General features: G+C 48.8%; 1 protein-coding gene across 1 annotated transcript; it reads left to right on the top strand.

The window, feature by feature from the left end:
- Positions 1–45972: 45972 nt before the first annotated feature.
- On the top strand, positions 45973–105597 carry MUC4 (mucin 4, cell surface associated). The gene is made up of 23 exons (XM_078059010.1): positions 45973–46054; positions 84557–84690; positions 85582–85746; positions 85981–86136; positions 87105–87235; positions 88842–88930; positions 90668–90847; positions 91033–91158; positions 91622–91741; positions 92058–92266; positions 92726–92816; positions 93253–93420; positions 93981–94082; positions 94464–94694; positions 95739–95876; positions 97353–97534; positions 99278–99437; positions 100346–100525; positions 100961–101034; positions 102185–102249; positions 102334–102572; positions 104373–104535; positions 105402–105597. The coding sequence occupies exons 1-23, from the start codon at positions 45973–45975 to the stop codon at positions 105595–105597; spliced, it is 3381 nt and encodes a 1126-aa protein (XP_077915136.1).
- The last annotated feature ends 661 nt before the right edge of the window (positions 105598–106258 follow it).

Below are 106258 nucleotides of genomic sequence, written 5' to 3'. Positions count from 1 at the left end.
TAATTTCATTTTATTTTTTAAATAGCGTGTTCTTTGGGGCGCCGGAGTGGCTCAGTTGTTGGGTGTCTCCCTTTGGCTCAGGTCATGATCCCAGGGTCCTGGGATCGAGCCCCGCATCGGGCTCCCTGTTCAGCGGGAAACCTGCTTCTCCCTCTCCCTCTCCCCCTGCTTATGTTCCTTCTCTCGCTGTGTCTCTGTCAAATAAATAAAATCTTTAAAAAAAAATAGCTTGTTCTTTGGCTACAGACTCATTCCTTTTTAGAGATCATGGACACTTTTTTTTAAAGATTTTTAAAAAAATTTTTATTTATTTGACAGAGAGAGACACAGCCAGAGAGAGAACACAAGCAGGGGGAGTGGGAGAGGGAGAAGCAGGCCCCCCGCAGAGCAGGGAGCCCGATGCGGGGCTCGATCCCAGGACCCTGGGATCATGACCTGAGCCGAAGGCAGATGCTTAACGACTGAGCCACCCAGGTGCCCCGATCATGGACATTTTCAACTCCATTTCTTAAAATGCTGTTTCTTGGTAAGCAACGGCAGAGGTAGTACATTTCAGGAAGACACTTCACAAGGGTGACGCCAGAGGATTGGGGGCTCCTCAGAGTATCAGGAAACGCAATGTACTTTTGCCAGATCCCCAGTTCCCTAAGTCACAGGGATTCCTGCTGTTTTTCTCACTCCAACCAGCCTGCCAGCTTTAGCCAGCATCTCCTGGGTTTATTGAAAAGATCTTAAGGGAGGCTTTTGAAAAAGCTGACCAGGCTTGTTTGCCAACAAGGAGAATCAATGAATCAGCAAGGATTCGCTGTGTACCTTACTGAGTCAAGTCCTGAAGAGGGAACACAAGCTGAACAGACAGTCTGCCCAGAGGACGGTGGCATTATAACCGGGTGATAAGGACTCTAAGATCATTATGTGCCAGGTGCCTTGGGAGCAGAGGAGGTGGCTTCCTGGAGTAGGTGACATTGTGATGACTTGTTGGGGAAGAATAGGCATGTGTCAGGAAAGTGAGGGGCATGCCAACATTGCAGCTGGAGGGAATAGACCGGGTTCAAGTGCTGAAGTTCGGTAAGCCTGGAGGCCATCCTTTTGTTGTGTTCCTGGGATGAGTTGGAGGTAGCCTTTATGCGATCCTGATCCTGGTGAGTGAGGCAGGCCTGGATCATGAAGCTGCTGGTGTGATATCTTGAGTCCTTTTGACTGTAGGCAAAGGGAGAGAGCAGAGGAGAATAAGCAGAGGAATGATGTAGTCAACCTGTGTTTTTTGTTTTTGTTTTTAAAGATTTTATTTGTCAGAGAGAGAGAGAGCACAAGCAGGGGGAGCTGCAGGCAGAGGGAGAAGCAGACTCCCCGCTGAGCAGGGAGCCCGATGTGGGGCTGGATCCCAGGACTCTGGGATCATGACCTGAGCTGAAGGCAGACACTTAACTGGCTGAGCCACCCAGGCGCCCCCAACCTGTGTTTTTTAAGAGAGATAGCTCTGCTTAAAAGTGGCTCACTGCTACACTTTAACCATGAGTGGAGGAAAGATCTAGTAGATGTGTCTCACTGCACACTGGGAACACAAAGGTATTCTTAATTTGAAGCAAATTAATTTTTATGGAAATTTGACCTTGGGGAATGGAAGGACCTCCCTGGAATCCTTGGCTAGAGGGTTCCGAAAGGCCAGGTCAGCGCCAGTGCTGGTCTAGGGTTGTCCTGGTCTAGGGTCAAGTTTTCATCGGTCTGAGTTGAAATGATAAGAATAAGAAACATACAACGTAGTTTTTCTTAAAGTAAAATGTGTTCAAGTTCAGCAAGTGCTTTTATTCTGAGATTTCTGTCTTCTTACATTTACGCTGAAATGGCTATTCCTGTGTGATGATGGTAGTGACAGTGGCAGGTGGTAAGTTTGTCTGCATGCCCTTATGTAGCTATGCTATGTCAGCACGCTCTCTCCAGCAATTATTGTAAGGATCCCTGAAATCCGTCTTCAGAACCGCGGGGCACTAGTGCTTTTGGGTTACGCAGCACCACCTATTGGCCAAATGAGACATTGCAGTCAGGCTAAATTTCAGATCGTGGAGAGATAAGATTGTGTAAAGTCATTGCCCAATAAATCCATTAAATCCAAAAGCTGCTGGCCCAGACCCGTGGGTGCTTAAGGGGACTCATCCCAGGGAATCTGGGAGGGGAGGGAACGGGTTTGCCCACCATCTGGAGCCAGATGGGGGCCAGCTAGGATCTAATGCCAGGGAAAAGGGAGTGGGTAGGGGCTCTGAAGACCACCCTTAAATCTAGGAAAGAAACCAGGGGCTGCCTGGGAGGATGCTGCGGGCGAAGGGAGGACATGCAATCACTCACCAGTGACAAGTCCTAGGATGACACCAGCGCCCTTTGGGAAGCCCCAGGCACCACTGATTCTTTTGTTAATGTTTTTACGATTGCCATACATTCTCATTGTTCATCGAACATTCAGAAAAGCACAATGAGAAAATTAAAATTACCCAGAAAGCCTCTTGGAACTTTGATATATTTTCTTCCAATTTCCTTCCTGTGCACATACATGTTGTGTGTATTATAGTGTTATGAAATTAAGGTCATCCTGCTTCTACTGTTTTATGACCTTTTTTTACTTAATATTTCATACCACAGGCAGTTTTTTATATCTTGAATTCATTTTCTCAAATGTTATTAAATGTCAAATTTTAAAACACTGCATGGTTTTCATTCTGTTGAAATGAAATGCAGAAATTTTGTTATTTAATACGTTGTTTTGTTAACATTTTTATTTTGTAACAAATGATTTTTTAAAAGATTTATTTACTTATTTGAAAGAGAGAGAGTGCACGCATGCTTGGGAGAGCTGGGAGAGGGGAAGAAGGAGAGAATCTCAAGCAGACTCCCCACTGAGCGGGGATCCTGATGTGGGGCTGGATCCCATGACTCTGAGATCACAACCTGAGCTGAAATCAAGAGTCAATCACTCAACCGACTGAGCCACCCAGGCGCCCCTATTTTGTGACAAATTATTTTGCCAAATACTGCTAAATGGCTTTCCAGAAAGCTTTCTCTTTTTTATTAAAACAAACATAGAGGCGCCTGGGTGGCTCAGACGGTTAAGCATCTGCCTTCGGCTCAGGTCATGATCCCAGGGTCCTGGGATCGAGCCCAGCATTGGGCTCCTGGCTCAGCTGGGAGCCTGCTTCTCCCTCTCCCTCTGCATCTACCCCTGCTCATGCTCTCTCTCTCTCTCTCTGTCTCTGTGTCTCAAATGAATAAATAAAAATCTTAAAAAAAAACCAACAAAGCATATACGTTAGTAAAGAGAGGACTCATATTCTGGAGATATGTTTTAAAATATTTTCGAATGAAGTGATCTGTTGAGAATAGTCTGGATGGTTGGAGGAAATGAGCCATGAGTTGATAATTGTTGAAGGTGATGACGGGGTATGAGGGGTTATTGTACTCAAGATGGTGGATGTTCCTTTCCACAAGAAAAAGTGAAGCAAAAATGCATGCGTTCTCCAGCTGGGGACATTCCCACTGGGCCCTCTGTCTTCTCTGACGTTGCCCTTGCAGGTTTCTCTGTTCCTGCTGACACCACCAGGATGGCCCCCAGGATGCATGACTTCCGCCCTTGCGGCTCTGGCACTGAGTGTTCAGAATCCCCTTCTCTTGCGGGCCTCTGTGAGGTAGAGTCAGGGTGGAGTTTTACAAACCACAGAACCAAATCCTGAGGGAAACCTCTCCAGTCCTGTCACCAGCCTTGTCATGGGCCCCATCCCATGTTCACCCTTTATCCTGAGGCCTTGCTACTGAAAGGGTAGCCTGAGGTCCAGCCATATCAGCATCACCTGGAAACCTGCTAGACATGCAGAACCCGAGTCCCATCCCAGACCTACTGAACCAGAATCTTCGTTCTACCAAGATTCCCAGGTTGGGGCGTGGAAATGATCAAGTGTGTAAAGCCTTGAACTAAAGGCAGCTCTGCTCTAATCCCAAAGAGCTGGTGGGCCTTGGGTAGCCCTGCTTGGCTGCCAGGAGCCCCTGGTCTCTTAGGCCAGGGCTGTGCTCCCAGCCTTGTCCCACCCACCCACCCCCATGACCCATCACCCATCCTAACTGCCCTTTTTTGAATAAATAATTCACTTAAAAATATATGCAAGGAATTTAATTGCCATGTTTATAATAGTAAACAATTGGAAACCATCAAAATGTACCATAATAAGGGATTGGTTAAATAATAACTATTTCATCTACAGAATGGGAATCAACACAGCAAATCAAAGAATCCTTAAAAGAGTATTTGACTAATATTCAATTAACATTAAAATTGATTATTTCTGAGATATGAGATTGTGGTTTTTTTTAACTTCTGTATCCTGTTCTACTATAAAATGGCTTCCTGTTACAGTTTTTTTCTCCAAATTTTTTATAGTGGTAAAAATACACATACCATAAAACTTATGCTTTTTTTTTTTTTTAATAGCAGCCATCCTAATGAGCGTGAGGTGGTATCTTGTGGTTTTGATTTGCATTTCCCTATGATTAGTGATGTGGAACATCTTTCATGTCCTTGGGGTCACTTGTCTGTCTTCCATTTCTTAATTGGGTTGTTTGGGTTTTGTTGTCCTAATTGCCCTTCTGCCAGATACCATGACCTGGGCCTCATCTCTCACCATCTGGTTTCACTGGCCCTGGGAATACTGCTTTCGGCCTTTCTCCTCTCTCCAAGCACGGGATGCGGGCTTGGCTCTTCCTCCACACACGCTAGTGCCTTCTGTCGCGGCTGTTTCTTGTTTGAGGGAATTATCAGCCTGTTCTTGGAGGAGCAGAACCGTGCACGTGTCTCTTGGCATCCCCAACTAGCCCGACTCTACACCTGTCCAGGGACTGCTTGCAGTCCTGCTGCTGGTCTCCCAGCCCCTCCGAGCCAGGCAGCCTCCGGCGCATGCGTGCACGGCCCGCGGCCCGTGCTTGTCCCCCAGCGGTCCCCTGTAGCCTCGAGCCGCCCTCTGGCGCAGTGACGAGGCTCTCTGGGCTCTCGGTGATGAGAGGAAGGGCAGCTTAGCAGGAGCAAAGATCTGAAATCACAGAAGCACTTGAGTGGTAGGAAATGGTGGCTGGACCAGGGTGCCCGGAAGCAGGGGAGAGCCCAGAAAAAAAGTTGGAAAGGTGGCCTCGGGGGATGGTTTTGTCTCTATGATTAGGTTTTAAGTTCTAGAGAGCTGACTTGTATCTTATTCCTCTTCATGTGCTCCAGGAAAGTGTGTCAATTACTTGCTTTTGTTGTTTTCCAGGTTAGCATTTTGATTTCATTTCCCTTTCTCCCTCCTTTCCCTCCAACCCCCTCTCCTTCTTCCCTTCCCTTCTTCCCTCCCAGCCCTTCCTCCCTTCCTTTCCTCCCCTCTCCCTCCTTCTCCTCGCCCTTCCCTCTCTCCTCCCTTCCCTCCCTCCTTTCTTCCCCCCCTTCCCCCCTTCCTCCCTGTTGGAACTGAGTGAGTGGCTACTGTCGGGTACTTAGAATGCATTAATTGTATTAATGTAAGACATCCCGTCTATCATGGGAAATCACTGGCTCCCCAGTCCCTTCCTCCCCTGCCAGCAACCGGGAGGCCCCTGGGCACAGTGAGCCCCCCGTGTCAGGGGCAGACCTCCAGAAGGACTCAGCCTCGGGGGAAGCCCCCCACCCTCTCTGTTCTTGGCCTGTCAGCTGCCCACCTTTCTCACTTACCTGCTTCCCCTCAGAACCTCAGGAAGGTTCTGGCCGTGGAGGTAAGGGAGAGCTGGTCAGAGAGGGATGGCAGAGCTGCACAAAATCCATGTCTGGCCTGTATTTTGGAGAAGTGGTTTGGCTGCCCAAAGCCCTGGGGTTATGAGTGCTGTGTCTTGTCTGATGCTTACGCTCTGTTTCCCTAGGGTGAGGAGGCTAACGGCTTCCTCTCATGTGCATTTATTTTTCTTTGTCTCAGTTACATAGTTCCCATTTGGAATAATTCTTATTTTCAACTCCTTTATGTCTCTACTAGGTATTTTAAAAAGTCAAGTATCAAATATTTCCAAATATGTCATCTATCCATTTATTCAGCCAACAGCGCATTCCTACTATAGACCTAATACTGATCTAGGTACAGGCAGGAGAAAACGGGGAATGCGCTACCAGGCATGACATTTGCTTAACGTCAGACAGACCATTGTTCCAGCTATGCCCCCTACCAAAAGGAAAAAAGTGGTCTTTTTGTTGTTCCCCCAAAAAACATTTCCTTCTTTGCCAAAAGAACACTCTCATTTTAGAATTTCTGGAACATAAGAAAATAAAGTCTTTTTAGCTCGGATGTAGTCTGACACTTGAATCAACAACCACTATTTAACATCCCATTTTTCTTCTATTTAATCAACTTCTCTCAGTGTTTACCATTTAATCTGGTGTATTTCTTTTCTTTTCTTTTTTTTTTTTTAAGGTTTTATTTATTTATTAGAGAGAGAGAGAGCACAAGCAGGGGGAGCTGCAGAGGGAGAGGCAGAAGCAGGCTCCCCGCTGAGCAGGGAGCCCTATGTGGGACTCCATCCCAGGATCCTGGGATCACGACCTGAGCTGAAGGCAGACGCTTAACTGACTGAGCCACCCAGGCGCCCCTCGTTGGCCCTTTTTGTTTCCCATGACCCCCCTTTCTGATTCTGTGGCGTGACAGCCAGGACTTGAGTTTGTCTGCTCTATCATCACTTCCCATGACTGCACCTGCCTGGGACCAAGCAAAGAGGGAATGGAGAGGGGGCAAAGCAATGAGGTTTCCCCCGTCCTTCTGGGACCACAGGCTATCCGGTCAGGGACCAGAGTTCTCTCGCTTGGATCTGTGGTTGTCTCTCTGGCCGCTGCCGTCCCTGCTGGTGTGGGTTTGCCGGGCAGCGGGGACAGAGCGACAACGAGTGTAGATTTCCTCCCCTCACTCAGACCCATGAGTCCTTCTTCTATTCCTTGGACCAGAAGTAGAGAGCTTCTTTGGAACTCCTTCTGTCTTCCCCCATACCACAATTCCAGTTTGCAGCTGTCTTTGAGTCCAAGCTAGGAGATGCCAGAGGGAGAAAAAAAAGTAAGCGTCGCTGCTGGTTCGCTGTTACTTTGGGGTCTGGGTTCCTTCCCTGATCCACCTGCCATCTTTTACCTTTCAGGGTCTCAAATAGCAGGCCTCAGGCTGGAACAGGGGATCTGCCTCTCAGATTCGCACTCCTGAGGGTGTACAAATAGGAGAAAGCCATGGGCCAATCAAGAATTTATCCCCATCTAGAAAACTTGCATTGGCCCTGTTACTTAATTAGCATCACCCCGAGGACCCCAGCCCTACCACCCACAAACTCCATCTCAGAGGCCAGCACTACCTTTATGGAGAATTTACTAAGCAGTAGGCCCTTCACAGACCATATTTCATCTCATACAATAACCCCACAAATTAGATGTTATTGGTCCCATTTTACAGACAAGGAAACTGAGACTCAGAAGGGTTAGGTGATTTTCTTTTTTTTTTTTTCAAAATCACAGATAGAGATGGTACTAGAATCCAAATTCAGATCTGGGTTACTCTAGCACCCACCTAGCTGCCTCCCAGTACAGACCATGGCTTATAATAGAGTTCCCTTTCCAATGGGGGATGCTTAGCCATGCCTCTGGCCATATGCCTAGCCTTATTCTCAGGACAGAACAGTCACTAGCCCCTCCAATTAAACCTCCACATGGACCAGAAGATGTTTCCTGAATCTTCCCTCAGCCTCTTCTTCTCCGGCCCGGGCAATCCCCAGAGGGCTTTCAGCAGGCTGCATGCTACCGTGGAAAGGGCATGAGCTTTGGAACCCACAGACCTGGGCTCTCCACTTGCCACCTCTGGCAGACTCTTTAATTTCTTTGAGTCTTAGTGTCTTCATCCATAAAATGGGCATAATAAAACATATTTTCAGGTGGTTGTAGGGATTCGATGAAATAAGAATGTAAAGCACTTGGCACAAACTGCAGGTTAGAGCAGCTGAAGAATAGGGATGCAGAAGATGGTCCTGCAAGGGGGCTCACTGCTGCAGTGGGGCCCTGATTATTGAACAGTGTTGTTGCTTAAACACATATTCCCTGAACAAATGCTAAGGTCTTAATAAGAATGCAGCTGTGGTTATAAAAGCTACCCATAGCAGTTCTACTGTAACCTCAGAGAAAGAACCTAGTGGGTTATTCATCCTGAGTTAGTGGTGCCTGAATGTGGGTGGTGAAATTGTGGCGATCTTTAGTTCTTCTTTATATATATATACACATACATATATATATATATATACACACATATATATTTTTTAGTTTCTCAAATTTCTAAATCATGTATGTGTGCATGCGTGCATGTATGTGTATAATTTTGTACTCAAAGGAAATCAAACATTATAGAGATAGACCCATTGTAATAACTGTGCTTATTAGTGAGTTAGAAAATTATCTGAGGTTGATGGTTCCTGATTCCCCAGAGGGTCGATGGAGGAGCCCAGCTGGAAACCCAAGCTCCTAGACTCTCAGAAAAATGCAGAAAAGCATGTACATGTTCATTTGCAAAGATAAGTGTTCTGTCCCCCATCTTGGGCCCTTACCTGGCTGTCCTTGGGGCCCTGGGATGGAGACTGAGCCTTGAGGACCCAGACTCAGGGCAGAAACTGGGATTGCCCCCACGGAGGGGCCAGTGGTGCCAAGGGTTGCCGTGGAAGGGCCTCCTCCTCGAGACCCTCTCTTTAGCTCCTTGACTGGGCTCCAGTCTGGGCACGTCTCTTCCAGAAATGAGTCAGTAAGGGCCTGGGTGCAGGATGACCTAGTGGAGGGAGAGCTGCAGAGGGCAAGAGGCCCAGAATGGGCTTTGAGACCCCCCAGAAGGTGGCCTCTGGCTCACCCAGCAATGGGTACCTCAGTTTCATCAAAGGGATGTGTCCCCTATCCTCCCAAACTCATTGGCATGACAGTCACCCTGTTCCACAGTCGTGCCCCATCTCCTGAGCATGTGACTCCCCACTAGCACTTGGCCCGCCGCTCTGAGGGTCTGAGCACCTCCCTTTCCTGGCCCAGGCCCTCGGCATTTCAGCAAACATGGGGCTCAGACTGCCACGTGAATCCATCCGGACCTGTGTGTAGGCTTTGCCGAAACCGTAAGAGGTGTCCCTCAAATGGTCCCAGAGTGCTGGTGACAGCTATATAATCTGACTGTGGGGATACTGGCAGGAGTGGAGGAGATTTAGGGGAATTCAATGGTCTTTATCTTATTACTATTGTTCTCTTGGCAAATTGTTTGCGTTGACTCAACAAGCACCCCTCCCCCCACCCCCCCAGCTGTGAGTAGGGCCACTCTCTTGGAGCTGTTTACTTCTTGCCCAGCCGGCTAGGACATGGGGGCAGGGACTGAATTAGTCATCTTTGTTTTTCAGCACCTTTGGGTTCAGGGACTTAGTAAGAATTGAATGAATAAATGAATGAGTGAATGGAATGTTGGGCAAGAAATCATCAGAACCGTCCAGCGTCAGAGCAGAGCCCTGGAAGAGGTTTTCCACTGATGCTGAGGCTGAGCTACTCCTGAGCCACCCCCCCTTCACATCACCAAAACGTTTATTTTCTGTCCTTCATTCTGGACCCCAGATTCATTGTGGAGGGGGGCGGAAACCAGCACAAAGGTAGTAATCCTGGAGCTTTTTGCCTCAAAAGGCATACACTTCACTTCCACTCCAATGACGGAAAAGCAAGTCACAGGGCCAAGTTTGGCAACACGGGGCTCCACGTAAGGAGGGTGCCGGAGGGAGGGGCAGAGAAGACTTGGCCAATAATAAAATCTATCACAGTCTACCACCTCGATCCTCCCCTCCCTCAAGGAAACAACCTACGCATTCTGACCAGTCCTGCCCCAGGGCCACGGTCCTGGCTCTCTGGAGACTCTCCTCAGCCGGGTTAGATGTGATTTCTCTTCTAGAGACCTTTGAGCCCTTTAAAACTTGGGCAGATCTATTATTCCACTTTTGTTTCCTTTACTAGCTGCTTTTAGTTATGCATTTTTGCATAATCATTTTAGTGTATATTTATTCTTTCTAATGATCTCATTTCCTTCCTGCAGGTCTGTGCTTCCATCTGCAGCCATTTTCCTTTAGTATGAGAACTTCATTTAATATTTCTAGCGGTGCAAACCGGTGGGTGACAAGTATTTTCAACTGTTGAAAAGGCCCTTCTCACCCAGTTTTTCCCCATTTCCCTCACCATGGTAATCATAGCTGTCCTCAAGTCCTTGAATAATGCCATCAATATCGCCATCATCTGTGGGGCTATTCTATTGTCTACTTTCCCACCATGTCAGTCACTTTGGGGGGGCTCTTTCTGTGCCTGAGGATTATTATCTGCTGAACAGTGTGTAGAGAGGACCGAAGAGGCTTCAGATGACATCCTTCTTGAAGAAACATTCCTACTTTCCTTTGTTGGGTATTTAGGGTGCGATCAATCAGGGGGTAGGTTAGCACTGTCGCGCATTACGAGTGGCCCTCTGGCTCTCCTAGAGGATCTGTGAGCTACTCAGTATCCTGTGACACATTCCTTTTCTGTTTAAAGTAGCCAGAAGTGGTTTCTATGGCTAGTAATGAGAATGTGACTGAGGTGAGCGACGAAGCCAAAAGGAATCTGTTACACGCAGACAGCCTGGATGGAGCAGGAAGAGAGGAGAGGCTTTCACTGTGAACGAGGTGCCCACTGACTGGCATGGGTTTCGGGATGGGTGGCCGACCACCTGGAGGGTGGATGCAGTTCTAAAACCGAAAACTGGGATCACAGTCTGTAACCCTTTGGCACTTGCTAGAATGTAACCTCCACAGGGGCAGGGGGACCTTGTTGCTTTGTTCACTGATGATCTTCAAGTGCTTAAAACCAGTCCTGGCGCGTAGTAAGCACCCAATAAATGTCAAGTTTGGTGAACTATTATTTTTATTAATAGACACGTACACCAATTACTATGTTCAAAGGTTCTAAATTAAACCCAGAGCTCCCTTTCTGTAACAAATATTTTGAAACATCCTCTTTACTATTGTAAAATAAAATTTCAGAGATAATATCATCTATTCACATATGCTATTTAAAAACTCTGAATACCGCTCACACAGGATGCCAGGTGTCCTGCCCGGATCCCTCATCCAGGAGAGGCCCTGCCCCTCCCCCAGCGGCAGGAGTGTTGGCTGTGGGCGGCTCACAGCTGAGGCCTCCCTAGGACTTGCCACACAAGAGAGCCAAGGTAATGCCCGATCACTTCCAGTGACTGCCTGATGTGGGATAAGAGCCGGCCCCTCCGGCTTCGGTGTGAGACATCGCTGAAGGGCCAACCGCAGGTCCTGAGCTCGGCAGGGATCAGCGGAGTCCTCTCCTGTGACCGCATCATGGTGCAACTTCTCCCTCTGCCCGATCCTGCATTTCCCACCCCTCACGGGGGTTCCGAGAACATACCCCAGGCACACACAAATGTCTCTTAGAGTCTGTTTCCTGGGGCACTCACGGGAATATGGTGCCATGCCATACAAAGGAAGAATAAGAGAGGAGTAATCTACAATAAAACACGTTCTGTCTGGGATGCTCGGTGCGGCGGCGCTAGGACCCCGCAACAGCGGCCCCTCCTGGGGGCTTGGGAGCCGTGCAGACCTCAGCCCGGTTCCCAGCAGGTGCGTGGCCGCAGCAGGGTATGCAAAGTGCACTTTATGGCCACTCAAATACCACAAGTGGCAATACTGTCCGTGGTAAGATTCTCCAAATCAGTGAACAACTCTTGGTAAAATGACAAACGAAACACATTATGAAATTCCCTCAATTTACCCAGTAGTTGCTTTCCTGGAAAATTCAGTGTGTCTTAAAATTATGCCAAAACCTACTTTGCCATGTAGAATAGAGGACATTTCCTCGTTGAGCTTTACTGCTCAGTGTACTGGGGGCCTTTTACACCAGTGGCCTGAGGCATGCTGACAAGGGAAACCACCCCCGGCACTTCCCAAACTTTCCTCCAGGGGTCATCACTGTCCTCATTTCGAACCATCTGGCTCCTGGAGAAAACCCGGTGCTTGGAACTTTACATGTTATTCATCTAATCCTCCCAATAAGCTTAGGGGGTAAGTGTTGCTATTACCTCTCTTTAGCTAAGAAAATCAAGTTCAGAAAAGTTAAGGAACTTGTCCAAGTTCACACAGCTAGTAAGTGGGAAACAAGCAAGATTTGAACCCAAGGCTGCCGGTTTCCCCGTATAGGTCAATTTGTGGGTGTTTGTCGTTTATCAAGTTGCATGGCCACTACGCTGTGGCCAGGTTTGTTTATCACAGAAAAGCATAAACCTTATATAGGGCCCCCCTCCACGTGGACACAGGGCAATGCCAAGAACTCGAGGCTGAGTGCAACCGGGCCTCCCCGAACTGTGCTGTGCCCTCAGAGCCTGGGCAGGCAGATGGAACCACAGCCCAAGGCCTCCTTCCTCAGGCAGCACCCCAAGTGGCTTCCCACCGCCCAGCCCCCCCCCCCCCAACTACCACAGACAGACCCTCAGACAGACCTGGCAGGCCCAGACCAGGGAGGAGCCAGTGAGAGCAGCTCTGCAGGTCCTCCCCGCCCCTCCACACCTGGGCCCTAGAGGGAGCCGAGAGTGCTCCAGTATCCAGCTCTGATGCCCTCCAGCGTCCTCTTGAATTGACTTGACCTTGAGGGAGGCTCTGAAGGACAGCTAAGTTTGGCAGGTGTAAGAGGAGGCTGACAAAGGCATGGAGGTTGTGGTGGAGATGGGAGAACAAAGGAGCACATTCTCCCCAGTGGACTCTTCCCTGACTGGGCCTGGTGGAGGAGGGCAGAGGGGTGCTCTCTCTGTGTGCTGCGCCCCCTGCTGGTAGAATCGGTGGATTGGGTTTGACTGAGGCTGAGGGTGTGGGGGGGGCCGTGGGGGGAGACATGCACAGTCCAATTGTGTTAGTCCAGATCCTCCACAAAACACTCACCAAGGGTTGGGATTAAATGCCCAGGGGTTTTATTTGGGGGAGTGACTGTGAGAGGAGCTAAGGAGGGAGGGAGCTGGAGACGCAGGGAGAGCTTCAGGCCGCTGTGCAGACCTGAACCCCAGGGAGGGAGAGAGAAAGGACAGATTGCGTGGAATGTCGTAGACCTCCAGGACTCTCCGGAAGGTTTGACAAAGTTGTCAGGGAGTCCTGGAGCCTGTGTCTCTCAGGAATGGGTTTCTATCCCTGCCACAGTCAGTCGCGGACTGGGAGCTGGGGACACGGGATTTTCTGCTCTGACCCCAACAACCCCTCTCCACACACACACACACACACACACCCATCAACCTCCCATCAGCCCAGGGCTGTGACTCTGTCCGAGTTTCCTCTTCGTGGAGCTGGCAAGGAGACTTCAGAAGCTGGGTAGGAGGAGGAGAGGATAAAGGAAAATGGCACTCCATGTCCAGCCTCAGAAAGGCCCATCCACAAAACCAGCATGCCTTTCTCTTGCCAACATGGACAACTCACAACCGTGGTACACTATTATGCTGAGAGCGTCTCTATTTTTCTCCCTCTGTTTCCCTAAAGAACCCTCCCAGGCAGAGTTTGGGGTGGGCTGAACGTGGTGGTCTGTCCCATTGTTCATGGGTTAGCCGGAGAAACGGCTGGGGCAGGGATGGGTGCATTAACCGCCGAGGCCCGGGCAAGGGACCGAGCAGGGTTGTTCAGCAGGAGTGACAAGGGAGCAAGGTTGCACCAAGGTGAATGGGCGGTTGGTGCAGGATGAACCGGACTGGGGAGTCCGGGAGGGTGATGAGGGCGGTGGCCTGCAGGGAGCAGGTCTGAGGGCCTGAAGCTCGCTGCCGAGCGGGAAGTCTGTTGGTTTGTTAGACCTGCAGGAGGAGAGTCCGTGCAGGACCAGACACCCCAGGGGAGCCAGTTCCCCTCTCCTCCGGTGTGCGGGCAGATCAGGCAAGTTATGCGGGAGCCCCACACCCAGCCCCAGCGTCAACTAGACCCACCTCCGTCTGTGCTTTCCTTTCTCTCCAAGGCGAGCTTGGCCTTGGTCATTCCAGAGCAGCCCAGAGGCTCTGAGGCCCCGAGCCAAGTCCTTGCTCTGCAGGCCAGAATTCCTCCCCCTCCTCCTAGTGACCCCATCATCTCTGCCATCCCATGCTCCCTGAGCAGAGTGACTAATACACAGAAACCTCCCCAGGAAGAGCAGAGACCAGCCTGAACCCTGAAATGGAAACTGAGCCCAAAAAGGGTGTGGTCGGCCCCTGGGGGAGCCGCCTGTCACTGCCCATGGGTGCCAGGACGAGATCTGAGGCCCTCAGAGAGGCACGAAGGGGATCAAGGGTCAGAAGAGGGGCAGGCAGAGGGAGCGGGTGAGGGGGGCTGGGGAGAGATTTCCCACAAGACTAGGAGCTCCAGGGGGGCGGGAAGGAGGTGTCTCATGCCCCCAGGGCCTGGCAAGCAATTAGCACAAAGTAAGCCCACAGGGACTGTTTGTTGTTGGACTGATGGATGGGCTGATTGATTGATTTTGACCAATTTCACCTAGAGGATGATGAAAATGGGGTTGGGATGAGAGGAGTTAGTTTGCTTCCTAGGGGAGACAGCGTCTGGGCACAAATGGGAGGAGTCTTTATGTGCCCCTGAACGGCAGGCCTTTGGAGGCGTCCAAGCAGGGCCATGGGAGGGAGCTGGAGCGTACATTTAAGGGGGCCTCCAACTGCTCCCATGCCCGTGGTCAGTCACCAGTGTCCCATAAAGCATTTAAGTGGGAAAGATGACTGGGGACATGGAGGCCGAGGAGCTGTTCCCTGCTGTGGGCTCACGGTGCACGGAGTCGGCCGCAGCCCGTATGGCGGTCGCTGGCGCGGACGGCTGAGGAGCACCTGGCACAGGGCGAGCCCGAAGTGAGATGTAGTTAGTATAAAGTACGCCTCGAGGGCGCCTGGGTGGCTCAGTCGTTAAGCGTCTGCCTTCGGCTCAGGTCATGATCCCAGGGTCCTGGGATCGAGTCCCACATTGGGCTCCCTCCTCGAGGGGAAGCCTGCTTCTCCCTCTCCCACTCCCGCTGCTTGTGTTCCTGCTCTCGCTGTCTCTGTCTCTGTCAAATAAATAAAATAAAATCTTAAAAAAAAAATGCAAATAAAGTACGCCTCGAAGACTTAGGATTTCAAAGATTTCATATGAGAAAAAAGTGAAATATCTCATTAATAATTTTTCATATTGATATGTTGAAATGCTACTATTCTGGATATGCCGGGTTAAATGAACTGTATTGTTAAAATTAATTTCATCTGTTTCTTTTTACTTTTAATGTGGCTGTGAGAGAATTAAAATTACATGTGTGGCTTACATTATATTTTTGCTGGGCAGCACCACTCTGCACCGTATCTCTCTTTCTTCTTTTTTTCTTTTTCTTTTTATTTAAATTCAATTAATTAACATAGAGTGCATTATTAGTTTCAGAGGCAGAGTTCAGTGATTCATCAGTTGCATATAACACCCAGTGCTCATCACATCACGTGCCCTCCTCAATGTCCATCACCCAGTTACCCCATCCCTCCACCCACCTCCCCTCCAGCAACCCTCGGTTTGTTTCCTATGGTTAAGAGTCTCTTACGGTTTGTTTCCCTTTCTGAGATTATGTCTTGTTTGTTTGTTTTTTTAAAGATTATTTATTTATTTATTTGACAGAGAGAGACACAGCGAGAGAGGGAACACAAGCAGGGGGAATGGGAGAGGGAGAAGCAGGCTTCCCGCCGAGCAGGGAGCCCGATGCGGGGCTCGATCCCAGGACCCCGGGATCATGACCTGAGCTGAAGGCAGATGCTTAACGACTGAGCCACCCAGGCACCCCTGATTATGTCTCGTTTTATTTTTCTCTCCCTTCCTTTATGCTCTTCTGTTTTTTTCTTAAATTCTACCCCTCAGTCAGATCATATGATAATTGTCTTTTCTTGGGTTGACTTATCTCACTTAGCATAATACTCTCTAGTTCCATCCACATCATTGTAAATGGCAAGATTTCATTTTTTTTTTTTGTTTTTGGTGGCTGAGTAATATTCCATTGTATATATATACCACATCTTCTTTATCCATTCATCTGTCGATGGACATCTGGGCTCTTTTCATAGTTTGGCTATTGTGGACATTGCTGCTATAAACATAGGGGTCTGCACATTATTCTACATCTTGTTTTTTTCCACATATATTGTGGAAATTGTTCCAGTCATATATATGGAGCTGTCTCATTCTTTTCAATGGCCACAGGGTGTATACAATTGCATAAAAATGCTATAATGAGGTTTCAACATTTGTAGTCATTACAAACCTAGTTTGTAATCACCTTGTTAGTTGCTAGGAGCCATTGGTCTTTCATCACACGGTTTAAAGGCACATAGGAAATTCCAGTGGGACCTTGCAGGTTGCAGGTAGTGGGAGAATGAACGGGTGAGCCGTCCACACAGAGGGACCCTGATGCTATTGTGAAGATGCACGTTACCCTCTAACGGAGAGAACGAAGACCCAGGTGTTGAGGAAAGCCCACAGTTGGGGTGGGGGGGGAGGAAAAGGACGAGGAAACAGAAAGTAAGTAGACAAAGGACCAGTCAGAGTGAGAGAAAAACCAGGTGGCCCCGGGGCTGGGGTAGAAAGTCTCCTAAAGGAGGAGGAAGTCAGGGCTGGGTAGGTGCAACAGTGAGATGGGGGCCTTCCACTTCTGCAAAGGTCTTCAGAGTTGTGACTTTAAAAACAGTCGTTCTGTGACAGATGGTAACTAAACTTGTTGTGGCGATCCTTTTGTAGTGTATACAAAGATCAAATTCTGGGGTATACCTGAAACTAATATAATGTTCTATACCATTTTTACCTCAATTAAAAAATCATTATGTGATTTTTAACAAATAGAATCTATTTTCACATTAAATGTATATTAGTCATTTACTTTTTTAAAGATTTTATTTATTTATTTATCAGAGAGAGAGAGCACAAGCAGGGGGAGCAGCAGAGGGAGAGGGAGAAGCAGGCTTCCCGCTGAGCAGGGAGCTCGATGCAGGACTCAATCCCAGGACTCTGGGATCATGACCTGAGCTGAAGGCAGACGCTTAACCAACTGAGCCACCCAGGCGTCCCCACAGATTAGTCATTTAATATATGATTATTGAGTCCCTTCTGTGTGCCAGGCTGTGTTCCAAGATAAATAAGAAACACAAGATTCTTGCTCTCAAAGCACTTAACATTTTAGTGTGGGGAAATCCATAACAAAGAAGCAAACAAATTAATAAGGTTTCAGGTAGTCATAAGTGCTAAAAGTGGAATGGCGTGACCAGGGTGGATGGTGGCATGGCATTGTCAAGGAAGGCCTGTCTGTGGAGGTGACACAGTGACATCTGAGCAGAGATGTGAACAAGGGGTCCAACTGCCGTGGGGAGGCTTGTGTGGGGTCTAGCCCGATCAGGAGCGTGGACAAGAGATGAAGAGCGTCAGACAGAAAGTGGCCACCGAGGTAAGTCTTGATCAACAAGCTGCTATTCGTCAGGGGAACAGCCCGGCTGGCTCAGGACAGGGCGTTCAGTGGGCTGGAGCGTGGGATGCAAGACAAGCCTGAGAGCCAGGCAGGGCACATGGCCAGCAGGGATTTGTAAGCCTTGCTGAGAAACTTGGACTTTATCCCAAGGACAGTGGGCAGGCACTGAAGGATTTTAAGCAAGGTGCAGACATGGTCAGCTCTGAAAATAAGGAAGATCACGCCCACCATGACATAGAGGGTGGATGGAAGGGACAGGGCTGGAGGCAGGGTGATGGCCTGGGGGCATGGGGCAGTCATCTGGGTGAGAGAGGAAGGTGTCCTGCACTGGGGTAGGGTCCCTGACGATGGATGGCGGGGGGAGATAGAGAGAGGGATAGAATTAACAAGACTTTTATACTTCTGTCTTATCTCAATGGGTTATGAGGGTGAACGAGAGGAAAAGATAAAAAAAGGAACCCCGATTTTTGGTTTGGAACCTGAAGGAAGGGTGGGGCCACTCAGGAGATACAGAAGGCAGGTGCAAGAACAGGTTTGGGATAAACAAACCTGTAGTACGTCGGTACAATGGAATATTATTCGGCCCTAAAAAGGAATGAAGTAGTGACATGTGCCACCACACGGATGAACCTTGAGAATGTATGCTGAGAGAAGTCAGACATGAAAGAAGGCATGTTGTATGGTCCCATTCACACGAAGGGTTCAGAACAGGCAAATCCATAGGGACAGAAAGTAGCTTAGTGGTTGTCAGGGGTTCGGGGGAGAGAGGAATGGGGGTGACTGCTTATTGAGTGCAGGGCTGTTTTGGGGGTGATAAAAATATTCTGGAATTAGTGATGAAGGTCATACCACACTGTAAAATACTAGAAACCACTGAATTGTACACTCACATGGGTTAAATGATGAATTCTATGTTATGCAAATTTTATATCAATAAAAACTTCAGTTAAAAAAAAGAGCAGGGGGACGCCTGGGTGGCTCAGTTGGTCGAGCGTCTGCCTTCGGCTCAGGTCATGATCCCAGGGTCCTGGGAGCGAGTCCCGCATCGGGCTCCTTGCTCAGAGGGGAGCCTGCTTCTCCCTCTGCCTGCCTCTCTCTCTCTCTCTCTTTCCCTCTCTCTGACAAATAAATAAAAATATTTATAAAAAAAAAAAGAGCAGGCTCAGGATACAATGAGTTTGTTTGGGAGATGTGAATTTGGAGTGTGTGAAAGGCTTCCAGTGGAATTGGCCAGTAGGTAGTTGTGGTATTTGGCTCAGGAAAGAGGCCAGTTATCAACACATAGAACCACAGAGACCCCTCGGCTGCATTAGGTCTGTGCCCACAGAGACAAAGGTCAAGTCACCCTTCATGTTAATCATTCACCCTTTTTGCAGTGCACAATTTTGCATTTTCAGGAGGAGCGAGGTCGGCTTCATATCCATACAGTATTATGGAAAGAACTACCAAGCTTTTTGCTATGGAGCACTACCTCAGAGTCAACTCTATGGGACCACAGAATCTGGCTTTTCCCAGTGTCAGTGCTTGGAGTTACTCACTGGTTGGTTTCTCTGGGGTCAAATTAAACCCAAAGTCTACCTGAAAGTCTTCCACCTTCATCGTAATCACCAAGACTGACTTCTTTGGTACCTCTGCCCTGAGCTTCTTTCCCACATTTTACATCTCCATTTAGAATTCTCGCCCCTCACCACATGGAGCCAAAGGTTTTCACAGTTGTTCAATTATTTGCCTCGTATCTGAAAGCATAATAAACACAAATACCTGATCTTCTCACGGGACTCTTCCTTTGTTGTTGGTTGAGTGGGTAAAAATCCTACCACTCACTTCTTTTCCTGAGTCTCACATTTTTATGTTTTTGAAAGAACCATTTCATGTTTTCTTCTTATAATGTAGGTATCAGATTGTATATGTATTGATAAATATTCTGCTAGGCTGGGAACTTCTTGAGGGACAATATGCCTTACGTCCTGTATCCCAGCCACCCAGTAAGGGCCTGGCATTAGATAGGCTCTCCATGTGGGGCTATGGGATCCCCCAAACACAGTGGGTTTCCCCAATGCCCAGGGCCGTAGACATAGTTTTCTTCCTCCTTCTTCCTCCAACTTCCTGAGTCCACATAAAGTCTTTTAATAACCGAGGCTTGCCTACATTTGTTTTCCTCCATAATCTTGTCCAACTGGCTCCTAAATTGTTTCAGAGTAGCCATTCAGGGTGAGGGGTCCCCTCTTAGTGCTTGAATGGGGGAAGAAACAACGGACAGATTTGGGAACCAGCTCAGGACTCGGAACGAGACAGATGTGGCTTCACATTCTCACTCAGCCCTGTGGCAGCAGAGTGACCATGACCAAGTTCTTTAGACCACTGCTTCTTTTTTTTTTTAATAGTTTATTCTTTTTTTTAAAGATCTTATTTATTTATTTGAGAGAGAGAGAGAGCACGAGTGGGGTGAGGGGCAGCGGGAGAAGCAGACTCGCTGCTGAGCAGAAAGCCTGATGTGGGACTTGATCCCAGGACCCTGGGATCATGACCTGAGCCGAAGGCAGACGCTTAACGACTGAGCCACCCAGAGAGAGAGAGAGAGAGAGCACGAGTGGGGTGAGGGGCAGTGGGAGAAGCAGACTCGCTGCTGAGCAGAAAGCCTGATGTGGGACTTGATCCCAGGACCCTGGGATCATGACTTGAGCCAAAGGCAGACGCTTAACTGGCTGAGCCACCCAGGTGCCCCTAGACCACTGATTCTTAAACTATCTGTGGTGAAGAATCAGGTTTAAAACATTAAAAAAAATTCATTATAGATCAATATTTTTACACAATACAATACTTTCTGCAAAAGGCAAAATTATAGCAAGGGTAAAAAGATCACTGGTTGCTAAGGGGAAGGGGGAGAGGGGGAGCTGAGTAGAATTGAGAAGGTGAGGCACATGGGTTTTTTGAGGGCAGTGAAACTATTCTGTATGATTCTGTAGAGGTGCATACATGTATGCACATGTCAAAACCCATAGAATTTGATGGCACATAAAGTGAACCTTCATGCACGCAAATGAAACAAAGATCATTTAGGAGGTCAGGAATCCCAGGATGGAATGCAGAATGCAACAAAATAATCTAACTGTACTGCAAATGTACAAAACAGTTCTTACTAAAAGTAGTGGGATAGATGGTGCCGATATAAGTAACTTTGCAAACGAGTGACGTATATAAGACTAAAGGCAAAAGAAACTGCATGAGTTCCTCCTCGTGGAGGTGCAGGCTAAGAATCTTGACAACACTCTACACACTGGAACTGAGCAATTGAGTGAATGGTGCTGGGCAGCCAGGTGCCTCTCCCTTGGGAGTAGGAGGTTACAGGTAAGTAAGAGGAGGAGGCTAGAATTATCTGTGTGGAAATGGGTTGGAGTTGGAGACATCAGTATGAATTCATGTTGAGCTTACTATTGATACAGAAGGCTATATAAAGAACATTTATAAATATGTATATGTATGTGGGTTAGTATATGGATTAGTCACCCGAGAAACACTGAAGCAGTGGGGGGTACACCTAGGGTCAAGATCTTGGTTTCTCATTCCATTCTCCCATAAAAAGGAATCTGGGTTCCTTGGAGAAATGACTAATTTTAAGACCGAGGCAAGAAATATACAAGATGAACTGCAGCAGCTGGTAGAAGTGAAGAAAGTAAGGAAGTGCTTATAAAAATCGAACACAATGATGAGGTATGTCAAAGGGACACAAGAGCTAATTGAAAAAGTTCCCAATGGCCAGAGCTGGAACGATTTGAGCAAGAAAATAAATAAAATAGTACTGGATTATTATTTTTTTAAAGATTTTATTTATTCATTTGACAGAGAGAGCACAAGCAGGAGGAGCAGAAGGCAGGGGGAGAGGGAGAAGCAGGCTCCCCTCTGAGCAGGGAGCCTGATGCGGGGCTCGATCCCAGGACCCCGGGATCATGACCTGAGCTGAAAGCAGATGCTTAACTGACTGAGCCACCCAGCACCCCAGTAGTACTGGATTATAATCTGAAGTGTAAAATAAATATTCAGGGATCCATACTGATGTAAAAAAATGATTGAACACATAAGTAAATGGGGAAGAAAAGACAAATCTCCTATGCAGAAGAATTCCAAATACTTGATGTGATACCACCCACTCAAGGAGATGCTGTGACATAATTCCCGACACTAAAGGGTGGGTTACACGTAGTGACTTCTTTCTAAAGAGTGCAGTATGTAAAGGGGGCAAGAAGAGTAGAGAAAGCTGACAAACTCTGCCTCAGCCAGGTTATCAAGGTCAACACCAGAAATGACAGGTCATGTCGAGAGCGTGTACCCGTGCTAAGATGTGATGACAATGGCACTTTATACTTCTGTGATGTTCCTCTCCAAAACTCCTCACCTCAATCTAATCATGCGAAAAACATCAGACAAATTCCTATCGAGGGACCTAACACAAAGTTCCTGACTGGTACTTCTCAAAACTGTCAAGATCATTAAAAACAAACCTGAGAAACTGTCGCAGCCAAAAGGAGCCTAAGGAGATGTGATGACTAAATGTAATGCAGTTTCCTGGACAGGATCCTGGAACAGAAAAAGGACCTTAGGTAAAGAAATCTGAGTAAGTATGGATAAATAAGTAAAATTGTAACTTTAGTTAATACTGTATCCATATTGACTCATTCATTGTGACAAATGTATTTACTAACATAAGATATCAATAAAGGGAAAACAGGTGCGGAGTACATGGGTGTTGGTACCACCCTTGCAATTTCTCTGTCAATCTAAAATTATTCTTTTAAAAATATTATTAAAAATGAATTACTAGGGGCGCCTATATGGCTCAGTCGGTTAAGCGTCTGCCTTCGGCTCAGGTCATGGTCCCGGGGTCCTGGGATCGAGCCCCGCATCGGGCTCCCTGCTCAGCCGGAAGTCTGCTTCTCCCTCTCCCGCTTCCCCTGCTTGTGCGCTCTCTCCCCTCTCTCTTGCTCTCTCAGATAAATAAATAAAATCTTTTAAAAAATGAACTACTAGAAAAAAATGAAATTTACAAAAATCCAATTCCAAAATTTTATTTTAGCTTTTATTTTTCAAGTTATAGGGTGGGTTTACAACTCTTTTGTGATTATAAATGCACGATGCTTACCTGGGGTATTTCTTCTTCTTCTTCTTCTTTTTTTTTTTTAAGATTTTATTTATTTATCTGACAGAGAGAGACACAGCAAGAGAGAGAACACAAGCAGGGAGTGGGAGAGGGAGAAGCCTTCACGTAGGCTTCCCGCCAAGAGGGAGCCAGACGTGGGGCTCGATTCCAGGACCCTGGGATCATGACTTCAGCTGAAGGCAGATGCATAACAACTGAGCCACCCCAGCACCCCCGGGGTATTTCTTCTGATAACAAATAAATGATGGAATAATTTAGATATCCTTCATTGCACTTTTAATTTATTCTAGTTCAGTCATACAGAGCAGAACTTGGCGAACTTTTTCTGCAAAGGGCCGTGCGGTCTCTCTCACAACTACTCAACTTGCCACTCTTGCATGAAAGCAGACGTAGACAGTTTGAAAATGAAGGGGCCTGCGGTGCTCCCTTAAATCTTTAATTACAAAAACAAGCAGCAGCTGAATTGGAGCTATGGGCCATAGTTTGCCATCCCTTCACATTTTGGCCAAACATTTGTGAGATTTATCAATTTCCCCAAGAGTATCTTAGTTTTCAACTCACTACCTTGTGAAGCAACGTACTCATAATTTTTTTCCTTGTAGAATTAAAACAATTATTTTTTGTTGCCAGTGAATATTTATTGATGGGCCCCACAAATAAGAAGTGTTTCCAACTACCCTAAGTGAAATAAACATCCCTAGAGACATGTCCATTAAATATATATATATTATTTCTTAGGATTCCACTTAGTACCAAGGTTTCAACATTGTCAAAATCTTCATTTAATTTCCATGTGTTTTTTTCTAAATACAATTCCCTTGCCTTGATGTATTTACCAGTTCTTGGGTTGAGACTATACTTGAAATTTCAAATTCCAAAAAAATTTTGGCATTTTAATTCTAACTGCAGAGATTAATATAGAGAGAATTAACGTCTTTACACTATTAAAGATTTTCACCTAGGAACATGACATGTCTTCCCCTATTTATTCAAGACTTTATAAAAATCCTCATTAACAAAAAATAAATAAATAAATAAATAAATAAAAATCCTCATTAACAGTTTAAAATTTTTCATCATATGACTTTTTCACAGTTCTTTTAAACTTTATTCCTAGCTGTTGTATGCCAGTTGTTTATTATTAGATACAAGAAACATACAACTTCTCTGTCAAAGTGCTGTAGAAATTTCCAGATACCTTTTCTCAACTCCTGTCCTTACCTCCCTGTGACCAGCATGGGTCTGTAGACTACATTTTGGGAAGCACTGATTTAGACTTCTCTGAGACTCAGTTTCCTTTTGAGCCAGTAAGGATAGTAACCACCTTCCAGAGGATAGTTAGGAGGTGGGGTTGAATGGTGTTCCAGGGAGGGCACTGAGCACAGTGTTGGGTACAGGGCAGGCTCCAAACAGAGGCTTTCACGTGGGTTCCTCAGGGCCCGTCAGGAGGCATCCATGCTCTGCCTGCCATCCTCCATGCTCACCGTGCCTCCTTTCCCCCCTTCCATCCCCCCTTCCCAATACCAGCCTGACTCTATTTCAGGTTGAAGCCCTCAACCTTCCTTTGATGGAGGTGGCCCCTCCCCTTTTCAAACAGCTCTGCCTTGCATGGAGCCCTCCCTCTTGCCACCAGCCTTTCACCGGGGGCCATGGGCCGAAGGGTGTTGAAAGCCCACCTACTGGCAGTTGGTATTTTCCTTTTTCCTCTTGTCGCAGCAGTGCAGAAGAATGCAGTGATGCCACCCGTCCAAGTCTGGACTTCTGCTGACCCACATCCATGCACAGGTCCGTGCTCAGAGTTGGATATGACGTGACACCAAGGTAGGAGAACGTGGGCACAGAGGCTCCTGGACACCATTTCTAATACCTAACCAAATCCTTCTCTTGTCCAGTGTCTCCATCTGTGTCTTCTCTCCCCCATTCACCCCCTCTGCTTCTGCCTCATGATGCAGGCTCTGCTATCTCCACGGCCTCTTCTTCTGGTAGTCTTCCCGAGCCATCTCCCCCTCCCTTCCTCCCTCTAAATCTCAAGCCTCCTTAACTCTTGGCTCTCATCTGGGCACTCAGGAAGAGTCAACACAATTTTCCCTACACATACCTCCCCCCCATGTTTGGTCCCTCCAGTGAGAGAGACTGTTGGTCAAAAATTATCCTGGATGTTTCTATGAGAGTGTTTTTAGATGAGATTTACATTTAAATTGCTGGCTTTTAGGGGCATCTGGGTGGCTCAGTCTGTTAAGCATCTGCCTTTGGCTCAGGTCATGATCCCAGGGTCCTGGGATCAAGCCCATGTCAGACTCCCTTCTGGGGGAGCCTGCTTCTCCCTCTCCCTCTGCTCCTCCCCCTTGCTCATGCTCTCTCTCTCTCACTCACTTGCTCTCTCCCAAATACATAAATAAAATCTTAAAAAAAAAATTGGTGGATTTCGAGTAAAGCAGATTGCTCTCCGTAATGTGGTGGGCCTTGTCCAATCATTTGAAGGCCTGAATAGAACAAAATACTGACCATCTTGAGGAAGAGGGAATTCTCCAGCAGACCGCTTTTGGACTTGAACTGCAACTCTTCCTGAGTCTCCAACCAGCCAGCCTCCTCCATCAGATTTTGGAGTCACCAAGGCTCCACAATTGTGTGAGCCAATTCCTTAAAATAAATGGCTTATATATATGTGTATATATGTGAAGAGATATATATTATTATTAGATACAAGAAATATACAACTACCTTAAGTGAAATAAACCTGGGGTGGCTCAGTGCTTCCCAAAATGTAGTCTACAGACCCATGCTGGTCACAGGGAGGTAAGGACAGGAGTTGAGAAAAGGTATCTGGAAATTTCACATATATATATATGCCATATATATATATAAAAGCCATATATATATATACATATATATAAGCCATTATATATATAATACATATATATATGTATCAGTGCCATATAAATATATGAGAGCGCTCTTTCTCTAGAGAAAGAGAACCCTTCTCCTGGGACTAATACAGGCACTCTCGTATATTGCTAACTGCAAAATTTTTGAAAAGTAATTTGGTATTATGTATTAAGAACCAATAAAAGATCTATAAGCTTTGACTCATTAATATCACCTCCGGGAATCTATCTTAAGGAAATGATGAATAGAAGGAGAAGCTATTGGCTTATTTACCATAGCACTATTTAGATAATTTGTTTATTGGTAGAACTATTGATTTAATAACTAAACAAGCAAACCAACCAATAGACAAATTATTTAAGTGTTCAATAATAAAGGAATAGTTAATTAAATTACAGTAGAACCACTTGATGAAACACAATAAAATTACGAAGACATGTGATATTGAAGATGCTTAATTAAACAACTGAGTATAAAATTATATCTAGTGTTACTCCAGCCATGTTAAAATATATGTGTGGATGAGAAGATGGGGAGCAAAAATAATTATTAGGGTTATTTATTTATATTTATATAGATATAAATCTATATATAAAATTATATAGATTTTCCCCTCTCTAACACCAGGTTTTCTATAACATTTGTATATTGAATTTATTTTTTTTAAAAGAATAAAAGAAAGAAGGCCGAGAGGGAGGAGGAGAGGGGTGGGGGCATTGAGAGGACAGCAGGTGTCTTGGACACTGTTTTGGTGGTGAGCACAAGTGTGCCTCCTCCCTTCCTACCCCCGCTCTGCCCCAGTCCTGCAGCCCTGCTCAGTGCATTATCTCTGCATACCAGCACCTCCAGGGAGGTGAGCAGGCAGCAGCTCCTAGAAGGGAGGGAAGAGTTGCGGTCTGGCCCTCCCTGTACCAGTCAGTCCCCTTTGTTTCCACCACCAGTTTCCTCCTCCACCTAATCCAGTCCTACTCTTCTTCAATATCGGCTCACATCTGAGGACTGACTGATTAGCTAGGGTCTGTCTCCCTATTCTTCTCTTAATGGGAACCCAACAAGGCAGGGGGCCAGGGGTAGGCCCAGAAACTTGCCTAGAACTTTAGCCGACTGACTAACTGCTGGGGATTAATTCACCCATTGCTGGCCCAGGGCCACCTGGAGCCCCAGATCTCTCCCACTCTAGGGTGGGGAGAAAGGAGACTTCGGGATGTTTGCATACGCTTCTCCTTCTGCTGGAGAGCACTTTCTTCTCTTTGCCTGGTTAATTTCTACAGCTGAGAGACTCAGCTAAGGCCTTACCTCCTGCAGGAAGCCCTCTTGGATAGGAGTTTCCCTGGCAGGCTGGCTCAGGTTGGCCTGTGTCTCCTCAGGCCTAGGCAGAGCTGAAACGTAGAAAATATTTGTGACTGAAAAGAAAATCACTTGCTTGGGACTGACTTGGCCCTTGGCATCGCAGCTCCCTGGGGCCACAGTCCCCTCTACCATACATACTATCTTTTGAAGAACAGCCTCTTTGATGAAATATATGTGTCAGAGGGAGGGAGGAAATACTTCGGTGTTGTGACAGCCCTGCACGTGCACTGCTCAGATGTCCTGCTGCAGGGAGCATAATTGACGGACACCCCAGTGCTGCCCCCTGCATCCTCCACCACCTTTACCCAAAGGACATGCTTCCCCCGTGTTGCTGCTCTCGGCCAGGGCCCGAGTGCAGTGAGGGTATACTCCATGCACCTTCCAGCAAAACACGGGACTTCCCCTATGGGTGATACTCGCATAAGGACATCTTAAGTGCCTGATGGAAACCTTCTTAGATGAGACTCTCGTCTAGGACTCTTCCTACTCAGCCATCCTTCCTTCCCTCTTCCTCTCACAGGGGTCAGACCTGCATCATGATCTGAAGGTTCTTCTCACCTTTGCTGGTGCCCTCCCTGTGGTGGCCAGTCTCCAAGATGGCTCCCGCCTCGTGGTATTCCTGCCCTTATACAATCCCTCTCACATTGTACCAGGGGGACTGTGTGACCAGCAGCACACGGTGCAAGTGATAGTATGTCAGTCCTGAGGTAAAGTTATAAAAGATACTGCAGCTTCTGTCCTGGTTGCCTCCTCTCTCTCTCTCTCTCTCCCTCTCTGTCTCAGAAGCCAGCTGCCCCATTGTTGAGCAGCTCCAGGCTACAAGGTGAGGAGCTGAAGCCCCCAGCCAACGGCCGCATGAGTGAGCTGGGAAACCTGGAGCTGACTGTCGCCCCCACTCGCTGAGCCAGACCCACCTCGCTAGGTCTCTCCAGATTCCTGACCCTCAGAAACTGTGGGAAATAATAAATGTTTGAAGCCACTAAGTTATGGAGTACTTTGTGCAGCAACAGCTAACTCCCCTTTTCCTGTCAGAAGTATTTCTTCCAATAAAGCTTTTGTGTGTCTAATCCTGTCATGGCAACCGATTTTCAGAGGACTGAAACAACACGGGTGTAGACAGATGACAAGAAAGGCCATTCAACCCTCACTGAGCATGTGGCAGAGGTAGACACACCTCTAATCACAGGTCACTTTAGTTAATCCTCACGACGATCCTATGACACGACCCTGTCGGCATTTTATAGATGAGGAAACAGAGGCACAGAGTTTTCTCTTGTGAATGTGGAGAGAGAGCCTAGAATAACAAAAAGAGCTCTAGCATGTGCACGGGTCCTAGCTCTGGCTCAGCTGTGTGACCTTGGACACGCCGTTTCACACCCCTGGGCCTTGGCTTTTCATGTCTGCCATGGGGCCCTGACGTAACTGGTCTCTGAGGCCCCTTCTAAGGATAACAATAAGGTATCCCCTGGGTTCTGAGAGTTGGAATAGTAAAGCTAACCTGTAATAGAGAAGATCAGACACACAGACACATACACATGTGGACAGATATAAATACATGTGACCCGAAGGTCAACCAAAGTCATCCTGTCCTTGGAGTCTAGAGATAAAGTTGGATCAAGGCCCATCCCACCCCCCTCGTCAAGTCCAGTGCTGCCCCCCAGGCACTGAGAGCCCTTTGGTGGTGGGGCGGACGTGACGCTCTTGTCCCCACGCACACCCACCCTGCCCCACCCCCACCTCACCACGAACCTCCCCCCACCCCACTCCAGTTTCTTGCCTCATGGCTTCTTGGGCTCCAGCCTACACAAAGCAGTTGTGCTTTTCTCTCCTCTCCATCAACCCACATGTGAGACAAGGCCTTTCTCTCCTTGATCCCCAGGCCCGGTCCCCCACCCCCATGAGGCGCCCACCTGCAGCAGAACCCTGACTGTGGTCTCCCGCTCATTGGCCACACTGCATAGATAGCTGCTTGTCCCTGAATTTGAATTCCATATAAACAACAAATAATCTAGTATAAGTATGGCCCAAATATTGCATGAAATATACTAAAAAGTTATTCGTTGCTTATGTGAAATTCAAATTTCACTGGACAGTCTGTGTTTTCATTTGTTCAATCTGGCTTCCTCTCCTTTTCCAAGGCTTCCCCTCCCCCTCCCTGTGAGATCTCCTCTGGTTCTCCAGGTTCTGCTCACTGTGTAGTTCAGAGCAATCTTGGTCTCCCCAGACCTCTTCCCCAAATGCAGCCCTGGACTACGTCTGCATTTCTAAATCCCTCAAGAACATCTACTCCTGTATTAGTTCAGTGCACCCGCAGTTTATGGTTTTGTCTTGAATTCCTTTAGCTAGTTCTACTAAATAGCACTTTCTTCCTCTGTTGCACGAATAGAAGTCATCTTAAACACAGAACAGCTTCCCACGCTGACAGTAGGATTTAGAAGGCCTGTTAGTGCCAAACAATGCAAATAACACAGATCAAGAAAGAATTTGCCCTCAGAGGCTGGTCAACAAGGAGAACAAGAAAGGGGGCCCAGGAGGCTGAAGTGGGCAGGGCAGCCTGTTGGGAGGGGAGAGGCTGGGGTGCGGGAGCTCAGCTTTCCACTTCCCAGAAGCTGCTGTGGCCACAGCCCAGTGTCAGCCAGGGGTTAGTATTGGGAGGTATGGGGGAGAACAGCTTTGCAGTCAAATAAATTTGGAAAATTTCTTGTAAAATGATGTTCATTTCAGAGCCTTGATTAGGCCAACACACGTACCAAATTTCCAGGTGGGGGTGGGGAAGGGGGAAGGAAGCAGCCTTCTCCAAACCTGATTGTCTTGAAGACTATGAAGAGTCCTTGTTTTGGAAAAGGACTCAGCTCATTGGACAGTGTTCTGCTTTGGGGGAATGCAGCCTTTCCCTCCCCTCTCCCCTAATTCTGGTTCCAGACTACACAGCCTAGCTAGTTTGAGTCTTCACACACCTAGAAGTTGTGAACAACGGGTCCGACACCGTCATCAGACACAAGTGATCTAATCCTTGCAAAGGGACAGCCCCCACTGGAGATTAGTCAACTGGAACAGGGGAGAAGAAATCAATAGGCATCATGCACTCAGCTAGTCAGGGAGTTCTAGCTTATGTTTTCAGTTACTAAACGGACATTCTGGTTTATAGATCAGCTGTCCTCCGTGGGTTTGGTTAGCAAGAATCATTTCCCCAGGGGCCAGGCACTCACTCCCGGTACTGGGCCAAGAAGTTAGACCAGGGGGCTCCATGCTACCTCCCACCGAGCACCTTCCAACTCTAGGAGACGTGGATCTTTCATAAATGTTAAACTTGCTGAGGGCCAAAGGGGTCATCATCAGCCAGTGTTCTTAGCAATGGGCATATAAGGCCAGTGGGTGCCCAGAGGTGCATGGGGAAGGTAGTGAGAAAAGGGGAAGAATGACAAGGGAGAGGAGAGATGAGTCAGGGAGGTGTGAGATCAGGTGCCGACAGGGGATTTGGTAGATGCCCAATACTGGGGGGCAGTGGAGGGAGGAGAGGTCGGGCAAACGGGAGGTCAGAGCACCCAGGCTCCTGCAAACAGGGTTTCACAGTGGTTTCAGGCTGCAGCCAGGAGACCCAGCCAGGAGGAGATGCATGCTCCAGCCTGGGAGGCCGAGAGATGGCCCAGGGTCTGCAGGGCCATGGGGGGAGTTCTGCAAGGGTGGACAGAGCATGGAGGCCATCCCTGCAGAGGCATCTGCTCCGAGCGCTCACATCTGGGGAGAAGGGGCCAGCAGAAGGTGAGGGCCTGGCTGGGGTTCTGGGTGGTGGCAAGAACTGAGACTCAAAACCTCCCATGTCCCCTCTTCCCGTGGGATGTCCCTTTCCTCAGCCACCGCCCTGGCCCATCCTGTCATTAGAAGAGAGGTAGGCCTGTGGAGACTGGACAGACTCCTGCTCTAGGGGATCCCTCTACCCACTTGGGCAAGGATACCATGGCAGCCAATTCTATTTCCTCCCCCTGGCCCAGGGGCCTGAACTCACAGCCACCTCCTCGCTCCCTGGGGACAGGAGCTAGGGCAATCCGTCACTTCCCCCTGCAGTTCCCATGGCAGCCCAAATTGAAATTGAATTTGAAACATTCCCTTACTTCCTTGTTCCTCCTGGCACCTAGGTCGCCGTCGTCCTGGCCCACAACGTCCGTTGGGCCAGCACCCTCTGGAATCAGGGACCCACCCAGGCAGACTCAGAGTCTGACAGCGGAGAGCTGGAAGGGACCTTAGTGGCTGACTCGTTCAACCTCATTTCACACACGAGGAAACCAAGGCGCAGAGTGGGGAGTAGCTGCCCAAGGTCACACAGCGGTGACACTGTCCAGGTTTTGGAAACTTTGTGACCTTCCTGAACCAAAAAAACACCCACGCGGAGAGCCCCTGTGATCAAAATCCAGAGGTCATTTTGTCCAGCCTCCTGACTCCAAGGGGTTGATGACAACAGGGGTCACTGCAACCCTATGACCTCTGGTGTGTGCAAGGACCACCCGGGCCGCCTGTGGACAAATCCAGCCGGGCGCCCTCCCCGGCCCCCAGGGCCACGGTTCTACTCACTGACTTACCAGAGGCCATCATGTGGCTTCACCTAGCTGAGCCTCAGTGTATTCCCCAGGGCAAGGGGGAGAACGATCCCAATAGATTCTTCTTCACACTGGTCTTGTGAAGCCAAAATAGGATTCAGATGCACAAGCACTTGGGGCAGGACTGGGTGAGGCCCCTGTAAGGTGATGGGGAAATGAGCCCCGTGCTACTCTCTGCTTCCAGCCCCCTTCCTGCCACAGATATGCACTCGATAAATATTTGTACAAAAACCTAACCTCCGTGTTAAATGTTCTCATCTGTAAAAAAGGATGATAACACCCATTTCAAAAAGGTCCAATAAAGGGTGGCTGGGTGGCTCAGTCAGTTAGGCATCTGCCTTCGGCTCAGGTCATGATCCCAGGGTCCTGGGATCGAGCCCCGCATCGGGCTCCCTGCTCAGCGGGAAGCCTGCTTCTCCCTCTCCCACTCCCCCTGCTTGTGCTCTCTCTCTCTTTGACAAATAAATAAATAAAATATTTTTTTTTAAAGTCCAATGATTAAGGATAATATATCAAAATGCCAAACACAGTAGGCACTCAATAAATGGTAGCTTAGAAAAATGACAAGACAAATGAGACAAGCAGCACGAAAGAGCAAGCACAGAGCTTTTGGGTGAGCAGCAGGTACACTTACTCTCAGGGGGAACGTTCTCTTTTATTCTCCCACCTGTGCACGAGGTGGCACAGGTCACCCGTCCTCAGGAGCCTTTGGCTGCCTCTGGGTGGGAGAGGGGGAGGGGAGAGGTTTGTGTGGCCTGGGGCTGCCTGCTGGAGAGACCTGCCCCACGGGAGCTGGCCGAGGCCCAGAGGAGCCAGAGGGCAGGGGGCAGGTGACAGGCCATGCCTGCACAGTGCACAGAGGCTGGCTTCCCTCTGCTCAAGCAGAATGGATGCTGCAGGCTGAGGCCTTCGGTGAATGTGAGTCCAGCTGGCCCTCAGCCCGCCCTGGTGGGCATTACAGCTTAATCGCGGCTCCTCTCACCCCACCAGGCCAGGGTCTCCCTATGGCGGCAGCTGGGGCTTATCCTCTGGGTGTCTCTCCGGCACCCAGCACAGAGCCCAGCACACAGTGGTGCTCACTCAATGACCACTGAATGAATTCATGGATTAATTAATGAGCAAGGTGGCCCAGCATGGTGGCCTCCGTCCCGGGAGAGGGTGTGTGTGTCACACTTTCATAAACCAGGGGGCTGGAGAGAGGATGACTTCAGAAGAGCCAGTGGAAAGTGAGGGCCTCAAAACCTGGAAGTAGAGTGTGGCTAAGGAGTTGAGGAGGGGGCGGCCGCCTGGACTCAGGCATGATGTGGAGCTGCCCTCAAACATCTGAAGTGCTGCCCGGGAAGGAGGGGGTCAGGGGTGACTGGGCATGATGAGAAGCCAGAGCTTGTTAAATATAAGGAAATCTGTCTAACAGTTTGTATTGCCAGGAACCAGCAGCAAGGTAGTGAGCTCCCCGTCACCAGGCTCAGTTAGGGCTGGGCAGCCCTTGGTGGTGTTACTATAGAGTACTATGTCTCAAAAAACTTTTTTTTTTTTTTTTTTGAGAGAGAGAGTGAGCGGGGGGCGGGGGGGAGGAGGGGCAGAGGGAGAGAATCTCAAGCAGGTTCCATGCCCAGCTCAGAGCCCGATGCGGGGCTTGATCTCACGACCCTGAGATCATGACCTGAGCAGATAACAAGAGTCGGATGCTTAACTGACTGAGCCACCCACATGCCCCTCAAATTTTTTTTTCGAACTACAACCTATATAAAAATGCAGTTCACATTGCAGTCCTCTCTACACAGGCACACACACAATTTTTTTAAGTGCTGGTGCTGACCCAGTCCACTGGCATGAGACCCCGCTGTCCCACGCTCAGCCTCAGCCTGGGGACAGCACTGTGCTAGCTGGCCTGCTGGTCCCATCAGGCCTGGGATCCTGTGGCTGTCTGCTCAAGGAATTCAGACTCCTGTCAGCACTCGCCTGACAATAGCTCATGGAGGAAGACAAATCTTCATTTAAGAAATGCACAAAACGTTATTATAAATGATACTTGTTGAAAATACCAACCAATGAGAAAATAAAAGGCACCCACCGCTCAGAGCATGCCAGTGTTATTACCATTTGCCCGTATTTCGTTCCAGGCTCTTCTTCTTCTTCTTCTTTTTTTTTTTATTTGGCTCTTTTAAAAACTTTTGGGACATAGAAACTATTATAAACATATAAACCATTCTATAAACATTTTACTTCACAATGTTTTATTGACTTTTCCCTGATTGCTATATATTTTTCCACATGATCATTTTTAATGAGTGCATTATATTCCATTGTACTAACGCATCATAAGACCTTAAGCAAATTCCAGTACTCACCCATTAGGCAGTCCCCAGTTTTTGCTACGTACATACATCTGTGTAGACTTGGCCTGTGATTTCCTTTGGATGAATTCCTAGAAGTCATTTTTTTTTTAAGAGAAGCTGTTTTGTTTTGTTTTTTAAAACATTTTATTTATTTGTTTTAGATGGGGGAGGGGGAGTCACGTCAGTTCCGGTTACAGTGGAATTGACCACACCAGCACGAAGCAAATACTCAACATATGTTAGTTGTCATTACTTATGTGGTTTTAAAAAAATGTTTTAGCCATTTTCAGGCTATAAAGCAGAAATTCTATAAAGACTCATTTATTCATCCATCCATTTGACAAACACTTATTGAGAAACTACTGGGGTCTGGGCACTGTGCTGGGCACAGAGACCTGGGGGAGGGGAGTATATGGTGCTAAATGAGTCACCCCAGCGAACCTAAGGCAGCGGAAAGAGCCAGCAACACATGCCAGTGGCCCTGGGTCTCCCCAGGTCTTGGATGTTGGGAGACAATTCTCCATCAGTCTCTCGCGTTTTTTGTAAGTCTTGGGAGCAGAAATACAGACGGCCTTTTGTTCCAGACTATCTTTTCAAGGGTGTTTATACGGTGAACAGCTTCGAGAGACAGAGATAGCGTGTCCCTCTGGAAGAGAAGCAGATATGGTTGCTATCCAATATAATAAAGATAATGTTTACCTCTGGGGAAAGGGTGGGTAGGTTTGTTGGCAGCCTCTTAAAAAGATTGGAGTTTCCTAAGATCAGGGTTTCTCAGCTGGGACACAAGCCCACTGTCACAGAACCCATCTGGGCTGCCTTTGTGTTGCCCCTCTGGGACTTAGGGGGCAAGGGAAGCCAGTGTGAGCATGAAGTTCATGCTATCTACTGTGTCTGGAGTAGTAAAGTCCTTTGTCTTTGACCCCGGAGTCTCATGTCTTCTGCCCGCATCCATGATACTGTGGCAGGCCCTTCACAGTTCTTGACATCAGGTAGGTATGTCTTTTAAGCTCAGTAAATGGATTGTGGAGCGATGGTGTTCAGGAGAGTCCAGGGGGGAGCAAGAGGAAAGACAAAGCTGGGACTCTAGGCACCTGGGGGGCCTCAGGCAGTAGCTGAGCGGGAGGGCAGGTAAGGAAGCTAAGGTTTGCCTGGGGGATAGAAAAAGCTTCAGCCTGATGAATAAGCTTCAGCCAAAACTGAGGCACTGTAAGGACCAGCCAGGGAGAGTGGGAGACCGAAGAGCTGACTGCAGGGAGAAGCAAGCAGGGGCAAGAATCCCTGGGACGACATGAGGGCTGGCCTCCTCCCAGCAAGCAGGTGTTAGGCTTTCTGGGGGCCTCGTCAGAGCTTTCTGAGGTGGGTGGGAGGTGGGCACAAAGCCAGAAAGGAAGGGCCTGAAAGTTTGAAGCATCTTTGGGTACCAGAGAGAAGCCGGAAGTCTCTGGCCAAAGCTATTCCTGCAGAAAATCCCTTCCCAAACTGAGGACTCTATATTTTGGTTTCCACCCATCTTCTCTCTCTCACTCCCCTCCATGAACTCAGAGTCCTCCATCCCGGGTAGAAAAGAGAGACACCCACCCCTATAAAACCCCTAAACATAAGCGCTCTCTGCACAAAGCACCCCCCACTCACCTCCCAGCACAGCAAGATGGATGCTGTTGCTTCTTACAAAGCAGACCCCCCTGGTATGCTCCGTTGGCCCCTCGGGCTCTTCTGGCAATTTCCTCCTTTCTGGGGCTCCTCCACCCCAGGCAGGTATTCTGGATTCCAACCAGGTACCTAATAGATTTTACTCAACTTTGAAGGAATCTGGGTGAGTCAGCCCCCGCTGCTCTTCTCCCGTTGCTCAGGGAGCCACGCAGGTTGGCAGCATTAAGCTACTAATGCGCTGATGAAGAGGCTCTGGTTCCCCACCTCATTTATTCTTAACACCCCCTCCACCCGCACACCAGGTTTGCATCCCCAGGGGCTGGACTCCCTATCTGCCTCAATCAGAATGCCCGTCCTCCTGTGTCCAGAGACCCTGCCCACAGCAGCCCTTTCCTGGCCTTGACCGGATGCCTGAATGGAAGCTGTAAGTTTGCTCAGCGTGCCCCTCCTGGTCCTCCCATTTTCTTCTTGCCTTCCTCACCCCCTGTATTCATCTGATGAAAGGCCATACGTTAGACCCTGAGAAGGGTACAAGAAGTCATTTTGTGTTTTTTGCTTTCTTTTTTCAATGCATTGGTCATTTATACAGAAACACAGACTCACAGATATGCATAAAATCAGCGAATTTTAAGCTTGCCTCTTTCTCCTACACGGGGCTGGTGGGAAGGAAGAAGAAGCTTGAACCAAACAACAGGGCTGGGTTCATGTTCTTAATACTTTGAGCAAACTGCAGTGATCTTTACTCTGATGGCATGGGGTTGGGGGGGTGGTTAGTCTTTTCCACAGCAGGGTGCTCAGAAAGCCAGGTCCTTGCAGCGGGTGCCTACCTCTTGGCACAAACTAAACAAGAGACAAATTAAACAAGGGCAGGACCGATTGTCTCAGAGTGACCAGGGGCTTGGGGTTTGGCTGCTCAGGCGCGCTAAAGGGAATCATATATTCAGGGGCTCTCCGGGCAATAACAGCCAGGAAAACTTTTAAAGCATTTTTAAAAAACCAATCTCACATTTAACTTAGGCTAATGTAATAATTCTATACAATATATACTATTAAACCACGTATCGCAATATTTATTTATTTATTTGTTTATTTTTAAGATTTTATTTATTTATTTGACAGAGAGACACACAGCGAGAGAGGGAACACAAGCAGGGGGAGTGGGAGAGAGAGAAGCAGGCTTCCCGCGGAGCAGGGAGCCCGATGTGGGGCTCGATCCCAGAACCCTGAGATCATGACCTGAGCCGAAGGCAGACGCTTAACAACTGAGCCACCCAGGCGCCCCCGCAATATTTATTATACTACATATTCATTATTATAAGATACTGGAGCCTACATTTGAACTCCCAACAGAGGTTGCATCTAGGGCCAGCAGGCTTTCTATGAGATAGTCTAGTATCAGAATTAAAAAAAAAAACAAACGTTTAAATCAAAATTATCCTTCCAGGACGCACCTCTTCCTTGCCTTTGCATATTATGCTTTTTAGTAGATGGATTCAATACCACTGGTTGTGATTCTCCAAACCTCATTCTTTCAAGCAGGCTTCTCTCCCCCAGCTTCTAAACCATAGTTCTTGACGAACTTACCAGCTTGCATGATCATTACATAAAATAAGCTGATCTGCATAGGATTAACACCAACTCACCCGATCTAGCCAAGCTGACCCCCTCCCAGTTTACCAGGAGCCTGGTGAAGACAGTAGCCTCCTGAGCCCTATAGCCAGGCCTCCCCAACCTGTTTCCCTTCCTAAGCTAGCCACTCAGCATGAATTATACTGTAACCCCCTCAAAGAGCTAACCCTGCCACCCAGAACGACCCCAGGCTCTTGCTCCAAAGAGCTCTTTGGGTCTTTTTCTGTGTCCACCTTCCCTAGGAGGTAGGGGGTGGGGGAGGGAACATTGACACTTGTCGAGAATCTTCTATGTGTTAAGCTAGTAGAAATTATTACCATTCCCATTGTGCAGATGGGGAAACTGAGGTTCAGCTGGGAAGCAGCTTGGCCATGGTGACTCCAAAGCCCCTGTTCTTTCCCCTGGAGCACTCCCTCAGTCTTCTGGGGCTTGACCACAGCCCCTCTCACCATCCCCCCCCTTCCTCGGAAGGAGAACCAGCTGCTGACCCCTCCCGCAGGCTCCCCCCTGGGACCTGGGACCTCACCCGCTAATGCAGTCTCTAGACCCCAGAACTTCATGCTCATCTCAGTGCAAACCTCATCTTGCAGTATTGCACCCCTATATGGGACATGGGACACAGCCTTAGTGATCACAATCCTCCTGCTTCCTCCTCCCTCCTGAGCCCCACATCTCCAGGGCTCCAGGAAGTGTGGGTGGCAACCGAGGGCTAGGGGGAGACAACATTCCAGGCGCACCTGAAGAAGTAATTTCAAAGGAGCAGAGCAAAGTGAGAAGTCACTTTTTCCCATAAAGAGAGAGTCTGGGATTGTGTGAGCAAAGGGGAAAATGTTTAGGTTCTTCCCCACCCTTGGAGAGCAGTGAGCAGTCCGGTATGGGAGGTGGGGAGTTGGCTGCCAAACCCGGCTGTGGAATTACCCCGGGGAACAGGGAAGGGTTCGTTTATGTTTTTACTGTCCTGTCTCTCTCCCCTTGCCTACCCTTATTCTCTTCTCCTGGTTCAGAGGGAAACCACGAAGTATGAGGCCTTCACTCAGCTATACTGAGTCCACCTTTGAAAGAGTGGGTTGAACATCGGGCTCCCTGCTCGGCAGGGAGTCTGCTTCTCCCTCTGACCCTCCCCCCTCTCATGTGTTCTCTCTCATTCTCTCTCTCTCAAATAAATAAATAAAATCTAAAAAAAAAAAAAAAAAGAAAGAGTGGGTTGAAATCACGGGTCAAGAGCAGGTGTGGTCAGCTCCAGCTGGGCCCTGCCCTCCTGTCTCCACCACTTCTCTCCAGCCCTCCTGGGCAGTGAGGGGTGGTCTCAGCATGGACATGAGGAGGCAGGGTTGGGAGCTCCTGGGTTGGCTGCCTGCCCAGCCTCCTACCCCTGGGAAGTTTGATCAAGGGGTCAAGTATGGACATTGCCTTTGGTCACCCAGACTGGCTTGGTAGCTCAGCGGTGACTGAGGCAGGTGTTTGGGACTTCCAGGGCCAGCCCAGGGTGATGAGGCTCACTGGCTAGGCTTCCCTGTAGAGGTCATCTATTGTAATGACTCTTACATTTACCCTTCCCAAACTTTCTTCAGAGGTTATGCTGGGTTGGATTAGTGTCCCTGCAAAATTCATGTCACCAAGAATCTCATTGTGACCTTATCTGGCGATAGACTCTTTTTTTTTTTTTTTAAGATTTTATTTATTTTTGAGAGAGAGAGAGAGAGTGCACGATCATGGGGAGGGGCTGAGGAAGAAGCAGTCTCCCCGCTGAGCTCAATCCCAGGACCCCAGGATCACAACCTGAGCCAAAGGCAGACGCTCAACTGAATGAGCCACCCAGGCGCCCCTGGGGATAGAGTCTTTGCAGATATAATCAGTTACGTTAGACAGAGGTCATACTGGCTTAGCGTGGGCACTACTCCAATGACTCGTGTCCTTATAAGAAGAGCGAACAGACAGACACATGGGGGAGAAGAGGACACGTGAGGAGGGAACTGCAAGCTGCGGAACACCAGAGCTTCCAGCAACCAGCAGTTAGAAGAGGCAAGGAAGGTTCTCGCCTAGCGCCCTTGCAGGGAGCATGTTCCAATTAGCGCCTTGATTTAGGACTTCTGGCTTCCAGAACTGTGAGAGAATACATTTCTGTTGCTTTCAGCCACCCGGTTTGCAGTGCTTTGTTACAGCAGCCCTAGGAAACTAATACTGAGATCCTCTTGGATTGCCGTCCGTGAGCTTCCTCCATTGCCCAACATACCCCCGAGCTCAGGGCCACAGACCCAGAGGGCCTGTCACTAAATGGCCCTTCACCCACGTCTAGATCCCTCTAGACTGTGACCCTGTGAGGGCAGGGGCTGTGGCTTGCTCATCTCAGCATCCCCTGTGCCAGGCACAGTGCCTGGCCCACAGGCTCACAGATTAACTCGGCTGTTGGAGTGCCAGGCTAACGCTCCATCCAAGTTCTGTTGCCTCCATTGTACACTGGGGAGTGGGGCTTGCTGGGGCTCCCTGGCTCTGCTCCCCCTCGCTCCCCTTGGTCTTCTCTGCCAGCTGGTTCCTTTCTCCAGGGGAGCACCGGCCTCATTCAGCTAGATTTTGTTTCAGGACCATTTCCATCTTCTGCTCTAACCCCTTGGCTAAGTACCACTCCCCCCCCCCCCCCCACACACATTTCTCTTTCCAATTCCTTCTGAATCACTTTCTCTAGAATATTCTCCTGGGCTATGTATCAAGTCTCAGGTATTCAAATGAGAAGCCTGGCAGTTGGTCATGGATCATGGCAGGGAACCCACCCAGGAAGGCATCCTTAAATGACTCTACCTGTTTCTCAACCCATCTGCTGTCCTTAATCCATCTGTCATTTTTAGCTCAACTGAGTAATTGTCGCATTCTTTTGGTTTCACCTCTACCATTAGATTGTTAGCATTAGAGACTTCATGGACCCCAAGTGTCCAAGGATACACCCCACATCCTGTAGACATAGCTAATTCACGTTCATTGACTTCCTGCTCTAGAAGGAAGGTCAGAGCAGTCTACAAAAACACACAAGGCCTGATTCTAGCCTAAGGAAATGAGCCTAAATATGCAAGGAGCTTTAGGCGCAAGACTCTCAACTCTTCATTACTTGTAATAGGACAACTGTAAATAACCCGTGTCCAACATAATTAAATAAGATATAGTAGCAGTCCACTCAATGAAATTTTATGAAAAATACATGAATGAAGGGTTCACAGTGACAGGAAGAAATGCTTGGGTTTAAAGTTACATTGTAAAAAGGGATCCGAATTTTATCTACGATAAGATAGATTAAGACTATGTATATGAACTATTCATGGGGAAGAGGCTAGGAAACTATCAGTGTACTAGGAGAGGTTTTTCTTGGTGGTGGATCATTGGGGATGGGTTTTTTCTCTCTACTTTTAAATATTTTCCATATTTGCTATAATGGGCATGCATTACTTTTATAATGGGAAAAAACCCAACTACTAAGCTTTATTTTAAAAGACTATTTTCGGGGCGCCTGGGTGGTTCAGTCGTTGAGCGTCTGCCTTCAGCTCGGGTCATGATCCCAGGGTCCTGGGATCGAGCCCCGCATCGGGCTCCCCGCTCAGCGGAAAGCCTGCTTCTCCCTCTCCCACTCCCCCTGCCTGTGTTCCCTCTTTCGCTGTGTCTCTCTCTGTCAAATAAATAAATAAATAAAATCTTTAAAAAAAAAAAAATAAAATAAAATAAAAGACTATTTTCGGCCTGGCCTGGACTCTGTCAGCACACGGAGTTGGAGATGTCTGTTTGTTGGCTGTCCGGGCTGAGAGGACAGTCTGCCATTATTCAGTCCCCATAATGACAACATGTACCAAGTGTTGCCTGTGAACACGGGTTTACACTAGGGGCAGGGATTCTGGTTGGGGGGCCAGGAATGTTCGAGAACAACCGGATAAACGTGGGAGGCAGGGCAGCAAAGCAGAATGAGCCCTGGAGCCATGGGGCCAAGGCCCATATCTGCCACTCACCAACTCCGTGAACTCGGACACTCCCTTCTCTCTGGGCCTGCACCTCTTCCCTGGTGGAACGGGGAGTGTGACTGCACCATCACCAAGGTCTCTTCCACTTCCAAAGTTAGGTTGAGTTCTCTTTCTCTTTCAGAATTTAGAAAGGGAAACCTAACTGTAGGACACAGAGAGCAAATCTGGGCCCCTGGGGGCTGGACTTTCGACAGCCCTGTGGCTAACTGCCTGGCCTTCTTTTCTTCTCTTTAAATTTGAGTGAATGGCTAAATATAGATTTCCGGGCCTCAAGTCAGGGTACTTCCCATCTGCCTCTGCCTGCACACTCAGGATGGGGCTTGCTGGGGCTCCATCCTTCCTCCTTCACAGGGACTCCAGGCAGGAAGGTGCTGCTTGGGTAAGCATTTCGCCCCCCTCTGCCTCAGAAGTAAAATGAGAAGGGAAATGAGCTAATAGGAGTGAAAATGCTCGTCACTTCTAAAGATATGGGCTGAGACATCCAATCTGGGGAGAATGATGGGGGCCTTTATGGGGCCCAAACGCCAGGGCCCCCGCTTTCACGGGGGTCTGGGAGCCAAGGCCTGGGGAGCAGAGCTTCCCGTCTTCACTTCGGTGACCTCCTCGGCAGTGACCTGACACCTGTTAGAGGAGTCCCGCAGGCGGGGTGGAAATAACCAGGACCTGGCACCACTGCGTTGCTCACAAGAGCATGAGGTTGGCTTGAAAGCTCAGGTGCACCAGGAAGGAGCTAGCTGCTGGAGCCTGTCAACTCACCTCGCCCCGTGCAGCTGGTACAGCTGTCCTTCCTGAAAGGCACGTTTCCATGTCTACCTGGGGGACTTAACAAACCGTTCGGCATAGAGTAAGCACTGAGCACGTGTTTGATCCCTTCGTTTGCTCTGGAGGCAGGCCGACCTAGGCTGGAGCTACAGCTTTGTGACTTACTGTGTGCTCTGGCCCGGGTGAGATCAGGGGAGCTATAGAATTCTCCAGTTTCGCCTGATCACCCAACCTGGACCATGACTCAGTGATGACGGGAGGATGTGTTCCTCTTCCTGAACCAGGGTTCTCTCCCATGTGAGACAGGGGTGATATGCATCTCACAGGGTTATGGGGTCATACACAGGGCCTGGCACTCTAGTTACAAGTCTTTTTGTTCAGGACTTCATAGATCAGATTTAATAAACATCTGACTTCTTACCCCATCTCAATCTAGGTGTGGTAAGTCTGATCAGAAGGAACTTTATTAGCAGCATGAGGGTCTATCAGGGCATATATTATAAGGATGTAAGCAATTTTAGCATTCCCCCCCCAAAAAAACCTAGGACTTCCCACTCTGATTAGCTTAGAAGAGAAATCTCCCTTTAGGATCTTGACTTTGCTGTCTAGAATCCAGGCTGAGTCTGTTCAAGCCAAGTCTGTATCTTTCTTCCATGTGAAAAGGTCATAATCTTATCCTTGCTCCAATTTACTTATACCTCAAGTCCAGACTGAGCTCTCTAGGTGCCCACACAAAATATCAGCTTAAAGTTAGTTTCAGTGGGGTACCTGGGTGGCTCAGTCGGTTAAGTGTCTTCCTTCGGCTCAGTCATTATCCCAGGGTCTTGGGATTGAGCCCCACATCGGGCTCCCTGATCAGTGGGGAGTCTGCTTCTCCCTCTGCCTCTCCCCCTGGCTTGTGCTCTCGCTCACTCTCTCTCAAATAAATAAATAAAATCTTTAAAAATAAATAAATAAAGTTAGTTTCAGGTTCCTGCCAGTGGTCTGCAGCCTAGGAGGTCTCCACCAGACAGGACAGAGAGAATCCACTCATTGCCTCCCCTCCTACTCACCCCTCTGTGTCCCCATCAGATGCCTTGGGAGGGGAGAAGGAAAGACAAAGAGAGGGGCATTTGTTGCAGAGACAGAAGAATCCCAGCTCTGGAAAAGGAGCAAGTTGAGAAGGAGCCAGGCAGAAAGGGAAACCGGGAGGGGAACTGGAGGTAGCCGGGGAAAAGATGAATGAGATGTGTACACACCCGTGTCTAAAACCCGACGGGGACACAGCAAAGACCCTGGATGCAGATAGGCCTGGAAATTCTTTTCCAAACTTCTCCTTGTCCCCCAGCTACACTCATTTGTCTCTACCTTTAGGGATGATGTTAGGAAGGAAAGAAGAGCCAAGTGCCTTTTCCAGGTGTCTTAATGTTTCTAAAACACTTTAACGTGTATGAGCTCACCTTTGAGGTGCGTGTTACTTGACAAAGATTCTTGTCTTGATTAGATCTTAAGCTCCTGAACCTCCTAGGCCCATCTATGCACTTCCTTGTAAAATCCAGTTTTAGCAAGAACCCTGCTGATTCAGTTCACCAAGAGTGCGCCATCCTCAATATTCGATCACCTCAATGTCTGATCTGGTTCCTCACCCCCCATCACCCCCCAGGTGATGTCTGGTCACCCAGCCTGTCTTCAGCAAGAGCCCAGTTAGGTTGGTTTCTCCAGAATCCCACTTACCCCTGATGCTTTCTCTTCATAATTTTCCATCCACTGACCCCCTTCTGCGCTCCACTCCTTGGCTGTAAGTTTCCACTTGTCCATGCTGTATTCGGAGTTGAGCCTGGTTCTATCCTGAAGTCCTTTCCCCTGCTGCAAGAGTCCTGAATAAAATCTGCTTTTATCGCTTTCACTACTGTCCAGCTCTGGTTTTTCTTTGACATATTATCCCTGTTTCATAGATGAGGAAACCAAGGTTCAAGAGGCTGTGACTTACCTTGGGCGGCAGAGCTGGTCTTTAAACCCAAGGCGTCCTAATGCCCAGTGGAATCTTGGCTACCACAGTGGCCTCTGAAGAACACTCTGTGCCTCTGGTCTTCCTTGCATTGGAAAGTGGGAGGTTATCTGTGAGATCAGGTCAACGGTATGTCCAACTCTTACTTTGGTCTAACCTGTAATGCTTTTTTCTACTCTGTAGATGGACAATGTAGTCCAGAGTGTCACCAAACAAAACACACAGCAAGTTAATGGGAAAACTCGTGAGCAAGACCTGACACAGAAAAATGATTAAGAAGGCCAAGCTGGGCCTTGATGTCTATGTAAATTCTCTTCAGTGATCTCCTCCTCCTATTCTGTCTAGGTACTCTATGCCTGAAATCCCCCTTTACCTTTATGAGTTTCCTGCTCCCAGGAGAGAATGGGATTAACTCATCCATACAGAGGTAGAAGGACTGATGGGGACACCATGCTACTTTTCTGCAGTATCTGTATTCTAACTGGAAGGTCTGGCCTTTGTGCTTTGGCTGCAACTGGACTTTTAGCTTCAGCAAGCAAGAAGCCATCAGGGTGGCCCTCTGAGAGGGCATCACGGTGTCAGCCATTTACTCCTCTTTGGATATGGCTTGCTCTACCTGGGAATGTGGAAATGCTAACTCCTCTTCCTGGGTTGTGTGGTGTCTGAGAGCCTGAGTTCCCTGCTTTGGGACCAATCACTCCACAGATCCCCATACTCAGGGAACCAAGTCTTGAGGAACCAGAAGCCCAGGTTCATGCTGTGGCAAGGGGTGGGGGAAGAGCTACCCCAACTATCTTCCCTTTAGAACTGGGATCGGCACACCCTGTCTGGGGTTCCTCCCCCTTCTTGGTTGTGGGCAGGTCCCAATAAGTAAAAATGGGGTGACCTGAGCCCTAAGATCTCCAGGAGAATCCCACAGTTTCTTGTGGGGTCACTATAACTTCTCCCCAGGTTCTACCCTCAATCCCACTATCCATCCCAGATCCCTGAAGCCACTTTCCCAGGTTGCCTTGGGCTCTCTGGACCCTGGCTCTGTGCTCCCTCCTCTGGAAAGAAGAAACCCACCATTTTGTGAGAGTCTACTGTGTGCCTGGTGCGGAGCAGATATTCTGAGCCCAACACCCCTTTCCAAAAGTTGCATACAGGGTCTTTCTTTTTTTCTTTCTTCTTTCTTTCTTTCTTTCCTTTCTTTCTCTTTCTTTTTCTTTCTTTCTTTCTTCTTTCTTCTTTCTTTCTTTCTTTTTTAAGATTTTATACATATATATTTGAGAGAGAGCGAGAGCGCATGTATTGGGGAGCAAAGGGGGAGGGAGAGAGAGAGAGAGAGGGAAAGAATCTCAAGCAGACTCTGTGCTGAGCACAGGGCTCAAAGTGGGGCTTGATGTGGGGCTCGATCTCACCACACTGAGATCATGACCCTGAAATCATGACCTGAGCTGAAACCAAGAGTTGGAGGCTTAACGACTGAGCCTCCCAGGACCGCTACATACAGGGTATTTCTGATTCCTACCTCTCACCCCATTGTTCCCCCCACTCTCTGTGTTTCTTAGGGTCTTCTCAAATCTCACTCTTCTCCAATTCATACAGCCCCAAACTCACTCCCTCTTGGGCCCTTTGTTTTCCATTCTCCCCTCCTCTTTCTCCTGAAACCACCCAGCTGCCTCCCGCTGTAGCAGTCCAAAGCTCTGGCAGGACAGGGCAGCCCTGGGGGGAGGGAGGAGAGGGCCCAGGATTCCAGGCAGAAGGGTGGCCCACTCATTCCCAGTGTGCCCTGGTTTCTATCCCCCCACGCCCCCCTTCCATCCTTCCCCCTAACTGGCTCAGGCTGACCAGGGCAGAGCAATAGGTGTATCAGTGTTTTCTTTTTTTTTCCTGGTGGGAGAAAGAGGTGGAGATTGAAGAAAGAAAAGACATGGCAAGGATGATTGGCATGGGGCCCCACCTTCTTTTGTCCTACTCCTTCCGTACTCTGGCCCCTCAGGGAAATACACCTGTTTCAGGCCAGCAGCCGGTTGGGACAAGTTCACCTCTATTCCTCACACTGCTGCTTCTGTCCTGAGGAGCTTCCCTGGGGGAGCCTGAGGGACTCTTTCTGGAGCCATGAGGGGGGCCCAGTGGAAAAGGGTCCCCTGGGTGTTCCTGAGCTGCTTATGTTCCTGCCTCCTTTGGCCGATGGTCCTGGGTAAGTGATGCAGCATTCTGGGGCAGGGAAAAGCTGACTTCAGGGAGCTGGGGCTGTCATGGAGAGAGGGAGGGAGAGAATGAAGAGGAGAATGAGAGAGGGAGAGGGAGGGAGGGAAGGAGGGAGAGGGAAGAGAGAGAAGTGATGGGACAAGATGGGAGAGAGGTGGGAGAACAAAAGAGAGAAAAGAGGAGATAGAGACAGTGCGAAGCAGAGAGGTGCTTAGGGGGCATGAGTGGCCTGGTTTGGGGAAACCCATGGGGGGGAAAACAGGGCTTTATTTTGTGGGGAGAAAGAGACAGATAGGTGGAACTGTAGAAAGAGGGAAAGAGAGTTGAGGAGAGAGGCTGATGAAGAAAACAGAAAAGCTGGGTGACAGGACCTGAAGGAGAACTGACATAAAGATGCAGAGTCAGAAGAAAAGACAGGTGAGAAACAGATGAATCAAAGTGAGCATGCGCGAGAGAGAACGAGAAAGAGAGAGAGAGAGAAAGAATGGGGGAAAGGGGAAAAGCGGAGGAGACACGCAGACCTGAAAGAAAGGGACCCAGGAAGAGGAGAACGCAGACTGGCTTAGAAACAGGTGGGGACCAGAGGGTAGCTGAGGTGTCTAGCTGTTGGCTTCTTGCCTCTGACCTGGGATTGAAAAGCCTCCTCTTGGGCTAATGCCCTCAGGGCAGGGCTCATAGACCTGGTGTTGGCCTTGGCCTCCTCCACACACCCCCACTTCCCTTCTATGAATGGAGCTGGTGTGGGGATGGAAGCAAGGCCTGTTGGAGAAGTCTGCCCTGCATCCTGCAGTCCTCTACCTTCCAAGCTGCCCCTCTCTGGCTCTAGGATGGGGTTTCATTCTGTATTTCTGGGTGTCTGTGTCTTCTGAGAGGCTCTGGGGGCCAGGAGAGGATGAGGGGTCCGAAGCCCAAACCAAAGACATAATCACATCTCTTTCCCCTCCTCGACAGGCCTAGGGAAGCTTTCAGCCAAGGGATCACTTCTTGGGAGTGGGTCAGAAGGAATATACTCTCTTAAAGATAGTAAGAGACCCAGTACTGGTGAAGTGGAATGTTCTGCCTTCCTTGAAATGTGTAAGGGCTTGGCTAAGAGCAAATGAAACAACTATCTCCCCAAATCTCCAGCCCCCCAGCCCCCCACCCCCACCCAACCTACTCATCACATAGTAGGGAAATGGAGGCCAGAAGGAGCATCTAGAGCCTGCAGTGGCCAGCCACTTAGGAGTAAAAGAGAGGGATGCAGAAGGAGTGTCCATGGGAGTCATGACCATAGGCAATGGGGACAAGGTGGCTTGGATTTAGGGGCCCTGGGGCCCAGACTTGGCTTTAGCACTAACTGATCTGGTCACCATGTCCAGGTCCTCTTGTCCTTTCTCTCTCCACACCACGGTTCCCCTATATAAAAAGTGGGGTGGTGAATGGATTCCCAAGTTCTTAAGTTTTGATATTCTGTTGTATAAAGTCGACAGAAAAAGTGTTCAGTACTAACTCTGCACTTAGCCCTGTCTTAGGGTCCTCTTGCTTGGGAGGAGCCAGAGAGTTTGTGGAGAAGAGCCTAGAGGGCAAGAACTTGGGTGGGGGTGGGCAGGAAAAGCCATGGGGAGCCACAGGGTATGAGCAAGAGAAGGAGGAAAGGACCATGAAAGTGAGGGCCTGGAAGAAGTACAGAGCTGTCCTGGAGTGCTGGGGCCCGTGCATTGTTGAGGGGACAAGATGGAGCTGGCTTGGAAAGGAGGTGGGTGTGGGGTGGGAAGTGGTGCCCCAAGCATCAGACTGAGCATTCAGAGGACATGGCGGGAAAGACAGTCTCCACAGGACAGGTATTTAGCCCCCCACATGTGCCCCAGGGAGCTTCTGGGCAAGCAGAAACTGGTCAGTCCCATTCCCTTGGATTGCTGAGGGTGACTGATGGGTGACCTGCCCGACAGAAGCTAGAGCCCATTTCCACACTTGCTGCCAGCATCCTCACCCAGGCGGAGCCCCTGCGCCCGGCTGGAGGGACAGCCCTGGGGTTTCCATGAAGATGTTGCAGTGGTAAGGACTTCCTTAAGGAAAAGCCCTGGCTGTCAAAAGTCAAAGGGCAAAAGGAAGGTGGGCAGAGGTGGGCTGGACAGGGAGCCAATGGAGTCAGAGGTGACTAGGGGTTCCCGGTGAGAATGACTCAGAAAGAAGCCTGGCACCCCTGATTCCATGCCCCACGGCAAGGAAACTGGATCAAAATCAAACCCAGTCTCCAATCCTATGTGTCCCAGTAATTAAGGGGCCGCCGCCCTGCCAGGGGCCACCACTGGGAGGTTACAGGCTGCTGCCAGTGCAGGCCAGAGGGGGCCACATCACAGAGGACCCCTCTCAGAGAACCTCCAGTCTGTCTGGGAAAGGCCTACCCAACTCACCCCCAAGGCCACAGGCCATCAGCCCCCACCCCCACACCCCACCCCAGGAAACTCTCGCTGTGCTTGGGGACACCCAAAAGGAGAGAATCCCTGAACAAGAGGTCCTAATAAGAAAATAGATCAAATTTAGGCCGGTGGCTCAGCAAAATGTACAGCAAAGAGCAGGAACTTCAAGTCAGAAAACCTTGAGTGAATGTTGCCTCTTAGCTAGCCCAGGGGACAGGAGAAGAGCCTCTTTAGCTTGGTGGCTTTATTGGCAGAATGAGTTACATGCGAAGGGACTAGTTCATAGGGTTGTGGTGAGGATAAAATGAGGTCGTCTCTGATATAAAGTAGAAGAGCCATAAAATCTCATTTGAGAGAAGGGACTGCTCCCTTTTAGAGCTGGGGAGATTGGGGGCAAAGAGGGTGAAGCTGGGAATAGAATGGCCATCTCTGTCGGCACAGGCATTTTCATTCATCTAGGCATTCTCGAGCCTCGGCAAGGCCACCCCTGTCCTTCCTGTAGGTTTGCAAGGGCTGGCTTGGCTCATTTAGAATGTGGCTTATGGCGTGAGCTGCCCCTGAAGGCCAGTTCTGCCATTGGGCAGAGCCCCCGCTAGAGCTGAGCCCACGGCTTCTTGAGGCCTTGCCCAGCGATCTCCTTCCCACCCTTGATTTCTGGGGCTCGGCTCCGGAGGCTGAGGCTGTCCTGGCCGTGACTGACAGGCGAGTGATTTATGCCTTCATGACCAGGAGAGGCCAGGAAGCAGTTGGCTTTCTATTTGCTCCAGCAAGTGGTTTTGCTGTCTATCCCCTGGTTTCGTGGCACCCCTAAATGCTTCAGATAGGCCCTTACTGTGGCTCTTGGGGCCACTTCTTCGAAGGCCAAAACTGAAGACTTTATAGACATCTCTCCTCCTACTTCCAAACGTTCTCCTAGAATGTTTGTCTTTCCTTCTACTGCGCTGAATTCATGGCAAGCAGACGCTTAGTCATCATTGTATGCCTATGGCCCCAGCACAGCACTGAGGAGTGGAGTTGAAATGAACTCAACTTATTGGCACTTTGTACAGGTCCAAATACTCAGCATCTTCCTTGAGACCCTGAAGAGGCCCCAGGAACTGGGTGTCTGTGCTTGCACACGAGACCTCTAGAGTCATGGCCCTGCTCAAACAGAGGGCACTGGCTTACGCTGCAGGCAGCTCGGTGAGCGTTTTTAAGGTTGCATAGAAATCTACTCTCCCAGCTAAAATAGAAACTTGAATCCCAAAAGGCCTGTTGCCGATGGGCTTTGGGGACTTCAGGGTAGGAAAGAGCTTGGAGTTATTCATTCACTTGTTGAACTTCTACTCATTCCAAGTACTCTAGACACAAAGATGAATAAGTCATGCATGGTTCCTGCCTCCAAAACTTTTTAAATGTCACACAGCCACTAAGTAGGGCAGCTGGGACTAGAATCCAAATTTCCTGACTCCTCATTTACTGGGTTTGCACTGCATAACAAAACCTTTTACAAATGAATCTCCAAACCAGCCAAGCCCATCAATGAGGATGGACTGAAGCACACACAACCCCTGTTGAGATATTCATTCATTTGTTCGTTCATTTGTTCATTCATTCATCTGTTCATACATGTGTTAATTAAACAACTATTTAAGGAGTGCCCGACATTGTTCTAGGGCAGAACTGTGTGTACACAGTGAGAGATGGAACAGACAGGGCCCAGCCTCCTGGAGCGAAGATCTAGTATGCAGAAAGAAAGAAAATAATTACAGAAAAATTCCCAACTACAAATGTGGTTCTATGTTAAACAAGTATTCTGATGAGAGCAAAAGAGGGAGACTTCATTTAGATTAGTAAGTCCAGGAAGGCCTCTCTGACCAAGTGCTGCGCTCTGAGCTGAGACAAGAAGGAGGAGTAGTGAGCCAGGTGGAGGCAGGGGAGAGAAGGAGCACCAGCCAGGCGGGGGAAGACATGCAGAGGCAGGAGAGAGCTTGACCGGGAAGGACTTGAAAGAGGTAGGCCTGGTCTAGATCACGCAGGGCCTTATAAACCGTGGAAGGGATTATGGGTTTTAAGGAACTAGAACGGGCAGACAGTGAGGAGTTTCAGGTAGAGGAATGACATAGTCAGATTTGAAATTTGGCATGATTACTCTGGATACAGTAGAGGAAAATGGATTGGAAGTAGACAAGGGTGAAATGGGAGACCGGTTAGTTGTTGGCAGCAGGAGTCCAGGCAGAAGGTCCTATGGCTTGCCCAATGGTGGCCGTGGAGATCTGGGAAGGGAACGGACAAGTGAAAACAGCAGCCGGTCACAAGGACTGCTGCCTTCACCAGGATCTCAGACCTTTGTAATGGCCAAGATAACAGGCAGCACAAAGTGCCATTTATTGAGCTTAGGTACTGAGCTAAGCATTTCGCACGCAGCACACACATTGTTATTACTGTTATCTACCATCATCCCACTTTTACAGATAAGGACCTCAAGCCTCAGAGAGGTCAAGTAACTTGTCCAAGTCACACAGTGAATGTTGGTCAGTTTGACTCTAGAACCCACACTTTTAGCCACTCCATGGCCTTGTCAGATTCTGCTGTTCATTGTCCATGTCGGACTCAGAAAGGACCTAGTTAGGGGGGTCAGAAACACTGTGTCTGTGAGGAATCACGGCTAAAACAACCAAGCAACCACTAAATCACAGTAGTTACTACAATCTTGCTTTCTTGCTTCAGTTCCTTCTTCCCTGAGTCAAAGACTGGCCAGCCTGTGTTTTGAGGGAACTGAGGTATCGAAAAAGCCACTGGCATCATTAAAGCTTCTTCAAGTATCTCCTTCCTTTTCCTCATTAGTAAATGGAGCCACCTCCTTTGAGCTGATCACAAACATTTAGGTCAATCACACTGTGGAAAAAAAATTAAGAATCTGCCCTTCACAGTTGGCTCCTAGGCAAGAACTTTATCTTTCCTTTCCAACTATACCCACTGAAGTCACGCCACAAACAACACCTATCAACTAGGCATTCTTCACCTTGGATACCATCACAGGTCACTTGACTGAACTTCTGCCGGCGTCTATGTAGCAGCACCAAGGTTACCCTGGTGAAAACCCCAGGAGCTCCAGAACCTAGCCAAGAAGTGTCAAGATCCAGCTTCCACCAGATGCTCACAAGCACAGCTCCAACTTTCTTTTCCCCACCCCTCCTCTCCTCAGAAGTTCGATCTCCAGCCTCCGCCATTTGGTTTTGGAGCTCATCTCTCCCTGGCTCCCATCTGAGGCAGACACACCCTCCTAGCCTAGGGTTGCCCTCAGGAGTTTGACTACCTTCTGCTGCGGTGGTGGTCATACCTCCCAGGCTGTAGCCGTTGTGTTGGCCTCCTCCTGGCCCTGGGACCACTGTGACAGTGACAGGAGAAACAGGTGCAACCTCACACTCTCTCCAAACCTCAGCTGAAGGAACCAAAGACCAGGGGATGGGGACACATGAATTTATTTATTCAACAGATATCTATGAAGTGATCCCTGTATGCCAGCCACCATTCTAGGTGCTGAAAATATCACAAGATCATTAATCCTAAGGACATTCTGAGTTTGTGACTTTCCTCATCTTGAATTCTAGGAACAATGGAGGAAAAATACCCAACAGACACAATACTGGTCACAGTTCTTGTTTCCTCTAAGATGAAAGTAGAAACACAAACCATAGCTACCACCTCCATTGTTACCTGTCATAGTCCCTACAGCCATAGCTCCAACAGCCATTGTATTTATCATCTCGCACCAACATGAGGTCCCTAAGGGGCAGCTCTGGGAACTTGCCAGCTCCCAAACCCTGACCACAGAGGGGCAGAAGCCTGAAATCACCCACAGCCCAGGAACTGCTCAGAAATCTCATTCTTTGGTCACCAAGAATTTCTGAGGGAATGGCAGTCTTCAGTCCTGAGAAACACAGACCCAGCTGTGTGTGAACAACAGTTTCCATGACCTAGTTCTTCTTCTGTGAGTGGGGCTGAGGCAGCACCCAAAACCTAGTTACTACCATGAGGATGAGAGCTGTGCCAATTCTGAGGCTGACACACACCCAGATGGCCCTTGGGGCTCCCAAATAGGGAGGCAAGACAGGTAGTCCTGCCTCCCTCTGCCAAACTCTTTATACCTTTCAGGGCACCTGCTGCCCATCAATGAGTCCATTTCCTCACAGTTGGGTGCTTCCTTAGCTCTCTACTGCCCCAGGCACAGCCTGGCAAAGGGCCCCACCAATCAGGAAACAGCAGCAGAAAAGTGAAACTTGGTGGATGATATGGCTCATGGCTTCCTCACCTCCAATTCCAGGAATAACTCAAGACAAACAGACCAGGCACTAAGAATAAACCTCTGTCTACAATGCACACACGTAAGACATAGGCTCTGCTTCTCTTCAAGGAGTAATTCACCACGCTGTGGGAATGTTATCTCCCACCAGCATCAACACTGCGGCCACCACTCCTTCACCCGAGTCAACAACACACCCATCACCTCCTCATACCTGTGGAGTCACCAGAGGGCCACAAAAGAGAAACGATGCCTATCAACACCATCAACCTCTGCCATCCCTGTAGCCCCCAGAGAACTCAGACTAGTGTTAGATACTTCCTACCAGATCCAGCTTAATAACTGCCTTGCTGAGAGCTCTCTCACTGCAGGGGTAGCCAAGAAACCCATGGAAGGTTCCAGGTCTCTGAAGGCAGAATGCCCTTGGTGCCCTCACTGGCCCTTGATGTAGCCTCCTCCCCGAGAGAACTTCTTTTAAACTATCCGTTTTAGACAATATCATACTTGTGTCTTTGGACAGTCTTGCCACCCCAAGGGGCCAACAACCATTGTAACTCACTGACATCATCACAGAAAAGGAGACACCAGGAAAATTGGCAGAAATAGCCTGGTGTCACATCATTTGCCCCTGAAAATGTGCTGAACTGCCCCCAGGGCTCAGAACACTCAGCTTGTGGCAGACTGAGAACTCAGGGAAAGTCAATCACCTTTTCTCCATCCCTTACTTCAGCTCTCCAGACGAAGGGTTAGAAGAGCCCAAACTGTGGAGAGGCTGTGCCCTCAGTGACAGTCCCAGAGCTGAACAACACTCACAATTTCCAAGCCTTGACTCTTACCTGTGAGCCCCCCACCTTGTCACTTACAAGGCACGCCGTGTTGGGCAAGTCACTCAGCCTCTCCAAATCTCAGTTTCCTCATCTGTGAAATGCAGGTACTATTAACTAAAAGAAGCTATAAAGCCCTATACAAATATGCAGTATCAACATTTTTATTATTTATAGTCAAAACGTACCTAGTGAGAGAAGTACAAAAGAAATCCCTATTCCCAACTATATGGACCAATTAACCACAGGTCAGTTGACATTCAAGAACTCAAAGAGGAGAAAATGTCTCTGACAGAAACATCTTGGTAATGGGCATTCCTTACAGAAACCACTCTGCAGTACAGACAGACCTACGGACAAGACTACTGAACACTCTTCTCAACCGCAGGATCATCCAGAACCAGATGGCCTCCCTCTAAGGACACATGCTTCAGGACCCTGATTTCCTTACCACAGTTGTGAGAGGATGACAGGAATAATTCCAGTCACCAGTCTCCATGACCCTGATAAGACAACTAGACCCATGCCCTCAGGATCCAAGCAGCTGCCTTTGAGGGAGGGCAATACAGGCATTCTCTCAAAGATCCCTGCTAAGGAGGTGATGAGAGACTCTTCTTCGCGGTTCCCATAGCTGAAGATCAAACCAGCAGTGGGGCAAGTTGGGGAGTAGAGCAATCAGGAGGAGCAGTTCGAAGCTGCTGCATTGGTCAGAGTAATGAGGTTAACACAGCAGAGTGAACTTAGAGACCATGATGGGAGCGATAATTTGGAGGAATAATAGTTGGTGCCAAATTGTGATGTTGGGGACAAGGAAGAAAAAAGAATCAAAGATGACTCAGGGGGGTTCTGTCCTGAGTACCTGGGGGACTGAGGTTACCATTAACATAGGAAGATAGAAAAACAGTCTGAGGAAAAGTTTAGCTTGGACATGTTGCATTTGACAGGACAGCCAGGGAATCACTGAAAGGTGAGTCTGGAAAAATGGGTGCGAAGCCAGGGTAGAGTTATAGATTTGTAAGGTATCAAAGTAGATGTAGTCTAGCCAGAAAGAAAGTGTAGAAAGAAAGGGAAATGTTGGAGATGACATCCAGAAGACTGACTTCATCTGGAAGCTGAGAAGAGAAGAGAAATGGCCCAGGGAGCAGAAGGAATGGGGAGCATATTGGATGAGCAGAATCATTCAGTTTAAGGAGGGCAATGCTGTGCAGATATTAAGGGGCACTGGCTGAGGAGAATCTTGATGTGGATGCCCAATAAATACTTGTTGACCAGATGCATGGATGGCGCCAGATTTCACAGAGACTAACGGGGACTGAAGAAAATTGGTTTTGGTGATTAGGAAGGAGGGGTTTTTTGGTAACTTTTCAGGAAAGTGTTTTTGTTAAGGTGACTGGGGTCCTGACTTTTCTTGTGGGTGAAACAAAAGATAGGGGATAAGAAAGACACAAGATGGATGAAAGACTTATTTTAGGTCAAGAAAGACTTAAACACATTTGTTAGCAGAAGGGAAGGAGACTCTCAGACAGAGAGAGGTGATGGGCTAAGTCACCTGAGGAGGGAGCAAGGGATCAGACGGCACCGGGTGTCTCTGTGTGTGTAGGCTTTGGTAGAGATTCAGCCCGTCTTCTGGGGGCAGGATGAGGGACCTGGAGAAGGCAGAGACATTTCCTGGTGGAGAGGGTTCTGGGACATAGGAGATCAAGTTAGATGGTCTTTTCAGTGAAGTAGAAGATGGATTGTCATAGAGAAAGGAGGGAAAGGAGAGGAGAGGAAAAACCTGTTTCTCTCAAATATCAACTCTTCACACTCAAATCCCTAGCTCTCAGCTCTGCAAATACGTTATGTATTTGGCCAGGTCGAGAACGACAGGCTTCAGTTGTCTAACAATCTGATAGCAGCTGAAGAGCTGGGCTTGCATGCTGGTAAAAGACAAGGTCTGTTCATTCCAGCAAAATTTGAGCACCAAGAATAAGGCTGGGAATATTCTTGAGAATCAAGCTTGATCAAGCCCCGAAATTTTAGTGCCTTACCACTTCAGTAAGGTGGTTTTAGCTTACAAAAAAAAAACTTAAGAGGAGATACTATAATTTTATTTTAAGGGTAGTGTTCCTTAAGATGTGGTCCATAGATCACAGGTACCAAAACCACCCTGGGCATGTGTTAAAGGCGGATTCCTGGACCCCACCCCATGTAGGGAATCAGACTCCGGTGGTGGGCCCCAGAATCCACTTCTTCAAGTTCCCCCAGGGATTTGGATGCACCCTATCTTCTGAGAACCACTTTCTACCAAGAAGAACTCCTCTAAGACTCTCCCGCCCACCAGGATTTCCTCCAGAGGAATAACCCACTGGAGGTTAGCAAACTGTTTTCCTAAATTGCTGACTAATCCATGGAAAGAGTGGCTTAAGATTTATTGCTTAAATGGTGGTGAAAGATATATTGATATAAGTAATGCTAATCTCTTCCTCCTAACGACAAGCCCAACAGATTTAGAGACTTGTTAAGACTGCTCCTACTCCCCTACAGGATAAAACGGAGTTATCAACCTGAAGGGGCTTACTTGCTTTCCTATTCACTGGAGCAGGAGATTCTAGTCAACTCAGCCCAGGACTGGCAAGCCTTTTATTTATTTTTATTTTTTTAAGATTTTATTTATTTGACAGAGAGAGACACAGCGAGAGAGGGAACACAAGCAGGGGGAGTGGGAAAGGAAGAAGCAGGTTTCCCGCTGAGCAGGGAGCCCGATGTGGGGCTCCATCCCAGGACCCCGGGATCATGACCTGAGCCGAAGGCAGACGCTTAATGACTGAGCCACCCAGGCGCCCCTGGCAAGCCTTTTAAACAAAGATTCAAAAGGAGGACACAGCCCAGTTTGACCAGATTTAAAATTGGTATTACCAAGTACAAATATTTTCCAATGGGAGAGAGTAGGGGCACCTGGGTGGCTTAGTCAGTTACACGGCTGCCTAGGGCTCAGGTCATGATCTCCGGGTCCTCAGCAGGGAGTCTCCTCGCGCCTCCCCTTTCCCTCCCCATGCTCACGCTCTCTCTCTCAAATAAATAAATAAAAATCTATAAAAAAACACCACATAGGGAGAGAGTATTGGGAAACAGGTATTCTCTCATATACTGCTAATGGGACTGTAAATTAGCATGACTTCTCTGTCAAGAAATTGGCGGGATGAATTAATGACATGAAAGTTGTTATAACAGCATTAACCAGTACGTCCACTTACAGCAATTTATGTTAAGGAGATGAGCTGAAATAATGAAAACAAAACAAAATATTATACACAAAGATAGTCATCAAAGGCTTTATTTATGATAGCAACACATTGGGAACCGCCTAAGTGCCCACCAGTGAGTAAATTAGGGGCTGTCCCTATGATGGAATATTATTTAATGTATAAAGGCAACATCCAATGTTCCATAGGGGCATGGACACACACACACACACACACACACACACACACACACACACTCTATCACACACACAATCACACAGACCTATGAGCGACACATGGAACAAGCATTAAGTGAGGTTTATCAGGGAAAAACTTAACAAACAAAGAACCAGTAGCGTGTACGTGATCCCTGAGCTCTCATTATCTCCAGAGGGGTGGTTAGAGCTAACTCAGCACACCGAATTAAGGGCTCTAGGAGAGACACCTTGCCCCCATGCTGCACCATTTGCAGGGAAATGGAAATCGGAATGGTGACGATGCAAGTTTTTGTGGAGGGAATGACTTAGTGGGGAAAAGGGGCCTCCAGAGCTCAGCAAGGGAACTTTGCATACAACACCCAAAATCTTGCTGTTGGCCTTAGCTGACTCAGTCCCCCCACCCCTCAGCCAGCACTGCCTTGCCTCCAAAAGGGAGTAGAGAAGGAACTACCACCCAAGGCATAAAAGATTTGTCTCCTCAGGCTATGTTTAGAAAGAATAATACACAAAGAGATGCTCATAATATCAGATAAAGTTTTAAAAAATGGATGCAAAGTTATATATGTTGGGTAAGTTAAACTATATATTTATTTAAAACAAAAAAAATGTGGGCAGGACACACAATAATGTGGTTGTCTATTTCTTAAATTCCACATATGAGTGAAATCATGATAATTGTCTTTCTCTGATTGACTTATTTCACTTAGCATAATACCCTCTGAAGTTCCATCCACGTAATTGCAGATGGCAAGATTTCATTTTTTTGATGGCTGAGTAATATTCCATTATATAACAGAGGATCATAGGGGAAAGGAGGGAAAAATAAAATAAGATGAAATCAGAGAGGGAGACAAACCATAACAGACTCTTAACTATAGGAAACAGACTGGAGGGGTGGGGGGTGGGGAAATGGGGTAACTGGGTGATGGGCATTAAGGAGGGCACTTGATATAAAGAGCACTGGGTGTTACATGCAACTGATGAATTACTGAACTCTGCCTCTGAAACTAATAATACACTATATGTTAATTAATTGAATTTAAGTAAATAAAAATAAAATAATAAAATAATGTGGTTGTCTGGGTAGTGACATTACGGGGTGTGGTCTTTTAATTATCTCTATTTTGCAATTTTAAAATAATGAGTAGATCTTCTTTAATATATTGAATGAAGTGGTATAACTTTGTCCACAAAGATTAAGCACATCTTTTGTTAGATTTAGTCTTGAATATTTTGTATTTGTCATTATCATAAACACTATCATTTAAAAATATTTTCTTTTGCTGATGTGTGGGAATACAGTTATTTTTATATTTTTGACCATATATGTAGAACTTTGCTAATAATTTGAAATTGGGGGGCTTTATATGTAAACAATTATATCATCTGCAAATGATCACAGGGTGTTTCTTCCTTTCCATACCAAAAAGAACTTCTCTATACTTTCATATCCTTGTTTATTTTTATTTTTTTGTCTTATTACACTGGCTAGACCTCCAGCATAATGTCAAATAGAAGTAGTTGACATGGACTCATTCCAAATTTTAAAGAAAATATTTCCAATATTTTATCTTCAAGTATGATGTTTACTAATGGTTTTTTTATTGACATCATTTGTCAGATTAAGAGTTAACGTTTATTTTTAGTTTGCTAGGAGTTTTAACAGGAATGAGTGTTGAATTTGGTCATATGCTTTTCCTGCAACTGTTGTGATGATTTTGTTTTCCCTTCCATTCTGTTTATACGGTGACTTACATTAATTTCATATTTTTGTATTTCTGGCTTAAACCCAGCTTGATCATGATGAATTTTTTTTTTATAAATCCAATATTGAACTTGGCTTGCTAATATTTTGTTTTGGACATTTCCGTCTATATTATTGCTGAGATTTATTGATCTATACTTTTCCATTCTTACACTGTCTTTGTTTGGTTTTGGTATTAAAGTTATAACAACCTTGCAAAATTAGTTGTAGGGCATTCCCTCTTCTACTAAGCTCTGGAAGAGTTTGTATAAAATTGGAATTATCTAATTGCCTATAATATCATCTTGACCTACATTCTGTGAGAGGTGGGTTTATTTTTTAACTGTTAATTCAATTTAAAATAGTTTATATCAGGTTTCTATTTTTTCTCAATTCATCTTATTTTTTAATTATGGTAAAATACACATTTTAAGTATACGACCCTATGACGTTAAATATACTCATAATGTTTTGCTCTTGTCACCACCACACATCTCCAGAACACTTTTTCATCTGTAAAACTGAAACTTTATACTCATTAAACAATAACTCCTTATTTCCTCTTTTTCTCCCAGCCTCTGGCAACCACCATTTTACTTTCTGTCTCTATGATTTTGACTATTCTAAGTGATTCATATAAGTGGAGTTTGTACAATATTTGTCTTTTTGTGACTGGCTTATTTCACTGAACATAATGTCCTCAATATTCATTCATGCTGTAGCATACGTCGGAATTGTGTTCCTTCTTTGAGGCTAAATCTCATTCCATTGTATGTATTTTCCACATTTTGCTTGTCCATTCAATGGACACTTAGCAATGAACACTTGGGTTTCTTTCATGTTTTAGCTATTATAAATAATGCTGCTCTGAACACAGGTATACAAATACCTCTTCAAGGGCCTGACTTCATTCTTTTGCAAGTGGATATCCAGTTTTCCCAGCACTGTTTATTTAAAAACAAACTGTCCTTTTTTCATTGACTAGTCTGGTTTCCTTGTAAAAAATCATTTGACAATATATGCAAGGGTTTATTTCTGGGTCTCTATTCTATTTCACTGGTCTGTAAGGCTGTCCTCATGTCAGTACCACAGTGTTTTGATTACTGTAGATTTGTAGTAAGTTTTGAAATCAGAAGTGTGAGCCCTCCAGCTTTGTTCTTCTTTTTTATGATTGCTTTGGCTGTTCGGGGTCCTTTGAGATTCCACATGAATTTTAGGATGAGTTTTTCTATTTCTGCAAAAAATATCATTGGGATTTTGACAGGGATTGCTGCATTGAATCTGTAGGTCACATTGGAGAGTACTGACATCCTAACAATATTAAGTCTATTAAACTTGGGATCTGTTTTTATTTATTTATGCCTTCTTTAATGTCTTTCAGCAATATTTTGTCATTTTTATTGTACAAAGCTTTCACCTCCTTTGTTAATTCCTAAGTATTTTTTTTCTTTTTGATGCTATTATAAACAAAATTGTTTTCTTAATTTCCTTTTTGGATTGTTCATTATTAGCATATAGAAATACAACTGATTTTTGTGTGTTGACCTTGTATCCTACTACTTCACTGAATTCACTTATTAGTTTTACAAGTTTTTGTGTGGAAACTTTAGAGTTTTGTACATATAAGATCATATCATCCGTAAATAGATAATTATGCTCCCTCCTTTCTAATTTGGATGTCTTTTATTTATTTATTTTCTTCTCTTTTTTCTTCTTCTTCTTCTTTTTTTTTTTTTTTCATAATTGATCTGGCTAGAACTTCCAGTACTATGTTGAATACAAGTGGTGAAAGCAAGCATCCTTGCTTTGTTCCTGATGTTAGAGAAACAGCTTTTGGTCTTTCACCATTGAGTATGATGTTCATTGTGGGATTTTAATATATGATTTGCATTATATTGAGGTAGTTTCCTTCTGCTCCTACTTTGAAGAGCATTTTTACCATGAAAGAGTGTTGAATTTTGTCAAATGCTTTTCTTACATCAATTGAGATGATCATGTTGTTTCCCACCTTCATTCTATTAATGTGATGTATTGCATTGATTAAGTTTTTTATGTTGAATCATCCTTGCATTCGAGGAATAAATCTCATTTAGTCATAGTGTATAATCCCTTTAATATGCTGCTGAATGCAGTTAGCTTCTATTTTGTTGAAGACTTTTTCATCAATGCTCGTAAGAAATATTGGTCCTAAGGCATATACATATTTTTTCCTTGTAGTGTATTTGTCTGGGTTTGGTATCAGGGTAATGCTGGCCTAAAAGAATGAGTTAGGGCGTGTTCCTTCCTCTTCAATTTATTGGAAAAGTTTGAAAAGCATGGTGTTAGTTCTTCTTTGAGTGTTTGGTAGAATTCCCCAGAAGCCATCAGGCCCAGGGCTTTTCTTTGTTGGGAGAATTTTGATTGCCGATTCAATCTCCTTACAAGTTATAGGTCTATTCAGATTTTCTATTTCTTTATGATTTAGTCTTGACAGGTTTTGTGTTTCTAGGAAACACATTGACCATTTCGTGGAGGTTATCCAGTTTGTTGGTGTATAACTTCTCACAGTCCTCGCTTACAATCCTTTTATTTTTGTAGAATTGCTGGTAATGTCCCCACTTTCATTTCTCATGTTAGTAACTTGAGTCTTCTCTCTTTTTTTCTTAGCCCACCTAGTGACAGTTTTATCAATTTTGCTGGTCTCAAAGAAGCAACTTTTGGTTTTATCGATTTTCTCTATTGTTTTTCTATTCTCTATTTCATGTATCTCTGCTCTAATCTTTGTTATTTTCTTCCTTCTGCTGGCTTTGAGTTTAGTTTGTTCTTCTTTTTCTAGGTCTTTAAGATGCAAAGTTAAGTTAATTCCTAATATTCTTCCTTTCTGTTATCTTCTTTTCTTACTTTCTTTCTTTGTCTTAATTCACCTTGCCAGAAGTTTGTCTACTGTATCTTCAAAGAACCAATTTTCGGCTGCTTTGTTGATTCTATTTTCTTTTGTTTCTGTTTCAGTATGTTCTATTCTTTTCTTAATTATATCCTTCATTCAGCTTTCTTTTCCTTTTTTCTTTCTGATTTTTTTGTTCATCTTTTCTCTGAGGGTTCCAGATTTATGCAGAAAATATTCAATTTACAGTGTCCTGATCTAAGAACGTGTCTCCTTTTCCCGTGGAGCCCTTAAAATTCAACACTCTAGATCTCAGAGATCTGCAGATCCCGCAAGAACCCTGACTTACCATTTCAGGTTTCAGTTTCTTCACTCCTGAGTGTTTCCCTTCCTTTCTTCTGATCCCAGTCAGCTCTGCACACATTATCTGGCATTTGCAGGTTTTGTCATTAAAGGCTTATCTCTTCTGCCATATTGTTGGAAACAGAGTTGTACCACTGTTATAAACAAACAAAAATATTTACTTTAAAAAATTGGACTGTGCTATCATGAAACTTTTGCTGCTGATATTGATTGTAACAGAGGTGATGCAGGTTCTGAAAATATATTAATTGCCAAAAATCTGTAGTAAATTTAGTAAGTTTGGCATGTCTATAACTTCTGTCTGGTGACTCAAAGGCAGATAATAGAGCAATGTTCTTATTTATGTTCTTAGGAAAATGAAATAAGGTTGATAATAATTGTGTAGGGAATGTTTTCTAATCTAAACTTTATCTGGAGAAACCAAGTTTTGGAACTTTATTGAAGAGAGTTCAGGCATAGAATTTGAAGTTCTATAAGCAAATCTACTCATCATTCTGAATAAAGGAAGTCTCCTTTTAAAGTTGAAGCAGACTCATTTGGGGGTTAAGTAGGGATGCAAAGACCTCCAAGCTCAGCTCTGCAGCTCAATCCATGCATTTGTCCACACCAGCTTAGAAGTGTGTCACCTGTCATTCATTACTATTAACAAAACACAGAAGCTTGCGAGTGAGTCACTTATATTTTAATAAATTAGAGCTGACTCACACTCATTCTCACTAACCTGAAAATCTAAATTGCTTTCTTAAGAGAAAGTGGTAGAATTATAGTCAACTCCAGGAACTGCTCTCAAACCTTCTTCTCTGGGAGTTCGTCTCTCTGTGAACTTCATCTGTTGGTTTGCAACCCTTCTGTGAGCTTCCCCGGTGTAATCTGAAACTGGCCCCTGTACTCAGAGGGCAGAAAGAGACGCAAGAAAGAGGCAGGACACTCCAGGTTGGTAGGTGGCAGTTTTAATAATAGCAAAGGGAACTTACATACAGGCCTGTCTTGGGAAGCAGCAAGATGAATAGATCTCTGCACCTGCCTGCCAAATCTCAAAAGTTTATAGAGAAGCCCTAATTGGGCTCAGTCACATATACCCCACAGGTGTTTCCAGGTGAGGAGCCTTCCAGTGTCTGGGGTCCAGCTCTTGGGTCAATGTTGGGGGGTGTGTCACATCTTTTTGACGACGTTTACCAACATCATCCCTCCAACTAGTTATGAGCACTGAGGTTAAAAAAAAGTTTGAATACAGCTAGGGAGCTAATGAAAACCAAAAAGAGTAAGTTCCTAAAAGAAAAAAAAAAGACTCAATGTTTCTTGGTTTCTTCTTTGGTATAAAAGACTCAATGTCCTTAAAGATAAAATTCAGGAGGATGGTCTGCTCTACTGGTTGACTGAGGCTTTGTCTGTGACTAATGTGAGCGCAGTCAAATATTTTAAACCAAACAGGCTGGTATTTAAATATTCTGCCTAGCATGTAAATTGGGAAAAAAAAATAGGCATGATCAGTTAAATTAACATCATGTTTTGACATGACCAGGGATAGAATATGTACACTCACTCCTTAGGTTTCTGCTAGATTGGAACAAATGTTAAAAATGAGGAGGGGAAAGTAGACATTTAATTTGTTTGTTTGTTTGTTTAAAAAAAAAAACATTATAGTTCAGGTTGCAAAAGCTAACATTTTCTCCCACCGGGAAGTTTAAAACAGTCTGGTAACCATTCTAGTTTTACCTTGCCTTCCTCTTCATAAAGAAGACTGCTGTGAGTTGTTACATTCCTGAGATATTTTATTTTGTAATAATTTGAGGCAGTCCTGATCAGGTGCCTCACTCTACAGGAATCCTGCACCTCTACCCCTAGGTCTTGTTGCAGAATTTTTCCTTTAAGTTTACCTGCAGACATGTCTAAATCTCTGACCTGAAGCAGGTTTTATTGTCCAGACCCAACCTCGGGCTCATTTAGCCTCAGTGCCGCCTAGCTATTCAGGGATGAGCACCATGCTGTGGGACGGGATGTCTTCCTTCCACATAGACACTATTTATTCTCCATAGGGAAGGAACTTGGCTTCATTTTTTGGACCTCTCAGGGCTGTCTTAAGGGAAGAAATATTTGGCAACTTTAGCAAGAAAGACTGGCCACTTCAAATCAAACAAAAAATATGAAAACTTAGTTTTAGTCTAAATTTCTTGAAAAAATTGATGATGTCTTTTTCATTTAAAAAGGACATTCACATTATAGGGTTTTTTAAAAATTAGCATATGTAGTTGACAAATTTACTGTTGGGGCCCTGACTATATATGTCAGAGCCCTCAACCATCTAGAGAAGCCCTTTCTTCTAAATATTAAGCTTATCAATGCTTTGACTATTTTTAATTTGGCTGATCAAGAAAAATCTCCTTCTTCCTGGTAAGTATTTTGAAATTGGCTATTGTCACCTTGGAGAAAAGAACTCTCTTCAAGGAAGGAGCAATATCTTGGTCTTGATGTTCATAATACTTAAGAGAACAACATCTCTTGGTAAATGGAAAAGGTTTTTCAGTAAAGAACCAAATACTTCAAATTTGTTGTATCTCAATAACTGTATGGGGGAAAATGTTTTTTGGGGGAACTAAAGATAGTTTTTGGAGAAAAAAAACAATTCAAGTTACTGAACTAATGTAAAATATTAAATGAAATTAGATTGTCATCAATGAACTTCTACTATGATGCCTATCTCTTTACCAATGGGTTCACACTTTTGTTGAGACAGTCTGGATAAAGGGCAACACAATGATTTTCATGGACCCTAGGCACTGTTGCCTTCCTGGACTCCTCACTTTGTTAAAAAATTTAAAAACTATTTTAAATAGTTTAAATAGTTAAATAGTCCAACTGTGTTGGACTAAAGACAAATGTGGCCAAGGATGGATTAATTACATACTCACTATTATCACATTGATTTTTTCCCTTATGATTGTAAAAATAAAATGAACACTAAAAACAGTTTTGTTGATCTTAAAAGTACTTTGGGCCCGAGGTCATGGCCCAGATGGCAATTGTAAGACGGTGGTGTTTTTAGAAACAGCTTGCTGAGGTTTGTAGAAAGGGGGATGACCTGAGCTCAAGAACCCACATGATTTTGAAAACCAAACAGAATTAATTCAACTCCTAGTTAAAAAGAAAAAGTAAAGTGGGAAGGAAAAGTTCTGGATTGTAGGTAGAGAGACCACCCACAAGGAAGGTCCTCAGGGAGAGTGAAATGAAATAAACATAACTACCTGAATAGAAGACAGGCTACCCACCCCCATGACAGAAACCCACACTATTCCAGGGAAGAAGGGGTCACTTCAAACTTGAGTCCTCAAAATCTCTTGTAATCCTGTGTGTACTTCCAAATGCTTAATACTGAATAAACAAGTTGTTTAAGACAGTACAAGTGGTTGACATGTTTGCTGTCAACAGTAAATGTATTTAGGCATGTCCAGGATTCAAACATACAAGCTCACAACTATTTACCCATCCTTGCTCTCCAAAGAATGTTCTGATAGGCCAGTAAATTTCTTGCCTGTTTTAGATAGGGTAATAGAGAGAAATGAAGGAGGAAAAGAAGATCACAAGAATATCAGTAGGGGTGAAAACTGAAAAACTTTTGATGGGATGAGGACACAGATTGAGAAGGAAACTGGAGGGATACACACTGGATTAAGGAGAAGAAAAAGAGGCTGTGAAAAGAAGAGAAGCCTACCCATCTCCTTTGTAGTGCCTGAGAAAAATGTGTATAGGGTGTGTGACAATTTGAAATTTGTTGAGTACATGAACTATGGGTGTATTTAAAATGAAACATTGATCTGAAACTGAAGCACAAGGATGATGGCTTGTAACCCTTCTATGGGGAAAGTAGGAGGTCAACTCCACCATTTTCCATTTCTATCCTTGCAAACTCATTGCGAATGGAGGCAAAATGTTACCGCAAACATTCATTACCATATTATTTAAGACTGGTTGTCACCTATGTGAGAAGAAACATTAGCCACAGTTAATTAATCAAATCCTTAGCCATTTATTCCAGAGCATTATGATACGGAGAGGAATATGTGCAAAACTAGTTATAGACTGCATAGTTTCACAGAAATAGAATTTCATTTCTCATAAGCCCTTCTATCCTATATTTAAAGGGTATAATCCTCCAACCCCCACAAATGAACACACTCTGCCAAGTAGTATTTCTCAGGGAAAATCCTATTCAACTGCCAGGCACACAAATATGAAAATGTCAGAAAAGTTGATGGCAACAAGCACTAAAATACCACTGTAAGAAACACAAAACACAAATCACAACCAGAAATGAAAAGTTTTACTCCAATTGTCTCAAAAGTATCAATGAAAAATGGACAGGCCAATTAAGAGCGCACTCTTCTTCTTCTATTACAGGAACACATATATCTTCTCAAACCGACATGAGTCACACCACCACTCACTCGCCAGTGACGACCTCAACTCCTTCATCCTCTGTAAGTGGATCCACTCCTACGGACCGCATTTCCCAGGGCACAGCCACCTCTGGGGCAACAAGCACTTCATCTCCTTCCAGTGTCAGCCGTAAGCCTTCCACAACATCATATATGCCCACGTCATCGGCCTCCACGGGTGACATGTCATCCTCTTCTGGTGTAAGCAACACACCTCTCATGACCTCAGAGGCCCCCACAACACCAGTTTCAGCAGACATTCCAGGAGGAAACACAAATCACATGCGACAACCTGACATGGGAAGTTTTACTCCAGTCACCTCAACAGTCTCCAGGACAACCGGACAAAAGTCACCGTCAACAGCACACTCTTCCTTCACTTCTGCTCCAGAGACAACTGCATCATCTCAGGACCACAGCAGTCAGACCATGAAGACCAGCAGAGAATCTCAAACCAGCACTCACTCACCAGTGACCACCTCAACTCTTTCATCCTCTGTAAGTGGGTACACTCCTATAGATGACATTTCCCGGGACACAGCCACCTCTGGGGCAGCAAGCACTTCATCTCCTTCCAGTGTCAGCCGTAAGCCTTCCACAACGTCAGAAATGCCCACGACATCGGCCTCCACAGGTGACATGTCATCCTCTTCTAGTGTAAGTAACACACCTCTGATGACCTCAGAGGTCCCCACAACACCAACTTCGACAGACATTACAGGTAGAGACACAAAAAACATGACACAATCTGCAACAGGAAGTTTTACTCCAGTCACCTCAACAGTCTCCGTGACAACTGAACCAGAGGCACCCTCACCAGCACACTCTTACTTTACTTCCGCTCTAGAGATGACAGCATCATCTCAGGCCCGCACCAGTCAGACCATGGACACCAGCAGAGAATCTCAAACCAGCCCTCTCTCGCCAGTGACCACCTCAACTCCTGCATCCCCTGTAAGTGGATCCACTCGTACGGACCGCATTGCCCAGGGCACAGCCACCTCTGGGGCAACAAGCACTTCATCTCCTTCCAGTGTCAGCCGTAAGCCTTCCACAACATCATATATGCCCACGTCATCGGCCTCCACGGGTGACATGTCATCCTCTTCTGGTGTAAGCAACACACCTCTCATGACCTCAGAGGCCCCCACAACACCAGTTTCAGCAGACATTCCAGGAGGAAACACAAATCACATGCGACAACCTGACATGGGAAGTTTTACTCCAGTCACCTCAACAGTCTCCAGGACAACCGGACAAAAGTCACCGTCAACAGCACACTCTTCCTTCACTTCTGCTCCAGAGACAACTGCATCATCTCAGGACCACAGCAGTCAGACCATGAAGACCAGCAGAGAATCTCAAACCAGCACTCACTCACCAGTGACCACCTCAACTCTTTCATCCTCTGTAAGTGGGTACACTCCTATAGATGACATTTCCCGGGACACAGCCACCTCTGGGGCAGCAAGCACTTCATCTCCTTCCAGTGTCAGCCGTAAGCCTTCCACAACGTCAGAAATGCCCACGACATCGGCCTCCACAGGTGACATGTCATCCTCTTCTAGTGTAAGTAACACACCTCTGATGACCTCAGAGGTCCCCACAACACCAACTTCGACAGACATTACAGGTAGAGACACAAAAAACATGACACAATCTGCAACAGGAAGTTTTACTCCAGTCACCTCAACAGTCTCCGTGACAACTGAACCAGAGGCACCCTCACCAGCACACTCTTACTTTACTTCCGCTCTAGAGATGACAGCATCATCTCAGGCCCGCACCAGTCAGACCATGGACACCAGCAGAGAATCTCAAACCAGCCCTCTCTCGCCAGTGACCACCTCAACTCCTGCATCCCCTGTAAGTGGATCCACTCGTACGGACCGCATTGCCCAGGGCACAGCCACCTCTGGGGCAACAAGCACTTCATCTCCTTCCAGTGTCAGCCGTAAGCCTTCCACAACATCATATATGCCCACGTCATCGGCCTCCACGGGTGACATGTCCTCCTCTTCTGGTGTAAGCAACACACCTCTCATGACCTCAGAGGCCCCCACAACACCAGTTTCAGCAGACATTCCAGGAGGAAACACAAATCACATGCGACAACCTGACATGGGAAGTTTTACTCCAGTCACCTCAACAGTCTCCAGGACAACCGGACAAAAGTCACCGTCAACAGCACACTCTTCCTTCACTTCTGCTCCAGAGACAACTGCATCATCTCAGGACCACAGCAGTCAGACCATGAAGACCAGCAGAGAATCTCAAACCAGCACTCACTCACCAGTGACCACCTCAACTCTTTCATCCTCTGTAAGTGGGTACACTCCTATAGATGACATTTCCCGGGACACAGCCACCTCTGGGGCAGCAAGCACTTCATCTCCTTCCAGTGTCAGCCGTAAGCCTTCCACAACGTCAGAAATGCCCACGACATCGGCCTCCACAGGTGACATGTCATCCTCTTCTAGTGTAAGTAACACACCTCTGATGACCTCAGAGGTCCCCACAACACCAACTTCGACAGACATTACAGGTAGAGACACAAAAAACATGACACAATCTGCAACAGGAAGTTTTACTCCAGTCACCTCAACAGTCTCCGTGACAACTGAACCAGAGGCACCCTCACCAGCACACTCTTACTTTACTTCCGCTCTAGAGATGACAGCATCATCTCAGGCCCGCACCAGTCAGACCATGGACACCAGCAGAGAATCTCAAACCAGCCCTCTCTCGCCAGTGACCACCTCAACTCCTGCATCCCCTGTAAGTGGATCCACTCGTACGGACCGCATTGCCCAGGGCACAGCCACCTCTGGGGCAACAAGCACTTCATCTCCTTCCAGTGTCAGCCGTAAGCCTTCCACAACATCATATATGCCCACGTCATCGGCCTCCACGGGTGACATGTCATCCTCTTCTGGTGTAAGCAACACACCTCTCATGACCTCAGAGGCCCCCACAACACCAGTTTCAGCAGACATTCCAGGAGGAAACACAAATCACATGCGACAACCTGACATGGGAAGTTTTACTCCAGTCACCTCAACAGTCTCCAGGACAACCGGACAAAAGTCACCGTCAACAGCACACTCTTCCTTCACTTCTGCTCCAGAGACAACTGCATCATCTCAGGACCACAGCAGTCAGACCATGAAGACCAGCAGAGAATCTCAAACCAGCACTCACTCACCAGTGACCACCTCAACTCTTTCATCCTCTGTAAGTGGGTACACTCCTATAGATGACATTTCCCGGGACACAGCCACCTCTGGGGCAGCAAGCACTTCATCTCCTTCCAGTGTCAGCCGTAAGCCTTCCACAACGTCAGAAATGCCCACGACATCGGCCTCCACAGGTGACATGTCATCCTCTTCTAGTGTAAGTAACACACCTCTGATGACCTCAGAGGTCCCCACAACACCAACTTCGACAGACATTACAGGTAGAGACACAAAAAACATGACACAATCTGCAACAGGAAGTTTTACTCCAGTCACCTCAACAGTCTCCGTGACAACTGAACCAGAGGCACCCTCACCAGCACACTCTTACTTTACTTCCGCTCTAGAGATGACAGCATCATCTCAGGCCCGCACCAGTCAGACCATGGACACCAGCAGAGAATCTCAAACCAGCCCTCTCTCGCCAGTGACCACCTCAACTCCTGCATCCCCTGTAAGTGGATCCACTCGTACGGACCGCATTGCCCAGGGCACAGCCACCTCTGGGGCAACAAGCCCTTCATCTCCTTCCAGTGTCAGCCGTAAGCCTTCCACAACATCATATATGCCCACGTCATCGGCCTCCACGGGTGACATGTCATCCTCTTCTGGTGTAAGCAACACACCTCTCATGACCTCAGAGGCCCCCACAACACCAGTTTCAGCAGACATTCCAGGAGGAAACACAAATCACATGCGACAACCTGACATGGGAAGTTTTACTCCAGTCACCTCAACAGTCTCCAGGACAACCGGACAAAAGTCACCGTCAACAGCACACTCTTCCTTCACTTCTGCTCCAGAGACAACTGCATCATCTCAGGACCACAGCAGTCAGACCATGAAGACCAGCAGAGAATCTCAAACCAGCACTCACTCACCAGTGACCACCTCAACTCTTTCATCCTCTGTAAGTGGATACACTCCTATAGATGACATTTCCCGGGACACAGCCACCTCTGGGGCAGCAAGCACTTCATCTCCTTCCAGTGTCAGCCGTAAGCCTTCCACAACGTCAGAAATGCCCACGACATCGGCCTCCACAGGTGACATGTCATCCTCTTCTAGTGTAAGTAACACACCTCTGATGACCTCAGAGGTCCCCACAACACCAACTTCGACAGACATTACAGGTAGAGACACAAAAAACATGACACAATCTGCAACAGGAAGTTTTACTCCAGTCACCTCAACAGTCTCCGTGACAACTGAACCAGAGGCACCCTCACCAGCACACTCTTACTTTACTTCCGCTCTAGAGATGACAGCATCATCTCAGGCCCGCACCAGTCAGACCATGGACACCAGCAGAGAATCTCAAACCAGCCCTCTCTCGCCAGTGACCACCTCAACTCCTGCATCCCCTGTAAGTGGATCCACTCGTACGGACCGCATTGCCCAGGGCACAGCCACCTCTGGGGCAACAAGCACTTCATCTCCTTCCAGTGTCAGCCGTAAGCCTTCCACAACATCATATATGCCCACGTCATCGGCCTCCACGGGTGACATGTCCTCCTCTTCTGGTGTAAGCAACACACCTCTCATGACCTCAGAGGCCCCCACAACACCAGTTTCAGCAGACATTCCAGGAGGAAACACAAATCACATGCGACAACCTGACATGGGAAGTTTTACTCCAGTCACCTCAACAGTCTCCAGGACAACCGGACAAAAGTCACCGTCAACAGCACACTCTTCCTTCACTTCTGCTCCAGAGACAACTGCATCATCTCAGGACCACAGCAGTCAGACCATGAAGACCAGCAGAGAATCTCAAACCAGCACTCACTCACCAGTGACCACCTCAACTCTTTCATCCTCTGTAAGTGGGTACACTCCTATAGATGACATTTCCCGGGACACAGCCACCTCTGGGGCAGCAAGCACTTCATCTCCTTCCAGTGTCAGCCGTAAGCCTTCCACAACGTCAGAAATGCCCACGACATCGGCCTCCACAGGTGACATGTCATCCTCTTCTAGTGTAAGTAACACACCTCTGATGACCTCAGAGGTCCCCACAACACCAACTTCGACAGACATTACAGGTAGAGACACAAAAAACATGACACAATCTGCAACAGGAAGTTTTACTCCAGTCACCTCAACAGTCTCCGTGACAACTGAACCAGAGGCACCCTCACCAGCACACTCTTACTTTACTTCCGCTCTAGAGATGACAGCATCATCTCAGGCCCGCACCAGTCAGACCATGGACACCAGCAGAGAATCTCAAACCAGCCCTCTCTCGCCAGTGACCACCTCAACTCCTGCATCCCCTGTAAGTGGATCCACTCGTACGGACCGCATTGCCCAGGGCACAGCCACCTCTGGGGCAACAAGCACTTCATCTCCTTCCAGTGTCAGCCGTAAGCCTTCCACAACATCATATATGCCCACGTCATCGGCCTCCACGGGTGACATGTCATCCTCTTCTGGTGTAAGCAACACACCTCTCATGACCTCAGAGGCCCCCACAACACCAGTTTCAGCAGACATTCCAGGAGGAAACACAAATCACATGCGACAACCTGACATGGGAAGTTTTACTCCAGTCACCTCAACAGTCTCCAGGACAACCGGACAAAAGTCACCGTCAACAGCACACTCTTCCTTCACTTCTGCTCCAGAGACAACTGCATCATCTCAGGACCACAGCAGTCAGACCATGAAGACCAGCAGAGAATCTCAAACCAGCACTCACTCACCAGTGACCACCTCAACTCTTTCATCCTCTGTAAGTGGGTACACTCCTATAGATGACATTTCCCGGGACACAGCCACCTCTGGGGCAGCAAGCACTTCATCTCCTTCCAGTGTCAGCCGTAAGCCTTCCACAACGTCAGAAATGCCCACGACATCGGCCTCCACAGGTGACATGTCATCCTCTTCTAGTGTAAGTAACACACCTCTGATGACCTCAGAGGTCCCCACAACACCAACTTCGACAGACATTACAGGTAGAGACACAAAAAACATGACACAATCTGCAACAGGAAGTTTTACTCCAGTCACCTCAACAGTCTCCGTGACAACTGAACCAGAGGCACCCTCACCAGCACACTCTTACTTTACTTCCGCTCTAGAGATGACAGCATCATCTCAGGCCCGCACCAGTCAGACCATGGACACCAGCAGAGAATCTCAAACCAGCCCTCTCTCGCCAGTGACCACCTCAACTCCTGCATCCCCTGTAAGTGGATCCACTCGTACGGACCGCATTGCCCAGGGCACAGCCACCTCTGGGGCAACAAGCCCTTCATCTCCTTCCAGTGTCAGCCGTAAGCCTTCCACAACATCATATATGCCCACGTCATCGGCCTCCACGGGTGACATGTCCTCCTCTTCTGGTGTAAGCAACACACCTCTCATGACCTCAGAGGCCCCCACAACACCAGTTTCAGCAGACATTCCAGGAGGAAACACAAATCACATGCGACAACCTGACATGGGAAGTTTTACTCCAGTCACCTCAACAGTCTCCAGGACAACCGGACAAAAGTCACCGTCAACAGCACACTCTTCCTTCACTTCTGCTCCAGAGACAACTGCATCATCTCAGGACCACAGCAGTCAGACCATGAAGACCAGCAGAGAATCTCAAACCAGCACTCACTCACCAGTGACCACCTCAACTCTTTCATCCTCTGTAAGTGGATACACTCCTATAGATGACATTTCCCGGGACACAGCCACCTCTGGGGCAGCAAGCACTTCATCTCCTTCCAGTGTCAGCCGTAAGCCTTCCACAACGTCAGAAATGCCCACGACATCGGCCTCCACAGGTGACATGTCATCCTCTTCTAGTGTAAGTAACACACCTCTGATGACCTCAGAGGTCCCCACAACACCAACTTCAACAGACATTACAGGTAGAGACACAAAAAACATGACACAATCTGCAACAGGAAGTTTTACTCCAGTCACCTCAACAGTCTCCGTGACAACTGAACCAGAGGCACCCTCACCAGCACACTCTTACTTTACTTCCGCTCTAGAGATGACAGCATCATCTCAGGCCCGCACCAGTCAGACCATGGACACCAGCAGAGAATCTCAAACCAGCCCTCTCTCGCCAGTGACCACCTCAACTCCTGCATCCCCTGTAAGTGGATCCACTCGTACGGACCGCATTGCCCAGGGCACAGCCACCTCTGGGGCAACAAGCACTTCATCTCCTTCCAGTGTCAGCCGTAAGCCTTCCACAACATCATATATGCCCACGTCATCGGCCTCCACAGGTGACATGTCCTCCTCTTCTGGTGTAAGCAACACACCTCTCATGACCTCAGAGGCCCCCACAACACCAGTTTCAGCAGACATTCCAGGAGGAAACACAAATCACATGCGACAACCTGACATGGGAAGTTTTACTCCAGTCACCTCAACAGTCTCCAGGACAACCGGACAAAAGTCACCGTCAACAGCACACTCTTCCTTCACTTCTGCTCCAGAGACAACTGCATCATCTCAGGACCACAGCAGTCAGACCATGAAGACCAGCAGAGAATCTCAAACCAGCACTCACTCACCAGTGACCACCTCAACTCTTTCATCCTCTGTAAGTGGGTACACTCCTATAGATGACATTTCCCGGGACACAGCCACCTCTGGGGCAGCAAGCACTTCATCTCCTTCCAGTGTCAGCCGTAAGCCTTCCACAACGTCAGAAATGCCCACGACATCGGCCTCCACAGGTGACATGTCATCCTCTTCTAGTGTAAGTAACACACCTCTGATGACCTCAGAGGTCCCCACAACACCAACTTCGACAGACATTACAGGTAGAGACACAAAAAACATGACACAATCTGCAACAGGAAGTTTTACTCCAGTCACCTCAACAGTCTCCGTGACAACTGAACCAGAGGCACCCTCACCAGCACACTCTTACTTTACTTCCGCTCTAGAGATGACAGCATCATCTCAGGCCCGCACCAGTCAGACCATGGACACCAGCAGAGAATCTCAAACCAGCCCTCTCTCGCCAGTGACCACCTCAACTCCTGCATCCCCTGTAAGTGGATCCACTCGTACGGACCGCATTGCCCAGGGCACAGCCACCTCTGGGGCAACAAGCACTTCATCTCCTTCCAGTGTCAGCCGTAAGCCTTCCACAACATCATATATGCCCACGTCATCGGCCTCCACGGGTGACATGTCATCCTCTTCTGGTGTAAGCAACACACCTCTCATGACCTCAGAGGCCCCCACAACACCAGTTTCAGCAGACATTCCAGGAGGAAACACAAATCACATGCGACAACCTGACATGGGAAGTTTTACTCCAGTCACCTCAACAGTCTCCAGGACAACCGGACAAAAGTCACCGTCAACAGCACACTCTTCCTTCACTTCTGCTCCAGAGACAACTGCATCATCTCAGGACCACAGCAGTCAGACCATGAAGACCAGCAGAGAATCTCAAACCAGCACTCACTCACCAGTGACCACCTCAACTCTTTCATCCTCTGTAAGTGGATACACTCCTATAGATGACATTTCCCGGGACACAGCCACCTCTGGGGCAGCAAGCACTTCATCTCCTTCCAGTGTCAGCCGTAAGCCTTCCACAACGTCAGAAATGCCCACGACATCGGCCTCCACAGGTGACATGTCATCCTCTTCTAGTGTAAGTAACACACCTCTGATGACCTCAGAGGTCCCCACAACACCAACTTCGACAGACATTACAGGTAGAGACACAAAAAACATGACACAATCTGCAACAGGAAGTTTTACTCCAGTCACCTCAACAGTCTCCGTGACAACTGAACCAGAGGCACCCTCACCAGCACACTCTTACTTTACTTCCGCTCTAGAGATGACAGCATCATCTCAGGCCCGCACCAGTCAGACCATGGACACCAGCAGAGAATCTCAAACCAGCCCTCTCTCGCCAGTGACCACCTCAACTCCTGCATCCCCTGTAAGTGGATCCACTCGTACGGACCGCATTGCCCAGGGCACAGCCACCTCTGGGGCAACAAGCACTTCATCTCCTTCCAGTGTCAGCCGTAAGCCTTCCACAACATCATATATGCCCACGTCATCGGCCTCCACGGGTGACATGTCATCCTCTTCTGGTGTAAGCAACACACCTCTCATGACCTCAGAGGCCCCCACAACACCAGTTTCAGCAGACATTCCAGGAGGAAACACAAATCACATGCGACAACCTGACATGGGAAGTTTTACTCCAGTCACCTCAACAGTCTCCAGGACAACCGGACAAAAGTCACCGTCAACAGCACACTCTTCCTTCACTTCTGCTCCAGAGACAACTGCATCATCTCAGGACCACAGCAGTCAGACCATGAAGACCAGCAGAGAATCTCAAACCAGCACTCACTCACCAGTGACCACCTCAACTCTTTCATCCTCTGTAAGTGGATACACTCCTATAGATGACATTTCCCGGGACACAGCCACCTCTGGGGCAGCAAGCACTTCATCTCCTTCCAGTGTCAGCCGTAAGCCTTCCACAACGTCAGAAATGCCCACGACATCGGCCTCCACAGGTGACATGTCATCCTCTTCTAGTGTAAGTAACACACCTCTGATGACCTCAGAGGTCCCCACAACACCAACTTCGACAGACATTACAGGTAGAGACACAAAAAACATGACACAATCTGCAACAGGAAGTTTTACTCCAGTCACCTCAACAGTCTCCGTGACAACTGAACCAGAGGCACCCTCACCAGCACACTCTTACTTTACTTCCGCTCTAGAGATGACAGCATCATCTCAGGCCCGCACCAGTCAGACCATGGACACCAGCAGAGAATCTCAAACCAGCCCTCTCTCGCCAGTGACCACCTCAACTCCTGCATCCCCTGTAAGTGGATCCACTCGTACGGACCGCATTGCCCAGGGCACAGCCACCTCTGGGGCAACAAGCACTTCATCTCCTTCCAGTGTCAGCCGTAAGCCTTCCACAACATCATATATGCCCACGTCATCGGCCTCCACGGGTGACATGTCATCCTCTTCTGGTGTAAGCAACACACCTCTCATGACCTCAGAGGCCCCCACAACACCAGTTTCAGCAGACATTCCAGGAGGAAACACAAATCACATGCGACAACCTGACATGGGAAGTTTTACTCCAGTCACCTCAACAGTCTCCAGGACAACCGGACAAAAGTCACCGTCAACAGCACACTCTTCCTTCACTTCTGCTCCAGAGACAACTGCATCATCTCAGGACCACAGCAGTCAGACCATGAAGACCAGCAGAGAATCTCAAACCAGCACTCACTCACCAGTGACCACCTCAACTCTTTCATCCTCTGTAAGTGGGTACACTCCTATAGATGACATTTCCCGGGACACAGCCACCTCTGGGGCAGCAAGCACTTCATCTCCTTCCAGTGTCAGCCGTAAGCCTTCCACAACGTCAGAAATGCCCACGACATCGGCCTCCACAGGTGACATGTCATCCTCTTCTAGTGTAAGTAACACACCTCTGATGACCTCAGAGGTCCCCACAACACCAACTTCGACAGACATTACAGGTAGAGACACAAAAAACATGACACAATCTGCAACAGGAAGTTTTACTCCAGTCACCTCAACAGTCTCCATGACAACTGAACCAGAGGCACCCTCACCAGCACACTCTTACTTTACTTCCGCTCTAGAGATGACAGCATCATCTCAGGCCCGCACCAGTCAGACCATGGACACCAGCAGAGAATCTCAAACCAGCCCTCTCTCGCCAGTGACCACCTCAACTCCTGCATCCCCTGTAAGTGGATCCACTCGTACGGACCGCATTGCCCAGGGCACAGCCACCTCTGGGGCAACAAGCACTTCATCTCCTTCCAGTGTCAGCCGTAAGCCTTCCACAACATCATATATGCCCACGTCATCGGCCTCCACGGGTGACATGTCATCCTCTTCTGGTGTAAGCAACACACCTCTCATGACCTCAGAGGCCCCCACAACACCAGTTTCAGCAGACATTCCAGGAGGAAACACAAATCACATGCGACAACCTGACATGGGAAGTTTTACTCCAGTCACCTCAACAGTCTCCAGGACAACCAGACAAAAGTCACCGTCAACAGCACACTCTTCCTTCACTTCTGCTCCAGAGACAACTGCATCATCTCAGGACCACAGCAGTCAGACCATGAAGACCAGCAGAGAATCTCAAACCAGCACTCACTCACCAGTGACCACCTCAACTCTTTCATCCTCTGTAAGTGGATACACTCCTATAGATGACATTTCCCGGGACACAGCCACCTCTGGGGCAGCAAGCACTTCATCTCCTTCCAGTGTCAGCCGTAAGCCTTCCACAACGTCAGAAATGCCCACGACATCGGCCTCCACAGGTGACATGTCATCCTCTTCTAGTGTAAGTAACACACCTCTGATGACCTCAGAGGTCCCCACAACACCAACTTCGACAGACATTACAGGTAGAGACACAAAAAACATGACACAATCTGCAACAGGAAGTTTTACTCCAGTCACCTCAACAGTCTCCGTGACAACTGAACCAGAGGCACCCTCACCAGCACACTCTTACTTTACTTCCGCTCTAGAGATGACAGCATCATCTCAGGCCCGCACCAGTCAGACCATGGACACCAGCAGAGAATCTCAAACCAGCCCTCTCTCGCCAGTGACCACCTCAACTCCTGCATCCCCTGTAAGTGGATCCACTCGTACGGACCGCATTGCCCAGGGCACAGCCACCTCTGGGGCAACAAGCCCTTCATCTCCTTCCAGTGTCAGCCGTAAGCCTTCCACAACATCATATATGCCCACGTCATCGGCCTCCACGGGTGACATGTCATCCTCTTCTGGTGTAAGCAACACACCTCTCATGACCTCAGAGGCCCCCACAACACCAGTTTCAGCAGACATTCCAGGAGGAAACACAAATCACATGCGACAACCTGACATGGGAAGTTTTACTCCAGTCACCTCAACAGTCTCCAGGACAACCGGACAAAAGTCACCGTCAACAGCACACTCTTCCTTCACTTCTGCTCCAGAGACAACTGCATCATCTCAGGACCACAGCAGTCAGACCATGAAGACCAGCAGAGAATCTCAAACCAGCACTCACTCACCAGTGACCACCTCAACTCTTTCATCCTCTGTAAGTGGGTACACTCCTATAGATGACATTTCCCGGGACACAGCCACCTCTGGGGCAGCAAGCACTTCATCTCCTTCCAGTGTCAGCCGTAAGCCTTCCACAACGTCAGAAATGCCCACGACATCGGCCTCCACAGGTGACATGTCATCCTCTTCTAGTGTAAGTAACACACCTCTGATGACCTCAGAGGTCCCCACAACACCAACTTCGACAGACATTACAGGTAGAGACACAAAAAACATGACACAATCTGCAACAGGAAGTTTTACTCCAGTCACCTCAACAGTCTCCGTGACAACTGAACCAGAGGCACCCTCACCAGCACACTCTTACTTTACTTCCGCTCTAGAGATGACAGCATCATCTCAGGCCCGCACCAGTCAGACCATGGACACCAGCAGAGAATCTCAAACCAGCCCTCTCTCGCCAGTGACCACCTCAACTCCTGCATCCCCTGTAAGTGGATCCACTCGTACGGACCGCATTGCCCAGGGCACAGCCACCTCTGGGGCAACAAGCCCTTCATCTCCTTCCAGTGTCAGCCGTAAGCCTTCCACAACATCATATATGCCCACGTCATCGGCCTCCACGGGTGACATGTCATCCTCTTCTGGTGTAAGCAACACACCTCTCATGACCTCAGAGGCCCCCACAACACCAGTTTCAGCAGACATTCCAGGAGGAAACACAAATCACATGCGACAACCTGACATGGGAAGTTTTACTCCAGTCACCTCAACAGTCTCCAGGACAACCGGACAAAAGTCACCGTCAACAGCACACTCTTCCTTCACTTCTGCTCCAGAGACAACTGCATCATCTCAGGACCACAGCAGTCAGACCATGAAGACCAGCAGAGAATCTCAAACCAGCACTCACTCACCAGTGACCACCTCAACTCTTTCATCCTCTGTAAGTGGGTACACTCCTATAGATGACATTTCCCGGGACACAGCCACCTCTGGGGCAGCAAGCACTTCATCTCCTTCCAGTGTCAGCCGTAAGCCTTCCACAACGTCAGAAATGCCCACGACATCGGCCTCCACAGGTGACATGTCATCCTCTTCTAGTGTAAGTAACACACCTCTGATGACCTCAGAGGTCCCCACAACACCAACTTCGACAGACATTACAGGTAGAGACACAAAAAACATGACACAATCTGCAACAGGAAGTTTTACTCCAGTCACCTCAACAGTCTCCGTGACAACTGAACCAGAGGCACCCTCACCAGCACACTCTTACTTTACTTCCGCTCTAGAGATGACAGCATCATCTCAGGCCCGCACCAGTCAGACCATGGACACCAGCAGAGAATCTCAAACCAGCCCTCTCTCGCCAGTGACCACCTCAACTCCTGCATCCCCTGTAAGTGGATCCACTCGTACGGACCGCATTGCCCAGGGCACAGCCACCTCTGGGGCAACAAGCCCTTCATCTCCTTCCAGTGTCAGCCGTAAGCCTTCCACAACATCATATATGCCCACGTCATCGGCCTCCACGGGTGACATGTCATCCTCTTCTGGTGTAAGCAACACACCTCTCATGACCTCAGAGGCCCCCACAACACCAGTTTCAGCAGACATTCCAGGAGGAAACACAAATCACATGCGACAACCTGACATGGGAAGTTTTACTCCAGTCACCTCAACAGTCTCCAGGACAACCGGACAAAAGTCACCGTCAACAGCACACTCTTCCTTCACTTCTGCTCCAGAGACAACTGCATCATCTCAGGACCACAGCAGTCAGACCATGAAGACCAGCAGAGAATCTCAAACCAGCACTCACTCACCAGTGACCACCTCAACTCTTTCATCCTCTGTAAGTGGGTACACTCCTATAGATGACATTTCCCGGGACACAGCCACCTCTGGGGCAGCAAGCACTTCATCTCCTTCCAGTGTCAGCCGTAAGCCTTCCACAACGTCAGAAATGCCCACGACATCGGCCTCCACAGGTGACATGTCATCCTCTTCTAGTGTAAGTAACACACCTCTGATGACCTCAGAGGTCCCCACAACACCAACTTCGACAGACATTACAGGTAGAGACACAAAAAACATGACACAATCTGCAACAGGAAGTTTTACTCCAGTCACCTCAACAGTCTCCGTGACAACTGAACCAGAGGCACCCTCACCAGCACACTCTTACTTTACTTCCGCTCTAGAGATGACAGCATCATCTCAGGCCCGCACCAGTCAGACCATGGACACCAGCAGAGAATCTCAAACCAGCCCTCTCTCGCCAGTGACCACCTCAACTCCTGCATCCCCTGTAAGTGGATCCACTCGTACGGACCGCATTGCCCAGGGCACAGCCACCTCTGGGGCAACAAGCACTTCATCTCCTTCCAGTGTCAGCCGTAAGCCTTCCACAACATCATATATGCCCACGTCATCGGCCTCCACGGGTGACATGTCCTCCTCTTCTGGTGTAAGCAACACACCTCTCATGACCTCAGAGGCCCCCACAACACCAGTTTCAGCAGACATTACAGGTAGAGACACAAAACACATGACACAATCTGCAACAGGAAGTTTTACTCCAGTCACCTCAACAAACTCAGTGACAACTGGACAAACGGGACCCTCAGCAGCACACTCTTCCTTCACTTCTGCTCCAGAGACAACTGCATCATCTCAGGACCACAGCAGTCAGACCATGGAGACCAGCAGAGAATCTCAAACCAGCACTCACTCACCAGTGACCACCTCTACTCTTTCATCATCTGTAACTGGATACTCTCCTACGGACGACATTTCCCAGGACACAGCCACCTCTGGGGCAGCAAGCACTTCATCTCCTTCCAGTGTCAGCCATAAGCCTTCCAGAACGTCAGAAATGCCCAGGTCATCGGCCCCCACAGGGGAGATTTCATATTCTTCTAGTGTAAGCAATGCACCTCCCACGACCTCAGAGGTCCCCACAACACCAGTTTCAACAGACATTAGAGGAGGAACCACAAAATACACACGACAACCTGAAACGGGAAGTTTTACTCCAGTCACCTCAACAAACTCAGTGACAACTGGACAAACGGGACCCTCAGAAGCACACTCTTCCTTCACTTCTGCTCCAGAGACAACAGCATCATTTCAGGCCCACAGCAGTCAGACCATGGAGACCAGCAGAGAATCTCAAACCAGTCCTCTCTCACCAGTGACCACCTCTACTCTTTCATCCTCTGTAAGTGGATACTCTCCTACAGACGACATTTCCCAGGACACAGCCACCTCTGGGGCAGCAAGCACTTCATCTCCTTCCAGTGTCAGCCGTAAGCCTTCCACAACATTAGATATGCCCACGTCATCGGCCTCCACAGGTGAGTTTTCATCCTCTTCTAGTGTAAGCCGCATACCCCCCATGACCTCATAGGTCCCCACAACACCAACTTCAGCAGACATTATAGGAGGCAACACAAATCACATGCCACAACCTGATCCTCGAAGGTTTACTCCAGTCACCTCATCAGGCTCCGTGACAACTGAAGTAGAGGAACCCTCACCAGCACACTCTTCCTTCACTTCTGCTCCAGAGACAATAGCATTTTCTCAGGACCACACCAGTCAGACCATGGAGACCAGCAGAGAATCTTAAACTAGCACTCTGTCACCAATGATACCCTCTAGTCCTTCTTCCTCTGTACGTGAACACAGTGCTACAGAAGACATTTCGCAGGACACAGCCAGGTCCGTGTCATCTTCCAGTTTGAGGCACAAACTTTCATCTGGGCCAGATGTCATGCATCCATCCACAGTCCGTTCTTTCTCTGATACTACTCCCTTTGGTAATAGGGACACAGTTCAGACCATATCAAATTTCTATAGTTCAACTAATAATTCTTCATTTTCTCAATCAGCCCCTGGCTTTGCAGTCGCTGGGAGCTCCACCACCCTATTCACAGGTCCCTCTACTCCTCTGTCTATTACTAGCACTTTCCCACCATCCACAGGATCATCAAGCTCCTCTGTAAAGACTCAGACATCAGGTATGTGGGGACTCCAGCATCTTGGTCTCTCAGGGTAGCCCCATTGGCTCAGTTCAGCCTAGAGCGGTGTTTGAGAGAAGATGGTAAGTTAGCATTACCAGGCTAGCATCGAGCGGAGGTCCACAAGAAGATGAAGTGAGTGGGAATGAGGTGAGTGATGGGTCATCTTTCCCTCTACCCCAGAAGACTGTTGCTTATGTGCAGGGAGCAGTTTGGGTGTGGCCAGAAGATAGACAAGAGAGTTTCTAGCTGTCTCCCCCAGCTCCTGAAGTCTGTGACTCTCTTTGATTCTGCTCCCTTCTGACTATAAGACCCACTCAAGTTTTCTCTCCCTGCATGCCCAGGAACAATCACAACCTCACTGAGGATAGGCAGCCAGAGAAGGACAACACCATCACTACCGTCAACAACCTCCCAGACCCGTACAACCTTGTCTCCTAGAACGTCCACAGGCGCACACTCAACAGCTGCTCCAGTCCCTATCAAGCCCGAGAAAGGTTAAGTGGTTCTTTAGGTCTGGGGTCCCTCCACTCTGGGATGGAGAATATTGAGCTAGATGTGGATGCTATAGTTATGGCAGCTTGATTAGATCTACCAGTGAGGGCCCTTTTGGGTAGCTGGGGGAGCTGGTTCTGTGGATATCTCTACTACCTCATCTGGGCCATGGGAAGTCCAGGTGCTCCCATATCCCCTTTAGAAGGGTGATGTAACTGAATACTCAGTCTTAGCCTGCTTGCTCATAGACTGCTCTCTTAGGTCGTAAGCTCTCACAGGGGACTATGAGACAGCATCAGAGTTGGGTGCTGAGGGCTGGCTTTGTACATGGCATTGGGCTAGGAGGTGGAGATAAGAAATGATCAAGGTGTTATTTAGTAGGACACAGATCTCCTGCCTTGATAGGTGCAATTAGAGGAATAAATGTAAGGTGTTACGCATGCACAGTGGAAGGCCCCTAGGGGATGCAAGGTGTGCTCAAGGTGAAGAGGAGGCTTCCTGGAAAGAATGAATAGGAGCTAGGGAAGGGGAAGCATGCCAAGCAGGCAGGAGGACTTGAAGAGCAGGAATAAAGGTGTAGACATGAAAAGTAGTCCCAGTATTGCATGGGGAGGATATCCTCAAAGCACTTGAGGGTGCTGGAAACAAGGTGAAGAGTATTGAGAAATGAGGCTGTCATGTGAGGGAACCAGGAAGGACATGGTTAGATCTGTATTTATGAATGGTCCTGTGGGGTTTGGGGTTTTGGATGAATTTGCAGGAGGCCAGGAGAGCTGTATATAGACCGCTGTGGTATTCTAAGCAAACCAGGAGAGGGCTCCAAAGAAAGGAGGAGATCCATTTGAGAAATATTTAGGACAAGCTTTCTCGGACGAGAGCCCATGGACTTCTAAGGGGTCCAAGGACAAATTCTGGGGGGTCCTCCAGTGTATCTAGAGGAATCCCATCTTAGGAAACAAGTCTCATTCTATGAAATGGTATTTCAATTACTGATCTTCACAACATTGGAGTTTTGTCTTTGAACCCTTGAGAGAATTACGAGCATCATAACAGGTGCAGAATAACTTGTTGGTATTCTGACAGCAGGACCTGTTTTTCTTCAAAATGGTAAAGGATGAGAGTTCCCACTGAAGGGTCAAAAATGAAGAGATGGGTTAAATGCAAGTGGAGAAGGGGACAGAGGAGTCCTTCAGGGCTCCCAGTTGGGTGGAGGAGCAGCTTGGGGGAAGCTCTCTGTCAGGCCTAAGGAAGTCAGGACCCGTGAGAATTTCCTGCCCTTCTTTGTACTGGCCCAGGTGTTTCCCTCTTTCCCTATGGGCCACGTGTTGGAGACCAGGAGTTCGTCAAGAGGACTGTGGACTTCACCTCGCCGCTCTTCAAGCCCCAGATTGGCTTCCCTCTTGGCTCCTCTCTCAGGGACTACCTCTATGTGAGTCCCCAGCTGCAGCCCAAAGGGCAGGACCCATGACCTTCGATCCCCAGACTCTGCTTCTCTCTCCAGGGCTTGGAAATGGCCCTGTGACCATGACCATGGCCCAGAGGAAGGGAGAATGGAACAAGCAACACTTCTTAGGCACCTACTGCCTCCCTGCCCCTGGCGCAGTTTGCATTTACGCTCTTTGATGCCAGGGGGACAGCCGAGGATGACTGGGACCTAGGCAAGGCCCCCCTACCCTCATGGACAAGAGTGTCTTTACCTCAGTAGAGAGGTCTGGGGACCTAGTAAGCTCTCCACTGTTTTCAGGGCCTTTTTATGGGTAGGAAGCTCTACTTGGGAAACCGCCTTTTAATGTTGTTTACATTTTCTATGAATATATCCTGGCTCGTCCTGGAGGAGAGTCGGAATGGCAGTCATGGACCCTGCAGGCCTCAGTGGCGGGGGTGGGTCCTGGGGCAGGACACACTAAGATAGGGCAACACAGCGATGGGACTGAGGGTAGCAATCCTCTTAGCCCCTTCAGATGTGGAGGGAGCCTCAGGATGGCTCTGCGGGGACTCACCCAGAGGGCTCTGCTCTGTGATGGGCCTGTCTGTAGATGGGGTTGGCCGCTGAGGCAGGGCAAAACCTACCATGTCAGGAAGGACTTAAAAGAGAGGAATGTCCCGCAGCTGAAGAGCATTTGTGTGAGAACTATGTAAAAGGGGCTCTCCCAGCAGGCAGCGAGAGGAATGAGATAACCTTGCCGAAGTTGTTGACATCTCTACAGTTCTACCCAGAGAGGTCCTTGGGGGTCACACTTCTGAGGAGCTGGCCCAAGGCTGGGATGTTTTCTCCCTCCCTCCCTCCCTAAACACTAACCAGAAGAACCTTTGTGCCCAGTTCACAGATAATGGCCAGATCATTTTCCCGGAGTCAGAGTACCAGATTTTCTCCTACCCCAATCCCCCCGCTAGAGGCTTCACAGGCTCGGACTCTGTGGCCCTGGTGGCTCCATTCTGGGACGATGCTGATTTTTCCAGTGGCCAGGGAACCATATTTTACCAGGTGAGCCTTTCCGAGTCCAGCATTCAGGATTCCCCAGCAGCCAGCAAGAAGAGACAAAGGGCTATGTGGGGGGTGTGCCCGGGCTCCGTGTGGGCAGGGGGTGATGTTTAAATATGGGGGGCAGGAGCAAACAGAGCAGGACGGTTACATAGACTCGGGAATACGCGTTCACAACCATGAGAAGACCTGTGGTGGGACCCTCATTTCCTTGTCTTATTTGCCTTCCTTTCCTAGGAATATGAGACGCTTTATGATGAACACAACCAGCTACTGTGGCAGGTGGAGTCTTGGATTAAAAAGTTCACATACACCTGGAGCTACAAAGCTAGGTGGACTCTAAAGGTCACGTGGGTCAATGCCCCTGCCTATCCCGCCCGGTGGACCTTCGGGGTGAGTGGACCAATGGACAGCTCCCTGTGAACCATCTGGAAGTCAGACATCCTAGAGCTCTAGGCAGGGGTCACTCTTCTAACATGTGCTCTGACTCAGGGACAGATTGCAGGTTATAGCACCTCCTCACCCCGACCCTGTTTGCTGAGCACTCACCTAGTACTCATTGGGTTGAAACATAGGAAATGGAATTTTTTAAAGTAAAAAATGGCTGGCTGTTGGCAATTTTATATGGCTCAACCTGATATTATTAGCCACATTTTAGAGATGAGGAAGACAATGGTTAGAGAGGTTAAGCCAGCTGCTCAAGGTCACCCAGCTAGCAAATGACAAAGCCAGGCTTGGAACTGAGGCTTTCTGACTCCCACCTCTGGCTCTCAGCTGCAAAACCATCCAATGGCAATGGTCACCCCACACAGTGTCCTCAGTCTTCCCTCTGGGGACTCTTACAGCCCTTGTGTGTGGTCTAAAGCCACTTCTTCATTGGTTCAACAAGTTCATTGGTTACCTGCTTTGTACAAGCAGTGCTTGGCATCTGCCTTCAGAGAACCTCCAGGGTCACCTCTGTGGTCCATCCACAATATTCAGGTTGAGGGGACATTTGAACAATGTCCTTAAAAATATTCCCAAGGGAGCTGAATAGGCCTCTCTCGGCTCTCTGGGGTGGTGGCTAATCTTTCCAAGTCCTGAAGCTTTTTCACACAAACTCTCTTCTCACTGGGTCTGAAACCAGAGCCCTTTATCACCTCTCTCTGGACAGAAGTCACAAAGAAGGCAGAAGCACCAGGGTAGGTGCTTTGACCCCCAGGGTGAAAGCTGCCCTGCACAATCCCAAACTTGCTCTGGGGAAGCCAGGAAAAGATGATGTGGGTGTCTGGGCAGGGTGGTGAGGAGGGTGATGGGACATCAGAGAGGAGACCCCAGATCTCTCACCGGCAACCCTATGTTTGTCTCCAACCGACCTCCAGACCAACACCTACCAGGCCATCCTCTCCACAGACGGGAGCAGGTCCTATGCCCTGTTTCTTTACCAAAGTGGCGGTATGCAGTGGGATGTGAGCCAGCGCCCAGGCAACCCGGTCCTCATGGGCTTCTCCAGGTAGCATGGGGACGGATGGTCAACACCGAGTAGATACTAGGAAGTGGTGCAGGGTGGGGTTTCTGCTGCACACCCACTCCTCCCCCCCCCCCCCTGCCCAGGACAGGGTAGGAGTCCTTCTTGCTGATGTTTCTAACTCACACCAACTCCAGCTCCCACTTCTTGCTGTTTCAAATTAAAAGATGCCCATTCACCTGGCCATTCTGTCTCCCAACCTAATCCGCATGCTTCCTAATAATTCCCAGAGCTCTGACTTCTCTGATTTCTACTGACATTAGCCAACCTCTCTTGACCTCTCAAGTATCATAATAACAGCCAACATTTATTACACTAACTACTTAACTTGCATTATTTCATTTAATTATCACAACAACCCATGAAGGAGATACCCTTTACTACCCATTCTACAGATAAGAAAACTGAGGTAAAAATAGATCCGTAATTGCCCAAAGTCACAGAGATGGAAGTGGCAAAACAGGAACTTGCACCCAGATATTTGAGGCTGAAATCTGCCTTCCTGACTTCTGCTGAGCATTAGCCCCTCACCCAGGGGCACCAACAGCTTGTGTGGGGTCAGTGGGAAAGACAGAGAGTGGAGGGAGGGAGCCGCAGACGGGGCCGTGGATTCCTGTGTGTGAAGGTGACTCAGTCTCTGACAAACAGTTCTCAACCACAGTATTTCCAGATGCTGGTGTGTGTAATCAGTTGTGAAGGTCACATGTAATTTGTTACTGGTCATTGCTATAAATTCTCTTAGATGGTGTTCAGGGTTGCCCCTATAATTCCATTGCTTTCCCTTGCTTTTTGATGTGCTGTGAAAGAGAAAGGAGTGGAATTATCCAACTAGCTAGGGATTTCCCACCCTCCTGAGTAGCCGTCGGAAGGTGTCACACCTGTGTGCCTTGCCTGTCCTGTGGCAGAGAGGAGGAAAGGTCAGGAGTCACTGCTCAGAGGCACATACCAGATTTCCCTTTTCCTGGAGCAGCGCCATGAACCTCAACACCGAGGGGTATGCACCCATTGTATCAGGTCCTCACTCAGTTCTGAGGGGTCTACAGATGTTACTGCATTTAATCCCCACCACACCGCGAGGCGTGTGCTACTGTTGTCTCTTTTCTACCGTTGTGAAAACTGAGAACCAAAGAGATGAAGCAGTTTGCTCATGGCTACTGTGCTACTCAGTGCTGGAATCAGGCATGGAATCTATGCCCGTCTAAGTGCAGAGACTGGCTCTTAGCATCACGACATACGGTCCCCTACCCAGCCCTCTGTCCAATGCCCTGTTGAAGGGAAACTCATCAGAAGGAGGCCTGAACTCTGTTGTGTCCGCACCCCTGTCTCATGACCAGCTTCTTGCAGTTAGCAGTCAGATGTGGAATAAATCAGAGCTTTCCCACCCTTTGCCCCCATCTCTGCCCTCTCCTGCTGGCTGCTGGGAGTCAGAGATGCTGGCTGGCTGATGAACTGACTACGTAACTGACCGGGATCTGATGACTACCGGGACTGAGTGACTGTCTGTCCAACTGGCTGGATGAATGTATAACTTACTGACTGAGGGGAAAGATTCCGTGTGTGACAGGCGTGCGATTCTTTCCTTTGCCCGCAGTGGAGATGGGCATTTTGAAAACAGCCCACTGACATCCCAGCCAATGTGGCAGAAGTATCTACCGGACCAATTCCTGAATTCCAACTCAGGTAAAAGCGCCACCTCTTCGCACGTGAGCTGGACTCAAATCCTCTCTGTCCTCGACTCCATGAGCCATGAGAGTCCTAGCGAGGCAGCTCTCTAGCATCTCCACCACCCCAGAGGGTGTCCCCACACAGTCTGACCCCCAGGTGTAACCAGGACTTGGCACTACCCGGGGGCATCTGGTGTCTTCTGCACCCTCACACAGTACAGTCCCAGCTGGGGCTATGTCCCCTCCCTGGGATGAGCCAAGCCCAGGTCTCTCGGTGGGGGCCCAGATCCTGGAAGTGAGGACAGGACTATGGCAGGAGGTAGGGGGATATGAATGGGCAGTTAGGATAGTACTCCAGGTGTCCTGTCCCAGAGCTGGAAAGAGAACCCTGATGAGATCCCCGAAAGGAATCTACCAAGGGGAGGTCCAGAAGTCTGACATTCAGCCAATCATCATTTATTGAGCATCTGCTGTGTGCTAAGAGCCAGAAATATGAAGGGGGGGAGAAAAAGGAAAAAGACTGACTATATTTGCTCTCAAATAGCTCTCACTCCGTTAAGAAGGCCAGTGCTTCAGTATCAGGAGACCCCATGGGACATGACTCAGTCTATTGTCCACAGGCCCAACAGGACAGAAATTATAGTTCCCAAAATGTGAGTAGAATGAAGGACAGTTTAGCATTAGAAATCAGCCATGTAGATTGTGAAGCATAAATCGACTTCTATTTGCTCTGTGACAAGAACATTTGGCAAACAGAAGCTAAGTCAAGTCATGGGTGCCATCTTGTGGAGAGAACTGCCCTGTCAGATTCGGGGCCTTCTATCAAGATGCATCTGCTTGTGACCTAGGGGGCACAATATGATAGTGTGTGTGTGTGTGTGTGTGTGTGTGCGCGTTTTGGGGAAGAAGATCTGATTTGTTTCCCATGATATCAGGCCATTGTAGAGAAGATATGTGAACAGATAATCATAAACAATAATTATTTTTTCAAAACCTTAACAAATTATAGTTATCTTGATAATTTCTTCTTTTGTGTGGGAACAGGGCCCAAATCCAATACGTTATGTCCTGTTGTGTCTTTTTGGACTCTGAGCCCCCTTCTCACTCCTGGCTGTTGGGGTGGGCAGTATGTAACTTAGAGTTAAAAGTCAATTTAAATTCAAGCCCCCATCAGGGTTTCTTCTCCCAGTTACTTCTCCCTTCCAAGGATGGCCTCCGGGCACAGAGGACGCTTCCTCAGCCTCACAGAGCTGGAGCAAGCCCCCAGCTGGCTTCTGGGCATCGGCCTCTGTCCTGGCTACTTTGGCCACTGACACATCTGTGCGGGGGGAGGGGGAGGGTCAGGGATGAAAGCCAAGTGTCTGAGCTGGTGGCTGGTGGCATCCCTTAGTGAGGTAGAGGATGCATGAGGAAGAACAGGTTTGGGGAGATTGGAAGGTACTGGAGTTTAATGTGGCAGACGGGAGGGTGGAGGATCGATGGACTGAAGCTCAGGGCTAGGGTCAGGCTCTGAGTGGGTGTGGGTGAGGCCTCTCTGCCCAGCACTTGTCCCAGGGTTTCCCCCTAAGATCCAAGCTTTAAGGGCCTCTGGAGGCCACATAAAAAGGGCCAGTCCGAACTGGGTCCCATCCCTGGAGTTGCCGTCCAGAGTGGGGGAGGTGGCATACAGAGGGCACATTTATGGGTTGGGTTGCCAAAGCAGAGTTTGTGGCCCTGGGCCCTGGGATAACCCCTTCTTCCTTTGCTCCTCTAGGCCTCCGGGGCCTGCAGGTCTATAGCCTACACAGGGAAGAAAGGCCCAACTACCGTCTCCAGTGTCTGCAGTGGTTGAACAGACAGCCTCAGTGGCCCACATGGGGCTGGAACCAGATCGCCTGCCCTTGCTCCTGGCAGCAGGGACTATGGGACTTACGATTCCAGCCCATCAGTATGGGTATCACCTCCCTCCTGTCTCTTGGGGCTTCCCCACCGTGCCCCATAAGCCCGCCCACCCACCCTTTGCTCACACCTGACCTGTCCCTTCCAGGACACCCTCGGCCCCTCCCCAGAAACGCCTGCCCGTTCCCGCCGCCCCGCCCCCCAGGCCTCGGGGCCTGAGTACGTCTGTCCTTGTCGCAGGCTGGTGGGGCCTTGGCAGCAAGCAGCTGTGCAGCTTCTCCTCCTGGCGCGGGGGCGTGTGTTGCAGCTACGGGCCCTGGGGCGAGCTTCTCCAAGGCTGGAGAGTGCATGCTCCTTGGCAGTTCGGTATGTGTGTCCCTGTCCACAGAGGTCTCACCCCCACCTTCTGTGGAGCTCCCTCTACTCTTCTCTGTCAGAGGCCAGGCCTGGGCTCCAAGCCAAGCAGTGGGACCCGAAGAAAGAAGCCCTTTTGTCCCCATTCCCTCCCAGCAGCCTCCGCTCTCTGGCCATTAATTTCCTGACCCTGGGGCTCCTGGGTGGCTCAGTCGTTAGGCGTCTGCCTTCGGCTCGGGTCATGATCCCGGGGTCCTGGGGTCGAGCCCCGCGTCGGGCTCCCTGCTCAGCGGGGAGTCTGCTTCTCCCTCTCCCTCTGCCTGCCTCTCTGCCTGCTTGTGCGCTCTCTCTATCTCTCTGTCAAATAAATAAATAAAATCTTAAAAAAAAAAAAAAAATTTCCTGCCCCACCAAACCTTCTGGCCGGGCTCTTCAGGTCCCCGCTCTCCCTGCAACGTGCCACTCTTCTCCACAGACCAGGAACTAGAGCCGCAGAGCTGGTGCTGCCGCTGGAACGACCAGCCATCCTTCTGTGCCCTCTACCAGCAAAGGCAGCCACGCATCGGCTGTGCCGGGTATCGGCCCCCACGGCCCGGTGAGGCTGCTGGGGCCCGGCGGGGCTGAGGCGGAGCAGCTGGGGAGGGATAGCAAGCTTCCTGGGGCAGGGCTGTGACCACAACGGGGAGATGGTCCGGTGTGCGGCTGATGGCTTTTTACATGGCACTGGGGAGGGGGTGGGAGGGTGGAGATAATGATGTGAATTTGGGCGGGGCCACAAAAGTGCAAGAGGGCCTCGGGGGATGGTTCTATACTCCCTGAACGTCTCCCAGCCTTGAATTGGCCTCGAGGGGATGGGGGATCTCAGATCCTTCCCTGGTCTGTCATGCCATGTGATCTCTCCTTCTTTCCAGCCTGGATGTTTGGGGACCCCCACATCACCACCTTGGATGGTGCCAATTTCATCTTCAACGGGCTGGGGGACTTCCAGCTCGTCCGGGCCTGGGACGGAAACTCCTCGTTCCTGCTGCAAGGTCGCACCGCCCAGACCGGCTCGGCCCAGGCCACAAACTTCATTGCCTTTGCGGCTAAATATGACACCAGCCGCCTGAGCCCCATCACAGTGAGTGAGGCAGGGCCCTCCAGGAGAGAAAGAAGGAGGAAGAGAATGGGGCAGCAGGGAGGGAGGACACAACCGGCCAGTGTAGTGGTTCGAGAGTCAACCCTAGAGACAGTGGGATTCAGGTCAGGGCTCCATCAGCCTTGTGATCCTGAAGAGACGACTGAAATTCCAGTGCCTCAGTTTTCTTAGAGTAAAATTAGGATAGTAATATTACCTACCTCACAGGGCCGTTGTGAGATTTAAATGAGATCATCTGAGAAATGTGCCTAGCTCCAACCTGGCCCCTGCTGAGCACTCTAAAGCCGTTAGCTAGCACAACCTCATCATCACACCCCCCCCCCCCCCCCCCCCCCCCCCGGTGCCGGGGCTCAGGTGCAAACTCTCTGCAGCCTCCTTTCCTTTCTCAGCCTCTGGGCCCACCCGCAGGTCAGGCTTAGACCTCCTCCAATTCCCTTCCAGGTCCGATGGCTCCTGGAGCCCAATGACACAATCCATGTGCAGGTCAATAACCAGACTGTGACATTTGAGACTAACCGTGAAGACCCGGAAGGTACGCTGGGGACAGCCGTCAGCCACCTTCTCCCGCTTCCCTGGGTCAGGCTTCAGCGGGGCGCCCAGCGCCTGGGAGTAAGGCGGAGGCAGCAGCACGGGGGGTGGAGGGGGGCGTCGGCACCCTTGCTTCACCCCCTCTTCTTTCAGCAGCTGGGCCTGAGCAGCTTCTTCACCCAGGACCAGGCATTAGGCTTCCCCTCCTCACTTCTCTCCTTCCTCCAGGGCGGTGATAGCCTCGCCCCAGTCTCCAGTCCCCAGGAAGGAGGGGGTGTCCTGTGAGTTTGGCTTTGGGACACTGGAGAAGGTACCCCCAGGCCACCCCAGAGCTGCTCTCAAGGTCTCCCCTCTGCACCTTGACCCTTCACTACTGCCGAGTCTTGGACCCACAGGGTTCCCATGCTGGTTTCTTCCTCCTCTGTCTCCCAACCTCCCAGGCCTGGAGATATTCAACACCACCGGCATCATCATGACCCGCAACGGCTCCCTGGTGTCAGCCACCTTCGATGGGACCGTGACCATCTCAGTGACCGCCCTCGCCAACATCCTCCACACCTCCTGCAGCCTCCCGGAGGAGTATCGAAACCGCACTGAAGGCCTCCTGGGTGAGAAGCAGACAGGACTCTGCGTCTGACGCAGCGGCGGCCACAAGAGCTCGAGCCCCAGACCACAGGCAGCTCCCCGTCCAGTTGGCCTGTGGGCGTCCCAGGCTGAGCTTCCCTTCCTCGGCCCCCTGGGAACAGAACCCCGAGGGCGCGGAGAGGTGGGGCTTGACGAGGGACCTCTTCAGCTTCCTTCGAGCCTCACTTCTTGTCATCCTAAGGCTCCAGTTCCAGGGCAGCCCAGGGGGCTTTGAGGATGGGCTCTTGGGAGCGTAGAGTCAGCAGCTGCTCTTCCCCTCCCTCCAGCCCCCACTCCCCCTCCCTTCTTCCTCCATTTCCTCCTTCATTTTCCCCTCCTCCATCCCTGAGACAGAGGGGCGGGCTATGAGGTGTGGTCCTCCCGCCTCCCCCGGGGAAGGACTGAACCGAGAACAGATGTGACTGGAAAAGGCTTCCCAGGCCCCCTCGTCCCCCTCACACCTTGAGCGTGCCCCATTGGATGCTCCCCAGGGAAGGGGAGAGCCACAGTTCCAGGGTGGCCGACCTCCTACTCTGTCCCTCAGGAGTCTGGAATGACAATCCAGATGACGACTTCAGGATGCCCAATGGCTCCACCATTCCCAGCAATAGCGCTGAGGAGTCGCTTTTTCAATATGGAATGACCTGTAAGTCTGGGCCTCAGAGTCCTCGGGGTAGACTCGGCCGGGCCGGGGTGAAGGAAGCATTGTCTCCCTCGGCCTATGGGAGCCAGACTTCCATCCTTTGTGAGCGAGAGGTGGAAAGTCCAGGAGGACATGCTGAGGATTCGGGTGTCACCCCAGATTTGTCCCCTCCACCCCCATCCTAGAAGATGAAGATGAGGAAGTGGTGGCCCTCACTCACTAGAGGAGGGATTTCCAGCCTCAAAAGCCGGAAGTCACTCCATCCCTCCACATCTCCCTCCCTCGCCCCAAGGCATATAAAGTGAGGCTAAGGGGTGGACAGGGCAGAAGTATAGCTGGAGACCCATCCCTGGTCCCACCTCCATTGCCTCCCTTGTGTTATAGGGGAAATCAGTGACACAAGACTCCTTGGCAAGAGAGATGACCATCTGCCTTCCAACTTCACCCCTATCTTCCTTTCCCAACTGCAAAACAAAACCTCGGATGAAAAGCTGGTCGCCCAGTGTAACGGAGACAAACAGTGCATCTATGACAGCCTGGCCACACGAAACCCAGGCATCGGCCTGAGCACTAAGATGCTCTCCAGAAGACACCAGCAGATGAACGCCACCCTCAGTAAGAGGCACAAAGAGCGGGGAGGCGTTTGCAGAGTCAGGTGGCAGATGAGGAGCACCCCCCTTTCATGATGTTCCTTTAAGCTGCACGTTTAAAAAATTTAACAGTATCTTTTGCTCATGTTATTCCTCCATGACTCCCCAGCTCCCTCTGTGATGCCCTTTCCAGCCTGATCCCAGTACCTTTCAAACTCTTCCTCTGCTTCTCCCCGCCCTGCTCCCTCCACTCCAGCCCCACTGGCTTCTCTGTGTTCTTCAGACATACCAGGCTCACTCCCGACTCCAGACTCCACACGTGCTGCTCTCTGTCCGACTCCCTTCCCCCAGACAGCCCCACGCTCACCGCTCACCTCCTTCAAGGCTCTACGCAAATGGAGTCGCCTTCACAGTAATGCCTTTCTTGGCTCTCCTGTCTAAAACTTCACATTTACCCATACTTCCTATTCGCCTTCCCTGCTTGGTTTCTTCTCCTTAGCACTTAGAACTATCTAGCATATTTTCTAATTTTCATAGGTATCTTTTTTTATTATTTGTTTACTGCCTCACTACCCAGAACAGTGCCAGCCATATGGTAGGGGCTCAATAAATGTGTTAAGTGACTGAATGAATAAATGAACAATGAAATGGAAATGGCATTTCCACTGCATCGCCCTATTTCCTGACAAATGCAATGCCCATCTGGAGATGAGCCTCACGGTTTCCAGCCCTCTTCCAGAAGTAAAACTCGGTGACAGTCTGAACAACCCTGTCCTCTGATTCACGTTGTACCATGCCGAGCATAGCAATCTGATCAGGAAAGAACTTGACCTGAATCCTGTCTGGGGGGAAGATAAAGAGAAGCTAAGGATTTGGCCAGGTGGGCAATAGAGCCCCAACCGGCTCTACAGAGATCTGAAAGCAGGTACACAGAATAATTCTGGCTTCCAGAGGTGGGTCACAGCCCTGAGAATGCCTCACATAAACCAGAGGACTAGACAAAGAGAGAGGAGGCCCGTGAGGCCAGAAACTCTTGCTCCAAACCCCGAATCCCCTCTTTGTGTTTCAGATAAGTACCCACCATCCATCGACGGTCAGCGTGTGTTGGAAGCCTACGTAGGGCAGACCAAGCGGTTTCAGTACACCAGCCACTCTGCGAAGGTCACATTCACTCTGAGGAACAACGGCACTGACTTCAGGCTCTTTGGTAAGAGTACTTGGCTGCAGGTGGAAGGGATGAGGTCAGAGTCAAGCTTTAAGTAATTTTGCATCATTATACGCTGGGCAACTTCATGTTACTTTTCCATCAGAATACCCAGGACCAGAATTTCTTAGAATGATCTGTATGATTCTGATAGGTGCCCCCAGTGAATCGCAGCGATGGCCTCATGGCAATCTGGCCAGCTAGCTTCACTGACTCGGGGCCCATACAAGTGATTCAAAGGTCATTTCACCTCAAATCCAGTAACATGCAATCATCTTAAACCAGCTTTATGCAATCACCAGATTATTAGAATAAAGTATAACAACTAAAACAATACTAACCTAAAGCATTTTCAAATCTCTTAAAAGAAGGATATAATGTGGAACAGGATTTAAAGATACAAATACCTTCATTTGGTATGTTTCTCATTATTTTTATGTTGGCCAACCATGTTTGCCTAACTTTGTCTCTCCTTGTTGCTTTTCTGGGCTGGGATCAAGCAAAGCCTCATCTCTCCCTGTCAGTAATGGTGTGGCGACCCCCAGTCCTAGAACCGTGATCTGGGTCAAAAAGTCAAAGCTCACAGGACGCAACTTGCCTTCTGTGGCCAGCACCAATTATGCTAGTAACTGATCTTTGCTAAACCAAAGCCATTAGGGACTTTATTTTGAGCTCAGAGCACCTCTCTCTGCCTCATTTTCTTTCTCTGTGCATAAGAAGGAACTTCTTTGTGTGTACCCTTCGGCTCCACGTGGCACCCTCCCAGGTGCTAGCCAATGGCATCAGGAGATTTTTCTCCTCCCCTGGGCTCCTCTCCTGAAGAGGGATAGCCTGGAAGTTACTCTCATCTGTCCCCTACTATCAACAACTCTCAACCTGCTATGTTAAGGAGACTTGCTTATTTTCTTGGACACTGTAAGACAGGTTTGGATCAGAAGAGTCCTTGCTGATACGTAACAATGTTTTCACTGTAGTCTGGTGTCTGAAGGTCAAAGGTCCACAACGTGAGAGGGGTGGGCAAGAAATCGGGGCAAGGCACGGGGCTGCTGTGAGGGGGAAGCCAGTTTCGTCTGCAGTGTAGCCTGGGGAAGCATCCAGAAGATCCCGGCCTTATGGCCTTATTCTCTGTCCCTCCTGGCTGTCCCTCCTGGCTGTCCCTCCTGGCTGTCCCATCTGGTGCAGGTGCAGGCAGGGTTCCCCTTTGGGGTCTCTTCAGGGGGCACCTGCCTTCCCCTCTGTGGAGTTCCCCACCCTACAATCACTTAGTGGGGCTCATGCCGCCTCCAGCTTGGGGTGTGACCGGGATCATTCCAGGAAGCCAGCCAAGCTCAAGGAAATGCCTGATGACATCTGAGGGGTGGTCTGAGAGAGGTGCGGGAAGGCCAATATCAGCACTCTGGGTGTTAGATGCCACGATGTGTCAGACTGCGCAACAGTCAAGGCTCCCAGCTCTCCATGGTCTTTTCTTCCCTGGGGCAGAGAATGGGACATTGCTATGGACACCAAAATCGTTGGAACCATTCGCTCTGGAGATTCTAGCAAGAAATGTCGAAGACAACCTGTCATCTGTACTCCAGCCAAAGACGGTGGTCTGTGCTTGCAGGGAAGAGAGCCAGTGTTTATACAATCAGACCAGCTGGGTGGGCAACTCCACCCTGGAGGTGAGTGCTGGGAGGAGGGTGGGTGGGAGGTTTCCTTGTTAAGGGGAAAGGCAGTGGGAACTGAAGGGATGTCATACTTCAGTCCCGTGTGGTAATGTGTGTGTTGGGAGCTGTGGTAGGTGAGGAGAGTCAACATCAATCTCGGGCCATAAACTTACGTGTATAAGAAACAGAACTTTCTTCACTGCTTATAGCTCAGCTGAATTTTTATCTCCTAGCTCCCATTCTGCCAGGCTGACAGGAAACATTCACCTCAGCATCCCTTAAAACTCCCCAGGGGTTCCCAGCTTCACAGTTCTAAAGACTTATTTATTTATTTGAGAGAGATAGAGAGAAAGCAAGTAGGGGGAGGAGCAGAAGGAGAGGGAAAGAATCTCAAGCAGACTCCCCGCTGAGCAGGGAGCTCAACGGGGGCCTCAGTCTCACGACCCTGAGATCATGATCTGAGCCAAAATCAAGAGTCAGGTACTTAACCAACTGAGCCACCCAGGTGCCACCCCCCCATCCCCCACCCAGCTCCATGGTTCTAGAACAAGGCATGGAGAGATGTGGGCAGGAAGGCATCCTTGTGGTCCCTGGGCATGAGCCTACACAGATCACAGGCTCCATGCTCCCTCCTCCTTGGTCCCAGGGAGGTGATTTGCGGCTTCTGTGCCTTGCTCAGACACAGGAAGCCTAAGTTCCCATCTGCCCAGAAGCACCACGCAGCCATTTCTCTCTAGGGTCTCATCATTGTGGTGATGGGAAGAGAAGGGCAGGTCCCCTGTGACATGGACACTCCCAAACCCCTTTGTTATCTCCTCTACTGTCGCCTTCCAGCTAAAAGAAGGGTCTCTTTATTTTGGAGAAAATCTTTGCTCCTGCAAGTTTTAACCAAGATAGTTGGCCTTAGTCTATGAATCTTGCCCCATTTCTTTTTAAAAAATTTTGTTTTGTTTTTGTTTTATTTTGTTTTGGTTGTAAAGCAGGAGCCATAAAGGAAAGTGTTTGGCTGGCAATACCCCAGCACCCCCTTCACCCCTTACACGCACCCTTCTCCCGAAGCATGAACAAAGGATTCGTACTTGAAAGGGGTAGTGGTAGAGGAGCCCAGGGGTTAGAAGACAGAAAAAAGATACTAACTGGGAGAAACAGAGATTAAAATCAATATATTATTTTAGGTATCCCAAAATATCCAGTCTTGGAAGTAGAAAGTGTTGGAGGGGATTCATTTTAGGGAGATTTCCAGAGTCATCTCCATAGGCGTGTCAGAGTAGAGAGACCAGGGGGCTGGACGAGGTTTGGGGAATCAGTACCTCCCTGTGCCATTTTTCTGGTTGCTGTGTGTTCTCACTGTGCTTAGCAGTGCGGCTCTGTCTTCTTGGTCTGGGAGTCAGCAAGGGAAGATAGAGCAGGAAACTGAGCTTACGTAAGATCCAGTTTTCAAGGGATAGTAGAATACTTAGCCCCTGTCTTAACTCTGAAAAGGGTTTCTGGCAAGGAAATATGGTGTGGTTGAGATCCCAGGGCTGGCACCAGGCAGAGGGGTCGGGGGGAAAGAACTGCCCAGGGAGGCCCGGTGGCCTTGGCAAGGATGTGCAGGACCACGGCCTGGCCAAGAAGGTGCTCACGTAGATGCTGGCGGAATTAAGACAAGGACTTGAGGTCCATGGGTTCTCAGACCAGAGGGGTCAGTACAGAAACACCCAGAAGCCTTTAATGGTTCAGGCTCCTGGCTACCCAGTAATCAGCAACCCGTTCCAGGTGGCTGGTTGCAAGTGTGACAGGAACACCTTTGGCCAATACTGTAAACTCTCCAAGGACCTCTGTGAGGAGCCGTGCTTCGAGAGTGTGCAGTGCATTCCTGGGAAGGGCTGCGAGGCCTGCCCCCCAAACCTGACTGGGGATGGGCGTCACTGTTCAGGTGAGCCAGGGACAGGGCCCCGGTGGGAGGAGGCTTGCGGACGATTGGCACGAGGAGGGCCTGGGGCAAACCATTTCTCTCCCTTTTCTGGCAAGTCTTTAGAATACTCAATACAGATGGCTATGGTAAGGAGGTCAGGATGTCCAGGGAGGTGTGAGGCTGAAGGAGAAGATTGTGCAAGCATGGGAAAGTGGCCAGGGCAGGGCAGGCTGAGGCTCTGAGGGGGAAAGCCCAGGGCAAGAATCTGAAGATGGCCTCGGGCGGGGGGCAGATGTCCAGCAGCGGCCAGGGAGCCAGGGGCAAGCTGGGGCCCTCAGGCTCCTCATGCGTCTTCAGAGACACAAAGCTCAGGGTCTCCACATCTCAGTTGGGACATGTGGGGGGCTGCCATGGGCATCTGGTGGCAGGGGTGAGTCCTCCCTTTGAGTCCTCCTCCCACCATCTGTTCTTGACCTCTGAGCCACTGGAGTCATGATGAGGGAGACCACAGGGAGGCCTTCAGTAGGCCTCCTAGAGTGCCCAAAGGAAATCTAGAGGCCCCCATGTCTTCTGAGCAGAGGTCAGAGTGGGAAGAACCACAGCTTCATAAGGCAGAAAAAGGGATGGAAGTGCAGAAAGCAAGCTGGCGGGCCCTTGTCCTGCCAGCCTTCTGGGTCCTTTCCTGATGCAGGGGGTCTGATAAACATGCCATTCCTCCAGCAGCAGTGGGAGCATACTGACCGGGCAGAGGAACTGTCTGGAAAAGGGAGAAGGATAGTTTGGGGTTCAGAGCGACTCAGAAGCAGAACGCAGACTGAGTGAGCTTTTGTGGGGAAAGAAACCAAGCCCATTCTAGCAGCAGCTTTCTGTGGGCTCCCTGCCTCCCCGCTGCCTGGCCTGGTCTGCTGACCCCCGTGCTCCCTCTGCAGCTCGGGAGACGTCTCCCCTCTGTCAGAACCAGTCCTGCCCTATGAACTACTGCTACAACCAGGGCCACTGCTCCATCTCCCAGGCTCTGGGCTGCCGGCCGGCCTGCACCTGCCCCCCGGCCTTCACCGACACCCGCTGCATCGTGGCCGGGAACAACTTCACTCCAACCGTCCGTCAAGGTGCCGTCCGATGCCCTCTGCCTCCGCATTTCTCTCACCCTGAGGGGACACGAGGGACTCAGAGGGGGGCAGAGCTAAGTTCCTCCAACTCACAGGGCAGAACTCCGAATCTCTCTCAGGTGATGGTTAAGTTGCCAGCTCTGGGAGCTGGTGGGGGGGGGGGCAGCTGCCGCAGCACGAACCCCAGCCCTGAGCAGTCCGCTGAGGAAAGAGTGAAGGTGGCCTCATGGCCCAGAGAGACAGGAGTCAGGAAGCCTTGATTCAGTGGAATGGGCGCTAGGGTGAGGGTCAACGGACTCAGCCCCTTCTCCTGACTCGTCTGGTGACTCTCTGTCACCGTAGAATGGGCAGTCTCCCTGAGCTGGCCCAATGACCTTCTTGGCTAAGTCTATGTAAACTGTGAGGTGATTGTGAATCTGCTTCTCCCATTTCCAGAGCTCCCCTTAAGAGTCATCCAGCTCTGGCTCAGTGAAGAAGAAAATGCCTCTGCGACAGATGTCAATGCCTCGGTCAGTGGTGCAGGCCAGCCCTGGGGGGCGGGGGAGGGGGGTCTTGGTAGGTTTAGGGCAGGCTCTTAGCCCTCATTTATGTGTTCCGCAGCTAGTCATCCAGCCAGATTCAGTTGCCAGAGGAGGCCGGAGCCTCCTGCCCCGGCAAAGGCTGGGGGTGAGGAAGGCAGGAAGCCCCAGGACAGAGATCTCCAAGGGGACCGGAATAACCAGACTAGGGTCTAGGGGGTTCAAGTCACCCCAGCCTCTCCTCCTGAGTGTCCTAGAGACCTGCACTTGGGTATGGTATGGTAGGAATACGAAAAGGCATTTCACCTCCAGGAAGCCTTCCCTGACTTCCCAGAGGGAACTGGCAGCTCCCTCTTCTTGGCTCCCATGCCCCTGTCCCCTCCTCAACCACACAGTAGTCGAATTACTGAGGCTCTAGAATCCTACATACCCAGGTTCAAATCCTTGCTCTCCCATTCCCTAGAGCAGGTGTAATCATTAGACAAATCATTTGATGTCTCATCTGCAAAACAGAAATAATAATAGTACCTATGTCAGTGTGTTGTGTCAAGGTTTAAATGGTGATGTATGCAGAGCACTCACCATGGTGCCTAAAATACAAGTGTTCAAAAGTAAGAAGTATTCTCAGTACTGCTCTTCCACAGCACTCCACACTCTGTAAGGTAAAGTCCGCTCGTGCTGGTCTACTTTACCAGACTGTGGATGTTTGAGTACGGACTATTCCTGAGTCAGCTTGACCCCCCAGCACCTGGCCATCCCGGAGGTCTGGCTACACATAATCAGTGTTCACTCTCCATGTGGGGAGAGAATGAGTGGGTGAACCAGGGAACAGAGGCAAAGGTAGGGGCCATTCATCTCAGATTCTCCCCTTGTCATTGGTGGCAGGGAGGTAGGCCAAGTCCTTCACTCACCAACGCACTTTGATTAAGCAGGGACCCACGCCGGTCACCAGGCCAGGCTGGGGTGTGGGGATGCAGAATGGGATGAGAAAGATTCTGCGGGTCCTGGCGCTTGTGTGCAAAGAAGGAGCCAGATGGGGGTAAATAAATGCATTACAGTGGGAGGGGTCTCCTCTTTGGACTGGGCCTCACTCCCACTCCCACTCGCACTCCCACTCCCACTCCCCCATCCTCTGCCCTAGGTGGCCTACAGACTGCGGAACCTGAATGTGCGGGCCTTTCTCCGGAACAGCCTAGTGGCACCAAGGTAAGTGGGACTGTCCCCACCGGGTCCCTAGGTCTCGCCCCTCCGCTTCCACCCTTCATGCCTCACTGTACCCCTCCCACACAGCGAATCCGGGACAGCGCTGGCCTCCGGAAGCTTACTTAGACGCTGGAAGGTCATCTCGGAGTTCCAGTACCTCCCTTGGGGTCCTGTCATCGACTTCCTGAACACCCAGCTGCTGGACGCAGTGCTGGAAGAGTTCTTACCCCAGACCTCGCAGAGGCGGTGGAGCAGAAGTGAGGGGCCCAGGACCAATGTGAACTTCCACCCCATCTCCAGGGAGGACGTGGACAGTTTGTCAGCTCGTGAGTCACTATCTTGGGGATGGTCACAGGGATAGCTGAAGGAGGGGTAAACAGGGGAACTTATCTCAGGTCTTCAGCCCTCACAAACCCGTGGTGGAACAGTTTTCCATGGAGGGCCACAGAGAAGCCAGAAGCAAGTAATTTAGGTTTCGGATGGTCATTTTTGAGAGAGAGATTTTAAACGTTTTACCCACCAGCTTTCTAGATTCAAGAGCAGAGCACAAAGTACTGCTTGATGAATCCCCAGGCAGTTTTCACAGAGCTGTTACTCTAATTGCCACCTTCCTGACCACCGCTGCTGACAGTTTTCTTTCTTTCAATAAAATTGTTAATGATTTTGTTAAAATACCATTGCACTTTATAAACCTAAACAGGGACATCCCTTTTGCCTTTACCCTCCAGCCAGAGCCTATTAAGCAGAAGGCTGGAGACCTGGCCGAGGGGCAGAGATTTCCCCTCCTTGCAAGGTATGACCCTGGGCAAAAGCCATCCCCAATCCAAGGCTTAACACCCCCATCTGGAAACTGAGATGGGATTTCTGAGGTCCCTTTTCGCTATGATCGTCCCTGATTATCCTGGAACAAGAATGAGACCAGTTGGTAAGCACACCAAGGAAGGAAAGGAATAGACCACCCTATTTGGGGAGTGAGGCAGAGAACAGGGCAGTGACCACGCCTAACCCAACAGAAGCCACTGTGTGTGACTCGAGGGTGGGACCAAGCAAGAGCTTCTGCTCAGATCCAGGCCGTGCCTCCTCCCTCCTTGGGGCAACAAGGTGAAATCCTCCAAACTACTTCGTGTATGTGTGGTAGGGCATTAGGGGTGGGGATAAGGGAACCACCACTCTGGACCTGACTATGCCTTTTGTTAAAGAAAACAAGCCAAAAAACCCCACACTTTTTATTATACAATATGTTTACTGTAGAAACTTGAGGAAACACAAATTAACAAAGAGAAAAAAAAATCACCTGTAATTCCAATCCCCAAAGACAAGTCCATTTTGCACATATCCTTCTGAATTTTCTTTTATGCATAGGAATCTTCACACATACCAATATTTTTTATCATAAAGGGATCAAGTAGGGCAACCCTCTTGGGTCCCCTCCCTCTTCGGGAGCTTTGTACTATTGCTCAATAAACTGCTTTGCTGCGCACCAAAAAAAAAAAGGGGGGGATCAAGTAGTACCTAATGTTTAATAACCTCATTACTTAAGCAATTGTGAACATATTATCTTGAATATTGTGTACATATTCCCATTTGATATATTACTTTATCACAGGTGCCCCTATTGTGCTATATTTTAAACAGAATGTTATACCAATAGTGACCATGTATTGAGTGCTCACTGTGTTAGGCAATGTAATGAATACTCGGTATATATTATCTCCTTTAAAATTCGCAGCAAGGTACGTACGGTGATTATCGTTTCCTTTCAAAGATAAGGAAACTGAGGCTGAAGGAGTTAAGGAATTTCCCCCAAAGCACACAACTAGTTAGTAGTAGAGTTTGAATTTCAACACAGGTCTGGTTTACTTCAAAGCATTTGCTCCTAACCAATGTGTTTTCCATCCCACGGTGCTTATTGGTTGCACAGTATTCCTTGTTTAACAAAACCCCGCCTATTAAACATTGTTGCTATTATAAACCATACTGCTCTGGACGCCCATGAACATACGTATTTGTGTGCTTTTCCAATGATATGCTCAGGATAAATGCCTGAGAACAGAAATCTTGATGGAAGAGGTATAGATTTGATGTTATTGATTGCTCTCTGTCTTCATCTGTGTCCTTCCTGACAGAGAACATGAGCACGCTGAAGAACTACTTCATTTGCAGCAGCTACAAGGACTACCACCTGGTCTACAGCCCCCAGAGCGGCCTCACGTGTGTGTCCCCGTGCAGCGAGGGCTACTGTGAGCACGGAGGCCAGTGCCAGCACTGGCCCCAAGGCCCCCGCTGCACGTGAGTCCGGGAGAGGGCAGGAAGAGCAGGGAGGGCAGAGCCAACCAGACAGAGATACTGCAAGGGGCCCAGAAAAGCCACGAAAGTTAGGACAGTGGGGTTGTTGTTTTTTTTTTTATAACTGAGAGAACAGGGATCATGGAAAAGACGTGTGAGTGCTTACTCTGTGTGGAGAATAAAGATGCTATATATCTTCTAAAACTCAACCTTAGCTCCTGGGTAGGTATTAGGACCATTTCAAAGAAGAGATAGGTAAAGAACCTGCCCAAGGTCACCAGTAAGTTAAGTAGGGGGATGTGGGTTCCAATGGCAAACTCTTCCACTCAGTTTTGCTTCTGGGGTGAACATTCTGCTGTCTCTTTGTGGGAAAGGCACCCAGTGCCTTGTGTCTAGGCCCGGCCCTGCCCCTCCGTAAGAGTACCGGTCAGTGCAGGCCCTCTCACACTGGCGTCTTGTGGCTCTGTGGTTCATCGGCAGTCTGAGGGGCTCCCGTGGGGGGAGTGCACAGAGTCTACAGGCCTGCTAAGAAGGAGAAGGGCAGGACCACCCCGGGGCCCTCGAGGCACCTCAGTGCCCTGTGTCTACCCTTGCGCCCACGGCAGTCCCAGATCCCCCCAGCCATCTCCGCTCCCAGGTCCAAGGACGGCTGGGAAGAGCCTGGGCTTCTGCCTGCCCCCGCTCACCAGCAGCCAGCCCCGCCCCGCCGGCCAGGGGGAGCTGGGCCCAGGTGAAGTCACCTGCGCCAGCCTCTCTTACCCAGGAGCCACGCTTCAGCTCCGCCTTGGTCCCTAGAGGGGAGCCCAGACTGTCGTGGAAAACCTCCTGGGGCCTCCCCACTGCTGACCATGTCTCCTCTCTGTCCGCAGCTGTGTGCCCTTCTCCATCTACACGCCGTGGGGTGAGCACTGTGAGCACCTGGGCATGAATCTGGGTGCCTTCTTCGGAATCCTCTTTGGAGCCCTGGGCTTCCTCCTGCTACTGGGGGCCGTGGTGTTTGTGGTTCTGCGCTTTTGGTGTTACCGTGGGAACCACTACTCCTACCCCCTGGACTCAGAAAGCTGAGGCCCGCCCCAAAGGGGCAGCCCCGTGGCCTAGGATACCTCAGGACCCACCCCAGCCTCACCCACACACCTGCTGGCGGCGCTGTTCCTTTGAGGAGGCTGGAAAAAAGAAGGTGCTTGAAGGAGACTCAGGATTCTTCAAGGGAATGAATAATAATAAAGACAAGACCACACCTTGTCAGTAGAAACAGAGATAGACAGGAAAGGGCCATAAAGACTTAAAGGATGGATTCTCTCACAAACGTACCCAAGCCAAAGCCTGGCCTTCTGAGGAGGATGGTAGAGACACCCCCCCTATGGAGTAGCCCACACTCACCCAGGAACCCTCACAGCCTTGCTGGTCTCTGTCCATCAGTTCCAAGAGGATAAATACGCAGTGCCTTTACCTATCTGGTTCTTGTCCCCACTGCCTGTATTCCCTGGAGGAAGGAATAAACCATTCCAGCTCCTTTTCCAAGAACCAATTTGAGAAGCATGCCACCCACCCCCTCCTTCGACCTGGAGTAGCCAATCCCTAATATACTCTCTTTGTCCTTTCCTGAGCGCCACTGGAGTCTTCTGAGCCTCTCCACCCTGCAGTCCCTTGGCCCCGCTCTGCCCCTTCCCAGCAACCTGACCAGTTTCCACCTCATCTTCTCTCCTAGCAGGCAGAACTTCACACC

The sequence above is a fragment of the Halichoerus grypus genome, chromosome 1 (genome assembly GCF_964656455.1).
Source record: "Halichoerus grypus chromosome 1, mHalGry1.hap1.1, whole genome shotgun sequence".
Lineage (NCBI taxonomy): Eukaryota > Metazoa > Chordata > Mammalia > Carnivora > Phocidae > Halichoerus > Halichoerus grypus.
The sequence above is the reverse complement of the archived record's forward strand: the minus strand, read 5'-3'. Positions and strand labels throughout refer to the sequence as shown.

Bases quoted from the DNA above. Each gene is read 5' to 3' on its own strand.
- MUC4 (XM_078059010.1), top strand. From the start codon at position 45,973: ATGAGGGGGGCCCAGTGGAAAAGGGTCCCCTGGGTGTTCCTGAGCTGC. The intron at 91,742-92,057 runs GTGAGGCTGCTG...CCTTCTTTCCAG, and splicing joins GTATCGGCCCCCACGGCCCG to CCTGGATGTTTGGGGACCCC. The intron at 94,695-95,738 runs GTAAGAGGCACA...TTTGTGTTTCAG, and splicing joins GCAGATGAACGCCACCCTCA to ATAAGTACCCACCATCCATC.